The sequence below is a fragment of the Sminthopsis crassicaudata genome, chromosome 1, assembly GCF_048593235.1.
Source record: "Sminthopsis crassicaudata isolate SCR6 chromosome 1, ASM4859323v1, whole genome shotgun sequence".
Classification (NCBI taxonomy): Eukaryota; Metazoa; Chordata; class Mammalia; order Dasyuromorphia; family Dasyuridae; genus Sminthopsis; species Sminthopsis crassicaudata.
In genome coordinates, this window is record NC_133617.1 from 615,692,301 (window position 1) to 615,836,479 (window position 144,179).

Sequence of the window (144,179 nt, forward strand, 5' to 3'; positions counted from 1 at the left end):
TGTCCCAGATAATTGTACTGCTCATTTAATGGCCTTTAATAAAATTCTAGCCACAAGCACTGGGTAAGGAATAAGGCTTTGTTCTGGTTGTGCTGGGAGGTTCACCCACTCTATCACACTGTCTTCCTGATGAACGACTGCTGTGGGTGCCTCTTGTGTAGCAAAAACTGATATTTCCAAGGGTTTTTGAGTGACTCTTTCAATCACATTATATAAAGCCAGTTCAACTTGTCTCAAAGCCTCTTGAGCTTCTTTTGTAAGCTGGCGTGGTGAATTTAAAGCACTGTTTCCCCTTAAAATGTCATATAATGGTTGTAATTGACAGGTAGTCAAGCCTAGCATGGGACGCATCCATTGGATATCTCCTATCAATTTCTGGAAGTCATTTAAGGTGTTTAGCTTCTCTGTTCTTAAGGAGAGTTTTTGTACTGTAAGCACCTTAGGATATACTTCATGTCCTCAATATTGGAAAGGAACATGTCTTTGAATCTTTTCTGAAGCTATGTGCAATTTATAATTCCTTAGTGTTTCTATGGTTTTTTGTAGACATGCTTCTAACATTTGTTCCTCAGGTGCACATCCCAATATATCATCCATGTAATGTAATAATATTACTTTTGGAAATGCTTTTCTTACTGGACTAAGAGCAGCAGCAACATACATTTGACACATAGTAGGGCTGTTTTTCATTCCCTGTGGCAAAACTGTCCATTCATATATTTTATAAGGCTCAGCTAAATTAATGCTGGGCACTGAAAAGGCAAATCTTTTCATATCCTCCTTATCTAGAGGGATAGAATAGAAACAATCCTTAATGTCTATAACCCACAGAGGCCATTCTCTTGGCAACTGAGTAGGAGATGGAAGTCCAGGTTGAAGAGTTCCCATAGTTTCCATCTGTTCATTTACCTTTCTTAAATCAGTCAACATCCTCCATTTTCCAGATTTCTTTTTTACAACAAATACTGGGGAATTCCAAGGACTTAGAGAAGGTTGTAAGTGTCCTTGGTCAAGTTGTTCCTGTACTATATCTAGTAAGGCCTGAATTTTGTCGCTGTCTAAGGGCCACTGTTCTATCCACACTGGTGTATCAGTTTTCCACTGGATAGGAACAGGTGAAAGTGTTGGCAGGCCTTCAACAGCAGCCCTGCCTAAAAAACCGAAGTACTCATTTTTAACCCTAATTGTTGTAAAATGTCTCTTCCCCATAGATTGATGGGGATTTTTTCCAACTATAAAAGGAGCAAAAACTCCTGTTTCACCTTCAAATACCCATCTTAAAGCACTAACTTCAGCTGCTATTGATCCTCCTACCCCAGACATGTAGGTGTCTGCCTTTTTCTTTGGCCAGTGACTGGGCCAGTTGGCACCTCTAATGACTGTGCAATCTGCACCTGTGTCCACCAGTCCTTCTAATGCTATGCCATTTATATAAATGGTGAGTATAGGTTGGTCAGCTGTCACAGCTGCTGTCCAGTATATTCCTGGGTTTTTCTGCTTGGAGTCCGAACATGGGTGACTGTCACCAGGTTGCTTATTAGGAGTCTGTATCAATAAACCCGATGCTACTACTTCCCCTGGTTGATAAGTCACACATCGTCTCCCTGTGTTAGTGACTGGGATATTATCTACACATCCCCCAGTTTCCCACCTCAGTGTATGAATGAACACTGTCTTGTAAGTACTCTCAGGAGGTGAAATGATCAAGCCTACTCTGCCTGGAGGCAAGGGATCCATAGGTTGGAGAGGAACAGATTTCACCTCTCCAGGGCGTATCTCAATTGTCCCAGCTGCATACAACTCTATCCTCCCTAATTGTAGTCCCTTTCTCCCATCATGTTGCTTCCTGGCTGACTGATTGTGTAATCCCTTTCTCCCCTCAGATGGCTTCCTGGCTGATTGGTCATGTCTGGGTATTGGACTTGGAGGCACTCTCTGGGTGTGGCATAGGCTGCCATCATGCCCAAGTGTTTTTTGCCTGGGGCCCTGGAGCTGGGCCCCTCATCCCATTTCCCTGAATCAGTCTACACTCTGAGGCCCAATGGAGTCCTCTGTTGCATTTTGGACATGGGGTTTTGGGTCTTGTTCTCCCAGCCTGTCTTCTCACTCTGTCTCTATGCCAACATTGAGCTTTCAGATGGCCTACTTTACTGCATTGAAAGCATTGACGAGTCTCTCTGGAAACCCCTTGCAAAAAGGGATCCTGTCTCCCCATGTTGGGATCTTGGGAAGTCTGCATCATAGCCTGGCTATAAAAGGTTTTTGTGCCCATTGTGGCACAGCGTCTTATGATCTCCTCTAAAGGAGCATCCCTATGTAGTCCTAGTATAATCCTTCTACAAACCTCATTGACATTGTCTCTAGCAAGTTGCCTCACCAAAGTGTCTGTTACTTCATTTTCACCATTAGTCTGTATGACAGCTGTCTGCAAACGTGCCACAAAATCAGCAAAAGGTTCATTTGGTCCCTGTACAATTTTTGTGTAGGTCTCACCCTTGTAGTTTTTACTGGGGAGAGAAGCCCATGCTTTGATAGCAGCAGCAGCAATTTGCTCAAATGCTGTTATGGAGTAATTAATCTGTATAGAAGCGTCTGCATAAGAACCTACACCTATTAGTAGGTCATAGGTGATGGAAGTATTAACTGCACTTTGACTATTTTGTTGGGCTTGAATCCTACAGAGCTCAGTAAATTCAGAAAACCACAACAAATTTTGTCCAGGTTCTAAGCACACTTTTGCAATGACTTTCCAGTCACTAGGGGTTAAGGTTTCATAAGCCAAATTGTGTATTAACATCTTAACATAATTTGATGTAGCCCCAAAGACAGTGCAAGATTTTTTCAGGTTTTTAAGGACATCCATATTAAAAGGAGCATATCTTCTACTCTCTTGACCTGCAGAATTATGCTGTTGAATCACGGGAAAAATTTGAAGTTTGAAATCATTATCTACTTCTTTTCCATTTTCAATTGCTTCAATAAGCCCTCTTTCTAATCTAGTTACAGGAGTGGGCAGTTGTTGGGGGGGGGGGGCGCTGATGATGTCACCGCCCCTCCCACTACTCCTCCTCCCTCTGTCCCTGAAGGTAGAGTTGATGTGGGCTGATCAATAATATGCTCTCTAGGTGGGGTTGAAATTTCTTCTGGACAATCAGAGTCTACACACTCAGATTCCTCATTCAAATCCCCTTGCCCTCTGGCAATGTCCTGAGTTTGCCTATCTTCTATCTTTTGTTCCTCAGACTTCCTTCTCTGTACCTTTTTAGAACTCTTCCTTCTTCTAAACTCTTCTCCATAGCTTAAGTCTAATAGAATCAAGTTGTATAGATAAAATACCTGTGGGAAAATTTGACAAAGCCCATTTTTTGAGTAAAATTCTTTCAAGTCCCACTAGCTTCCATTTATCTATACGTAGTTTTTCTTCATTTAAGAACCAAGGGGACGTGAGACTCAATGAGTGTAAGAGATTATTCATTTGTGGGATGGTAACAAGTAAACTTTTCTCATCAATTATCTTAATTATATCCTCTATAGCATTGCTAGATGAGGCAGGGGCTGGGGTTGGAGCAGGGTCAGCTGAGGCCCAGGATTTACCTAACATCTGCCCCATTTCAGTTACTAGAGATTGCTGATTTAGTCCTTAACAAGGTAAGTTCCTTATTTCTATTTGAATACTCACCTAATCTCCTGGTCACAGGAGGACTTCAGTGGAAGTAGGGTGCCAGCCACAAGTTGGATGCCAAATGCTGGAACTCTATCTTCCCAGAAATCAGCAGGAGTCAGGACCACTAAATGTCTTTATTCTAGATCTTTACCATTGCCTCCAATGCCAGGTCATGAGTGCAAGTGAGTGTGAGTTCCACCACCCAAGTTTTTCTTACTCCTCCCACACAAGTAACTTCCCCCTCTTTGTCCCACCAATCAAGTCAGCACAGAACAGCTGGGGAGGGTCAACCTTCAAACAAGTTAATAGGGAACCATCCAATTGGCAATTAGTCTCAAGTGCTTCATTATCCAAGTGCATTGCTCAGTTCTAGCCCTTTACAATCACTCTTTGCTGATGATATGATGGTATACTTAGAGAACCCCAAAGATTCTGCTAAAAAGGCTATTTATTAGAAATAATTCATAACTTTAGCAAAGTTGCAGGATACAAAATAAATCCACATAAATCCTCAGCATTTTTATACATTACCAACAAAATCTAACAGCAAGAGATACAAATAGAAATTCCATTCAAAATAAGTGTCGATAATATAAAATATTTGGGAATATATCTATCAAAGGAAAGTTAGGAATTATATGAGCAAAATTACAAAACACTTTCCACAAAAATAAAGTCAGATTTAAATAATTGGAAAAATATTAAGTGCTCTTGGATAGGCCAGGCAAATATAATAAAGATGACAATACTTCCTAAAGCAGGGGTCCTCAAACTACAGGTTGTTGGCCAGATGCGGCCACTGAGGATGTTTATGCGGCCCACTAGGTTATGGCAAAATCAGACTGGAAGTGACGTTGGACCTAAACTTGTGTTAGCAAAGCACATTTCCAGCACTGGGCTGAGGCGCGGAGAAAGAGTGTGAGGCGATACTGAGTTGAGGTGAGTTCCCAGGCTGGGGTGTATGGTGTGGGGAAGGGAGAGAGATGCAGAAGATGGAGAACTGAAGGCCTGCAGCCTTGTAAAGTAATGGAAGTCACCACAACAGACAGGTGCAAGGGATGTACAGTGCATGCTGCACATGTCAAGGCCACTGCAGGGGAATATGTGGGCTGTGTCTGGTGTGTGGGTATAGTAAACAGTTAGTACTACAAGTCCCAGTTTGACTCTATCATTGTCACTATGCTGTAATGACAATGTAATGGCTTCCTCTCTAGCGCATGTTGTGGTACTGACTGTTACTGTCACTCAGAATGAGGCTCCCGGTACCAGGCTGTGGGCCTGTAGCCATAGTGACCTCATATCTGGCTGTTGTGGTCATCAGTTTTATCATTGTGTGTATGTTCTGTAGTTTCATAAAGAGATGGAATATTGCTAACATATGTCATCACCTTATAATCACTGGGTGTCTGACCTTAGTGCCCCTCCCACTTATTCTGAATATGAGGGGGTGCAGAGCTGGTGTACAGCTTCATCCCCCTCCAGATTCTTAAGGTCCCCATATACTTGTGTAGCTTCAAGTCACATGATGACCTCCTCCAGAAGCCCCAATTTTCACTGAAGCTCATTCTGCACATATGGGACAGTTATATACATATATGCACAGTCTCACCTGTGATTATGATAAATTTCAAGTGCAGCACTACGATCATGTAGCACTGGATCATGAGAATTGATCCCAGGATTCAGAGGAAGCCAGGGAATTTGGCTGAGCAGTGACTTGTGTGCAGTGAAGGTCTGAAATGGGAGAGAGAGTGCGGGAAATGGAGGAATCACAGCACAGAAACAGCTTGGAGGAAGTTGGGCATTGCAGTCTTATGTCTGTGTGGGCAAAGTATTGCTGGTATATTACATGGAGGATTGAAGAAATGGGAGACAATTTGCATCAGCATTTGCAAAACTCCACAAAAAAAAAAATTCATATTTTTCCTTTGCACTTGATGAAAGCAATGATATCTATGATTCTGCACAACTTCTAATTTTTATTCGTGGGACGAATGATTATTTTGAAGTCATGGAAGAGCTTGTTGCACTGCAAAGTATCAAAGGAACAACTACAGGAGAGGATATCTATGAAAAGGTTTGCCAAACTATGAATGGTTTGGAGCTGCACTGGGCTAAACTAGCTAGCGTGACAGCTGATGGTGCCCCTAGCATGGTGGGGTCTAAGAAAGGAGTAATTGCTCACATTCACCAAGAGATGGACAAACATAACCATTCTCATCCAATAGCCACACACTGCCTCATCCACCAACAATCACTGAAGTGGGACTCTGTTATGAAAATTGTAGTATCTTGTGTTAACTTCATTAGAGCTAATGCAATAAATCAATTTTAGGAATTTCTGTCTGAGCTAAATGTTGAGTATGAAGATGTTCTACATCACACAGAAGTCCATTGCCTGAGTCAAACAAGACTTTTGAAACGTTTCTATGACTTACTTCCATAGAGTACAACTTTTCTGCTTTCAAAAAACGAAGAAGTACCAGAGCTCAATGATGCAGAATGGAAATGGCACCTTGCCTTTCTGACAGATGTAACAGACCTACTCAATAATTTCAATATGCAACTTCAAGGAAAGGGGAAGCTCATCTGTGATATGCAATCACATGTCAAAGCATTTGAAGTAAAATTAGGCCTCCTCATCAAACAAGAGAAGGAGGAAAAGTCTGCCATCTCCCCACAACTCAAAATCTGTTAGCAGAAAAACCACTGATTGCATTCCCAAACAAAACATGTGTGGATTCATTGGAATAAATGCAAAAGGAGTTCCAATTTAGATTTAAAGAACTTCATCTCCATGAACAGGACATATAGCTTTTCCGTAACCCATTTTCTGAAGTGCAGAATTGTGACTCTCTGAAAGACGCATTCAAGTCAAGCAGCCCTCATAATTTCTATGCATCTCTCCCCTCTGAGATATAGCCTCATCTCAGGAACCATGCACTCAAAATGGCAACCATATTTGGCAGTACTTTGTTTGTGAACAGACTTTTTCTAGAATGAAACATTTGAAATCTCCAACCAGATCAAGACTAACAGATGCACACTTGCATCACTTGTTACAAGTAGCAGTGACAAATATGGAACCAGATATTGACCATCTCATTAGCCAAAAGCAGGCCCATAGTTCCAATTGAAATACTGTTAAGTTTGTTGATTTAACTTTACTTCATTTTAAATATTGTATTTGTTCCCATTTTGTTTCTTAACTTCGAAATAAGATATGTGAATCGTGCATAGGGATTTGTTAATAGTTCTTGTTTTTATTATAGTCTGGCCCTCCAACACTCTGAAGTACAGTGAACTGGCCCCCTATTTAAAAAATTGAGGACCACTGCCCTAAAGTAATCTATTTATTTAGTGCTATACCAATCATACTCTCAAGAAACTATTTTAATGACCTAGAAAAAATAACAACAAAATTCATATGGAAGAACAAAAGGTCAAGAATTTCAAAGGAATTAATGAAAAAAAATCAAATGAAGGTGGCCTACCTGTACCTGATCTAAATCTATATTTTAAAGCAGCAGTCATCAAAACCATTTAGTATTGGCTAAGAAATAGACTAGTTGATCAGTGGAATATATTAGGTTCACAGGACAAAATAGTGTACAACTATAGCAATCTAGTGTTTGACAAACCCAAAGATCCCAACTTTTGGGATAAGAATTCATTATTTGACAAAAACTGCTGGGAAAACTGGAAATTAGTATGGCAGAAATTAGATATGGACCCACACTTAACATAACAAGATAAGATCAAAATAGGTCCATGATTTAGGCATAAAGAATGAGATCATAAATAGATTAGAGGAACAGAGGATAGTTTTCCTCTCAGACTTGTGGAAGAGGAAGGAATTTGTGGCCAAAGAAGAACTAGAGATCATTACTGATCACAAAATAGAAAATTTTGATTACATCAAATTAAAAAGCCTTTGTAGAAACAAAACTAATGAAAATGAAATTAGAAGAGAAGTAACAAACTGGGAAAACATTTTTACAATTAAAGGTTCTGATAAAGGCCTCATTTCCAAAATATGTAGAGAATTGACTATAATGTATAAGAAATCAAGCCATTCTCCAATTGATAAATGGTCAAATGATATGAACAGACAATTTTCAGATGATGAAATTGAAACTATTTCTACTCATATGAAAAGATGTTCTAAATCACTATTGATCAGAGAAATGCAAATTAAGACAACTCTGTGATACCACTATACACCTGTCAGATTGGCTAAGATGACAGGAAAAAATAATAATGAATGTTGGAGAGGATGCGGGAAAACTGGGACATTGATACATTGTTGGTGGAGTTGTGAATGAATCCAACTATTCTAGAGAGCAATTTGGAACTATGCCCAAAAAGTTATCAAAATGTGCATACCCTTTGATCCAGAAGTGTTACTACTGGGCTTATATCCCAAAGAGATAGTAAAGAAGGGAAAGGGACCTGTATGTGCCGAAATGTTTATGGCAGCCCTTTTTGTGGTGACTAGAAACTGGAAAATGAATGGATGCCCATCAATCAGAAAATGGTTGGATAAATTATGGTATATGAATGCTAAGGAATATTATTGTTCTGTAAGAAATGACCAGCAAGATGAATACAGAGAGGCTTGGAGAGACTTATATGAACTGATGCTGAGTGCAATGAGCAGAACCAGGAGATCATTATACACTTCAATAATACTGTATGAGGATGTATTCTGATGGAAGTGGATATCTTTGACAAAGAGAAGATCTAATTCAGTTTCAATTGATCAATGATGGACAGAATCAGCTATACCCAGAGAAGGAACACTGGGAAATGTATGTGGACTACTTGCATTTTTGTCTTTCCTCCCAGGTTATTTTTACCTTCTGAATCCAACTCTTCTTGTGCAACAAGAGCATTGTACAGTTCTGCACATATATATTGCATCTAGGATATACTATAACATATTTAACATATATAAGACTGTCTGCAATGTAGGGGAGGGGGTGGAGGAGGGAAGGGAAAAGTCGGAACAACAGTAAGTGCAAGGGATAATGTTGTAAAAAATTACCCATGCAAAAGTTCTGTCAATAAAAAGTTTTTAAAAATATGATTAAAAAATAGAATAGTCATTCCAAAAAAGAGGAAGAGTAAACAAACAAAAAAATAAGGTTCAATCACAAAGTACAGATATATTCTGCTAAAATTGAAGTAAAACAAAAAGAAATAAACTAATACCTTCAAAAAATACTGAAACTTGAAGAAGAAAATTAGAGCTTACATAATTCAAAATATTTATAGCATCATTTTTTCTAACAACAAAAAAAAACAAAAAACAAAGTAAATGGTCACTAATTGGAGAATATTGAAATAAATTGTGCCACATGATTCCAATAAAATAGTATTGTGATGTAAGAAATAATGAATGTGATGAATACAAAGAGGCTTAGAAATCTCTACATGAAATGAAATGGCCTTAGAATTTCATTGCTCCATGATATTGGACAAATTATGTTTCTCAGTTTTTCATCTCTAAAATATAGATAATAAAAGTGTCTTATCTCACAGGGCTATTGTAAGAATACCTTCCTTTCTATGCATATATATATGTGTATGTATATATATATATATATATATATGTATGTATGTATACAATTAGTTAACAATTATATACAAATACATAATTATATATCAAAAGTTCTTGAAACTAAAAGTAATTTCTGAAGCCTCAAAAGAGTTATACCAAAGGGTAAGTTCAATTTTGTGGGCAGCTCAGAAGCTCCACACTTAAGACTGAGAATTCAATTAAAATCCCTAGACCACTCTCCTTTCATGAGAAAAAAAAAATATTTCTTTCTGATATGGAATGCAAGAATAAAGCTCTATAAATAGGTAGATCAACCAAATTTGTTCTCAATATCCTTCCATTGTCTTCTAGAATTGGGGGGAGGGTACCATCATTATGAGCCATCCTGGGATAGCTATAGAGTACTTACTTATGACCAATTACCCACAAAAATGAATGACCTGAAAGGGGACTCTAATGGATGGTGAATTGTCATCCAGAGAAAATTGATGATGTACCACAGATCATCCTATCTAAATTATCTCAGTCATGCGTACTGGACACTTCAAATGATTCAAAACTGGAAATAATTTCCGTAATAATTTCTTTCATAATAATTCATACCTATCCCCTCTAGTTCAATTTAATATAATAAATATTTATTAAGTAAATATTACAGGAGGATATAATTCCAGATGTTAGGAAAATTTCAATATTTAAATATGTTTATAATCTCTGACCTAATTAATAAAGATTACAGTCATTCAAAGAGACATGACTGTACAGCAAATAGTGAGAATGCAAACAATATGTTCCTCTAAAAAAGAGGAAAACAAAATGTTATGTGAGGGCTTGTAAATATAATTCATGTCACAGAGTAAGCACTTAAGAAGTAAGTGCTTATTGAATTATTTATTGATTGACAGATGTGAGAGGGGATGGCTAAAGAGATCAGGAAAGGCATCCTTCAGGAATGATTTTGTATTTCGCTTTTATATAGGAGACAACAGTTTTGAAGTGAAGTTCCTGGCATCAGTTAAAGTGTAAGCAGATATCCTGATGTGGAAAACTAAGACTATGCCTTCATGATAATGAATATTTCAATTTTATTAGAATATTCAAATACCAATCATAAGATATGTTTAGAGGAAGAAATGTGAGATAAATCCAAAAGGATAGATGATAACTTGAATATCAGGAAAAATAACTTAAATTTTCATAGGCTGCCACTATGGAAGATTTTTGAACATTGTAATGACATGAACAAATCTATAAATAAGGAAGATTACTTTGGCATTGATATGAAAGATGGATTGAAAAGTGAAGCCTATAAAAAAGAATAATGTATATAGGAGGGCTTATTATAAAGTGAAAGAAATAATGATAGGATAATAACTTTTGAATTGGAAGAATCCTTGAAAGAATTCATTGAATTGAACTCTTGTCATTTTATAGATGAGTAAACTGAGACTCTGAAAGATTAAGGAATCTGTTGAGGATAATACAATTGTTAAGTGTCTGAAGCATGTGTTAAAATCATATTTTCCTTGTTCCAAATTCAGAATTCATCAGTATTCCAGGCTGCCAGGTAACTGGTGATAAAGGTCTATATTAAGGTAAGAAAGAATAAAACACATTTATGGTTTGAAGAAGGGAAATCATGAATTTATTTCTCTGAGAAATAAATCAGCATAAGGAGCAGGTTTAGAAAAATAGAACAAACTTTATAAAATAATAAGTGGGTGGCCTGCAAATTTAAAAAAAAAAAAAAAAAAAAAAAGAGGACACACATCTGAAAGTAGTAACTCCTGTTGTTTCTTTCTTTCTTTCTTTCTTTCTTTTTTTTTTTACTTTAACATTCCTATAATGTAAAAAGAATTTAATGAATTTTCTTTTTCAAATATTAGAGAAACAAATGAGTTCCTGGGCTAGAAGCAAATGCTTCCAGTGTTTGCCTGGAGCTACATTTTTATTGGGGGAACTATAACTCCTTGAGAATTAGAGCTTTATAATGGAAAAAATGAGACAGTATTAACTGGAACTGAACTCAAAAAATAAATAAAAGAAATGTATTTAATGCTTGACATTTTATGCTTCCAAAGAAAACCCTTTCCTTTTATCTCCTTTTATCTAAAATAAGAGTTACTTTAGGAAGTGACAAAAGAGGCCATGGGGCAATGCTTCATTCCTTTTTGAATACACCTCAAACAAAAAGCCAAGTATTGTTACAGGCTAGAAAAACACAGATTTAATATAATTTTCTAGTCATTTTACCTTTATTGCTCTTAGGGCAAAATGTCATTTATGTAAATTTTTCTTAATTTCAATCATTCTTTTAAATGGAACACACATTAGCCAAAACTGAGCATTCAACTAAAAGGAAAGGAATATATTTTATACCTCATTCTAACAGTAACTTGCTATGAGACTTTGGAATATTGACTATCTTGTGCTTCTATTATTCCTATATTAAACAAGTATTTAGAGGACTTAATTTCTTTCTTTTCATATTATTTATTTGAAACAAATCCAAAATAGAAAAAGAAAAAAGTTTCAATGTGCATAGCAGAATGTAAAAGAGGATTCAAAACATGATACAATAAATTTCCATTCCAAGAAACTTATGTAATAAATACTATCCTATCAGAACTATACATTTTCCCTTTCCTTGTAGGTTTTCTTTTGTTCTCTGCTATGTATTTTTGCTGTATTCTTTTTCCCTGTTTCCTTTTCCACAGAAAGAAGTCAATAATTAAGTTGCACATATATTTATATGTGCATGCATATATATCTACACATATATTATATGTAATATATATATACATACATATATATACATACATATATATATATATATATATATATATATATATATATATATATATATATATATATATATATAATGCTTTTTTTGTCTTTTGTTTGGTGGATAACATCATTATTTTTAAATCCAAGTCTTTCCATACTTTTTTAAATCCACAGATCATCATTTTCTACACCACAGCAATATTTTAACTTTATACTGCATAATTATTTTAAATAGTCTAAAAATATTGATTAGAGGGATAAATTTCTAAATGTGAGCTTAAGAAGATGACTTTGAAGCAGTTGCACATGTTCACTAAATATTTCCTAATATACCTGATCTGTCAACATATGACCTATTTTTCATTCACACTAAAATGTTCATGTTTTACTGGGTTCAGTGTTAGGGTAGTTTGGATGAGGAGCAACTTAATCAGCTCAAACTCCAATCCCCAATCAGCAGATAATCTCTAAATTCATGTAAATGCAATCAAAGCACTGTACTCACACAACAGGACTAGAATTATGAGGTTTTTTTAATTTGTTTTTTTTTGTTTGTTTGTTCTTTTATTTTTTAATAATCTAATCTAGACTTAATTAATAAAGAAATAAAGCAAAATTTTACATACAATCCTAAGAATCAAGATATCATCCTTGAACAAATAATCTTTTGGAAAGGAACAAATACCAAGAAAACTCAAGTTCTTAGTGTTGCCAGATAAATCTAGAAAGATTCATTTATACAACAGCTCTTTACCATTGTGTTAATTACAGTACCAAATCAGTTCAGTCTTTGTTCCTTTGATCTCAGATTCTGTAGCCATCCAGAAAGCTCTTCAACTTGACCTTCTTATGTACTGGATATTACAAGTTCTTTTCACATGAACCTGGATTCTTGGGTTCCCTTTCTTTCCTAGCTCTGGAACTGGAATGCATGAAGTACAGGCTACAATGTAGATATCATTATCCAAGACATTCTTCTAACTTATTAGTTTATTTTTTTAAATTTTATTTTATAATTATCACTTTTTTTTTTTTGACAGTACGTATGCATGGGTAATTTTTTTTACAACATTATCCCTTGCACTTACTTCTGTTCAGATTTTTTCCCTTCCTCCCCCAACCCCCTCCCCCAGATGGCAGGCAGTCTTATACATGTTAAATATATTACAATATATTCTAGATACAGTATATGTGTGTAGAACAGAATTTCTTGTTGCACAGGAAGAATTGGATTCAGAAGGTAAAAATAACAGTTTACACTAATTTCCCAGTGTTCCTTTTCTGGATGTAGCTGATTCTGTCCATCACTGATCAATTGGAATTGGATTAGCTCTTCTCTATGTTGAAGATATCCACTTCCATCAGAATACATCCTCGTACAGTATCATTGTTGAAGTGTATAATGATCTTCTGGTTCTGCTCGTTTCACTTAGCATCAGTTGATATAAGTCTCACCAAGCCTCTCTATATTCCTCCTGTTGGTCATTTCTTACAGAACAATAATATTCCATAACATTCATATACAATAATTTACCGAACCATTCTCCAATTGATGAACATCCATTCATCTTCCAGCTTCTAGCCACTATGAAAAGGGCTGCCACAAACATTTTGGCACATACAGGTCCCTTTCCCTTCTTTAGTATTTCCTTGGGATATAAGCCCAGTAGTAGTATGGCTGGGTCAAAGGGTATGCACATTTTGATAACTTTTTGGGCATAATTCCAGATTGCTCTCCAGAATGGTTGGATTCTTTCACAACTCCACCAACAATGTATCAGTGTCCCAGTTTTCCCATAGCCCCTCCAATATTGATTATTATTTGTTCCTGTCATCTTAGCCAATCTGACAGGTGTGTAATGATATCTCAGAGTTGTCTTAATTTGCATTTCTCTGATCAATAGTGATTTGGAGCACTCTTTTATATGAGTGGAAATAGTTTTAATTTCATCATCTGAAAATTGTCTGTTCCTATCCTTTGACCATTTATCAATTGGAGAATGGCTTGATTTCTTATAAATTAAAATCAGTTCTCTGTATATTTTGGAGATGAGGCCTTTATCAGAACCTTTAACTGTAAAAATGTTTTCCCAATTTGTTACTTCCCTTCTAATCTTGTTTGCATTAGTTTTGTTTGTGCAGAAACTTTTTAATTTGGTGTAATCAAAATTTTCTATTTTGTGATCAATAAAATGGTCTCTAGTTCTCCCTTGGACACAAACTCCTTCCTCCTCCACAAGTCTGAGAGGTAAACCATCCCATGTTCCTCCAATTTATTTATGATTTCGTTCTTTATGCCTAAATCTTGGACCCATTTGATCTAATCTTAGTATGTGGTGTTAAATGTGGGTTCAGGCCTAGTTTCTGCCATACTAATTTCCAGTTTTCCCAACAGTTTTTGTCAAATAATGAATTCTTATCCCAAAAGTTGGGATCTTTGGGTTTGTCAAACACTAGATTGCTATTTTTTTCACTATCTTGCCCTGTGAACCTAACCTATGCCACTGATCAACTAGTCTATTTCTTAGCCAATACCAAATGGTTTTGGTGACTATTGCTTTATAATACAGTTTTAGATCAGGTACAGCTAGACCACCTTCACTTAATTTTTTTTTCATTACTTCCCTTGAAATTCTCGACCTTTTGTTGTTCCATATGAATTCTGTTGTTATTTTTTCTAGGTCATTAAAATAGTTTCTTGGAAGTCTGATTAGTATAGCAATAAATAAATAGATTAGTTTAGGGAGTATTGTCATCTTAATTATATTCACTCAGCCTATCCAAGAGCACTGAATGTCTGTCCAATTATTTAAATATGACTTTATTTTTGTGGCAAGTGTTTTGTAATTTTGCTCATATAATTCCTGACTCTCCTTTGGTAGATATATTCCCAAATATTTTATACTATCAACCGTTATTTTGAATGGAATTTCTCTTTGTATCTCTTGCTGTTGGATTGTGTTGGTAATGTATAAAAATGCTGAGGATTTATGTGGATTTATTTTGTAACCTGCAACTTTGCTAAATTTCTGAATTATTTCTAATAGCTTTTTAGCAGAGTCTTTGGGGTTCTCTAAGTATACCATCATGTCATCTGCGAAAAGTGATAATTTGATTTCCTCATTTCCTACTCTAATTCCTTGAATCTCTTTCTCGGCTCTTATTGCCCAGGCTAGAGTTTCTAGTACTATATTGAAAAGTAATGGTGATAGTGGGCAACCTTGTTTCACTCCTGATCTTATAAGGAAAGGTTCTAGTTTATTGCCATTACATATGATGTTTACTGAAGGTTTTAAATATATGCTCCTTATTATTTTAAGGAATAGTCCATTTATTCCTATACTCTCAAGCGTTTTTAGTAGGAATGGATGTTGGATTTTATCAAATGCTTTTTCTGCATCTATTGAGATGCTCATATGGTTTTTATTAATTTGATTATTAATATGGTCAATTATACTAATAGTTTTCCTAATATTAAACCAGCCCTGCATTCCTGGTATAAATCCCACTTGGTCATAGTGTATTATCCTGGGGATGATTTTCTGAAGTCTATTTGCTAATATCTTATTTAAGATTTTAGCATCAATATTCATTAAGGAAATTGGTCTATAGTTTTCTTTCTCAGTTTTCAATCTACCTGGTTTTGGTATCAGTACCATGTCTGTGTCATAGAAGGAATTTGGTAGGACTCCTTCAATCCCTATTTTTTCAAATAATTTACATAGCATTGGAGTTAGTTGTTCTTTAAATGTTTGGTAGAATTCACATGTAAATCCATCTGGTCCTGGGGACTTTTTCTTAGGAAGTTAGTTAATAGCTTGTTCTATTTCTTTTTCTGAGATGCAACTATTTAGACTACTTACTTCTTCCTCTGTTAATCTGGGCAAGCTATATTTTTGAAGGTATCCTTCGATTTCATTTAAGTTATCGAATTTATTGTCATAAAGTTGGGCAAAATAGCTCCTAACTATTCTAATTTCCTCTTCATTACTGGTGAGTTCTCCCTTTTCATTTTCAAGATTAACAATTTCCTTTTTCTCTTTCCTTTTTTTAATCAGGTTTACTAAGGGTTTGTCTATTTTGTTGGTTTTTTCATAGAACCAACTCTTAGTTTTATTAATTAATTCAATATTTTTTTTTTTTTTTTTACTTTCAATTTTATTAATCTCTCTCACCTTTTATTTTTTGAATTTCAAGTTTTGTGTTTGTCTGGGGGTTTTTAATTTGTTCCTTTTCTAGCAATTTAATTGTAAACCCAATTCGTTGGCCCTCTCTTTCTCTATTTTATGCAAGTAGGCCTTTAGAGATATAAAACTACCCCTTATTACTGCTTTGGCTGTATCCCACACATTTTGGTATGATGTCTCATTATTGTCATTTTCTTAGGTGAAGTTATTAATTATATCTATGATTTGCTGTTTTACCCAATCATTCTTTAGTATAAGATTATTTAGTTTCCAATTATTTTTTGTCTATTTTCCCTCGGCTTTTTATTAAGTGTAATTTTGATTGCATTATGGTCTGAAAAGGATGCATTTACGATTTCTGCCTTACTGCATTTGATTTTGAGGTTTTTATGCCCTAGTATATGATCAATTTTTGTATAGGTTCCATGAACTGCTGAGAAGAAAGTATACTCCTTTCTGTCTCCATTTAGCTTTTGCCAAAGATCTATCATATCAAACTTTTCTAGTATTCTATTTACCTCTTTGACTTCTTTCTTATTTTTTTTTTGTGTTTTGATTTATCTAATTCTGAGAGTGCAAGGTTGAGATCTCCCACTATTATAGTTTTGCTATCTATTTCCTCTTGCAGCTCTCTTAATTTCTCTTTTAAGAATTTAGATGCTGCACCACTTGGTGCATATATGTTTAATATTGATACTGCTTCATTATTGATGCTGCCCTTTAGCAGGATATAATGTCCTTCCTTATCTCTTTTAATTAGATCAATTTTTGTTTTTGCTTGATCTGAGATGAGGATAGCTACTCCTGCTTTTTTGGTTTTGCCTGAAGCATAATAGATTCTGCTCCACCCTTTTACTTTTAGTTTGAATGTCTCACCCTGTTTCAGGTGTGTTTCCTGTAAATAGCATATAGTAGGAGTCTGACTTTTAATCCAGTCTGCTAACTGCTTCCTCTTTATGAGGCAGTTTGCCCCATTCACATTTATGGTTAGAAGGACTAATTCTATATTGCTTGCCATCCTATTAACCCCTGCTTATGCTTTTCTCCTTTCCTTCCCTCTTACCCTCCTACCCAGCATTAAAATTGTGAACACCACTTGCTTTTCACAGCCCTCCCTTTTTAGGATCCCTCCTTCACCTTAAATTTCCTCCCCTTATTTTACCCCTTTTCCTTGAAATTTCTCTATTCCCTTCCCCTTAGCTTACTCCTTCCCTTTCACTTTTCAATGAAATGGAAGAAGTTTCACCATAAATCGAATATGTCTATTGATACACACTATGTTCATCTCCCTCCTTTCTTTCTCTCAGATATAATAGGTTACCTTTGCCTCTTCATGAGATGTAGTACCACCACTTTACACTTTTTTATGATATAATTTCCTTTCCACCTCTAGTTTCTAAGACAAATTGTACATATGTTCTTTACATATTTTTTTGGCAGAAGTATAGTTCTCTTTCTTTTTACCTTTTTAGAAATCTCTTGAGTTCTGTATTTGAAGATCAAACCTTTTATGTAGGTCTGGTGTTTTCGTCAAAAATAGATGGAATTCATTTATTTTGTTAAATGTCCATCTTCTTCCCTGGAAAACGATGCTCATTCTTGCTGGGTAAGTTATTCTTGGCTGCATACCAAGTTCCTTAGCCTTTTGGAATATCATGTTCCAGGCCCTTCATTCTTTTAATGTGGATGCTGCTAGATCCTGCGTTATCCTTATTGTGGATCCTCCATATCTGAATTGCTTTTTTCTTGCAGCTTCCAATATCTTTTCCTTTGTGTGATGGTTCTTGAACTTGGCCACTATATTTCTTGGCGTTTTGATTTTAGGGTCCCTTTCAGTAGGTGATCGATGAATTTTTTCAATGTCTATTTTACTCTCTGTTTCCAGAACGTCTGGGCAGTTCTCTTTGATAATTTCTTCGAAAACGGTGTCCAAGCTCTTTTTTTCCTCACATTTTCCAGGGAGTCCGATTATTCTCAAATTGTCCCTCCTGGATCTGTTTTCCAGGTCTGTTGTCTTTCTAATAAGGTACTTGACATTCTTTTCAATTCTTTCATTTCTCTTGTTTTGCTTGACTACCTCTTGGTTTCTCCTTGAGTCATTCATTTCTACTTGTTCATGTCTAATTTTCAATGATGTATTTTCTTCACTCACTTTTTTTATATCTCTTTGCAATTGTCCAATTGAGTTTTTATCTTCTATGGAATTTTTTTCCATTTTATCCATTTTATTTTTTAGAGAACTGTTCTCTTTTTCCAGCTCACTAATCCTGTTTTCCTTAGAGTTGTTTACATTTTCCAGCTCACTAATCTTGTTTCTCAATGATTTGATTTCTTTATCCACTCTGTCTTTAAATGCATGGGATGACTTCTCCAGGCTCTCTTGCCAAGCTTCCCTTTCCTTTTCTCATTTCTCTTCCAGCTCTCTTGTGAGAGCCTTTTTGATTTCCTCTATGAGGTTCTTTTTTATTGAGAAGCAGCTCATATCCCCCTTAGGGGATTCCTCTGGGGACAGTCTGTTTTTAGTCTCCTTAGTGTTTGAAGTTTGCTCTCTCTCCATACAAAAGCTGTCAATGGTTAGAGCTCTTTAAAATTTTTTTGTTTATCTTGTCAGAGTGGGAATGGAAGAAAACATATTGACAAGAGAAACAATTGGTCTATTTTGGGGGGGGTTGGGCTGGATGGTATTACTGGGCTTCATCTACAGACTGAAGGAGACAGCAGCAAGGCACTAACAGGACATTGATGGCTGTTTTCTGTGTCTGTGCTCTGAGGCTCTAAGAATGCACTGAGTTGCTCCAGGTGGGGGTGGGAGTGTCTGGGTCCCAAGAGACTCTAGCCTTCTGGGGTTTTATTCTTCACCTCCATTGTTTACACCCTCTCGACTGCTCCTGGCTTGCTGCCAAGACAGAACATCCACACTGGGGTAAAAACCTTTTCACAGAAATGGCAGAGATCATACCCCTCCCCCTCAGGTCTGAGCTGTGTGAGCTGCCTGTCTCGCTCTGGCTGCCTGCCCTCAGTCTGCGCCAGTCTGATTGACCCTCCCCCGAGCAAACACAGACCTTTTCTGGAGACTTTCAAGGATGTCTTCTCTTGGTGATTATTTGTGGATTTCTTTCTGGGTCAAGCATTAAGTCTGAGGCTTGTCATGAAGTAAGTTCTGAGAGAAAACGAGGAGCTCAAGCAGCTGTCTGCCTCCACGCTGCCATCTTGGCCGGAAGTCCCTAACTTATTAGTTTAGAAATATGACAGAACTATCAAATGCTTTCCAGGATATTTCTCCACATACTCTCTTACCTGCAGTCTTTTCATCTCTTTCCTCTAATGAAAATTTATCAAGTTGTCACATCTCAATATTTAAGAGTCCTGGTAACTTCACTCAGTTGTCTTTGAAACCTAGAAATTCATGGGAATGATATTCCTTTCAATCAAATTAGTCCCTTTTATTTTAGTAAAACACTTAAGAATTACTAAGTGTTCTTCCTTCCTCTTCCTCTTACTCTTACCTCAAACTTTCATATTTAATCTTTCTTATTCTTGGACTAGTTATGGAAAGAACATTGTACTTTCCTATTGGCACCTTAGTGTAAAACTAGCTTTATCATCCATCTAAGGACCTTAAGGCACTTTGTCAACCGATTCCCTTTGGATAAATAGGAACCAGAAATACATTGTACTCAAATAGCATATAATGCAATTTTATTATCTCTCAAGGATTGAATAAATATTTTTCTCATTTGTTGTTTATGAATATAACCTTAATTAATTCATTCATATCAATGTTGTATTAAATCATAAACTCTTTAGACATTAGAATCCTGAGTAATTTCCTTTATGTAACACTGTCCTGACTACCATAAGCTGCTTGGTAAACTTCTTCAAAGGAAGGACTATCTGTCTTACTCTTTGTATTCACCTAGAACATAGCACAAAGGCTTGCACACAGTGGTTGTCCAATGAATATGTTGATAACTGAGGAACTTTAAACGTTTAGTCATAATAATTCTTATAAATCAATATTAATTTTCCATATCTTGATCCTGTGTGTGTTTTCACAAAAGGTCCAGATAATATCTCATAACTTTAAATTCTACAAAGTACTTTCCTTATAACAGATGTATAAGCTAAGTAGTACTAATGAGGGAAAGGAAAGGGGGAACTCCATTTCTCGGCGCATAGATAATCCCATGAGGTGCAGTGTCCCCTGTAAAATGAATTTACAGGCCCAAAAACCTAGATTGATAAATAAAAGGTTTATTGTAGAAATTTGTAAGTAAAGTTCAGTTAGAAAGATACCAGGGCTGAGGGTGGCCTCTAGGCGGGCAGGAACCCTTACATGGCTGGAAGGATACCATATGTTGGCTGGGAGGACTCCTGCAATGAGGGCATTCAGGCTCATCTCTTTTACACCCAAAAGATGATGGGCAGTACCCCAAAGTTCTCAGTGGGCTTTTCAGTTAGCTCAGATCAGGTGAGGGCTGAGGGAAGCTGACCTGAGGGTGGGGACTGGGCCCAGATATTCAAAGAATGCCTTTGAGAAGGATTTGTGAATCAAGGTCAGCCATGGGCAATTAGAAAGAAATCTTAAAGTGACTTCAACCCCTATCAGTACAGGCAATATTTGTCTCATTTTACAGATGAAAAAATGAAAGTCAGATAGATTAAGTTACTGGCATAATTATTACAGAGATTTCTTTTTACATTGTTAGTATTTGTCAGAGGCAGAATTCAAATCCAAGTCTTCTGGCTCTAAATCCAACACACTTTCTATTACACTACAGCTGCTTCATGTAAGTCATCCTAGGCTTTGGTCTTTACTCCAACAGTAACTAGTTGTGCAACCTTTCCCAATTCACTTTCCCTCTCTAGAGCTCAATATCTTCCTTTATTAGTGGAGATATTGTGCCACATACTCTTTAAAATCCCTCTTAGCTCTAAAATTCTGTAAGAAAGGATCCCTGTTGCTATAGGTGGATCCCCCCAAAAAATGCAATTGTGATATCTAAAGTCATGGAAATTCAAAAAGGTAGAAATGTTGAAATTGATCAATGATGCATACCTTGTAGATGTCACTATGCACTTGAACTCCTGGTATATAACCTCCATTCAGTATTCATAGGGACATAATGAGAAAGAAAGGATCATACTTGTCCTAGATATTCTCCAAATAATTCATAGAAACATATGTGGGAAATGGCATTGAAGAGGTAGAAAACATTGATGCTCCATGAGGGCATGATATGAAGAATGCAAATATACCAAAGCTAACCAGACAAGTGATTAAGCTATCATTCAAGAATCACATGAAGACATAATGCTATCCCCACTGAGTGAAGGCATAAAATGCTATTATAACTTAGTGAAAAGGTGATGCTACCATTAATATCAATACTTATGAGTACTCTTCTAGGTTGAAGGCCATGTACAAAAATGATTACAATGGATGCTAAATAGAGAGGAAGGTAGGACATAAACATAGAAGTGAATTGTTTTTCATTTTAATGTCTTTTCCTCTTTCTGAATTCCTTTGTCTCCAGTGTTTGTGTGCATGTGTGTGTATATTGTTTATATACAAATATCTGCACATATACACATTATATATGTATAATGTGTATATGTGCAGATATTTGTGTGTGTATGTGTGTGTGTAAAACATGGAGGAAATCTTAAGTGATTTAAGCATTTAGAACTCACAACAGAAGGAAAAAAGCAAGCTATTCAGTTATATTTAACTTATTAAATTGATTGATTTATTTTATCAACAACTTCTTTGTGACTGACATTTTCTCAAATTAAAGTGTATTCCAATTTATACACAGTATTCTATATATACTAGAAGAATTAGATCATAAATAATATACATAACATGCATTGATTGTAGAAATGTGTAAACCAGAACTAAGTAAACCAGAACTAAGTTTTCAACAGCAATAACTAACTAAAGAAATAAGTATTGCAGCTTCAATGTTTCATTGAATTGCTCTGGGCCTTATCAAGTTGTAGCCCAGTAAACTGGAAATTAATCACAGAAACATAACTCATAGCCCTATATATTATGACTTTCTTCTATCTGTTCATGAATCCAAAAATGGCAGAGAACAGCTAGGTGGGTCAGTGGATAGTGTGCCAGACTTAGACTAAGGATAAACTCTAGTTCAAATTCAGTCTAAGACATTTATTCTATATTAAGGAAGACAAGTCATTTAACATTGTTTACCTCAATTTCCTCATCTGTAAAATGAACTAGAGAAGAAAGTGGCAAACCACTCCAGGATCTCTGTAAAGAAAACCTCAAATGGAGTCATGACAAGCCATTATGACTGAAAACAATTGAAATCCAAAAGTAACTAAATAAAGATTTTCTGTATATTTACTTTTTTCACTTTTTAGAAAATGAATTCTATGGATCATATATCCTTTGGGATCTCTTACTATGTTCAAGATCTATTTTTTAGGCCAAGAATAAAAATAAATTCCTTTGAAACAGGCTTCAGATAAACTATTCTAGTCACATAAGTTGAAGAAGCAACCCCAAAATGTCAGTGACTCATACAATGAGTCCTGAGTTGAGATGAAGAAAACTTTGATTTTAATACTTGTAGTACTTCTTGCTATATGTGTGACCTTGAGCAAATAACTTTCTAGGCAGCTATATGATGCAGTGGATAGAGCACTGGGACTGGAGTCAGGAAGACCTGAACTAATCTTGCCCCATATACTCACTGGCTGTGTGACCCTGGGAAATCCCTTTAATCTCTCTCTCTGCCTTAATTTCTTCAAATGTAGATAATAATGATAACTCCCTGTCAGTTATTGTGAGAATAAAATAAAATAATAATTCTAAAGTGCTTGGCATAACATCACATGTCTAGGACATGGGGCATATATAAATGTCAGTTATTGTAATTATTAATAATTATGACATATTTGTAAAGCTCATATACATTTCTTTTTTTCTCCCATAGAAAATTAATAATGCATTATTTTGTCCTTTAAGAGATTCCTTTATTATTTAAAAAGATGTATAATTTAAAAGAATGAAAAATGTCCAATATCTTAATTTATAAGTGTAACTTAAGTGTCCTATAATTAAATTACATTTGATTGCATGCTATTTGTTCAATTATTTTCAGTCAGGTCTGGGGTTTTCTTAACAAAGATACAAGAGCAATTTACCATTTTCTTTTTCCAATTTATTTTGTAGATGAGAAAACTAAGGAAAACAGAGTTAAGAGATTTGCAAGAAATTGGTATCAATTTCATGTTTGAGGTCAAATTTGAACTCAGATCTTCCTGATTCCAAGTCCAGTGTTCTCTCCATTATGTGGTAACAAGGACAAGTAACTAAAGGTGTGCAAAAAAGAGTAATATTAATGTCAGAAGCCATAGATCAGAGCCAAAGATAAACTTTAGTTGATGATGAAAACTAATAGCCATGAAAGAGATTTGTTTGTTGTGACTTTTAGTCATATTCCATTCACTAGGTCTGGATGAATGAATGGTATCTTAAACTACTGAAAGTATTGATTGATATGTTTGCAGAGCTCCTATCAGTGAGACTGGTAAAACCTTTGAGGATGGAAGAGATGCTACAGGATTAAAAAAAGAATAAATGTTGTGCTTTTTTAAAAAAAATGTAAAGAAGGGAGTATTAAAACTGCATACACTAGTAAGAATGAATGCTATTCCTTTTTTTTCTTTCCTTTTAAAGCTTTTTTATTTTTAAAACATATGCATAGATAATTTTCAACATTCAATCTTCCAAAACCATATGCTCTAAATTTTTTTCTCCCTTCTTTCCCCCCTTCCCCTTTCCTAGAGGCAAGCAATTCAATGTATCTTAAACATGTACAATTCTTCTGTACATATTTCCACAATTATCATGCTGCACAAGAAAAATCAGATCAAAAAGGGGAAAAATGAGAAAGAAAACAAAATACAAACAAACAACAAAATAGTGAAAATACTATGTTTATGTTACACACTCAATTCCCACAGTCCCCTCTCTGAGTGCAGATACTCTCTCTATCACAAGACTATTTGAACTAGCCTGAATCCCCTCACTATTGAAAAGATCCATGTCCATCAGAATTGATCTTCATATAATCTTGTTGCTGTGTACAGTGTTCTCTTGGTTTCACTAACTTCATTTATTATCAGTTCATATAAGTCTCTCCAAGCCTTTCAGAAATCATTCTGCTGATCATTTCTTACAGAACAAAATAGTCCATAACATAACAATATCTTATTCAGCCATTCCCTAACTAATGGGCATCTATTAAGTTTCCAGTTCTTGGTCACTACACAAAAAGGTATGCTACAAACATTTTTGCATATGTTAATCCTTGTCCCTTTTTATGATCTCTTTGGGATGAAGGCCCAGTAAAGACATTACCAAATCAAAGGGTATGCTGATAGTTTTACTTAGATGATACTGATCATTTTAAGGAAAACTCCATTTATTCCTATACTCTCTAGTGTTCTTCATAGGAATGCATGTGGGATTTTGTCAAATGCTTTTTCTGCATCTATTGAGATAATCAAATGATTTCCATTAGTTTGGTTATTGATATAGTGTATTATACTAATAGTTTTCCTAATATTGAAGCAGTCCTATATTCTTGGTATAAATCCTACATGTTCATGGTTTATTATCCTGGTGATAATTTGCTATAATCCCTTTGCTAATATTTTATTTAAGAATTGGTCTATAATTTTCTTTCTCTTTTTTGACTCTACCTGGTTTAGGTATCAGCACCATATCTGTGTCATAAAAGAAATTTTGTAGACTCCTTTCCCTATTTTCCCATATACTCTCCATAATATTAGTATTAATTGTTCTTTAAATGTTTGGTAAAATTCACATGTAAATCTAACTGGCTCTGGAGATTTTTTTCTTAGGAAGTTGCTTAGTAGCTTTTTCAATCTCTCTTTCTAAAATAGGTAATTTTAAGTAATATATTTCCTCATCTGTTGATCTGAGAAATCTATAATTCTGTAAATAATCATCCATTTCATTTAGATTATGAGATTTATTGGCATATAGTTGGCAAAATAGCTCCTAATTATTGCTTTAATTTCATCTTTATTGATAGAATATTCATCCTTTTTGTACTAAGTATTTTAGTACTCACTTTTTTAATATTAACAATTTGATATTCTTTCCTTTTTCTAATCAAATTATCTAAACTATCTATTTTGTTGGGGTTTTTTACATAACTAATTCTGTTTTATTAGTTTGTTTTCTTACTTTAAATTTTATTAATATTAATTTTTAATTTCAAAATTTCAAATTTGGTATTTAATTGGAGGTTTTAATTTGTTCTTTTTTCTAGCTTTTTTAATTGCATGCCCAATTCATTCATCTTTTTTATTTTATTTTATGTGAGTAAGTATCTAGAGATATAAAACTTTCCCCATGACCTACTTTAGGTGCATCCCATAAGCTTTGGTATTTTGTCTTATTATTGTCATTCTCTTGGATGAAATTATCATTTGTGTCTATGATCTGTTTTCTTTGTTTTTTTTTTTTTTATGTTTTGTTTTGGTTTGGTTTGGTTTTTACACACTGATTCTTTAGGATTAGATTATTTAGTTTCCAAATTAATATTTAATCTATTTTCTCTTGCCCTTTATTACAGTAATTATTATTGCATCATGATCTGAAAAAGATGCATTTACTATTTCTGCCTTACTGTGACTGTGAATGGGATAAACTCTCCCATAAAACAGAATTGATAACAGGTTGGATTTAAAAACAGAATCCTACAATATGTTGTTTACACCAAACACATTTAAAGCAGAGTGATACATACAGATTAAAGTTATGGGTATGGCCAAGTCCTGTCAAATAATTTGTTTTAAGGAAAAATAAGTATTACATTTTATGAAAGTTAAAATTAAATGCTCCTCCTCAGAGGAGCATTCTTCTCCCTGAAATTTATAGTTTTATTGATTTAGGCCAATGAAGGTAGGTAGGTAGTTTGGAAATAATACCAGAGTGAAGAAAGAAAAAATAGGTAAATGGTTTACACTTTATAGCAACCAAAACATTGTAAGATATATCAAAAGGTAGTAAGTTCCCACAACTGCCCCAAATCTCAGAAGTCCCCCTTGCAATCTTAAAATAATTAAATTTCAAACTTCTTATTAATTAATCTCCAAACCTTCAAAATCTGCTGAGATGTTTTTAACAATACTGTAATTTTTGATTATATGACTATTTCTGTAATTCCAATGCAAGAAAGTTTAAAGTGGAAATTATTTGTGCTTACTGAGATAATTGCTTCAAGCATGAAAGTTCATTAATCTTTCCCACTATTCTAAGCTCTTTGGCTACAAACTTGATCAATATTATGCTTAATTACCTAAAAACAATGTGTTTCCAGTTTGTCCAGAATAGTATCTATGATGGTATTCTAAATGATGGTACAAATAAGAATTTAGGAATTACTGGTTTGCAAAAGAGAAGACTTGGGGAAGGAATGATAGCTGGTAGTTATTTTCAAGATCTTGTGGTGACAAACAGCTGGAGATTTTGGTGATGCCTTTCAATTAGAGAATGGTTGAATAAGTTGTGGTATATGATTGTGATAGATTACTACAATGCTATAAAAATGATGAGCTTGATTAACCTAGAAAAACATGGATCCAACTTGCATGAAATAAAAAAGAGGGAAATGAACAGAACCAAGAGAATATTGCATACAATAAATACCCAAATTAACTATAAAGGACATATGAAGGAAGATGCTATCTGCATCCAAAGAACTTATAAATAGAAGTATGTCTATAATGAATGTATTTGAATATAATGGTAGCCATATTTAGGGTTAGGAATGGGAACAGAAAGAAAGGAAAAAAGAGAAATTTCTCTGATAAATTTATTACAAATTTAAAAGGAATAGCAAGTTGTACAAAATAGATCTCCATTTTCATGTGCAATCTTTTTTAAAAATATGCTATGTTATGGAAATACTTGTTTTATTTCATAAATTTAAAAATAAAATAAATAAATAAATTTAAAGAAAAAGAAAAAACTATCAAGTAGAAGAATGATATTTGTTCTGTTTATACTGAGAGGACAGAATTAGTAACAATGGGTAAAAGTTGCTGAGGATATTTCAGTGTTTTGGAAAGAAAATCTTTGTATAATAACAGCTTTTCAGAATTGAAATGAGCTGTCTCGGGAAGTGGCAAACTCTTACTGGAATTCTTTAAGCAGATTCTGAAGGACTACTCAGGAATGTATTAGGGAGTCTTTGGAGTCAAGTATGGATGATCTTGAAGACTTGGGTGGTCCTCTCCAATATTCAGATTTTCTGGAAAGTTTAATTTTAGGCTTTTACAATTCAAGTTTGGCTTTCCAGTAATGGAGCTCCCAATGGTAACACTGTTTTAGATATTAAATAAGAAGAGTCACACTCTGATGTCTCCCAAAACAAAACCAAATAAAATTATTTTTCATCTCACAGATTTAGAACTGGAAGAGCTTTTCGATACTAGTCAAGTCCAACCTTTTTATTTAACAGATGAGTAATCTAATTCATATGGAAGTTAAATGACTCTCCATGATCAAATAACTATTGTCTGAGATATGGTTAGAGACCTGAAGTTCAGGGTCTCCCTAAACTCAGATTATTCTAAACTAAATCTAGCACTCTATTCATTATGCCAGGCTGATTCACCTTTTTAAATTATACTTTTACAGTAAAATTTAATTGTTAATTTAAAAAATAAGTTTGGTTAATTTTAAATGTCTTTAGTTAATTGCAATGCCAGAGGAACTGAGGCAAGATAGAGATTAGAGAATATTTAATATTTCATTTAAAAGAGAGAGATTTATTGGGATGAAATGGATCTATGGTTTGGTCCCAGGGCTGAAAGATACTATTGTTTCTAAGAATTCAGCAAACAATATAAGTTCTCAAAGATATATAAACAGTGGCTCAGACTCAGGGGGTAGACTGGGGGGGAGGGGAGTCAAAGTGCTGAGAGCAGGAATGGGAATCTGAGAGGGTGGGGTGAGGCACCAGAGATGGGATGACATAATGGAGGGAGGCACCCAGGAGATGGGGAGAGGCATCTTGATAAGACTGTATCTGATATTCTAATAGCTTGGGATGGGGAGAGGCATTCTGATATTCTAAAATATAAGATCTTTTATCCTTATCAAATATTCTGATTAAGAGGGAGGGATGGTTTTACAGGATTGAGCAGAACAATTATAAACTGAGGCAGAACAATTAGGGAACCCAAGGCAAGACAGTTTAGGGAAACTGAGACAAGGATAATTAGGGAAACTGAGTCAGGATGTTGGGGGCAGTAACCCCTTGATATTCCTTGTTTGATCTCCAACTTCCTTTGGAACTTGGACCTTTGATACAAGATCTGGTCAAACTAGTTTGGGCTATCTGAGCTGGCTGGGGTTTTACTGCCCCCATTCTAATCTGCTCAGATAGACCAAATGCCATCAGGAAATTCCTTTTTGGGAAGAGACTTCTGTCTGTCCCCAAAAGATAACAAGAGAATCCTTATCTTATTTACATCACTCTCCAGAACCTCCTTACATTATTACATCTGAATGATTGTGCTCTTGTATAAAACAGAGTCCTCAAAAATCTATTCTTTGCAAAAATTGGCCTTGTACCTTGCAGCCATTTTGCCCATGGGCTCTCAGGTGTTTCCATTCTAATCAATAAAGACTATGTTTCCATACAGCATTAAGTAGCAAATTCATTTGCTGCCTACCCGGCCCTTGGTTACTTTGGGGAAGGAAGGAGAAAGAGAAAAGGAACTGACCCATCCCAGTTTAGAACCTCAGTTTACTCCTCATCAAGGACAATAAACGAGAACTGTGGCATAAAGTAATCTTTGATAGGTTAAGCAACTTGCTTAGAGTCACAAAGACAGGATGACTAAGAGGCAGGATTTTAAACCCAGCTCTTCCTTGTTGTCACTAAATTATGCTTTTTACAGATAAAACTGAGATCCAAAGAGATTAAGTAATTTGTTCAAGATTACTTAGCTCTTCATTGGGAAATCCAGAAATCAAACTGATGCTCTCATATTTCAAATCCAGGAGAGAAAGGGGGGTAGGGGTGGGAGGGAAGTAGAGGGAGGAGAGAGATGGAGAGAGAGGTGGGGGAGGGGAAGAGAAGAGGGTGGAGGAGAGGGACAGAAAGAGAGGGAGAAGAAAGGAGAGAAAATAGAGAGGAGGAGGAGGAGGAAGAAGAAGAGGAAAAGGAAGAGAAAGATGAGGAGGAGGAGAAGAAAGAAGAGGAAGAGAAGAAGAAAGAAGAGGAGGAGGTAGAGGAGGAGGAAGAATAAGAGGAAGAGGAGGAGGGGGGGGAGAGGGACAGGGAGAGAGGGAGGAGAGGGAGATGGAGAAAGAAAGACAGGGAGAGGAAAAGAGGGAGGGAAAGAAAGAAGGAGAAAGGGAAAGAAGGAGAAGAAGAGAGGGAGGGAAAGGGAAAAGGAGCAAGAGAAAGGAAGCATAAGAGAGGAAGAGAAAGAGAATGGGATAGTCAGGGAAGGGCAGGGAGGGAATAAGAGAAAAAGAAGGTAGAGGAAGAGGAGCAGAGATAGAGAGCCAATCTACCAAAAAAGAAGCAGGATTTGACTTGATTAAGAATTTGCATAATGTGTTTCAAAAGTTGAAGGAGGAAATGCCTGTAATACAAGGGATCTTCAGGGGGGGGGGGGGGAGATAGGGATAGTGCAAGATTTCTCTCAGATAAGTTTCATTCAAAATTCTTTTAAATGCATAAGTGACAATGCTTCCAACTTTTGGCAGCCTCCTATTGCACACTGTATTAGTCATTACCACTGGCTATTTTCTCTATATGGGAAACCTAAATTTAGACTTAGTTTTACTCTTGCATCCATGGTTTTTTGAATGTTTCCTGGTCCTCCACATGTAGTTATATACTTGGCAACAATTGAGTAATAATATTTCATTCAATTAGTCAATTCAGAATTAATTAAGAAGTATAGGAACTAATTCCATCCGCAGGCACCTTGAAGTCCTGACTATGGAAAAAAAGTTTTTGTGTAAGCAACTAAGATTAAGAATTTGGGCTTTTAACTTTCTGCATAAGTCAATAGCTTCAGGCTATTCATTATTTGGTTAGTCTTATCTGAAGTGTTTTCCACCTAAAGGTTCCTTCAATTGATGTCAGTTTCAGGAGCATCCCGATTATAGACAGACACCCTTTGGAATTTAAGGTTAACTGAAATAAAATTCTCATTAGGATCCAAGACTGCTGTTAGTTCACATGTTCCTTATTTTCATCTTAAAGGACAAATGCTTTTGCAGGAGAAATTGTAACAGCTTTAACTTAAAGCTTTGAAATATGATAGTGATAGTAATAATACATACAATCCATGGGAGATTTAAATTTAGAGATGGGATCCCACCAGGGATCCCCACTTCAGTGCTTACTTTGGTGTCCAGGGCTATTTGAAACAGTCAGAGTAACTAACACTCATAAGGAGAAAGAATAGCCAGATAGATGACTGGTTCTCAAGAGGTTTTTTTTTTTTTTTCCTTTGAGGCATTTACCTTGTGGCTTGTTCCACTTTCTTAAATTACATCTCCCTTTGGCAGCCAATCTTTTTAGAATGTAAAAATTTATCAATGTGTCAACTAATATCCTGGGAGTTAAACCAAATATGGTCTTTGTTATTTTCTAGAAACTCATACATTTATAAGCCCTCTGACTGTTTAATTTTGACCTTATAATAAGGAGCCCTGACCTTCACTGACTTCTGGCATATGGTAACTATGCTACTCTAGGATTGCAGATATCATATGTTCCCTCATTTCCCTAATTTTTTTTTTTGTAAAGAAGTATATATTATTATATCACACCATCAAAATCAAAATGGCATCATAAATAAAATTTGGGTTTTAGAATCCAGAAGACCTATGTCTGAGGCACATCACTGACACAAGCTATTCAACCCTGGGTTAGTTGTTTAATATCTCAATACTCAAAGCACCATTCAGATTATAAGTAATGGATGAGTCCCTTCCAGCTCTAAAATTTTGTGATTTCTGGGTTTGTGAGTGAATGAAGTATATATGTGGTTACCATTTTTGTTAAGGGTAGGTAATATGGGTATCTTTACCATAATAACCACACCCTCCATTTTCTACCTAATATATTTCATGGCCATTCACAACAGCAATCTTCTTTGGAATTAAACCTTGAGAAATTTTTGTTTACCCAGGAAAACTCATCTCAGATGTAGCATCTGTTTCTCAGTAAAGTTCAGCTTTCACCTAATTCCCCAAATGGGTTGGATGAAGTTGAAGAATGTTAATGACTTGCTCTAGATCTTACAACAAATTCATAACTAATAGTTTTTCTGTCTTCTGCTTCCTAGCATCATATCTAAAAAAGTAATAGTGCAGTATCCCAATAGATACTGATACAATAATGATGCTGACATACAGTATCTTCCACATTTTGTATAACTCTCATTTCATTGAATGACATGAATGCAAAAATAGAAAATCCATTGGTTCTTATACATGCTGAGTTTATGAATCTTATAATTTCAAAATCAGTAAGTATTAAGTACTTACTATATTCCAAGAATTGTACTAAGATCTGGTTTTCTCTGATACATGTGACTTTGGGTCAGGCACTTCATATCTCAATGCTCAAAGTGTAGCTTTGAAATGATGAATTATGGATGAGGTCCCTTCAAGCTCCAAGATTTTGTGGCTTCTAAATTTATGAGGATACAAAGAAAGGTAAAAATAATCTTTTTCCTTCAGAAATTCACTGTCTCCTGGAGTAGACAATATTAAAATAACTATATACAAGCAAAATACATCCAGGATAAAATGGAGATGATCCACATCCAAAAGGTGAAATATAAAGTATTAATTTTCTCATCAGGATTTCCTGTAAAATGGCATGATAAACTGATCCAGGGGAATCTAGCAAAGTAGTTCTTCCAAAATACTAACAGTGCACCGATTAAGCAATACACAATCAAGCAGAAATTGCTTTTTATTTTGAATCAAATAACCTGGGTTTAAATGCTAGCTCTGCCATTTACTATCATGGGTTATGTCTGAATCTCACAGACAACCAATGAATCTATCTGGGTCTCAGTTTTTTTTTCATATTTAAGTTGAGAATCATATGTTTCCTAAAGTGTCATTATAATGGGCCAGAACTCTGTACTTGAAACAAGGATTCTTACAAGGTGTTAAATCAGTGGAATTGATGAGACAATGGTTATCTAGTTTAGCTTAATGATTAATAGCTCTGTAGTTATTACCTCTAGATCATAGGTACTGTATGATTCTGCTCCTCCCCTTAAGCTTTACTAAAACCACTCTTCTGGCTCCACTGCAGAGACTACATTTCACACCAAAGTTATATTTCTTCCAAAAACCAAAGCAGACAGACTAATAGCATAATAGAAGGATTGGGGAAATTAAATAATAAGTAATATTTAATGAATAAGGAAGTACTATTATTTAGTCAAGAAGTCCAGTTAAGCATATACACACAGAGAGAGGCAGACACAAACAGAGACAGAGAAACAGAGAAAGGCATAGAGAGGGAAGCAGGGGAAAAGTGAGGGAGGAAAGAAGGGAGGGAAGAAAGGAGAGAGATAAGGGAACAACTAAGGAAGTTTCCAAATGATATTCAAAGACTAAAAATAGGGGAAGCATTAAATAACAGAAGGAACCAAGTCAAATGGAGAACAATGAAACAAAAATAAAAATGAACAAGAAATCCAAGAAGCAATAAAATTGAAAGTAGCTATTGGATATATATTACTAAACATTTTAGAAGTCATAAAAGTGCAGGTATTGGATTCACTGATTCTTCCCACAACTTTTCTGCTAAAAATGAAAAAAATAAAAACGCAAAATATGTTCAAAGACTTAAACTGAAAAAGAAATTCCCCAGAGTAGACAAGGGCAGACAAGACTCTGCAAACTAAGAGTATCTAAGACAAGAGCAAAGAAAAATTATTGTAGTTCACCAACGCATAAAATCATCACATTACAGAATTATTACATTAGAATATTCCAATTATTTTTTTAATCAGGAAAATTTGTCTTTTTTATCATACCTTTTCAATGAGATTAAAAGAAAAGCAAAATCCCTATCACAAATGTAAAAAATCAAGTTTAAAAAATGTGCACATTGACCATGTTTAAAAAACAAAATACCACTTTGCCTTTGATTTTCACTGTCAGGAGATGAGCAAAAAATGTTTCGTCATTGCTTATCTTAAATCATGTTAGGTCAACTTCAACTTTTGAAATTGGTTAATGTGGCTGGAAAAGATAATGATTAATGTTGGAGAAGAGGGAAAACTAAGACACTAATGCATTGTTGGATCTTGAGAAATGACCTAACCATTGAATCAAACAATTTGGAACCATACCCAGATAGCTGAGAACAATCAAACTGTGCATACTCTTTGTTCCAGTAGTGACTCTACTAGATCTTTATCCGAAAAAGATCATAAAAAGGAAAAAGGACACACTTGTGCAAAACATGTTTGTAATAATCCTTTTTATAGTAGCAAAGAACTGGAAACTGAGTGGATGCCCATCAGTTGGGAAATGGCTGAATAAGTTATGATATGTGAATAGAATTGAATGTTATTGTTATATAAGAAATAATGAGCAAGCTGATTTAAGAAAAGCCTGAAAAGACATAAATGAGTGGAACCAAGAGAATATCTTTGACAGAAACAAGAAGATTATATGATGATCAACTGTGATGGACTTGGCTCTTTTATATAATGAGGTGATACAAAGCAATTCCAATAAACTTGTAATGGAAAGTGCCAAAGAGAGAACTATGGAATCTGAATGTGGATCAAAGCATAATATTTTCACTTTTTATTTTTTGTTTGCTTGTTTTTTTTCTTTCTTTTGTTTTTTACCCTTTTGATTTGATTTTCTTTTTTGCACAGCATGATGAATATGGAAATGGGTTTAGAAGAATTCCACATGTTTAATCTACATTGCATTGCTTATTTTCTTAGGGAGAGGAGAGAGGGAAAGAGAAGGAGAAAACTTGGAACTTGGTTTTGCAAAGGTGAATATTGAAAACTATCTTTGCATGTATTTGGAAAAATACAATAATTATTAAAATAAAAAGAAAGAAAAGAAAAGAAATAACAGTTGGTCATTACAGTGATGAGTATTCCTTAGTCTTTCCGTTATTTGATTTTACCATATTGTTATATTTGTGTAAGTTGTTCAACTGGTTCTTCTCATTTCATACTGAGTCAATTCATAGATATCTTTCCATTATTTTTTGAAATCATATCCCCATTAATTTCTTAAATCAAGCTAGAATTCCATTGCATTTATATGCCATAATTTGTTCATTCATTTTCCAACTGATGAACATGTCATCATCTTCAAGTATTTTTTCCACCACAAAAAGCTCCATAAATATTTCATTAGTTTTCATTTCTTAGAATCATTCTCTCCCTTAATCTAGTCTCCCTCTAATTCTCTATTCTCTTTTTTCCTTATTTCCTTATGTATTGAAATGTATTTCTGTATTCAGTTGTACATGTTAGTATATTCTTCCTTCCTTTGACAAGTTCAAATGAAAGTGAGTTCAAGTATTACCCACTCTTCTATCCCTTCATCCTTTCTCATATAGATTGCTACTTGTGTATATCAGTTATGTAAGATAATCTCCCCTAGCCTTCCTCTCTTTCTTCCAAATATATTCATCTTCCCTTCCCTTTTTATTCTTTTTAAAAAATCAAGACATAATAGAACCACTCTCAAGCTAATGAGACTACTTCTATGTCTCCCAATGGTAATAGGATTCAGAGGAAACACATGTATCAACTCCTCATATAGGAATGCCAGCTAATTATCTTTATAATCATATATATCTTATATATATATATATATATATATATATATATATATATATATATATATATATATATATATATATATATATATACACATATATCTTTGTTTAGTTCTTTAGGATGTTCATTTATAAAATTTTATGTTTCTCTTGATCCCTATACCTCAAAAATGCAAACGTTTTTAACTTGGCTCTTATCTTTTTATCAAGTATTTCAAAGACCTCTATTTTATTAAAATTTGTTTTTTTCTCCAGTAAGATTATAATCAGTTTTTATAGTTAAGATGTTTTTTATAAACACATCATATTATCATATATTACTATATAGCATATCAACATAAACCTTAAGGTATCTTATTATTTCTCTTCATTTTCCCTATATTTTAAACAAATTAAACTCTGTACCTCCATTTCATTATGACTTATCTTGGCTTCATATCTTTGCTTTCAACATATCCCTTGCCTGAAATGAGTTTTCTTACCTCCATTTCTATTTGTTGAGATACTTGTCTTTACCCCCTTCTACTTCAAATTCCTCATACAAATTTATTTGAACCTCTCCTTTGACTCCTCTTACCTTCTCTGTATATTTGTTCTTCAAAAAATCTTCACAAGGTAGGACCAACATATCTAACTTTGTACCTCTGACATTAGCATGAAATTGTTTATATATCGCAGGTTCTTGAAAAGACATATACATGCATTTATACTCATTATATTATGTACATTATGTAATTACATTTTCAAAAAATATAATTTAATAGAAATTACAAATAAGGGGGCAGAGCCAAGATGGCAGAAAGCTAGACTGAACTTTCTAAGCTCTCTAATTCCTTTTCTATCAAGTATTTAATTCAGCCTCAAAAACAGCGCTTGACTGGTAAAACCCATGAAGATTGGAAATTTAAAAACTTATCAGTGGAAGAGAATCTGGAATATCGCCAGAAAAGGTTGACCTGAGGTGGTGGGAGCAGACCAGTGCAGAGCAGGGATAGAAATGGGAGCCTGACGGCATCTGCGGTTGAAAGGTTTACACAGAGCTCTCTGCTGTAGCCTGACTGCTTTGCTTTAGTGGCAGAGTAGGGAACTAGCAGAGAAGTATCAGCTGGGGTAGTGGATACAATGAGGGTCGCAAAAGCCCAAGAGGCTCTAGCTGTGCCCACCCAGGACCGGAACTGACCTAGGCAGACAATAACACAGCTATTCTTGGCATTCGGCAGCGAGGGGCTCTTGGTGGGGGGCAGTCATGCACAGCAAGAGCAGGGCAGCCTCTCATCTGTATAGTGAGGGGCTCAGTCAGGGGTAGTGGAATTTCCCCAGCCTGACTGAACTCCCCAGGCACGGCACTTCCGTTGTGGTGAGGGACAAGACAATCCTGAATACTCAAAGTGGGCCTTTGTGGGGGGGAAGTGATACCTTTGCTCCTTAACCTCTAGCCCCAAGGAGATCACTAATCCTTATAGTGGGGCTCCTGGCAGGGCACTTACACAGCTAGGCTATGAAACCCAGGCCTAGTCACTTCCAAGTGAAGCTCTTCCCAGAGCCCTCCCACAGCTCTGCCATTACTTGCAGCCCATTGAGAGAGCAAATACTGCCAATAATCCCATCCTCACTCTGCAGAGGAAGCTGGTAATCTCCTTCCCCTGAGGGAAGATCCTGAAGGCTTAAAAAAAAAAAGAGCAAAAAAATGAAGAAAACGATTGAAAGCTTCTATGTAGAAAAAGAGCTGGCTTCCAAACCTGAGGAGGCTAATAGCAGACAACCTCCAGACAATACCCCAAATAATGCTCTCCTAGAATAAACTATTAAAAATTTGAAGAGAGAATTAGAAGAAAAATGGGGAAAGGAAAGAGAAGCTATGCTAGAGAATAACAATAAACTGAAATGTGAATTAGAAAAGGTAAACAATTTCTTGAAATATGAATTGGAAAAGGTAAAGAATTCACAGGAAGTGCAGGGAAACAGAATTAAGGACTTGGAAAAGGTAAAGAAATCACAGGAAAGTAGGATCTCTGAATTGGAAAAGATAAAGAATTCCCCAGAAAGTAGGATTTGCAAATTAGAAAAAATAAAATAACTTACAAAAAACAAATTTAGTGAAATGGAAAAAAATTACATAGAGCAAAATAAGTCATTTAAAAACTCAATTGGACACATACAAAAAGAAGTAAAAACAGCTAATGAAGAAAATAACTCATTAAAAATCAGAACTGAACAAATAGAAATGAATGATTCACTGAGATATCAAGAATCAGTCAAGCAAAGCCAAAAAAATGAAAATCTGGAGAAAAATGTCAGCTATCTACTTGCTGATATGACAGACTTGGAAAATAGATCTAGGAGAGACAATCTGAGGATTATTGGACTTCCCAAAAATTATGATGAAAAAAAGAGACTAGATACTATTTTACAGGAAATCATCAAAGAAAATTGCCCAGAGATAATATAACCAGAAGGTAAAATAGACATTGAAAGAATTCATCAAACACCTTCTGAAAAAAAGACCCTAAAAAAAAAAAAAAAAAAAAAAATTTACAGAACATTGTAGCCAAATTTCAGAACTATCAGACTAAGGATCACAAGCAGCCAGAAAAAAAAACAATTCAAATACCAAGGTCCCACAATAAGGGTCACTCAAGATCTGGCTGCCTCTACATTAAAGGATCGAAGGGCCTGGAATCCGATATTCCGAAAGGCAAAAGAACTTGGAATGCAGCCAAGAATAAACTACTCAACTAAGCTGAGCATTTTTTTCTATGGAAGAAGATGGACATTTAATGAAACAGAGGAATTCCATATGTTTCTAAGGAAAAAAAAACAGATCTAAAGAAAAAATTTGATTTCTAGTCATAGGACTCAAGAGAAGCAGAAAAAGGTAAAATGAACTCTTGAGAATCGTATTTCTATTGTGGATATACATTAAGAATACATGTATAATTTAATTTTAAGGATATAACCAAAAAAAAAAAGGGGGGGGGGGAGTAGAAATGGAAAGGGGATAGTGTAAGAAAAAGGGGAAAGAGGAGATAAAAAGAGGGAAACTACATCCCACAAAGTGGGAAAGAAAACCTATCATATTTGAGGGGAGTTAGAGAGGGGGAGAAACATTGTGTGAACCTGGCTCCCATCAGAATTGGCTCAAAGAGAAAATAATTAACATTAGTTTTACAGAAAATCCTTCCTCACTTTATTAAAAAGAGGGAAAGGAAAAGGGAAAAGGGAAAGGGAATAAGAAAGGGAAAGTGATTCAAAAGTAGGAGGGAGGGATATTAAAGAGGGAGGGCTGTGTGACACAAATGGGGCTCAAAAGTTTAATACTGGGTAAGGGGTTTGGGGGGTAAGGGAAAAAAGCATAATCAGGGGAAATTATGATGGCAGAAAACACATAATTAGTCATTTTAACTGTAAATGTGAATGGGATGAACTCTCCCATTAAACGGAGACAGATAGCAGACTGGATAAAAAGTCAGAACCATACAATATGTTATTTACAGGAAACACATTTAAAGCAGGGAAATACAGGTAAAAGGCTGGAGCAGAATCTATTATGCTTCAAGTGAAGTCAAAAAAAACAGGGGTAACCATCCTTATCTCAGATCAAGCAAAAGCAAAAATTGATCTAATCAAAAGAGATAAGGAAGGAAACTATATCTTGCTAAAGGGTAACATAGACAATGAAACCATATCAATACTAAACATATATGCACCAAGTGGTATAGCACCTAACTTCCTAAAGGAGAAGTTAAGAGAGTTGCAAGAAGAAATGGACAGCAAAACTATAATAGTGAGAGATCTCAACCTTGCACTCTCAGAATTAGATAAATCAAGAAAAAGAAAAGAAAGAAAAAAAAGAAAAAAAAAAAGAAAGAAATTAAAAAGGTAAATCAAATATTAGGAAAATTAGGTATGATAGATCTTTGGAGAAAACTGAATGGTGACAGAAAAAAGTATACTTTCTTCTCAGCAGTTCATGGAACTTATACAAAAATTGACCACATATTAGGACATAAAGATCTCAAAATAAAATGCAGGAAAGCAGAAATAGTAACGCCTTTCTTTTCAGATCATTATGCAATAAAAACTACATTCAACAAAAAGTTAGGGATAAATAGATCAAAAAGTAATTGGAAACTAAATAATCTCATCTTAAAGAATGATTGGGTGAAACAGCAAATTATAGAGACAATTAATAATTTCACTCAAGATAATGACAATGATGAGACATTATACCAAAATTTGTGGGATGCAGCAAAAGCGGTAATAAGGGGAAATTTTATATCTTTGGAGGTTTACTTAAAGAAAATAGAGAAAGAGAAGATCAATGAATTGGTCTTACAACTTAAAAAGCTAGAAAAAGACCAAATTAAAACCCCCCAATCAAATACTAAACTTGAAATTCTAAAATTAAAAGGAGAGATGAATAATATTGAAAGTAAAAATACTATTGAACTAATAAATAAAACTAAGAATTGGTTTTATGAAAAAACCAATAAAATAGATAACCCTATGGTAAATCTGATTAGAAAAAGGAGAGAGGAAAATCAAATTGTTAGTCTTCAAATGAAAATGGGGAACTATCCACCAATGAAGAGGAAATTAGAGAAATAATGAGTTAACTTGCTGAACTTTATGTCAATAAATTTGATAACCTAAGTGAAATGGAAGACTACCTACAAAAATATAGGCTTCCCAGATTAATAGAGGAGGAAGTAAATTGCTTAAATAATCCCATTTCAGAAAAAGAAATAGAGCAAGTCATACAGGCTGTATGACTATGATCAAGTAGGAATTATATCTATATTATATATGAAATCAGAAGTCCCAACAAGAAAAAACAAAACAATCTACCTAGAGGTACAAAGTTCTTGAACTGTGAGGGTCTGGTCGTCTTCTCAATTATAATCCTTCTCTGGGAGGAGATCTGTAAAATCTTTTCTTCTGTGTGCAGGTTTCTTGGGAGCTCTGAATTTCCTCCAACTCTTATCCTTCCTCAAATCAGACTGGTCTCCTTTCAGCCTGCCTGGCGTCAAGACTTTATCACAGAGTCGATTCTCTCAGACCCAATGCTGCCCTTCTTTTATCCTCCTAGAGAATAGGCATGTGAGAATACTTCCACCAATGAACTTGCTCCTCTTAGAATTCCTAAGGTATAAATTCCCTTTAAAGGCCTGAGCCAAAGGTCTGAGCCAGAGAATTGTCAAATCAACCTGAGTTCTCACCTTGTAATTGTCCAGACAACCTGAATTCTCACCTTGTCACTGTCCAGATAACCTGAGTTCTCACCTGGTAATCCTAACATGGATCCATACTTAACACCATATATCAAGATAAGATCAAAATGGGTCCATGATTTAGGCATAAAGAATGAGATCATAAATAGATTAGAGGAACAGAGGATAGTCTACCTCTCAGACCTGTGGAGGAGGCAGAAATTTATGACTAGAGAAGAACTAGAGATAATTATTGATCACAAAATAGAAGATTTTGATTACATCAAACTAAAAAGTTTCTGTACAAACAATACGAATTCAAACAAGATTAGAAGGTAAGTAACAAATTGGGAAAATATTCTTACAGTTAAAGATTCTGATAAAGGTCTCATTTCCAAAATATATAGAGAATTGATCCTAATTTATAAGAAATCAAAGCATTCTCCAATTGATAAATGGTCAAAGGATATGAACAGACAATTCTCAGATGAAGAAATTGAAACTATATCCACTCATATCAAAGAGTGTTCCAAATCACTGCTGATCAGAGAAATGCAAATTAAGACAACTCTGAGATATCACTACACACCTGTCATATTGGCAAAAATGACAGGAACAAATAATGATGAATGTTGGAGGGGATGTGGGAAAACTGGGACACTATTACATTGTTGGTGGAGTTGTGAAAGTATCCGGCCATTCTGGAGAGCAATCTGGAACTATGCCCAAAAAGTTATCAAACTGTGCATACCCTTTGATCCAGCAGTGCTTATATCCCAAAAAATTCTAAATAGGGGAAAGGGAACTGTGTGTGCCAAAATGTTTGTAGCAGCTCTTTTCGTAGTGACTAGAAACTGGAAGATGAATGGATATCCATCAATTGGAGAATGGTTGGGTAAATTATGGTATATGAAGGCTATGGAATATTATTGCTCTGTAAGAAATGACCAGCAGGATGAATTCAGAAAGGCTTGGAGAGACTTGCATGAACTGATGCTGAGTGAAATGAGCAGAACCAGAAGATCACTATACACTTCAGTAACAATACTATATGAAGATGTATTCTGATGGAAGTGAATATCTTCAACATAAAGAAGATACAACTCACTTCCAGCTGATCAATGATGAACAGAAACAGCTACATCCAGAGGATGAACACTGGGAATTGAATGTAAAATATTAGCACTACTGTCTATCTACCCAGGTTACTTATACATTCGGAATCCAATACTTAATGTGCAGCAAGAAAATTGGATTTACACACATATATTATATCTAGGTTATACTGTAACACATGTAAAATCTATGAGATTGCCTGTCATCTAGGGGAGGGAGTAGAGGGATGGAGGGAGGGGAAAATCTGGAAAAATGAATTCAAGGGATAATGTTATAAAAAAATTACTCATGCATATATACTGTCAAAAATGTATAATTATAAAATTAATATTTTAAAAAGGAAATTAATATGGCAGAAATTAGGCATTGATCCACACTTAACACCGTACACCAAGATCAGGTCAAATGGTTCATGATCTAGGAATAAAGAATGAGATTATAAATAAATTAGAAGAACATAGGATAGTTCACCTCTCAGACCTGTGGAAGAGGAGTGAATTTATGTCCAAAGAAGAATTAGAGATCATTATTGATCACAAAGTAGAAAACTTTGATTATATCAAATTGAAAAGTTTTTGTATAAACAAAATCAATGCAGATAAGATTAGAAGGGAAACAACAAACTGGGAAAACATTTTTACAGTCAAATGTTCAGATAAAAGCCTCATTTCCAAAATATATAGAGAATTAACTCTAATTTATAAGAAATCTAGCAAATCTCCAATTGATAAATGGTCAAAGAATGTGAACAGACAATTCTCGGATAAAGAAATTGAAACTAATTTTAGTCATATGAAAAGATGCTCCAAATCATTATTAATCAGAGAAATGCAAATTAAGACAACTCTGAGATACCATTACACACCTGTTAGATTGGCTAGAATGACAGGGAAAGGTAATGCAGAATTTTGGAGGGGATGTGGGAAAATAGGTACACTGATACATTGCTGCTGTAACTGTGAATATATCCAGCCATTCTGGAGAGCAATTTGGAACTATGCTCAAAAAGTTATCAAACTGTACATACTCTTTGACCTAGCAGTGTTGCTACTGGGTTTGTATCCCAAAAAGATTTTAAAGAAGGGAAAGGGGCCTGTATGGGCAAGAATGTTTGTGGCAGCCCTCTTTATGTTGGCCAGAAACTGGAAACTATGTGGATGTCCATCAATTGGAGATTGGCTGAATAAATTGTGTTATATGAATAGTATGGAATATTATTATTGTTCTGTAAGAAATGACCAACAGGATGATTTCAGAAAGGTCTGGAAAGACTTACATGAACTGATGCTGAGTGAAATGAGCAAGACCAGGAGATCATTATATATTTCAACAACAATACTGTATGATGATCAATTCTGATGGACATGATCCTCTCCAACAATGAGATAAACCAAATCAGTTCCAATAGAGCAATAATGATGTGAACCAGCTACATCCAGTGAAAGAACTCTGGGAGATTACTATGAACTACTACATAGAATTTCCAGTCCCTCTAATTTTGTCTGCCTGCATTTTGAATTTCCTTCACAGGCTAAATGTACACTATTTCAAAGTCCGATTCTTTTTGTTCAGCAAAACAACTGTTTGGTTATGTAAACATATTTATACTCTAACATATTTAACATATATTGGTCAACCTGTCATCTGGGGCGGGGGAAGGAGGGGAAAAATTGGAAAAAAAAAAAGTTTTGGCAATTGTCAACATTGTAAAATTACCCATGCAAATATCTGGTTAATAAAAACTATTATTATTTTTAAAAAAATTACAAGTAGGTAGATTTCATTCTACTATTGCAAAGGCAATACTGTGCTAGGTCTTATAAATTTAATAATGTAAAATAAAGATTTTATGATGTTTACAAAAATTTTAAGAAACTCTTTTAAGACCAGCTAAATATATCTGGGAAAAAAAAAGATAAGGACTTAAAACAAAGCCCACTTAAGACAAACCAAGTTCTAACAAATGTGAAAGACTTGAGAGAATAGTAGTGTCTAAATCTTTAAATGCCTCAAAGCTATTTCAGAAAATGAGAATTGGTGAGACTGGAGACAGGAAGGAAGGAGATAGAAGTAAGGCAATTCTCAAAAGAAACTCTTCTCTTTGATATCAGGGAATTCTAAGTCAAGGAACTTGGCACAATTAATAATATAAAACAAAAGTATTTTGTTTAGAGTGGTTTTAAACCTCAGGCCAATAGAAGAAAGAGTGAGAATAAGAAAGTTTTATTCTCTTCCAATAGATTTTTTTTGAAAAGATATTATCAAATCAAATGCAAATGTATTAGATTCTCCAAATTTTTTTAAAGGAATATGTTTATCCTAACTATGGAAAAGAAGAACATTGTCATTAAATGAACAACTGGGGAGAAATATTAAAGACAAAATTGAGAGATTTTATGACACTATAAAAAAGGATTTTTACAACAAAACCAAAATCTCTGCCATGAAATAGATACTTATCTTTATGAAATAATCTTTGTGTTCTTTGTGAAAACTTTTAGCAACAAATATTTCAAATAAGAGTATAACATCCAGAGTTTATAAGGAACTTATAGTACTATATGAGGGAGTGATGGTCAAATAATATGAACATATATTATTTTTTAAAAGAAAATATACATTTAATAACCACATTAAAAAGATGCTTAAAGAAATGAAAATCAAAATAGCCTTAAGATGCTTATTTATACTTACTAAAATGGAAAAAAATGCCTTCTCTCCCCCAAAAAAATGATTAAAAATTATTATTGATGATACTGTAGGAAAACAAACAATTTGGTAAATTATTGTTGGCTCTCCAGATTGGGACAAACATTCTGAAGAGCAATTTGTTACTATAAGAATTAAGCAATCAACTAAACATTGTCACCCACCAATTTCATTACTAAGAATTTACCCTAAAAATCTTATAAAACTAAAGTGCTTTATTTATACAAAAAAGGGAAATTACTACCATGGCTTGAGATGGGAGAATACTAAATAATTAGTGATATTAATATAAAAGTATAGAAGATGGTGTGGTATAGTGAATACAAAGTCAGCACCAAAGTTAGAAAGTTGTTAATCAGTTGATTCAGTCATCTCTGATTCTTTGTGAGGTTATGGGGTTTTCTTGGCAAAGATTCATTTCCTTCTAGACAAGTCTGAAAGACCTCAGCTTAAATTTTACCTTCTGATATATTTTGACTGTGGAACCCTGGACAAATCCTTTCACTTCCCAATATTAAATGCAGGTAAAACTATGAGTTATAGAGAAGTAACACATTCTTGTACTAAGGGAGGGCATTTCTTTTCCAAGGAAGTTCCTCAAATCACTGAAAAATAGAGAACCAAACTCATCTCTAATAAAATTGTATGTTGTTGGTTAGACATGTATACATATATTGTTTTTAATTTATACTTTAACATATTTAACTGGGGGAGAGGGTGGGGGGAAGGAGGGGAAAAATTGGAACAAAAGATTTGGCAATTGTCAATGCTGTAAAATAACCTATACATATATCTAGTAATTTAAAACTATAATTTAAAAAAATAAAATAAAATAAAATAGTATGTTATAAACAGTGAAGAATATAAATACAAAGAAATATAGAGACACCCAGCAAAATGGGATCAGTATATATATACAACTACATGTTAAAAAAACAAAAAAGAAAGCCATAACAGACATAAATCTTTTTAACAGATATGGAAAGGGACACAGAACAAATATATTTTCTCTTTATTGTATTCTTTATGTATATTGTTCTACTATGTTAAATGTTAAAAGTCTGTTGTAACATTTTATTTCTTATTTTATGAATATATTTGACTATTTTCATTTGTAGTTATTAACTTTATAGTAAACTTTTTTTTTTTCCTGCTGAGGCAATTAGGGTTAAGTGACTTGCCCAGGTTCACATAGCTGGGAAGTATCAAGTGTCTGAGATTGAATTTGAACTCAGGTCCTCCTAACTTCAGAGCTGGTGCTTTATCCACCTTACCATCTAGCTGCCCATAAACTATTTTTTAAATGGAAAAAATGTTACTATGATTATTTTTCTTTCACTAAGTTCAACTCTAATGCCTCAACAAGTCATGAAGGTGATATTGTTGTCTCCAAGGCTGTGCCAGGCCATGATTGCAACTTCTGAAAGATTCGATCAAGATGGAAAGGTTTTAAACATGGGCTTAGTAACAAAACCATTTGCTATCTAAAAACCAAGGCAGCTGAATTTGGGAAAGCTCAGCCCCTAAAGGTTAGTCAAAGGTAATAGATCATACTAGTCACAGAACCTTAAAGAGCTGACATGTAAAGTATGGTTACAATAAGTGTTCATGGGGTTGGTACCCCAAACTGATGAGGAACGATAATCCTTTTGTAGTATTATGGGATCATAACTTTTAATTGCTGAAATTGTTTAACTTACTTGTCAATTTTTTTTATTAAAAAAGAAAGAAAAAAAAAAGCAAGAAAGAGAAAAAATAGAGACCGGAGGCAAAAAAGATTCAGCTGGGTTTAATAAGATTACAATATCAAATACAATATGCTAGGACCTCCTCCCTTCCTAACTAGCCAGCCTAAAAATTCCCTTCAGTCATTCCTCCCATTAAAGTTCATTGGAAGGAGCCTCTGGATGGTTTGATGACCTTTTTACTAAGTATGTGTGCTGCCAATTAAAAAAAAAAAATCCCTTAGAAGCAATCTACTTAGCCACAGACTACTTAGCCACAGAACATAAATCTTTAGTACTTGCTGTTCTACAATTAAGCAGAGAGAACATTAGATATTGTTATGCTTTCTCCTGTTGGTTTTGATAGACCATGCATATTATGATTGTCTTCTAGGGAAACTGAGGTGGACTCCTTGTTATACTAATAAGTGACATTTATATAGTGCTTTAAGGCTTACAAAGCACTCTATATTCAAAATCTCATTTGAGCCTTACAAGAACACCATGAGCGAGTTGCTATTTGTATTCGTATTCTTATTTTACAAAAAGAAAACTGATGCTAAGAGAGCTTAAGTGATTTGATTAAAACCCAAATCTAGACACATCATTCTACCCACTAATTTATTCTCTTCTACTACAAAAAAGTGTGATAGTATCATATTATGCACCACATAAACTAGCAAAGATGATTCCTCTAGAATGCTCAATTTCTTGACAAGTTTTCATTTGTAAGTCATTTTCATTGGTGTAATTGTCATTATTATGATAGCTGATAGTTACAAAGGTTTTACTGCTAAAACTCACACACATATGCACACATACATACTATACACATCTCATTTGATTCTCTTAATAACCATGGAAGGTTCCCTCATTTACAGATAGAAGAACTGAGGTTCTGAGGGTCTTTATACAGAAGCAATGTCTTCTACACCACCATACTTGTTGACTCAAAATCCTGCTCTAAACCCACTTCATCTCTGAAACTAATACTAATTCCATCTGATCCAATTTAAAATAATAACAAAAGCATCATTGGCTTTCTTAACTAATATCTGTATAGGATTGGTTTAATATTATGAATATAATAACATTTTATTTCCATCATAGTGAAGGAAAGGGAATTAACCCCCATAGTTCTATTATGTTATATAATCTCCAAAGCCCTGTGAATTTAACAGGCCAGAATTGCTATTCCCTTTTGACATTTGAAGAAACTGATGATATTGAGCAGTTAAGTGATTTTCCTAATCAGATGAATTGGTAGATTCAAAACAAGAATCAAAATCTCTTGACTGTCAAGCAGTTTAGGCTGCTTCTAAGCAGCTCAGCACTTATGCTTCTACCTCTATACAGCTGTAATTACTTTGCAATTGTTTACATGTTTCTGTATATGTTCTTGTGCATTTTCATATGTTTGTATTGTGTAAGAATTGATTCTTCAAAACTACATTGTCAAGACTGCCCAAAATATGTTTTGAGGATTATTAAGATGCTCAGTATGTTTCCATTAAATATGAAAAAAAAGTACTGCTTTTAGAGTACAACATTGATTTAAGCCACAGTTTTTTTGTTTTGTTTTTTATTCATTTTTGTTTCTTTGTTGCTGTTGTTTTTTAAATGTTAAGCAAACCTTTTGTCTATGATGATTGCTAGTTGTGGTACACTTAATAAAGGATATTAAAAGGCAGTGTGAGACTGATTAACCAGGAAAGAATTCATCTGTGAAGTAATATAAAAGGATGAGAGGGTTTATCAGTCATCCCTGTTAAGCCTATTGCATGCTAACTTCTATCTATGAACAAGTAAAGATGTCTCTCTAGATAAATATAGAACAAAGATGTATCTATTGGCCCTATGTTGAGAAGACAACTCACAAATTTTGAATGGCGCCCAGTGACTGAAGCTGCTCTCAAGATTTCGGGCAGGATGCTCCTCTCCAGGGCAGCCAGGGCAGATTGTTGGAGAAGTCATCTCTTTGGGATGACCATAAAAATCAAACCCCCCCAAACCCTGATTTTTTGATTTCTCATTCACCTTTCTTATTAAAAAAAAAAAAAAAAAAAAAAAAAAAAAAAAAAAAAATCCAGGCCACCTCAGAGCATATCTAGATCCTAAGGGATTGGAGCTTAAGAATGTTTACAGTTGTTTCTAGATAAGAAACACCTGGGAGGCACAAGTACTCACTCATAACTTTCCTGGCACAGGCCAGAAGCAGATATCTGAATATGGACTTTGCCAACCCAAGAAATGGGGGCAAGGACATTGATATTGTTCCAATTGAATTTCCTAAAAGGAGATATGTACTTACCCTACATAGTTATCAATCTATGATGAGGAGGAATTTTTATTTCTTACAAAATGTGGTACTAGCGCGAATTTAAACTAGGAAAAGAAGACAGATTTCCTAGAGAGTATCAATCTTAGGAGTTGACTAATGAGGGAACACATGTTCAAGAGTTTCCAAGTTCAAGAGTTCAGACATCAGAACTTTTGAAAAGAAAAAAAGAAGTTTCTGAAGAGTCACTTCTAGGATATTTAAGGGTGGGACAAAGGAGGCTAATCCACATAGTTTCTGAGTAGCATTCTTCTTAGAGAGAAGTTCAAAATGCCTTCAAACTTCATCCCCCACAACTCTTCACTCCATGTTAATAGTAATTTTTTTTTCTTTTTTTTAGGCCATGTAGATCAGTGTTTTCAAATTCAGACAGAAATGGGAGGAAGAAGGGGATTTTGACACTAAATATACAAAATGATACCAGCCATCTGCAAATTGGCTTAGAAAGCCTCATATTGACATTAATTTTAGTCTATTGTATATTCAATTATTCTGTTATATATTTTACAAATTACATTTTCATAAGGTTCAGGCCTAGCACTGGGTCACATGCAACAGAGCCAATATGTTTCACACCTCTGATGTAGATCCTATGGAAATATGATGAGCCTAGAAAATGGTAACTACTGGTTGATATTGTTACTACTGTGGGATCCTGTGGGAAACTGAGGATTTACCAGAACATTAAAGACATCCAAGGATAACATTGTCCCTATAAGTAATTTTAGGGATCAGTTAAGAAATTTAGAAGTATACATATTTATAGGATCTCTTATGTTCCCAGTGTCTTCTGAATTTTCTATGGGGTGAAATAAAGTCTGCTGTTCTATACTCAATTTGCACTTCTTATTTTCAAAACCAGAAATTATAAATAGAAAGGTAGATCAAGGGAATAGAATAAGCATAACAATTTTCATCAACAAATCAACATGGTGACATTATATCTGACAGATAAAGACAAGATTGTGGAAAAAGAATTCATTATTTGGTAAAAAGAAAAAATTAAAAAAGAAAATATTATTTTATATTTGAAAGGAATAACATGTTGTACCTAATAGATTTACAGTTTCATGTGCAATCTTTTTTTATTGTACTATTATGGAAATACTTGTTTTATTCCATAAATTTAAAAATACTTTTTAAAAAATAACTAAGAATTATATTTCTTATATTTTGGCAGACCTAGATATCGCTGTTATATTCAGAGCTTTTCCAGAAGTAAAGGCCTTGTTTTGGCAAGAAGCCAAAAAGAATACAATCCTCTTGAGTCAGCCTCCATGTAAGAAACTGGCCTCTGTTAGCCCATGTCTTTAAAAAGTCCTGAAAAGATCACAAATTACCAAAAAAAATCTTTAAACAAAGCTACAAAAGATATTTAACCATAAGGCTGAATAGCATATTGAAAAATATAAGACATGAAATCAGGAAAGATGTAGACTCAAATTAGTATAAGAATTCATAACTTGCTTAGGTATGCCAAGATCAGGATTTGATAAATAGTAAGGAGAGATGGACCAGGGAAAGTCAGGATAGAGGACTGTGCAAAGAGCATAGATAAATCAGGTCTCAGTTGTGGTAAAAAGAAGCAAATTTGTCAGGGATGTAGAATGTCTGTTGTATATAGAGAATCTGGTTGTGGAAATATTGATCTAAAGATGTTCAGCTGGCATCACGGAAGGTAAATCTTGGACAGAAAGATCATCAAACCAGTTCTATCTATGGTGTACAAATAGATGTTAAAGCAGGGAGAGAATGAGAATAGTTTTAGAAAGAACAGTAAAGGGTAAGGGGAAAAGGAAAGAGAAAAGCATAATCTGAGGTTAACAAAATGGCAAGAAATACAGAATTAGTAATCTTAACAATAAATGTGAATGGGGTAAACTCTTCCATAAAGCAGAGGAAGATAGCAAACTGGATTAAAAGCCAGAATTCTACAATATGTTGTTTAAAAGACACATTTAAAGCAGAGCAATACACATGGAGGCTGGAGCACAATCTACTATACTTACGGTGAGGTCAAAAAAGCAGGGCTACCATTCTGTCTGATCAAGCAAAAGCAAAAATTGGTCTAATTAAAAGAGATAAGGAAGGAAACTACATCTTGCTAAAGGGCAGCATAGATAATGAAGCAATATCAACACTAAACATATATGCACCAAGTGATATAGCATCTAAACACCTAAAGGAGAAGTTGAGAGCTGCAAGAAGAAATAGACAGCAAAACTATAATAGTGGGAGATCGCAACCTTGCACTCTCAGAACTAGATAAATCAAACCACAAAATAAATAAGAAAGAAGTTAAAGGGGTAAATAGAACATTATTAAAGTTAAGTAAGATAGATCTTTGGAGAAAACTAAATGGAGACAGAAAGGAATACGCTTTCTTCTCGGTAGTCCATGGAACCTATACAAAAATCAATCATATATTAGGACATCAAGACCTCAAATTCAAATGCAGAAAGGCAGAAAGAGTAAATACATCCTTTTCAGATCACGATATAATAAAAATTGCATTCAATAAAATGCTAGGGGAAAAGAGATTAAAAAGTAATTGGAAACTAAATAATGTCATCCTAAAGAATGAATAGATGAAACAGCAAATCATAGATACAATTAATAATTTCACCCAGGAAAATGACAATAATGATACATCATACCAAAATGTGTGGGATGCCACCAAAGTGGTAAAAAGGTGAAATTTTATATCTCTAGAAGCCTACTTGCATAAACCAGAGAAAATCAATGAACTAAGCACATAACTACAAAAGCTAGAAAAAGAGCAAATTAAAAACTGCCAATCAAAAACTAAATTTGAAGTTCTAAAAATAAAAGGAGAGATTAATATATTTGAAAGTAAAAAAAAAAAAAAACTATCAAATTAATAAATAAAACTAAGAGTTGGTTCTATGAAAAAACTAACAAAATTGATAAACCCTTGGTATATTTGATTAAAAAAGGGAAAGAGGAAAATCAAATTGTTACTCTTGAAAATGAAAAGGGAGAACTTGCCACTAATGAAAAGGAAATTAGAGCAATAATTAGGTTGCTCAACTTTATGCCAATAAATTTGATAACTAAAATGAAATGGATGAATACTGTCAAAAATAGAGGTTGTCCAGTTTAACAGAGGAAGAAGTAAACTGGTTAAATAGTGTCATTTTAGAAAAAGAAATAGAACAAGCTATTAATCAACTCCCTAAGAAAAAATCCCTAAGATCAGATGGATTTACCTGTGAATTCTACCAAACATTTAAAGAACAATTAACTCCAATGCTATATAAACTATTTGAAAAAAAAGAGGGAATGAAAAACTCCTACCAAATTCCTTTTATGACACAGACATGATACTGATACCTAAACCAGGTAAGAGAAAGAAAATTATAGACCAATCTTCCTAAGGAACATTGATGTAAAAATCTTAAATAAAATGTTAGCAAAAAAAAAAAAAAAAAAAAAAAGAAATCACAGAAAATCATCCCCAGGATAATACACCAATACCAAGTAGGATTTATACCAGGAATTCAGAACTAGTTTAATATTTGGAAAACTATTAACATAATTGACTATATCAATAACCAAATTAACAAAAATATATGATTATCTCAATAGATACAGAAAAAGCATTTGATAAAATATAGTACCCATTCCTATTAAAAACACTGGAGAGTATAGGAATAAATGGAGTTTTCCTTAAAATATTCAGTAGCATCTATTTAAAACCATCAGTAAGCATCATATGTAATGGTGACAAACTGGAACCATTCCCAATAATATCAGGAGTGAAACAAGGTTGTACACTATCACTATTATTATTCAATATTGTGTTACAAAATGCTAGCTTCGGCAATAAGAAATGAAAAAGAGATTAAAGGAATTAGAATAGGTAATACCACATTATCACTCTTTGTAGATGATATGATGTTATACTTAGAGAACCCCAAATAGTCTACTAAAAAGCTATTAGAAATAATCCACTACTGGACAACAATTAATAGTGGGAGATCCCAACCTTGCACTCTCAGAATTAGATAAATCAGAATTAGATAAAACCACAAAATGAATAAGAAAGAAATTAAAGAGGTAAATAGAATATTAGAAAAATTAGGTAAGATAGATGTTTGGAGAAAACTGAATGGTGACAGAAAGGAATATACTTTCTTCTCAGCAGTTCATGGAACCTATACAAAAGTTGACCATTTATTAGGACATAAAGATCTCAAAATTAAATGTAGGAAGGCAGAAATAGTAAAGGCTTTCTTTTCAGATAACAATGTAATAAAAACTACATTCAAAAAAAGTTAGGGGCAAATAGACTAAAAAGTAATTAGAAACTAAATAATCTCATCTTAAAGAATGATTGGGTGAAACAGCAAATTATAGACACAATTAATAATTTCACTCAAGATAATGACAATGATGAGACATCATACCAAAATTTGTGGGATGCAGCTAAAGCAGTAATAAGGAGAAATTTTGTATTTTTAGAGGCTTATTTAAATAAAATAGAGAAAGAGAAGAGCAATGAATTGGGCTTGCAATTTTAAAAGCTAGAAAAAGACCAAATTAAAAACCCTCAATCAAATACTAAACTTGAAATTCTAAAATTAAAAAGAGAAATTAATAATATTGAAAGTAAAAAAAAAAAAACTATTGAACAAATAAATAAAATCAGAGATGGTTTTATGAAAAAAAAAACCCAGTAAAAATAGATAAATTTTTGGTAAATCTAATTAGAAAAAGGAGAGAGGAAAATCAAATTGTTAGTCTTAAAAGTGAAAAATGGGAACTTTCCAACAATGAAGAGGAAATTAGAGAAATACTGAGTTACTCTTCCAAACTTTATGCCAATAAATTTGATAACGTAAGTGAAATGGATGACTACCTCCAAAAATATAGGCTTCCCAGATTAACAGAAGAAGAAATAAATTGCTTAAATACTCCCGTTTCAGAAAAAGAAATAAAACAAGCTATTTATCAACTTCCTAAGAAAAAAATCTCCAGGACCAGATGGATTTACATGTGAATTCTACCAAACATTCAAAGAACAATTAGCCCCAAGGCAATATAAACTATTTGAAAAAAATAGGGAATGAAGAAGTCCCAGCAAATTCCTTTTATGACACAGATATGGTACTGATACCCAAACCAAATAGGTTGAAAACAGAGAAAGAAAACTATAGACCAATCTCCCTAATGAATATTGATGCTAAAATGTTAAATAAGATATTAGCAAAACATCTACAGAAAATCATCCCCAGAATAATAAATCATGATCAAGTAGTATTTATACCAGGCAGGAAGGGCTGGTTCAATATTAGGAAAACTATCAGCATAATTGACTATATCAATAACCAAATTAACAAAAATCATATGATCATCTCAATAGATGCACAAAAAGCATTTGATAAAATCCAACATCCATTCCTATTAAAAACACTTGAGAGTATAGGACTAAATGGACTTTTCCTTAAAATGATCAGTAGCATCTATTTAAAACCATCAGTAAGCATCATATGTAATGGGGATAAACTGCAACCATTCCCAATAAGATCAGGAGTGAAACAAGGTTGCCCATTATGACCATTACTATTCAATATTGTCTTAGAAGTGCTAGCTTTGACAATAAGAATGAAAAAAGAGATTAAAGGAATTAGAGTAAGTAATGAGGAAATCAAATTATCACTCTTTGCTGATGATATGATATGATTCTTAGGGAACCCCAAAGATTCTACTAAAATGCTATTAGAAATAATCTACACCTTTAGTAAAGTTGCAGGATACAAAATAAACCCACATAAATCATCAGCATTCTTATATGTCACCACAAAATCCAACAGTTAGAGTTACAAAGAGAAATTCCATTTAAAGTAAGTACCTATAGAATAAAATATTTAGGAATCTATCTGCCAAGGGAAAATCAGAAACTATATGAGCAAAACTACAAAACACTTTCCACACAAATTAAGCCTGATCTAACCAATTGGAAAAATATTAAATGCTCTTGGATAGGGCGAGCAAATATAATAAAGATGACAATACTACCTAAACTAATCTATTTATTTAGTGCTATACCAATCAGACTCCCCAAAAAACTATTTTAATGACCTAGAAAAAATAACAACAAAGTTCATATGGAAAAACAAAAGGTCAAGAATTTAAGGGGAATTAATAAAAAAAAAAAATCAAATGAAGGTGGCCTAGCTGTACCAGATCTAAAATTATATTATAAAGCAACAGTTACCAAAACCATTTGGTATTGGCTAAGAAATAGACTAATTAATCAGTGGATTAGGTTAGGTCCAAAGGACAAAATAATCAATAACTTTAATAACCTAGTGTTTGACAAACCCAAGGACCCAAGCTTTTGGGATAAGAACTCATTGTTTGACAAAAATTGCTAGGGTAATTAGAAATTTGTATGGTAGAAACTAGGCATTGACCACACTTAACACCATTAACAGGTCAAAATGGGTCCATGACGTAGGCATAAAGAATGAGATTATAAATAAATTAAAGAAACATAGGATGGTTTACCTCTTAGACCTGTGGAAGAGGAATGAATTTACGTCCAAAGAAAAACTAGAGATCATTATTGATCACAAAGTAGAAAACTCTGATTATATCATATTGAAAAAATTTTGTACAAACAAAACTAATGCAGATACAATTAGAAGGTAAACAATAAACTAGGAAAACATTTTTACAGTCAAAGGTTCTGACAAAGGCCTCAATTCCAAAATATATAGAGAATTGACTCTAATTTATAAGAAATCAAGCCATTCTCCAATTGATAAATGGTCAAAGGATAAGAACAGACAATTCTCAGATGAAGAAATTGAAAGTATTTCTAGCTATATGAAAAGATGCTCCAAGTCATTATTAATCAGAGAAATGCAAATTAAGACAACTCTGAGATACCATTACACACCTGTCAGATTGGCTAGAATGACAGGGAAAGGTAATGCAGAATGTTGGAGGGGCTGTGGGAAAACAGGGACACTGATACGTTGTTGGTGGAATTGTGAAGACATCCAACCATTCTAGAGAGCAATTTGCAACTATGCTCAAAAAGTTGTCAAACTGTGCATACCCTTTGACCCAACAGTGTTACTACTGGGATTATATCCCAAAGAAATCTTAAAGAAGGGAAAGAGACCTGTATGTGCAAGAATATTTGTGGCAGCCATCTTTGTAGTGGCCAGAAACTGGAAACTAAGTGGATGTCCATCAATTGGAGATTGGCTGAATGAATTGTGTTATATGAATATTATTGTTCTGTAAGAAATGACCAACAGGATGATTTCAGAAAGGTCTGGAGAGACTTACATGAACTGATGCTGAGTGAAATGAGCAGGACCAAGAGATCATTATATACATCAACAAACAATACTATATGAACAATTCTGATAGATGTTTGCCATCTTCAACAATGAGATGAACCAAATCAATTCCAATAGAGCAGTAATGAACTGAACCAGCTATAACTAAGTGAAAAGAACTGTGGGAGATGAATAATGAACCAGTACACTAGAATTCCTAATCCCTCTATTTTTGTCTGCCTGCATTTTTTATTTCCTTCACAGGCTAATTGTACACTATTTTCAAAGTATGATTCAAAAAAACTGTTTGGATATATATTGTGTGTGTGTGTGTGTGTGTGTGTGTGTGTGTGTGTGTGTGTGTGTATATACATACATATATATATGTATGTATATATATATATATATACATACATATATATATATTGTATTTAATTTATACTTTAACATATTTAAACTGTATTGGTCAAGCTGTCATCTGGGGGAGGAGAAGGAGGGGAAAAAATTGGAACAAAAGGTTTGGCAATTCTCAATGCTGTAAAATTACCCATGTATATATCTGGTAAATAAAAACTATGATTAATAAAAAAAATTTAAAAACTGAATAAACAATACTAGAATGTTTTTAAATTGATACAAAAGAAATAATCCACAACTTTAGCAAGGTTTCAGGATACTAAATAAATTTATATAAATAATCAGCATTTCTATATATCACTAACAAAATCCAACAGCAAGACATACAAAGAGAAGTTCCATTTAAAATAACTGTTGATAGTATGAAATATTTGGGAATCTATCTGCCAAGGGAAAGTTGGGAAGTATATGAGCAAAACTACAAAAATAAAGTCAGATCTAAACAATTGGAAAAAATATTATATGTTCTAGGACATGTCAAGTAAATATAATAAAGATGACAATACTATCTAAACAAATCTATTTATTTAGTGCTATACCAATTAGACTCCCAAGAAACTATTTAAGTGAGGTAGAGATAATAACAACAAAATTCATCTGGAAGAACAAAAGGTCAAGAATTTGAAGGGAACTAATGAAAAAAAATCGAATGAAGGTGGCCTAGCTGTACCTGATCTAACCCTATTTATAAAACAGCAGTCACCAAAACCATTTGGTATTAGCTAAGAAATAGACTAGTTGATCAGTGGAATAGGTTAGGCTCACAGGACAAAATATTCAATAACAATAGCAATCTAATGCTTTACAAACCCCAAAGCCTCAACTTTTGGCATAAGAATGTGCTATTTGACAAAAACTGCTGGAAAAATTGGAAATTAGTATTGTAGAAACTAGGCATTGACTCACACTTAACACTGTACACAAAGATAAGATCAAAATGAGTTCATAATCTAGGCATAAAGAATGAGATTATAAATAAGTTAGAATGATGTAGGATAATTTTCCTCTCAGACCTGTGAAGGAGGAAGGAATTTGTGACTAAAGAAGAACTAGAGATTATTATTGATCACAAAATAGAAAATGTTGATTATATCAAGTTAAAAAGCTTTTATACAAAGAAAATTAATGCAGGCAAGATTAGAAGGGAAGCAATAAACTGGGAAAACATCTTTATGGTTAAAGGTTGTGATAAAGGCCTCATTTCCAAAATATATAGAGAATTGACTCAAATTTATAAGAAATCAAGCCATTCTCCAATTGATAAATGGTCAAAGGATATGAACAGACAATTTTAGATGATGACATTGAAATTATTTCTACCCATATGAAAAGATATTCCAAATCATTATTGATCAGAGAAATGAAAATTAAGACAACTCTGAGATACCACTGTACACCTCTCAGATTGGCTAAGATGATACAAAAAGATAGTGACAAATGTTGGAAGGGATTTGGGGAAACTGGGACACTAATACATTGTTGGTGGAGTTGTGAACAGATCCATCCATTCTGGAGAGCAATTGGAACTATGCTCAAAAAATTGTCAAATTATGTATACCCTTTAATCCAGCAGTGTTACTACTGGGCATATATCCCAAAGAGATGTTAAAGAAGGGAAAGGGACCTGTATGTACAAAAATATTTATGGCAGCATTTTTTGTAGTGGCTAGAAATAGAAAATGAATGGATGCCCATCAATTGGAGAATGGCTGAGTAAATTGTGGTATATGAATGTTATGGAATATTATTGTTCTGTAAGAAATGAGTAGCAGGATGAATACAGAGAGGCTTGGAGAGTTTTAACATGACGTGACACTAAATGAAATGAGCAGAACTAGGAGGTCATTATATACTTCAACAACAATACAATATGAGGATCAATTCTGATGGAAATGGCTATCTTCAACAATGAGAGGATCCAAATCAGTTCCAATTGATCAGTCTTCAACAGATCCAGCTACACCCAGTGAAAGAACACTGGGAAATGAGTGTGGACCACAACATATCATTTACACTCTTTCTGTTATTGTTTGCTTGCATTTTTGTTTTTCTTCCCAGGTTTTTTTTAACCTTCTTTCTAAATCTGATTTTTCTTGTGTAGCAAGACAATTGTATAAATATGTAAACATATATTGTATTTAACATATACTTTAACATATTTAACATGTATTGGACTACCTGTCATCTAGGGGAAGGGTTGGAGGGAAGGAGGGGAAAAGTTGGAACAAAAGTTTTTGCAAGGGTCAATGTTGAAAAATTACCTATGCATATGTTTTGTCAATAAAAAGCTATTCAAATGATTTGAGCTTCAGGGTAGTGTTATAGCTATATGTTATAGTATATAGAGTAGAGTTATAGACAGTTGAGATAGCAGAACAAAGCCCCAGTTCCAGAGCAGCTGATGTACTTGGGTAAGATATCAGGACTGTGTCTCAAGTATGTGAGAAAAAGAAAGTTAACTGAAATCATTGTACAAGATCCAATGAAGATATTGATCATAGTTGGAAAAGACCAGAGTTCAATTTCTAGAAGCATTAAAAAACTATAAAACTTCAGAGTAGGACCAGTCTTGGTCCTTGATAACTAGGGGATTTACCACTCAGTAATGGGTTTTTAGTTATATGGTTTGTCAGTCCTTGCAGTTAGGTTAACTACCTGTTCACCACAGGCAAGTGATATCTCCTCTTTAAGCTTTTATTCCTATATCCACAAAATGACCAATTTACTTTCTGAGAAAGAAAGCTCAAAATTCACATTTCCACACATAAGATAAATTTTCCTCATTTACTTTTTCCTTCCAGTTTGCGTATTTTCTTATTCTCTCCCACAAGTACTGAATGTATTGGTAAGATAGTGTGGCCCAGGTTCATAAGTGGATTGTAATATTGTACTATTTTTAAATTTACCTTAAATTATTGCCAGTGATATTATTGTTTTCACTTTATTGTTAAGTAAATGGCTATATTTAATTATTATAAGTAGTTGGCTTTGTGTAAAAGGAAGGTCATTAGTGGCAGCTTGAAGGCTGTAGTGGTGAATTGAAGGACCTGATTACCTAGGAAAGGATTCCCCTTAGAACTGTAGGATAATCTGAGTGTGGAAATATGATGGTCCTTGCTTAGAAACTTAGATATGTAAATGTAAGGAAGAAAATGAAGGGTGAAAGATCCAATCCAGAGTCCATGAATGGGGGTTTCTGGACTAGCCCCTCTTGCCCCAGCTTGTTCTATGAAAGACATCTCCTAGAACTAATAGAAATTAAATTCTCTTTTTTGTTGTTGTAGTTCTCAGGGATTTAATTAATTTTCAGCCTTAGTATATTTTATTGATCTTACTAGTATCTTCTGCCCTGAGGGTAGAAAAACTTGAAAACTATATTTCTTAAGCTAATTTTTAATTAAAAGTTCATGGAAATACAACAATATCAGTAGTATTTCACACACTCACTTTTACCAAATAATTATTCTATGCATTTCAATATTGGTCCATTAAGGCAAATGTATCTCTGCTAGCAATGGCATATAAGCTTCTTTCTTGCTATGTCAGGTCTTTCTCTTCTAAAATAATACTCCAAAATGCTGTGAAAGTTTTCCTAAAAAAATTATCCAATTTTTGCTTAGCACTTATCTATATGCCATTTAATTCCTGGTTTTTTTATATGTCTTGTATATATATTACCCATCTCTTGCTCACAATTGACTATCCCTGAGTAATTATTCCTCTGGCAAAATCTACAGGATTCACCTTTCTTCATTTGTGCCATTTGAGATTTCCTTCTTTTTTCCCACAACCTCCAGCCAGCTGGTTCCTCAAACTTTCTCTTTTTGACTTTTTTCTTTTAGTCCATGAAATGCCTAGGGCAAACAGTAGATCTGCATTTCCTCTAAATTTAACTTGAATTCACTTCTGTACTTTGTATACACATAAGGACCACAGGAGCTCCCACCTGCAAATTTCTTTACAGTGGAATATATTAAAAGAAAAAAAAAAAGAAAAAGGAAAGAAAAGAAGAGAAAAGAAAAGAAAAGGAAGACAAGGGAAGGGGATGGGAGGGGAAAGAAGGGAAAGAGAGGGGAGAAGAGAGAAGGGAAGGGAAGGGGGAGGGAGAAAGGGAGGAGGAGGGGAAGATTAATAGAATTCCAACATAAAACTATATGAACAGAAAATAAGTAATCATTAAGAGTAAATTTCCAAAAGAAAATTATTTTTGCCACAAGAATTCTAAAAATGGATGGAAGGTCAACTGCAATAAATGAAACAAAAATATAAAATAATAAGAAGCACAAAATTTTTTTAAAGAAAGAGCAGTTTAAAATTTGGAAAGTATTATTAAATATTCCAAAAAAAGATAATGGTGGAAACAAAACTAAAAATAAACAATACAAAATTTACTGGAATAAAACTTACAAGCTTAAGATGTTGGAAGAATATATGAGGTGTTGTTTATCCAAAACAACAGACTTGAATAACAGTAGTAGAGATAAATTAAGAATTATTGGTCCTCCTGAAAACTATTATGAAACAGAAAACCTGAATATCATTTTTTAAAAAATAAATCTTTGCTTAAAACTGTTTGTAACTAATGGAAAACAAGTCAATATAAAATACATGTAATCTATAGTTTAGTGATTTAAACCCCAAAAGTGATATATACAAAAATGTGATTATTGAAGTATAAGTTTAAAAAACAGGCTAGAGGCAGTCAAAAAGAGTTAGCAGATCCCATGCCAAGATGTGTACTCACATTCACTCAGAGTAGTAAATATAACAGGGAGAAAGGGAGAGATGAAGGCAAAAGTTAGTATAAAACATTTGAAAAAAACTTATCCTGTAAGTTGAAAATATAATTTTAATTTAACTGATAATTTCTAAGGAGTTCACTTGAAATATTTAAAACCAGAACTGTATAGACTCTTAAAAATCAAAATACTGAAGACAGGAATCTGAAAAGAGAAAATTTGAAGAATCTGAAAGTCATTAAAAATGATCAAGTGATTGTGTTCAAAAAGAAGGAAAAAAACTAATATAATTTTATAATTCCCCTATATCTAAAGGAGAGGACAGAAAAGGCAAACCAAGACCTGAATATTTTTTAAAAAAGGAAAAGGGGGGAAGTGGGTAAAGAAAAAAAGGAGAGAAAAAGGAAATAAATGAAATAATTCAAGGGGAGACAATACATTACAGAAGGAATGGGGAAAAACAAGGGAGGCACTAACTAAATCTCACTATTGGAATGCCATAGAAATGGGGGTCAGTTGTAGGAGGGGATGGTGATGGGAAGTTAACTTTCCCATGAACTTCACTTATCATCTGGTCAAGGAAGTATTGAGGAAAGAGTTATAATGTAGAAAAATAATAAATAAGAAACAGGATTCGAACAAAGGTAAAGAACTAAGAAACCAGTTAAGAAAAAAGCCCATAATTGAGTACAAAAAATATATAAAAAACCAAAATATCTAATTGCAACAAGTAAATACAAGAGAAAATGGAGCTGACTATACAATTTGGTTTGGGAATGGATGAAGAAGGGTAGAGGAAAGGATTTGGATCAGACTGCTCAAATCATGGAAAAGGCACACAAATTTTATTCACTTTCTGTTTTCCTGATTTCTTTTTCCTTATTTTTTTTAGGGGGGAGAGTAAGGGTGGTATAAAAAGGGAAAATATCATAATAAGATATGATAGAGATAAAAATAATCCCAGTAATCATGACTGTCAATGTAAATAACTTCATAAAGTAAAGAAGACTAGGGAAACGATTCAGAAAGCACAATTCAATTTATTGTTTAGAAAAAACCCACAAAACACAAAGATTTGATGGGGGTTGAGGTCTCTTTAAGATTTCCTTTCTGATTTCCCAACCCCCATGGCTGACCTTTGATTCACAAATCCTGGTCAAAAATCACCCTTTTGAATATCCGGGCCCAGCCCTCACCAGATCTGAGCTGGCTTGGGTTTTTCAGCCCCCATTATCTGCTCAGTTTTCCCCAACTCCCCACAGTTTCTTCCTTATCTGAAAAGCCCACCAAGAACCTGGGGCACCGCCCACAAACCCCTTTTAGGTATAAAAGAGCCAGGCTGGAGCTCTCTCTTTGCAGGAACCCTTACCCCCAAAACATGGTATCCTGCCAACCATGTAAGGGTTCCTGCCTGCCCAGTGACCACCTTTGGTCCTGGCGTCTTTATACCTTTGACTTTACTACCAAATTTCTACAATAAACCTTTTTTTTTTTTTTTTTTAATCAATCTAGGTTTTCAGGCCTGTAAATTCATTTACAGGGGACACTGTGCCATAATGGGACTTCTTTGTGCCAATTAAAACGGGGTTCCCCCTTTCCTATCTCTCATCAGGTTCATGTGTAATTACAATTAAAGTTAAAGATGAGTTTTTAAGTAGAATTTATTATGTCTAAACTAAATCCAAAAAAATAATACAGATAATCATGACCTCCAACAAATTAATTGCAAATAAATAAATAAATAATCAAATAAAAAAGATCTAGAGAGAAGCAACTAAGAATTTGGGTCACAGTAGATAGACCAATGAATTTGGAACAAGGAAGATCTGAGTTCAAATCTAGTCTCAGACACTTATTAGTTATCCTTAATTTTAAGCAAAACACTTTAATATCTCAGTATTTAGATTTATTTTCTTGTTGAAATAAAGGTATTAAACTAGTATTTTCATATTCCAGTTCCATTTAGTAGGCATTTAGACAAGTTGATATTTGGCAAGGTATGATCAGTGATAAGACAAGGGAAAAATAAATTCTATATAGTCAAAAAACTAGCTCACCAATAGATTAAAAATTGAGAAAAGAGAAGCAATCAGAGCAGAGAATATAGTCTGGTGAAACGATGAGGAAACAAGCAATTGGCAATCATAAAGAAGGTGAATACATTTAATACAGAAAGAAGAGGAAATAGGAAGATTCTTATTCTTATTCTTAGACAAAGAATATTCAGAGTTATTGAATATGGATATGGAATGTTATTCTTGTCATTTTTCAGGTTTTCTTGGCAAAGATACTGTAGTGACTTGCCATTTCTTTCTCCAGATCATTTTACAGATGAGGAAACAGAGAAAAACAAAATTAAATGAGTTGCCCAGGATCACATGGATAGCATGTTGTGGGAATCAAACTCATGTGTAGGCAGGGCAAAAATAATAAAAATGGCAATTTTACCCAAAGTGATTTATATATTTGCTGCCATGTCAATTAAATTTCAAAAAAATCATTTACTGAATTAGAAAAAAATATCAACAAAAATCATTTGAACAAGCAAAAATGTGGAGAACACCAAAGGAAAGTTAGGAAAATAAGTCTTCCTGACTCTATGCCAAGAAGCCCAGTGCTCTATTCATTGTGTCACCAAGCTGTTTTATAAAATACTTGTGAATAATGGCACATGTGAGTAAGAAAGACTCTCTTGTATGTATCCCTTTCTACATAGTCACAGAATCATAATCCTTGTTCTCACCCTCATCCTCTCTTAATTCAACCCCCTACTATTAACTTCAAACTGTTCTCCCAACCTCAAATTCCTCCCATTGTAATCCATTCTCCTCTTAGTTCCCAAGCTGATTTTTATAAACTGTAGAAATGAGTTCTATAATGAAGAAAGGAGTTAGAATGGAAATGAACACTGAGAACCAAGAACTGAGTTCATTGAGAAGGGAAGGATAATATTTTCAGGTAAAAGAATCTGGATTGGTTAATAAATAGGAATTTAATGAACCTCAAAGGAAATGAGATGCTTAATAATGACAACAAAGGCAGAGTCTTCAAGTGGCTATAGGAAGCAAAATTCTTTCTAATTCTCTTACTATGACTATGAGAAGAAAGGTATGAGTAAAAATTCAACTGATAATAGAAAGATTGGCTAATAATGAATGTCAGCAAGAGGGGCCAGCCTCCAGACATTGTCAGAAGATAGAATAAATGGGGAAAATATGAGGTTTAAGATGAAAGATGAAAAGAAATATATTAATTATGGAGCCTTCATTCCAGAGAGTACAGTGAAAGGGTGTATAACTCTGGAATGGCACACTAATGAAGTATACTTTAGAGGAATGGGAAAGAGAAGGTAGGAACTTAAGGGTGGGAAGAAAGTTTTGTTCATTTGTAGCTAGGGATTCGGTGTTATGAGGATAGAAAAAATAGAAAAATGTGTGAATGAATGTGTTTAGTCAAAGGAAAGGCAAGGACCACTGATTAAAGAAGTTAATTAGAAAGTTTAAAGTTAATTTTTGGGGGGCATTCATCTGCTCAAACATCTATATTGCTATGGATCAAGAAAAGCTTGAAAGTGGAAGTAGTTTAGCCCCATATGTCTCACTTATCAGGAAGTATAGTAAGAAGATGGAAGATAATTTGTCCTAGCTCATGCTAACTAGTTGAGAAAGACCTGATTGGTCTGTGCCCTCAAGTAGGTTTGAAAGCCTAGCAGGAATTGGTTTGAATAGGGTCTGAAAGGCTAGCACAGAAGCAGGAAGTGATTCATCTCTATCTACTCTATTTTATAAGCTCTTGTTCAAATAAGATATTTGTTTTAAAAAATGCATAGTTAAATGCAGTATCATAATGCTTACCACCTCCAGCAGACATTTGCCCCATTGAGCTACTGAGACAGTCTGAAGGCATGACCAATGAGAGAATGTTTCTTCCAGCCATTCCTTGAATAGGCTCCTATCCTGGAGCAAGGCTTGTCAATGTTGTACCCTCAGGCACATCTAGGCCATGGCAGAATGATGAAAAGACTGGAGACTGGGCCATAAAAGGATCAGCTAGAGGTATTGGGAGTGCTTCATCAGGATACTGGAAGATTTATGGAAGTGTGATTTTTGAAGATTTGTCACATCAAATCAAGATTGAACTCTTTCTACTTGCCAAAAAAAATAGCAGAACTTAAAGCAACATATGGAAATTGCTAAAAATCAGCTTTTTTTATTTAAGAGATTAGGAAACAAATTCCCTGATTAGTTAAGTGATTTCCCATTTAATAAATGAGAGGAATGGACATCTATATCTTAAATGCAGAATTTCTAATATGTCACCACAGAATTTATGAAAATACCAAACAATTGACTGAAATCATAGAAAAAACACTTAAATGATATTCAAGGTATATTGGAGTTAAGAAAGGTGTATAAAGTTTCAGTGACAATAAATGTAATAGTTATTTCTTTTAAAAATGTTGAAAGAAAGATAAGTCCAGAAATTCTAAACATTTGAGTTTAATTCCCAGGCCTAGAGAAATATTGTTACATACATCCAACAAAATACATTTGTATATAGAAGCGCAAAGTCAACAAGACTTTGTGAAGAACATATCCTTTTAAATTAATCTAATTTCCTTCTAAGACAGAATAAAAATTCTGGCAGAGCAAAAGGAAACATCAGAAAACATATTTTTACTTTGGCTAGGCTTTTGATTTCATCCCACATGACACACTCATCAATAAGCCAGGAAAATATGGTTTAGATCATACTACAATTAGGTGGGTGAACAACTCTTTAGGGGCTCATTATAAAAGAGCTGTTATTGATCTCCAGTGTTTTTCTAATGAACCAGATTGAATAGTGCTTCACAAAGTTTGGTTCTAGTCCCAGAATTATTTTTATTAATAGTCCTGAGGATAGACTAGAGAGTTGGTTAATCATATATTCTGATGACATAAATTGGAGGAGGTGGCTCACACCTTGGAAAATTGGATTCTTACTCAAATGACATTGATTACTTAGAGCAAGTAAGCAGATGAGCTTTCACAATGATATATTCCAAGCAATTAATTTCCTTGGAAAAGTCTTCACAAACAAAAGATGGCATAGGATTGGCTTGTGTATAGCAGAATATGATCTCAGAGTTACAATGGATTTCAAGTTAAACATGTCAAAAACATAGTGCTGCAATTGTTAAAAAAGCATGCTAATAATGGTACTTAATTTTATTATCAACATGTCAACAACTTAAATAGAGGGATATGGTTTCTACTGCCTATTACCATTTTTAATGATACTAGTTGTCCATCGTTGTCCACTAGAATCAGCTTTCCCTAGTCAGTCTCATCCTCTGGATTTCTCTCCCACCCATAGATAAGTATATAGTAACCCTATGTCTACATTTTGATTCAGGTTCAAATAAAAGAAAATGTGCTTAAAGGAAACAAAAAGATGTGGTCAAAAATGAGAAAACATTTTCTGATTACAAGTGTTATGATTATGAGAGGAACTATGGAGTTGTTATTGCTAAATAATATTTCAGAATCATCAAAAGTCTCCATATATTTTAAATCTAGTCTTCTTTGTGAAACTAAAGAATGAGTTAAAAATCTCTTTGGGTCCTAATCTTGCAATTTAAAGTTTATAATTTAACTTTTTTTCTGTAATTATGTTCAACTTTTCCCATAGGTTTGTCTGATACTTGAGGAGGGGAGAAAGAAGGATGCAACCTCACTTGAATCTTTTTGCCTTCTCTGGTCTTTTAATATGATATGATATATGTATGTGTATAAATACATGTGTATGTATCTCCCATCATCAAAGTTCCAGTTGAATCTAGATTCTTTCAAGGTCTTTCCATTTCTATCCATCTCCTCCATTTTCTTGCCCCTTCCCTCTTACCTTAATAATTCTTCTCAGTTCTCCTCTCATTTTTTCATTTTTCTCATTTTTCCAACATCGTTTTTGCTATAAATATCATATCAAATCCACATTTCCTCTTTGATTGCCATTTAGTCCTCATTACAAAACTAACTAAAGTAAAATTAACTAAATTATGGTCAGTATTACTCAGCTCTTTCCTCCACCCACTCACCTTTATGATGCCAGTCACATCTGCTGCTTTATAAGAACTTCATGGTAACTTATGCAGGCTTTTTAATGGGACATAAGAAGAATATAACATTTCTACACATACCTGAATGCTAAATTGAAGACTTTTAATATCACTCAAACTTTAGGTGTCATTGAATATGTAAACAGATTCTAGTTTAAGACTATTTCAAAAGATATAAAACTCTGTACTCTTCTACAAGGAGGAAAATCCAATAGTTTAAAGCTAATTTGGATCACATTCGCCATTAACCTCTCTCTGATTTTGAAAACACTGATAAATTGAGAATGGTATCATTTCACCTCTTTAAGATTCCAGTTAGTTAAAATTTTAAAAATGCTTATTCTCTCTCTTTTCATGCTAGTCAAAAGCACATTTATGAAATCACTTACTTATCTCCTCTAAAAAGTGATAACTGTTCAAAGGTTTCATATATGAAATCCTATAATGTCTTATTCAATTTAAGCTAAAATGAATGAATCGTGAGTTGTAAATTTTATATCCATAGATGAATTTATTCTGGTAACAATTGAAATTCTCTTTATGGTGGAGTAGCAAACCAGATGCTATGCCTTTTATATTTACAAAATGCCCTAGGATTTACCTGCTCAAATGAAGTAGTTCTTAGAAGAAATAGGGATGGTATTATTTGCTAATACATGTAAAGGAACTGCATAAAGGAATTTGATATGTTAGGAAAGTGACATGGTCATTTTCTTTAATGCAGGATAGAGACATCAGAGTTAAATTATTGGAATGAAACATTGCTCAAAAGAATAGCATTTGTTCTAATTTCTCTTACTTCAGATGAAATACAAAGTAATCTAGTTAGTTCGTTAGCAAAGGGTTCAACACAAAAATTGCCCTCAGGATTAAGGAATAATATTGTCTAGGATGAACATTTGAAGAGGTAAACTTAATTGGTATTCTTTAACCTTATTACTTAAGTAATAAATCTTTGAAATCAAGAACAGCTTCATTTTTGTCTTCAAATTCCCAGAACTTAGCACTATATCTTGCACATAGTAAGAACTTAAAATTTGATTTGAGTAGAATCTAATCGGATTTTTACTGATGGAGACCACCCCTACTATGAAATAGCAGCTATGAAATGAGGCCATTTAAAAAGGAGAGGGGGGTTGTAAAAATTATTTTATAGGTTTCTGTATTCTGTACTCCTAAACTCTTAAATGAGCTGAATTTCTCAGCTTATTCTGTTTCCTATTTTCAAAATGAAGATTCCATTATGCAGCCCTTATTTTCTCTCCTAAACCAATAAAATGCCAACCAAGGAGAGAAATTATTCTCCCAGAGACTGCAGTAACTCAGCTCTAGTTTATCCTCATCTCCTTATTATCTTCCAATTCAGCTTTCAAAAGCATGCCAACTGCTTCAGGCACCATGGGTAAAAAATACAATCTCTTTGCCAAATTGGGTGCCTTCCAGCTAGGATTGAATGGATCATAGCTCATATGAATTCAGATTAATTTTGACCCTGAAAAATGGTTCAGTGGCGGGCTCCATCATTTTGATCAAAAATGGATGCTGTTTCATTCCAAAACTAATTGCAAAAATAAGAGAGGAAGTGTAGATGTTCCTCTATGATTGTTCCTCTCACTAAAGTCTACTACCCAGAATAAAGTCTCAGAAACATTTGTAGAATGAACTGTTATTTGGATACCTAGCTCTCTAGATATCCTCCCGGGATGGAATTTGTGCTTCAAGGATCTCTGGGCTAATTAAAACTCTTATCTTTGGATGATAAATGTCTTTAATGGAATTGCCATCTGATTTTTTCATGAGCCTAGATCATTTGTAGTAATGTAATCACAAAACTTTAACTAAATTATATACCATATACCAGCAAACTACTTCCATGGATGATTACCCTTAGGAGCAATCTAGCATGAAAAACAGAGAAACCATACACCTGTAAGGAACTCCATTCTACAGACACATGGACACACACACACACACACACACACACAGAGAGAGAGAGAGAGAGAGAGAGAGAGAGAGAGAGAGAGAGAGAGAGAGAGAGAGAGAGAGAGATAGTTTGAGCTTATAAGGAATTCAAATGCATTCAAATTTTAACTATAAGAAATTGTGAGGAAAATAAAAGAAAGGCATATGAAAGCACAAAAACATTATGTCTATTCCCCAACATCATTAGCTGCAGTCCTTAATCAGGTAGTCACTTCTGTTTTGGGGCAGGGTCTCTCAAAGTTAAATAAGTAATAAACTAGGACTGGGATAACCAATTTTGAAAACTGAACCTGAATGAGAGCAGACTCTAAAAGGCTAAGTCTCATTTGATGCTTTGCCTTGTTAAAAGCTAATAGTAAAAACTACTGGCCTAGGCCTAGTGTTGTTAACTGCCCATTGGCAAAACTCTCATCTATGGAAAAAAAAAACTATCTGATCTGGTTTTCAAGACTGAGATCTCTGTTTTTTCCCACTCCTGAAAAGAAGAGATGATAGAATGAATATTCTCATCTTGTTCCTCCAATTAAGCTTTTCCAAAGCCTTTCAAGGTTTGGGAATAGGAATTCTAGCCAGTATGCTGAACTGGGGCTGAGTGTGAGCCAGCTGTTCCTTATTAACTGCTTATATTTTTCTTAAGGGTAAAAATTATGGGCCAAGTGCCATGGTACATAGCTATACAGTCTTCTCTAAGTGGCACAGGATGAACTCTGGACCAATTCTAACACAGATTTGCTCAAAAATGAAGTCTCCAAAGAAAAACACTATGCAAAAGGTGATCTCACTAACAAAGATGGTTAAAGTCCTTTGCAAACCTTAAATGATTATATAAATGCTAAGTATCATTATTATTGAACTGAGCAGAACTCAACTAAATTGATATGCAATTCTTTCAGAATTAAAAAAAACTCTAAAAAATACTGAATTGAAAAAATTGCTTTTAAAATATGTTTGCATGGAATTATAAAATTTTCAAGTAAGGAGGGAGCTCATCTAACACAATATACATATAAAATAAGTCTCTATTATGACAAATGCAATAAGTGATTATCCATCCTCTGCTTAGAGATTACCAAAGAAGGCAAAATCCACCATCTCTTGGAATCTGCTCTACTTTGGGACACCTCTATTTGTTTTATGTAGATTTTTGTTCATTTGACCCCCTGAAGTTAACTTTAAATATTGAGGTCTATGCAACTTTTATTTATTGCTCCTGATCTCCTTTCCATTCCACCCCATTCTAGGGACAAAAACAAAACAAGTTTAAATCTTCTTCCACATAACAGCTATCATATATTCTCTTCTCCAGGAAAACATGCTTAGTTACTTCAACATATGTTAGCAGCAATAGGTGGCAGAGAAACATTAAATTGTCCTTTTATGTCCAGTTTGTTGCATGGTGGTTTTATTTCCTTCCTTCCTCTCTCCTTCTCTCTCCTCTTTCTTCTTTCTTTTCTTTTTTCATCCCTCATTTCCTCCCCTCTCCCTCTCTATTTCCTTTCCTCTCTTCCTTCCTCCCTCCCTCTCTTCTTCCTGCCTCCCTCTCTTCCTCCCTTTCCTTCCTTCCTTCCTTGGTACTTTTTTCTCCTTTTGTCCTCTTTTCTTTCCATTTTCTTTACATTGTTTCTCTTCTTTCCTTTTTCCTTCCTTCAGCCAAACTGGAGAGCTGAGTGGAAACAGAGAATGGAGAGGAGCAAGAGAAAGACTGTCAGAAATATTGCTGGCTCAATTCTATTCTCTATAAAATAGGGAGAATAATGCCATCTACCTTCTAGATGTTGTGAGAATCAAATGTCATAGTAATTGTAAAATATTTAGCACAGTGACTGCCAATTAATAAGTGATATTATGAATGTTGATTATTATTAAATATTATTACTGGTATCATTGCTCCCTCCCTCCCCTCCTTTCTCTCTTCCTTTTTTTTTTCTACCTCTTTCATTTTTCAGCTTATCATAAATCTCCATGAAAAACAATCTAAGATTTGGAATGTTGACCCTCTCAATTTAAGGAACAATTTTTACTAATTGTAACTGTTCAAAAATCAAAAAGGCTAAATTAGAGGTTTATCTAACACTGTAAATCTTAGAATGTAGGATGAATATTGAAGATGAGTTTCACATGCCAGGTTAGGATTGATATACAGAAACTGAAATATCCTCTAATACTCTAAAATTCTGTCCAAGATTTTATTGAAAATGAGAGGCATGAATGAGTATTAATCTTAACTGTTATAGGGAATCCTTACATCAATGAGCTCACAGATTTTTTGAGTATGTTGAGATTATAATTATATTCTTAATATAATATGTATGTGCACATGTGTGTATAATGAAAAAAATTCAAAGGTATTTTATCTCAATGCTGATCTTTATCACAAAGGTAATTCCAATGTAGCACATTTTGGGAAGATATTATCCTAAATTCCCATTTGTGCTAACCAATTAGAAGCATTCCCACAAAACTGGGGACACACTCTCCCAAAAATTCTCCCAAAAACAATAAAGAGAACACATGATAAAGGGCTAAACTAGATCCTGATTACTATAATTCTTTTTTTTCCCATTATTAATTCTACATGAAGTTTTCCTGAGGTATAAAAATGTCTTTTTCCAGTGTGTTTAACTTGTCTTTAGTTCTCAAAGCAGAGTTAGACACTACTGTTCTAAAAAGAATTATAGGACATCCATGCAAAGTCCAAAACTTTCCAGTCTTTTGAAATTCATAAGGTCATCTTCTAGTTAAGGGAAATTGTCAGAATCTGTCTCCTTCTCCTTCCTTCAGTACTTCTAAGGGGATTGCCTAGAATCATTTCTTCCACTGGGCTAGTCCATCACAAGGAATTCTGGATTCTGAACTAAATAGTTGCTTTTATATAAGCTTCAAAGTACATGCAAATTATTTAACCAATTCTGATACACTACTTGTATAGTATAGTATAGTATCATTTCATTTCATACACTTTGCTCTTTCCAAATGTATTAAGAACTTTTCACAGTTTAATGTGATTTATTTATTGAGTCAACAGAAATGTTCTCACTTGGCAAAGCTATGGGGATGTAACACCTTGTTAGTTACTTTAAGTGGAGGGCAGGGGACTGATTCAACCCTCTACCCCAATCTCTTCCCTCACCGACCATTATACAAGTAGTGAGATCATATATGCAAAAATTCTTTATACACTATACTATACCATATAAATGTCTAGCCAGTAATGCTATGAAGTTGTGTAAATACTACTGTATTATTTATTTATTTGTGATACTTATGTTCTTTAGAATAGGCACATGAAATAAATTCTCTAACTTCAGAATGAAGGAAATAATTGTGAGAAAAGAGCCTATTTTACATTTAGCTACATAGTGGGGAAAGTAGTTTAGTTGATGAAAACGATTTTTACATGTATTAGTAAAAATAAAATACTATTGAGATAAAAATAAAAATATTTTTTGTATTGTGATTGTTGTAATCTAGATTAAGCTTTCACTATTAAAAAAAAAAAAAAAAAACCAAGCATGACCCATTAATTCAACAAACATTTGTCTGGCATCAAATAAGTCACTGGGGTAATTACAAGTTTAAAGAATATACAATTCTTTCCTACATGTGGATAACATAGAGGATTAGCTAGTCCAAAAAAAAGGGAAATATAGAATGGTGTATGTTTTATTCTTGAGTAATAATAAGTAAGATCGTTGATATTTATCTTTAGTTGGTTTTGATTCTTCTAAATAAAGAGTTGCTTTCTTTCTTCCCTTCCCCAATCTTATCCCTGAATATATTAGAAGATCAATATTATACTCCATATTTCTGAAATATGGATTTTTTCTATGACAGAAATTCCCTTAGGGATTTTCTTCTGACACTTCCAGAAAGATTTTTGTCAGTGTCTGACCTGTTGTTTAATTGATATAGGGAACCCCAATGAGGAAACTTTACTTATCAGCATACATGGGCTAGGAATCTTAGAGAAATATCTAGGGACAATGAATAAATGAATTTTCTTGGATCACAACTAATATATTTCACAGGTAGTACTTAAATCTATATAAAAATGAAAGAAAACTTGACAACCAAAGTCATAGAAAGCTTAAGTAGAAAGTTATGGTAACAACTCATAGATCCTTGCTCTTGATCCAATCTAGCCTTGATGTCTAGTTTAATCTTAATGTAAACATTCCAACAACAGTAAACTGTTTCTTAAAATTTCTTTGATCACCCCCAACATAGCTTGCTTATATTCTGTTTGGTTTCTTTGAATTGGTGCCATTAAAGCTGAATTTCAGTTTTCTAACTATACTGCACAGTATAAGGTTGCTATTGATATTTTTTGATTGCCTAAGCTAACTTCCTATGATTTGAAGAAAAATATTTCCTTAACCTAGGCCTACTTTTGTTGGTGGTATGTTAACAATCAATTATTTCCTATTCTGGGCTATATATACCTCATGAATACAAATTGGGAATATGGCAAAGCAACATATTAGAATGGAAAAACATTTAGGGAGAGGATAAGAATTTTTCTGGGATCTAGCTGGGTAGTATGTATAGTAAAAAGAGTATGGGACTTAAAGCCAGGAGAGAGCTAGATTTTAAATCCCACCATACACTAGCTATATGATCATGGGTAAGTCTAACTTCTCTAGACCTCAATTTCCTTATCTGTACCTTAATAACAGTCATTATAGTAAGAGTATAGTATAGTGGTCAAAGAACCTGCTGAGAAGTCAGAAAGATCTAGACTTAAGTACTATCTGTGAAATATAATTAGCTGACTCAAGGAAATTCATTTAATCAGTATCCCTAGGTATCTCTCTGAGATTCTAAGTTGCAGAGCAGATGCCCACCTCTGCTGAGATCCTTATACCAATTAAATAACAGGTCAGACACTGACAGAAATCTTTCTGGAAATGTCAGAAGAAAATACCTATGGGTATCACTACCATAGATAAAATCATAAAATAGAAACAAAGGTGATGGTGAGAAATTAATAAAACCAAACTAAAAAGAAAATTAGAATAAGAAATAAGGCTTTTCTTATTATAGTTATAGTTATAACTATAACTATAACACATCTGGAAAGCATAGTCCTCTTTCCCATGTTTTTCACATGACAAATATTTTATGTGTAAACTTCAAATTATCTACTAAAAAGTTTAATACTAAAAACAAATATTTCACTGGGAGCTATAAGAGAAATGCTTAATTAATTTTGAGTTTTTACATGGGGTCACCATTACTGTTTTTTATTTATAAAAAAAATGAAACCCTACAAACATTCCTCTTAAGGAAAGGAATTAAAACTTCAAAAAATGTATTGGTTTTAAGTAATAAATATTAGGAACAAAATTTCTCACTTCAAGACATGAAGCACATGAAAATTCAATTTTTATTAAACTATATTTTGCTCTTATATTTTATTGTGTCAGAGAAATAAAAATAAAAGTGATAGAATAATGCAGAAATGTTTACAGCATTTTGAAAAGAAAGAACTTAGTATATATAGACAGGGAAATAATATCATAATGACAACATTGTATTACCCCTCCCTCCTTTAAGTGAACCATTTCTCAAATTTTCTTTTAATTCAAAGGATTAAAAGGAAGATTTCCAAAGAACAATTTGGTTACCTTTGTGTACACAACCAAAAGAGATGATCAGAAAATGTTTTTATAAAATCTTTCAACCAAATTGAAAAGCTAAATAGAAATGGAATGGGGAGAGAAACATGGAAACTGCTACCTCAACTTTCTCATCTATAAAATAGGGATGATAATAGCACATACTGTTCAGGGGCATTGGGATGATAAAAATGAGATACATTTGTAAAATACTTTATAAAACTTAAAGCACTATATAAATGTAATCAGCATTTTTATAGATAACAAGACTTTACAATGAGCCTAAGCTCTTCTGCTTTTGGAAAATATGATTATTTTTCTCTTTTGTGAGGAGGAGTATGAAGGGAGGGAAGAGTCTACTATTCCTTCAGTGTGAGGAAACTACCATGGTAAGAACTCCATTCATTAATATTGACCTTATCTAAAATTTTGTACCTTAGAGAATTGTCTGGGAGCAATGATACAAAGGTCATATTTGGTTCAGACAGCTAGAATATGTCAGAAATAGGGCTTGAAGCAAAGTCAGGGTGACTGCAAAGCCAGCCTTCTTCTTACTATGCTATACTTCTTATTTAGAAACTCAGAAATGCATAAAATATGCATATATAATATAGTCTATCAATAAATACTTAATCCAAATTTTACAAAAAGTTAAGAGAAAAAGAAAAAAAATCAGACTTCTTCTCAGGCACAAAAGGAGGGCCAAAACGTTTTACATAGATTTTTCCAGATCACTACACCCCTAAACACCCTCATATCTATCCCCACCCCCACAATGTAGAAGGTATAAATGCACAAATGGAAATCCTTAGAGAACTGGGGATTGGCTTTACCTTTCTTTGCATCCATATTATTTAGTATGGTGACTGTGACAGAGAAAATGTTTCATATGTATTTAATCAATTGATGCATATTCTAGATTAGGACTTTAATTTTTTAGGCTATATGAAGAAAAATAATTTTATTATATCAACTATATTGATGAATGAAAATTATATATGTATCATTTAATATTAATTTTTTCTTATATTTAGTAGCTTTTTATTTTTCCAAATACATGTAAAAATAGTTTTCAACATTCAACTTTACAAAATCTTATATTCTACTGTAATACATTTAATATGTATAGGATTGTCATCTAGGGGAGGGAAAAATTTATAAATATAAAATTAATAAAAAAACAAAAAAAACAAAAAAAACAAAAAAAAAATCTTATATTCCACATTTTTCTCTCTCCTTCGCCTTTTTGCTCCCTTAGACAGCAACCTATATTTTTCCAATATAAGTTAAACATGCAATTTTTCTAAACATATTTCCATATTCATCATGCTGCACAAGAAAAATCAGATGAAAAAGAAAAAAAAAGTAAGAAAAACAAACAAGCAAACAACAAAAAAAGTGAAAATATTACACTTTGATTCACAATCAGTCTCCATAGTTCTTTCCTTAGATGCAAATGTCTCTCTCCATCACAAGTCTATAAGAATTGCTTTGAATCATCTCAATAAGACTTTGATTTTTAAAAGATATTCACAACATTCACAACTAAGATTTTACTTCCCAATAATTCTGCTTATAACAAAAGGATCCAGAAAGAGAGAGAGAGAGAGAGAGAGAGAGAGAGAGAGAGAGAGAGAGAGAGAGAGAGAGAGAGAGAGAGAGAGAGCATACATTTGCATTTTTAAATACTACTAGAAAATTTCAGGCTACCTTATAATTTTGAATCATTAAAATAATTTATAAGTATCTTAATTTGTAAAATGAAGCATGTGAGAGGCACCATGACAAAATAAAGAAGCATGTCTGGAAAACAAATGCCTTAGACCCAGTGGCTTCCAAGATCTCTTCCGATTCTAAATTTATGGTGCTGTGTCCTTAAAATCAGATAATTTCTAACACCTCTTCTAGCTCAAACATTTTCTAATACATATGCAAGCCAAGAAAGATAGTAGCCCACAGAGTTGTTCAATGAAGCTTTGGATCTCTGCCTAAATATTAAATTCTACGAGTTTCTGAATAGAATAATACCTTCTGCTAGCATTTCAGTCTGTGCCCCATTTTATCTCAAATCAAACCTGTAATTTTTCAAGGGCTATATTTTATTATTTAATTTTTACTTATTTCAACTGAGTCTCTTTACCTCATCCAGGATGAAAATGTAAGGATTACTTACAGTCCAATCACAGGACTGATCAATTGATTCAACCTACCCTTTCTGATCTGGGTGGGTTCAGCTCCCCTTAGGCACTCTTGTGACCTCTTGCCCCCCCAAAAAAGTTAATCATATTAATGCTAAACTTGGAATTAACACCCAAATGCAGTAGATTAAGGGACCTGCCAGTCTTAGCTTCCCTAATATCTGGCATTATTGGCATGAGACTCTATGCCTGGCCATTTAGTCTCTTATATGTTATCAATAAGATCTAGGTTTCTACAAAGTAATTTTAAAAATTTAGATGAATTGACATTTACTTAATTAAGTATGAATCAAAGTTTAGTAGGGGGTAGGAGTGGGATATTTCGGAAGCATCACTATGCTGCCAGGTTTTTTTTTTAAACTTTACTCTTAAAAAAAAGATTAAGGTTTATTTTTTTCCTTCAATGATTCTTTATAATATGTATCTGACTTTTTTGGACCTCTTCAAAAAGGATCTGGATATACAATTGGGGGAGATAGGTTTGGAGCTGAAAGCAGTACAATAGCCCTTTTTCTAGCATTATCTGAAGTTTGAGGCATTTTACTTTCCTTAAGGGCAAACTGTCCTTTGGTGGCCTATTGAATAGAGCTCTGGGTTAACAAAAGACCTGAGTCCAATGTTAGCCTCAAATAATTACTAACTATATGACCCTGGGCAAATCACACAGTTGCTGTTTGCTATAATCCACAGGAGTGGGAAATGGGAAATCACTCTAAGATCCTTGCTAAGAAAATTCTATGAACAATATAGTCCATGGTGTCATGAAGAATAAGATATAATTGAACAATAACAACCAAGTACTCATTGTGCATGTGGGGGGGGCAGGCATTGTTTGTCTTTGACTTTGCTCACAAAATGGTTCAAGCAGCCACATGGTAAAAGAGAATCATCTATTAGGCAGAAAGTTGGATTAGATCGCCACCAAATCCGTGGAAGAATTAGGCTTTTTGAACCCATTGGAATTTGTTGAGTAGATTAGCAATGACAAAAATTCATTGGCAGCAGTATATAGTGGTGAGAAATGAGTCAGAGAGACATTAGGATAGGATTTCAAAAATTTTATTTCAGAAGTGGTAAGGGACTAAATTAAGATGTTATCTCTGTGATTAAAAAAAGAAGTCAGTAGTGAGAAATAATGTGAAGGTATTAATTTATGAAAAAAATCAATCAATGGAATAGAATAAACAAAAGAGAATCTAAAGTAGTATAATAATAATTGAACTTTTGATAAGCATGAAAACATTAAGTACCTAGGAAAGATATGCCTAGATTTCCTAATAAAATCATAAAAAAAACTTATATAAAAAGAGAGGCACACTATCTCTACTGGTTGTGGTATAAATTGTTACTATCATTGTAGGAAGAAATTTAGAATTATACAAATGAAATCACTAAAATGTCTTTTCCCTTTGACCCAGAGAGTCTACTGGTAGTGTTCCCCAAGTATATCACTGACAAAAATCAAGAGTCCATGTATACGAAAACATTTGTAACAATATTTTTGCAACAATGAAAGAATTTGAGGTAGGGGAAAAGAAAAGCAGTTGCTCATTAAATGAAGAATGATTAACCTAATCATGATACATATAAAATATCCATACTACATGAAGTACAAATAGTAATATAAAGTAATATTAAGATGTTATATAAAACAATGGTTATGAGGAATTCATAATAGAAGTATGGGGAAAAATTGTAGCAACTGATAAGTGAAGAACCAAGAAAATAATTTATATATAATAACTACACTAATAGAAATGGAAAGAATAATTGCCACAAAACAATTGAAAATTAATATTTTGAAATTACAAGAACACAAGCTTAGCCCCAAAGAAGATACATGAAAAAAATACTGCTCCCTAATTTCTTTATAGAGGTAGAGAGGTCCATAGATATAGAATATTGCAGATAATATCTGATTTTTTCATTATTGGTAAACTTGTACAATTTTTTTTCCTTTATAATTCTTGTGGAACTGGATTTTTCTTCTTTTCTTTTATAGGAGATGGCTGAGAAATGATGATCCTATGGGAAATATAGATTGTGTAAAAACAAAAAAAATCTCACTAATAATCTTTTTTTTTTTGAATGAAAGAAAATTAATTCGGAAGGAACTTGTGGATGTTATATCTCTAAAGAGTAATAGACCATCCAACATAGAAAACTAGGGCATCTTTTACAATCAATACTAGAATCTTTACAAAACAGAAAATTATTACACTCTGAACAAATTTTGTTGGATTTTCTAAAAAATAAATTGATATGTCAAAAATAATCTGAAAATATTCTCTTCCCCATTGTGGTAGGCAAAAGTCAAGGCCATTATTAATAAATATCATGAAAATCACATAATTTATCCCTGACTCCATAATGTAGGTATAATTATGGGAAAGAACATTTGGAATGCTGTGAATATAATAGGAGAGCCTTGATTCCTGGCTTTTCCACTTGACTGGCAAAATGTTCAGCCTCTCTCTTCACAGCTATAAAACAAAGTATGGTAGTGACCTTTCTGACCTTGAGTCAAAACTATAAGACCAGATCTGGAATCAAGAAAATTTGGGTTCAAATCTTCAAATGAGAAAATGTAATTTGAAAGCCCATTATGTATAGGGTTATAAAGACTTATACACATTAAAACACTTTTTTTTTCTTGATGGTAATGTAAAAACAAACAAACAATCAAGAGACAATTATGAGGTTGTATTGTTTATCTTATTTTTATTTGCTTTTTAAACCTCTTTTATTGCTTACCTCCTAGTGTTAATATCTAGCAGTAGGCAGAGTAGGGATCTCCCCAAAAGGAAACAGCAAACAGATTGACTATCCCCTATTCACTCTATTTGTTGGCATCTCTTCTTAATCCCTTTGGAAACAAATCTATACCATTCCCCTGAGAAGACTGGTAAAAAAAACTTTAAGCATATGGTGAATCCAACACTAGGCAAATGAAAGCCATTCTATACGAGAATTGCATGATCTATGAATTGTACTGAACTATATAAACTAAGGAAGGAAGAAAAAGCATGTCCCAGCTTTGAAATTTAGATAAAGTGTTTTTATGGTTTTAATTACATTGTAATAACTATATAGAAGTAAATATACCCTTCCCTGTTTTAAGTTATATGAACATCTCTCATAAATAACTGCAGCATGCCTTCTTTTGTAAGCTCATTACACAATGGATCCTAGAAATCCATAAAGTGTTAAGATTCAAAATTTAATTACATAATTCACTTATCCAAAGTTTCTCTATAATTTCAGTGGAGTTCATAATTCTCAATTTTCATAAGACATATTATTAAGAATGTATTTATTATATAATGCCTCACAAGAAGTTAATGAGCTTAAAAGGGCTGAGAAAAAAAGAAAAATTTGAAGATGTTAATGCCTAGTATCTTACCTACCTCTTTGTGTTTTCAAGTTGACAATAATTTCATATTTCAAGGGTAGTGGTTAAAAGTCACAATTTATAAAAATTCTCAGCATTATTCCTCCTCTACAGCAATTTAGTTCATAAAATATACATATATTTGAATTTCTGGAAGTAAAGCCAGAATCTTTGTAAAAGACTAGAGGTAAGATTTTTCTTTTGTAGCAAAACAACTGTATAAATATATACATATATTGTATTTAGCATATACTTTAATATATTTAACATGTATGGAACTACCTGCCATCTAGGGGAGGTGGTAGAGGGAAGGAAGGGAAAAGTCGGAATAGAAGTTTTTTCAAGGATCATTGTTGAAAAATTCTCCATGTGTATGTTTTATCAATAAAAAAAGATTATGAGAACACCAAGAGAAAGAAATATAGCAAATATACTCTAGCTGAAGAGAATCAGTGTGATGCACTATATACACTGTGGTGAGATATTTACCTGAAATCTAGCTTACTTGTTTGGTTTTACATCCTCAAGAAGGATGATGATAATGAAGATGATGATGATGGTGATGATAATGACGATGACAACAAGGACAAGAAAAGGGAAAAACAGGATAAAGAAATTTGGCACGGTAATGGATCATCCTGCAGGAAAGTTGAAAGCAGTATCTAACAAAGGGAAGGGAAAAGGAAATAAAAGCAGTGATGAGTAATTGACATCACTAAGGACAAGAAAAGAAAACAAGAAACCCCAGCAGGGATTTGAGAGGCCATTCTAGGCTTTTCTTGCACAGTGTCCAAGAAGATTAAAGTAGATCCATATAAATTTATCTCCAAGCTGAAGATTCTTAAAAACAAGAATGAATTTAATGAAAAACTGTGCTTTGAAATAGTAAATTCACTGAAGAATGGGCTGAAATTCCAAAATAAAGTCGAAGAAGACTTCCTGTATATTTACTGTCAAGAGATACAATTTGGGTCAATTATTACTGTATGTCAGCATAATGCTTAAAAATATTATTTGAACCTTTTCTTCCTAATAAGTAAGAAGAGTTTCCAACTTGATGGTATCTTACATTTATAGCAATGGGTTGTGATTCTAAATGCAAAGAATTTGCTTTGTTGCTTTGATGGTAAAACTTGTCAGTGAATTTTCAGTAGATTTAATTTAAATACAGAGCTTCATCATCTACTTGAAAAGATGCTTTCCTCACGCCTTTTTTTAAAAGTCTATAAACTTTGAAGGATTTACTTTACATGTGTTGTAACTTATTAAAAATACTGCATGGGGCAAAAAAAAGGCTAGAGGTAGTTATGAAAACAAGTTCATTGCCTATTTGGCAGATCAGAAATCATCAACTTATCTGGTTACTAAAACTACACATTGTTAAGTCCGACCTAGCTCCCTGGAGGCCTCAGGATGAGCTAGAGTCAGGATAAGTAAAAGTCCTTGGGAGAAAAGTAGGCAAACTTCCAGGAGTTTTGACAAAGATTCTCAATTCTGGAGTCCAGAATCTCTATCTTTTTCCTCCTTATCCTGCCACCAAGTGAGTCTAGCTTGTCTCACTCCACTCTCTAATCCTTGCATACAATTATCTGTATACACCAAACATTGAGCCAGCACCAAACAGTGAGAAGGGTCATTTTTTCCAAACATACACTAATAGAGTCATTGTCAAATAGATAATTAGCCTTAAGTGCTGGGTTGTTTGATTCAAGAACACCTTTTAAGAGTTTCAGTCCTTTATATCACATGATGATCTTGCTCTAAATATGCAAATTTCCATTTTTTTTTTGGAGGGATCCCTTCTGAATGGCACCTACATGAAAAATACAATTAACACTTATTTATATCTAATTTTTTTTATCATGGGGGAAGAACTCACTGATGTAATGAGTCTCTAGTCTATTCCATGGAAGTACAGTTTCATGAACTTCAACCAGTTAGTAGCCAATTATATTTTTGTACTTGTCAATTGTCCCACAATATGAGATTTTTTTGTCTAGCATGTCTACCATGCCACCATCCCTGCTCAACTCCAGGGGATCCCTACCATTTCTAGGATCACATAAAAAATTATCTAGCATACAAAAACTTTTGAAACTTCTCCATATTCACATGTCAAATCTTCTTACACCTTATTTACTCCTCACTATGTACCATGAGATCCACTACCACTGAACTCCTTGCTGTTCCTTGAACATGACACACCTTTCCCAACTTAATGAATGTTTACTGGTTACTTTTCTTTTTGTGAGAGATTAACAAAATTGAAAACAAAGAAATAAAAAAAAAAAAAAACACTCACTGAATTAATAACCAAAAGTAAAAGTTAAGGTTTTAAAATATAATTAATAGATAATTTTTAGCTACTCTGATTTTAAATAAGGAAAAGGATAGTCAATTTACCAATATCTAAAATGAAAAAGGAGAATTCACAGCAAATGATGTAATAAAGAAAAGTATTGAAATTATTTTGCCTAAGCATATGCCAATAATACCAAGAACTTGAGTGAAATAGATGAATATTTACGACAATGTCAAATATTGAGATTAACAGAAAAAAATACTGAGAATTTAAACAATCAATTCTCAGAAAATGAACTATAAGTGAACTTGCAAAATTAAAAAAAAGAAATCTTGGAAACATTTATTCACAAATGAATCAGCAATATTGAAAAAATGAAATAGCAAATATTCAAAGAAAAATTGGTTTCAGTATTATATAGATTGTTTCCAAAAATAGATTTTTAAAATGATCCCAACAAATTTTTTCTATGATACAAACATAATTTTGATGCCAAAACAGAGAAAGGAAAACAATAAAATTCAATATTTCTTTTTTTTTTTATTAATTTTATAATTATAACACTTTTTTTGACAGTACATATGCATAGGTAATTTCTTACAACATTATCCCTTGCACTCACATCTATTTCGAATTTTCCCTCCTTCCCTCCACCCTCTCCCCTAGATGGCAGGCAGTCTCATACATGTTAAATGTGTTATAGTATATCTTAGATACAATATATGTATGTGGAACTGAATTTCTTGTTGCACAGGAAGAATTGGATTCAGAAGATAAAAATAACCTGGGAAGAAAAACAAAAGTGCAAACAATTTATACTCGTTTCCCAGTGTTCTTTCTCTGGGTGTAGCTGAGTCTGTCCATCAATTGGAACTGAATTAAATCTTCTCTTTGTTGAAGATATCCATTTCCATCAGAATACATCTTCATATAGTATCCTTGTTGAAGTGTATAATGATCTTCTGGTTCTGCTCATTTCACTCAGCATCAGTTCATGTAAGCCTCTGCAAGGCTCTCTGTATTCATTCTCCTGGTCATTTCTTACAGAACAATAATATTCCATAGCATTCATATACCACAATTTATCCAACCATTCTCCAATTGATGGGCATCCATTCATTTTCCAGTTTCTAGCCACTACAAAAAGGACTGCCACAAACATTTTGGCGCATACAGGTCCCTTAACCCTTCTTTAGTATTTATTTGGGATATGAGCCCAATAGAAACACTGCTGGATCAAAGGCTATGCACAGTTTGATAACTTTTGGGGCATAATTCCATTTTGCTCTCCAGAATGATTGGATTCTTTCACAGCTCCACCAACAATGTATCAGTGTCCCACATCCCCTCCAACATTCATCATTATTTTTTCCTGTCATCTTAGCCAATCTGACAGGTGTGTAGTGATATCTCAGAGTTGTCTTAATTTGCATTTCTCTGATCAATAGTGATTTGGAACACTCTTTCATATGAGTGGAAATAGTTTCAATTTCATCATCTAAAAATTTTCTATTCATATCCTTTGACCATTCATCAATTGGAGAATGGCTTGATTTAAAGATCAATATTTCTTTTTTTTTAATTTTATTTATAAATGTTTTGACAGTATATATGCATGAGTAATTTTTTCCCACATCCCCTCCAACATTCATCATTATTTTTTCCTGTCATCTTAGCCAATCTGACAGGTGTGTAGTGATATCTCAGAGTTGTCTTAATTTGCATTTCTCTGATCAATAGTGATTTGGAACACTCTTTCATATGAGTGGAAATAGTTTCAATTTCATCATCTAAAAATTTTCTATTCATATCCTTTGACCATTTATCAATTGGAGAATGGCTTGATTTAAAGATCAATATTTCTTTTTTTAATTTTATTTATAAATGTTTTGACAGTATATATGCATGAGTAATTTTTTTAATAACATTATCCCTTGTATTCATTTTTCCACATTATCTAATCCCTCCCCTTGATGACAGGAAATCCCATACATTTTGCGTGTGTTACAATATAACCTTTTTTTTAATTTTAATTTTATTTTATAATTATAACATTTTTTGACAGTACATATGCATGGGTAATTTTTTACAACATTATCCCTTGCACTTACTTCTATTCAGATTTTTTCCCTTCCTCTCCCAACCCCCTCCCCCAGATGGCAAGCAGTCTTATATATGTTAAATATATTACAGTATATTCTAGATACAATATATGTGTGTAGAACCGAATTTTTTGTTGCACAGGAAGAATTGGATTCAGAAGGTAAAAATAACAGTTTACATTCATTTCCCAGTGTTCCTTTTCTGGATGTAGCTGGTTCTGTCCATCATTAATCAATTGGAATTGGATTAGCTCTTCTCTATGTTGAAGATATCCACTTCCATCAGCATACATCCTTGTACAGTATCATTGTTGAAGTGTATAATGATCTTCTGGTTCTGCTCGTTTCACTTAGCATCAGTTGATGTAAGTCTCTCCAAGCCTCTCTGTATTTCTCCTGTTGGTCATTTCTTATAGAACAATAATATTCCATAACATTCATATACCATAGTTTACCCAACCATTCTCCAATTGATGGACATCCATTCATCTTCCAGCTTCTAGCCACTATGAAAAGGGCTTCCACAAACATTTTGGCACATACAGGTCCCTTTCCCTTCTTTAGTAGTTCCTTGGGGTATAAGCCCAGTAGTAGTATGGCTGGGTCAAAGGGTATGCACATTTTGATAACTTTTTTGGGCATAATTCCAGATTGCTCTCCAGAATGGCTGGATTCTTTCACAACTCCACCAACAATGCATCAGTGTCCCAGTTTTCCCACAGCCCCTCAAACATTCATCATTATTTGTTCCTGTCATCTTAGCCAATCTGACAGGTGTGTAATGATACCTCAGATTTGTCTTAATTTGCATTTCTCTGATCAATAGTGATTTGGAACACTCTTTCATATGAGTGGAAATAGTTTTAATTTCATCATCTGAAAATTGTCTGTTCATATCCTTTGATAATATAACCTAGATACAATATATGTGTGTAAATACCATTTTTTGTTGCACATTAAGTATTAGATTCTGAAGATATAAGTAACCTGGGTAGATAGACAGTAGTGCTAATATTTTACATTCAATTCCCAGTGTTCCTTTTCTGGGTGTAGTTGTTTCTGTCCATCATTGATCAACTGGAAGTGAGTTGGATCTTCTTTATGTTGAAGATATCCACTTCCATCAGAATATATCTTCATACAGTATTGTTGTTGAAGTGTACAGCGATCTTCTGATTCTGCTCATTTCACTCAGCATCAGTTCATGCAAGTCTCTCCAAGCCTTTCTGTATTCCTCCTGCTGGTCATTTCTTACAGAGCAATAATATTCCATAACCTTCATATACCATAATTTACCCAACCATTCTCCAATTGATGGACATCCATTCATCTTCCAGTTTCTAGACACTATGAAAAGAGATGCCACAAACATTTTGGCACATACAGGTCCCTTTCCCCTCCTCAGTATTTCTTTGGGATATAAGCCGAATAGCAGCAATGCTGGATCAAAGGGTATGCACAGTTTGATAACTTTTGGGGCATAGTTCCAAATTGCTCTCCAGAATGGTTGGATTCTTTCAAAACTCCACCAACAATGTATTAGTGTCCCAGTTTTCCCACATCCCCTCCAACATTCAAGATCAATATTTCTAATGAGCATTTGTGTAATTCTGTTCAATATTAGCAAAGAGGACAGAACAAAATAACACAAAGATTACATATATGACCAAGTTGGCTTTATACCAGAAATATAGAATTGATTCAATATTAGGAAAACTATAAAGATTACCACCACTGTTTTGTTTTGTTTTGTTTTGTTTTGTTTTGTTTTACATCACCTGAAGCATAATAGATTCTTATCCAGCCTTTTAATTTTACTCTGTATATATCACTCTGCTTTAAATATGTTTCTTGTAAATAATATATTATAAGATTAATCCAGTCTGCTATCTGCTTTCATTTTATGGGAGAATTCATCGCATTCACATTCACAGTTAAAATGATGAATTACATATTTCTCAAAATCTTATTTACCCCAAGTTATGTTTTTCTCTTTCCTTTCCCTCTTTTCCTCCTCTGCAGTATTTTGCTTCTGACCACCAAATCCCTCAAGTAGCCCTTCCCTTTTCAGCCCCTCCCCCTACTACTTCTATTTTTCCTTCTATTATCCTCTACTTTTTGTTTCCCCTTTTCCCTCACACTTCCCTAAAAGGAAAGACATGTTTCTATGTGAAACCAAATATAACTGATATTCTCACTTTGAGCCAAATCTGATGAGAATAAAATCCATACAATGTTCATCCCCTTCCCTTCTTTCCCTCAATTATAATAAGTCTTCTTTGCCTCTTTATGACAAGTAATTTCCCTCATTTTACCTCCATTTTCATCTTTTCCCAGTACCTCCTTTCCACCTCGTTTATTTTTCATGTTATCACAATAAAATCAAATTATACCCACAATCCCTGAGTATACCCATCACAGAGACATAGAGTTCATTCATCACAAAGTTCATTCTTGTTTATCTTTTTATACTTCTCTTGAGCTCTGTATTTGCAGATAATTTTTTTTTGTTCCACTTTTCACCATCAATAAGTAAAATTCACCTGTATCATTGGATGTCCATCTTCTTCCTTGAAAAATAATGCTCAATTTAGCTGGATCTTTGATTCTTGGCTGCAACACAAGTTCCTTTGCAGTTCAGAATATCAGGTACCAGGCTCTTTAATCCTTTAATATGGAAGCTGCTAGGTCATGGGTAATGCTGATTGTGGATCTTTAATGTTTGAATTGTTCCTTTCTGGCTGCTTGCAATATTTTTTCTTTGATCCATTAATTCTGAAATTTAGCTATGATATTCCTTGGAGTTTTCATTTTGGGATCTCTTTCAGGAGGTGATAAGTGAATTCTTTCCATGGATATTTTACCTTCTGGTTCTAGAACATCAGGGCAATTTTCCTTGATGATTTCCTGAAAGATGATGTCTAGGCTCTTTTTTTCATCATGGTTTTCTGGAAGTTGAATAATCCTTAGATTTTCTCTCCTATATCAATTTTCAAATTCAATTGTTTTTCCAATGAGTTATTTTATATTTTCTTCAATTTTTTTTTCAATTTTTTTAGTTTTGACTGATTTTTGATGTCTCATTGAGTCACTCCTTTCCAGTGGTTCAAGTATAATTTTTAGTGAATTATTTTTTCAGGTTTTTTAGCTCATTTTGTATTTGGCCAGTTGAATTTTTACATGAATTGTTTTGTTCACTGGATTTTTTTTTTCATTTCATAAATTCTGTTTTTGAAGAAGTTGTTTTCTTTTTCCATTTTGTCTAACCTGTTTTGTAAGGATTTATATGCTTTTTCCATTTCACTGAATCTATTTTATATGGAGTTTTCTTCAGATAATTTCTGTGTCTCCTTTTCCAAACTCTCTTGCAAAATTCTCATTTTCTTTCCTCATTTTTCTTCTTGCTTTCTTTTGAGATCCTTTTTGAATTCTTCCAAGAGAGCCTTGTGAGATGGGGACCAATTCATATAACCCTTTGGTGCTTAATAATAATAATATAGTTTTTATTTACAAGAATAAGTAATTTTTCAGCATTGACCCTTGCAAAATTTTCTATTCCAACTTTTTCCCCTCCTTCCCCCCACTCCCTCCCCTAGATGTCAGGTAGACCAATGCATGTGAAATATGTTAATGTATATGTTAAATACAATATATGTATACATATCCATGCAGTTATTTTGCTGGACAAGAAAAATCAGACTTAGAAATAAGGTAAAAATAATCTGACAATGAAAACAAAAATGCAAGTGGACAAAAACAGGAGTGGAAATGCTATGTTGTGGTCCATACTCATTTTCCATAGTTCTTTCATTGGCTGTAGCCGGTTCTCTTCATTATTGAATGATTGGAACTGATTTGTTTCCCCTCATTGTTGAAGGGAGCCATGTCCCTCAGAATGGATCATCATATAGTATTGTTGTTGAAGTGTATAATGATGGAACTTCATCCTTTTAATGTCCTCAGGGTTTAAAATCTATTTTCCTCTTTTTCCATAAAAATTATATATGGTCAGAATTCTTTTTGATTTTATTGCTCACTTTTTAAAGTTGAAGTCTGCTTTTAGAGCAAGGGATTCTCCAAATTTCCTATACAAGTGGCAGTGGCTGCAATGGATCAGTGCTGACTGACTTCCAGTGCAGTGTGGGCTATAGTTCCCATGAAATTCTGGCATTGAGAGTTCACTATTTGCCATAACTAGTCTACTAGCCTACTCCCTTGCAACAAAGTCAGAATAGCCAACACTTCTATAGACTGCTCCTGGCAGATTCTCCAGCATGTGGAGCCCACACCACCTGGGACTGTGACCTTCCTGTACTTGGGTTCTCTACTTGACATGCCTGAATTGGACCTTTTCCCTCTATGCCTCTAAGACCTTTTCTATAGATCTTCAAAATTATCTTCTGCTGGTAATTTTTTACACTCTCAATATTCATGGATTCTGTTACTCCAAGGCCAGTTCAGAAGTTGATTTTACTGTTAATGTGAGGGTCATGGGGAGACCTCAAAAAAAGATGTCTCCTCTCCATCATCTTGGAGACAGATTTCAGAAAAAAACTGAGAGAACTGTATGAACTAATGTAGAATGAAATAAGCAGAACCAAGTAAACATTGTACATAATATCAGAAAAATTGTATGATGTTCAATTATGATTGATCCAGCTCTTCTCAGCACAATGAGCCAAGGCAAATACAAAGTACTCATAAAGGAAAATATTATACATAACTAAATAAAGAACTGTTGGACTCAGAATCCAGATCAAAGGATATTTTTTCTCACTTACTTTAATGTTTCTCAAGTTTTTTTTTTCCTTCTTAACTTTCTTCTTTCACAATTGTGACTAATATGTAAACATATTTTATATGAGAGCACATGTACAAATTGCATCAAATTTCTTACCATCTTCAGGAGAGGAAAGGGAGGGAAAAATTTTTGGAACTCAAAGTCTTATAAAAACAAATGCTAAGGTCTTTTTTGACATGTAACTAGGGGAGAAATATAATAATATCCAAAATAAAAACATTTTGAATATTAAAAATAAATCAAAATCATTTTTCAATATCAAAATGATAAAAAGTCACTAGTATTTTAGGGGAGAAAAACTTCCTAAAAGCTTCTAAAGATTTCCAATGATTGTAAATCCCCATCACATTACAGCCAAATCCAGACAGAATTTCAAGCAAATAGTGTCAGATTTTTAAAGACCATTGTTTTATATCATCAATTTTTGGAAGTACCTTATTTTGAGAGTCTTAAGTTAAAACTCAGCACTGAGTTTGGACTTGTAAATCACATACATGAATAAATTGATCTTCATAGAAAGAAAAGCATGAAATTAATGGCATTGATTTGTACATGGATATACTATACATGTCAGGTACTTTGTATGATTAGAAATTCATTTTTAGGTCCTAAGAAGTTATTTAAATAATCTCCTTCCTCTAATACTAATACTAAGATTTTGTAGAGTGTTTTTTTTCAGATATTTTTAGTCATGCCCAATTTTTTGTGACTTGCCCTTGCCAAGATTCTAAAGTAGTTTGCCATGTCTTTCTTAAGCTTGTTTTTTAAGGTTAGGAACCTAAGGCAAATAAGGTTGAATGACTTGCCTAGTATCATGCAGCTATTTTCTGACTCTAGGTCCAATACTCTATAAACTGTGCCACCTATCACCAAAATTACATGTAAGTAGAACCTTGTTTATATGGAATCTAACTAAGTATAACTTTCAGATGACTACATAACGCCATATTTGAGTATCAAGCCCTAATTTCTCTCCTGAACTTATATTACTAACTGCTTATTGGACATTTTTAAAAAGCATGTTCTATAGGCATTTTGAAAAAAGTGGTTCAAAACAAACATATTTAGATTTTTCTAAAACTTAAATTTTCATATTTCCATTTAGGATGTCACCATCCTTCCAGTTACCCAGGTTCTCAACCTTATAGTCATTCTCAGTTCCTTATTTTCCCTTATTTCATATATCCAATGAACTGCCAAATGTTTCTGACCCTATTTCCACATCTGTTCCTTTCTCTTCATTCTTAGAGACACTGCCCTAATTCAAACACTCATCATTTCCTGTCTGGATTCTAGTAAGGATTTCCTAATTGATATTTCTGCCTCAATTTTTTTTCTTAGCCCTTTATACACACCTAGGTCAAACTGATATTCCTAAGTCACAGATATGAATACATCACTTCTCTATTTGATAAATTCCATTGCTTCTCTATTCCCCCCAGGGAAAAAAATACAAACCTCTGTTTGACATTTAAAACACTCTGCAACTTGACTTCATCTAGCTTTATAATATATTACTACTTTTCATGTACTCTTCAAAACAACTATGTTGGCTTTCCTGATATTCCACCCACATGATATAATTTCCTATACCCATTCCTTATCTTGTATTTGTTTATTTATTTAATGTACAATTATTTATTTAAGGACATATCTCTCCCCTAGATTGCAATCTCCTTGAGGGTAAGGACTCTTTTATTTTGAATACTTCCTGTTTCCAATAACTAGCAAAGTGCACAGGACCACCCAGCATGTTGTGCCCACATGAGAGAAGGTGCTATGCACAGTGACCAAAGCAGAATTGAATTAGCCCACAAGAAATGTGAGATGAACAAAGTTAGAAACATCCTAAATGTTCACATGGACTGTTTGTATTCAGCTTATGACAGAATAGTCTAAGCTCATATTAGTCTATCAGCCACAGTTGGACACACTGTAACTTAACTCTAACATAGTCATGTCATTTTGGTCCTCTTCAAAATGGAGGATAGCAACCTCCAGCAAAGTGCCTGACAATAAAAACTAATTGGTTGTTTGCTTGACCAGAATTATTATTTCTGCTCCAATTTTAGAAGAAAAAAAAGGGGGGGGAGGGGGTAAACAAGTAGAAAACAAGCTTACATCAGGGCTTTACCCAAAAATGTTTTTTTTTTTTTAATTTTTTATTTTGTTTTATAATTATAACATTTTTGACAGTACATATGCATGGGTAATTTTTTACAACATTATCCCTTGCACTTATTTCTATTCAGATTTTTTCCCTTCCTCCCCCAACCCCCTCCCCCAGATGGCAAGCAGTCTTATATATGTTAAATATATTACAGTATAATTTAGATACAATATATGTGTGTAGAACCGAATTTTTTGTTGCACAGGAAGAATTGGATTCAGAAGGTAAAAATAACAGTTTACATTCATTTCCCAGTGTTCCTTTTCTGGATGTAGCTGGTTCTGTCCATCATTAATCAATTGGAATTGGATTAGCTCTTCTCTATGTTGAAGAAATCCACTTCCATCAGCATACATCCTCATACAGTATCATTGTTGAAGTGTATAATGATCTTCTGGTTCTGCTCGTTTCACTCAGCATCACTTGATGTAAGTCTCTCCAAGCCTCTCTGTATTTCTCCTGTTGGTCATTTCTTATAGAACAATAATATTCCATAACATTCATATACCATAGTTTACCCAACCATTCTCCAATTGATGGACATCCATTCATCTTCCAGCTTCTTGCCACTATGAAAAGGGCTGCCACAAACATTTTGGCACATACAGGACCCTTTCCCTTCTCTAGTAGTTCCTTGGGGTATAAGCCCAGTAGTAGTATGGCTGGGTCAAAGGGTATGCACATTTTGATAACTTTTTGGGCATAATTCCAGATTGCTCTCCAGAATGGTTGGATTTTTTCACAACTCCACCAACAATGCATCAGTGTCCCAGTTTTCCCACAGCCCCTCCAACATTCATCGTTATTTGTTCCTGTCATCTTAGCCAATCTGACAGGTGTGTAATGATACCTCAGAGTTGTCTTAATTTGCATTTCTCTGATCAATAGTGATTTGGAACACTCTTTCATATGAGTGGAAATAGTTTTAATTTCATCATCTGAAAATTGTCTGTTCATATCCTTTGACCATTTATCAATTGGAGAATGGCTTGATTTCTTATAAATTAAAGTCAATTCTCTGAATATTTTGGAGATGAGGCCTTTATCAGAACCTTTAACTGTAAAAATTTTTTCCCAATTTGTTACTTCCCTTCTAATCTTGTTTGCATTAGTTTTGTTTGTGCAGAAACTTTTTAATTTGGTGTAATCAAAATGTTCTCTTTTGTGATCAATAATGGTCTCTAGTTCTCCCTTGGACACAAACTCCTTCCTCCTCCACAAGTCTGAGAGGTAAACCATCCCATGTTCCTCCAATTTATTTATGATTTCGTTCTTTATGCCTAAATCTTGGACCCATTTTGATCTAATCTTAGTATGTGGTGTTAAATGTGGGTCCATGCCTAGTTTCTGCCATACTAATTTCCAGTTTTCCCAGCAGTTTTTGTCAAATAATGAATTCTTATCCCAAAATTTGGGATCTTTGGGTTTATCAAAGATTAGATTGCTATTTTTATTCACTATCTTGCCCTGTGAACATAATTTATGCCACTGATCAACTAGTCTATTTCTTAGCCAATACCAAATGGTTTTGGTGACTGTTGCTTTATAATATAGCTTTAAATCAGGTACACTTAGACCACCTTCCTCTGACTTTTTTTCATTAGTTCCCTTGCAATTCTCGACCTTTTATTCTTCCATATGAATTTTGTTGTTATTTTTTCTAGGTCATTAAAATAGTTTCTTGGGAGTCTGATTGGTATAGCACTAAATAAATAGATTAGTTTGGGGAGTATTGTCATCTTTATTATATTCGCTCGGCCTATCCAAGAACACTGAATGTCTTTCCAATTATTTAAATCTGACTTTATTTTTGTGGCAAGTGTTTTGTAATTTTGCTCATATAATTCCTGACTCTCCTTTGGTAGATATATTCCCAAATATTTGATACTATCGACTGTTATTTTAAATGGAATTTCTCTTTGTATCTCTTGTTGTTGGATTGTGTTGGTAATGTATAAAAATCCTGAGGATTTATGTGGATTTATTTTGTATCCTGCGACTTTGCTAAAATTCTGAATTATTTCTAATAGCTTTTTAGCAGAGTCTTTGGGGTTCTCTAAGTATACCATCATGTCATCTGCGAAAAGTGACAATTTGATTTCTTCATTTCCTACTCTAATTCCTTGGATCTCTTTCTCGGCTCTTATTGCCAAGGCTAGAGTTTCTAGTACTATATTGAATAGTAATGGTGATAGTGGGCAACCTTGTTTCACTCCTGATCTTACAGGGAAAGGTTCTAGTTTATCACCATTACATATGATGTTTACTGAAGGTTTTAAATATATGCTCCTTATTATTTTAAGGAATAGTCCATTTATTCCTATACTCTCAAGCGTTTTTAGTAGGAATGGATGTTGGATTTTATCAAATGCCTTTTCTGCATCTATTGAGATGATCATATGGTTTTTATTAATTTGATTATTAATATGGTCAATTATACTAATAGTTTTCCTAATATTAAACCAGCCCTGCATTCCTGGTATAAATCCCACTTGGTCATAGTGTATTATCCTGGGGATGATTTTCTGAAGTCTATTTGCTAATATCTTATTTAAGATTTTAGCATCAATATTCATTAAGGAAATTGGTCTATAGTTTTCTTTCTCAGTTTTCGATCTACCTGGTTTAGGTATCAGTACCATGTCTGTGTCATAGAAGGAATTTGGTAGGACTCCTTCAATCCCTATTTTTTCAAATAGTTTACATAGCATTGGAGTTAGTTGTTCTTTAAATGTTTGGTAGAATTCACCTGTAAATCCATCTGGTCCTGGGGACTTTTTCTTAGGAAGTTGGTTAATAGCTTGGTCTATTTCTTTTTCTGAGATGGGACTATTTAGACTACTTACTTCTTCCTCTGTTAATCTGGGCAAGCTATATTTTTGAAGGTATTCTTCCATTTCATTTAAGTTATCGAATTTATCGGCATAAAGTTGAGCAAAGTAGCTCCTAACTATTGTTCTAATTTCCTCTTCATTAGTGGTGAGTTCACCCTTTTCATTTTCAAGACTATCAATTTGCTTTTTCTCTTTCCTTTTTTTAATCAGGTTTACTAAGGGTTTGTCTATTTTGTTGGTTTTTTCATAAAACCAACTCTTAGTTTTATTAATTAATTCAATAGTTTTTTTACTTTCAATTTTATTAATCTCACCTTTTATTTTTTGAATTTCAAGTTTTGTGTTTGTCTAGGGGTTTTTAATTTGTTCCTTTTCTAGCAATTTTAGTTGTAAGCCAAATTCATTGGCCCTCTCTTTCTCTATTTTATGCAAGTAGGCCTGTAGAGATATAAAACTTCCCCTAATTACTGCTTTGGCTGTATCCCACACATTTTGGTATGATGTCTCATTATTGTCATTTTCTTGGGTGAAGTTATTAATTATGTCTATGATTTGCTGTTTTACCCAATCATTCTTTAGTATAAGATTATTTAGTTTCCAATTATTTTTTGCTCTATTTTCCCCTGGCTTTTTATTAAATGTTATTTTGATTGCATTATGGTCTGAAAAGGATGCATTTACTATTTCTGCCTTACTGCATTTGATTTTGAGGTTTTTATGCCCTAGTATATGATCAATTTTTGTATAGGTTCCATGAACTGCTGAGAAGAAAGTATATTCCTTTCTGTCTCCATTTAGCTTTCGCCAAAGATCTATCATATCAAACTTTTCTAGTATTCTATTTACCTCTTTGACTTCTTTCTTATTTATTTTGTGGTTTGATTTATCTAATTCTGATAGTGCAAGGTTGAGATCTCCCGCTATTATAGTTTTGCTATCTATTTCCTCTTGCAGCTCTCTTAATTTCTCTTTTAAGAATTTAGATGCTGCACCACTTGATGCATACATGTTTAATATTGATACTGCTTCACTATTGATGCTTCCCTTTAGCAGGATATAATGCCAGTCCTTATCTCTTTTAATTAGATCAATTTTTGTTTTTGCTTGATCTGATATGAGGATGGCTACTCCTGCTTTTTTGGTTTTGCCTGAAGCATAATAGATTCTGCTCCACCCTTTTACTTTTAGTTTGAATGTCTCATCCTGTTTCAGGTGTGTTTCCTGTAAACAACATATAGTAGGATTCTGACTTTTAATCCAGTCTGCTAACTGCTTCCTCTTTATGAGGCAGTTTGCCCCATTCACATTTATGGTTAGAAGGACTAATTCTATATTGCTTGCCATCCTATTAACCCCTGCTTATGCTTTTCCCCTTTCCTTCCCTTTTACCCTCCTATCCAGTATTAAACTGGTAAACCCCACTTGCTTTTCACAGCCCTCCCTTTTTAGGATCCCTCCCCCACCTTAAAGATCCTCCCCTTATTTTACCCCTTTTCCTCGAAATTACTGTATTCCCTTCCCCTTAGCTTACTCCTTCCCTTTCACTTTTCAATGAAGTGGAAGAAGTTTCACCATAAATCGAATATGTCTATTGATACACGCTTTGTTCACCTCCCTCCTTTCTTTCTCTCAGATATAATAGGTTACCTTTGCCTCTTCATGAGATGTAGTACCACCACTTTATACTTTTTTATGATATAATCTCCTTTCCACCTCTAGTTTCTAAGACAAATTGTACATATGTTCTTTACATATTTTTTTGACAGAAGTATAGTTCTCAAGATTTCTTTTTACCTTTTTTAGAAGTCTCTTGAGTTCTGTATTTGAAGATCAAACCTTTTATGTAGGTCTGGTTTTTTCATCAAAAAGAGATGGAATTCATTTATTTCGTTAAATGTCCATCTTCTTCCCTGGAAAACGATGGTCATTCTTGCTGGGTAAGTTATTCTTGGCTGCATACCAAGTTCCTTAGCCTTTCGGAATATCATGTTCCAGGCCCTGCGTTCTTTTAATGTGGACGCTGCTAAATCCTGTGTTATCCTTATTGTGGATCCTCTATATCTGAATTGTTTTTTTCTAGCAGCTTCCAATATCTTTTCCTTTGTCTGATGGTTCTTGAACTTGGCCACTATATTTCTTGGCGTTTTGATTTTAGGGTCCCTTTCAGTAGGTGATCGATGAATTTTCTCAATGTCTATTTTACCCTCTGTTTCCAAAACGTCTGGGCAGTTCTCTTTGATCATTTCCTCGAAAATGGTGTCCAAGCTCTTTTTTTCCTCCCATTTTTCAGGGAGTCCGATTATTCTCAAATTGTCTCTCCTGGATCTGTTTTCCAGGTCTGTTGTCTTTCTGGTAAGGTACTTGACAGTCTTTTCAATTGTTTCATTTCTCTGGTTTTGCTTGACTCCCTCTTGGTTTCTCCTTGAGTCATTCATTTCTACTTGTTCCAGTCTAATTTTCAATGATGTATTTTCTTCACTCACTTTTTTTATATCTCTTTGTAATTGTCCAATTGAGTTTTTATCTTCTATGGAATTTTTTTCCATTTTATCCATTTTATTTTTTAGAGAGCTGATTTCTTTTTCCAGCTCTCTAATCCTGTTTTCCTTGGAGTTGTTTACCTTTTCCAGCTCACTAATCCTGTTTTCCTTGGAGTTGTTTACCTTTTCCAGCTCACTAATCTTGTTTCTCAATGATTTGATTTCTTTATCCACTCTGTCTTTGAATGCATGGGATGACTTCTCCAGGCTCTCTTGCCAAGCTTCCCTTTCCTTTTCCCATTTCTCTTCCAGCTCTCTTGTGAGAGCCTTTTTGATTTCCTCTATGAGGTTCTTTTGTATTGAGGAGCAGCTTATATCCCTCCCAGGGGATACATCTGGGGACAGTCTGTTCCTAGTCTCCTCAGCATTTGAGGTCTGCTCCCTCTCCACACAGAAGCTGTCAATGGTTAGAGCCCTTTTGAATTTTTTGTTCATTTTGTCAGAGTAGGAATCAAAGAAAACAAACTGACAAGAGAAACAATTGGTCTGTTTTGCGGGGGATAGGGCTGGATGTTATTAATGGGCTTCCTCTACAGACTGGGGGTAGGGCAGCAGAGAGCCACTAACAGAACAGCAATGACTGTACTGAGTCTGCGCTCTGAGGCTCTGAGAACGCACCGAGTCAGTCCAGGTGGGGGTTGGGGGTGGCCGGGCTCTGAGAGACGCTGGCTTTCTGGGGTTTTAATCTTCACCTCCGGTGTTTACACCCTCTCCACCGCTCCTGGCTTGCTGCCAAGACGGAGCATCCACACTGGGACAAAAGCCCTTTCACAGAAATGGCAGAAATCACACCCCTCCCCCTCTGGTCTGAGCTGTGTGAGCTGCCTGTCTTGCTCTGGCTGTCTGCCCTCAGTCTGCACCCAGTCTGATTGACCCTCCTCCGAACAAACACAGACCTTTTCTGGCGACTTTCAAGGATGTCTTCTCTCGGTGATAATTTGTGGATTTCTTTCTGGGTCAAGCATTAAGTCAGAGGCTTGTCATGAAGTAAGTTCTGAGAGAAAACGAGGAGCTCAAGCAGCTGTCTGCCTCCACGCCGCCATCTTGGCCGGAAGTCCCCGCCATCTTGGCCGGAAGTCCCTAAAAATGTTAAAGAGAACAAGTTGTTGATTCATCCTTATTAATGTATGAAAGTAAAGTAATACTTTTGATAAACATTGACAATAAGGACTAAAATTTAGATGCTATCTACCTTTCAGGTTACCAGAAAATTCATTAATGAAAACAATTTATCTCTGAAACATTTGATTAAATTGAAGCTTAGCTGGCATATTTCTTGCTTTATTCCAAATTCCATTCCTGAAACTGAGTTAAATAATTTCTGTCAGCTGATGCTTTGCCCTCCAGAATGTTTGTCTTCATCAGTAACAAAATTTAGATCATTGATGTTAGAATATATTCTAAGAAAAATAAGCATTACAGCAAATGCATTTGAACCATAGTCATCATTTGAGGAAGATTTCAAAATCCTAAGTTAATAAACATGTATCCAAAACATATACTTTGGGAATGTAAGTGATTTTCTTTTCATAAGCAATTCTTTAACATATAGAAAAATGTGGGAGAGACACCAGAAAGAAACAGTGTCTGTTTTACCATATTATTTCTAGTTTCCTTGATTGTAGAGTAAAAGTCAAACATATGAACTAGTTTTAAAAAAAAAGACCACAAATGCATAATTCATAATAAAAAAAGCACTATACATTTAGATGTGTGACCGTAAGCAAATCACAACACCAATTGCCTCATCAAAAAAAAAAAAAAAAAAAAAAAAAGCACTATACATGCAAGTCTACTGGTCCTGTTGCCCTTTTCTATATTCCAAATTTTATTTGAACTAATCAACTGTATACCAAGGTGAAAATAAAATCTCCCTTGCCTTGTAGTCACACCTTGAACATGTACCTATAAACACAGAGGCTCATTACATTGGAAAAATACATCCATTCATTTTAAGTAAGGTTCACTTTGATTCACAGACACAATCAATACATATGCTGAGTAAGTTCTCTGATCCAAAAAATGACGGGAAAGAAGTTGTATCCTGACCTTAACACTGGGATGTGTTTCTTTTTTCCTTGGTTCATTTCACTTGGCAATGTTTCCATTCATTAGTACAAAGTCTGAGTCAAACTATATTTGGCCAGAAAATGGAAATTAGGAAAAGGCAGACATGGCCACTCATATTTGTTTATGAGCAATATCCTTCCTGTGCTCTATAGTTGCATTCCATTAGCATAAGTTTTTAATTTGCATTCCCTGTAGATTATCATCAAAGCATATGAAAACACATTTTGAATAAAATAATTCATAAGCATTCCTAAAATGTTTTATACATGTTAATGATGCAAAAAAGAAAAACTATAGTGAAAATTTTCCAAATTTTTGATTTTTAACTTACCTTGAATCACCTTTTGCAGTATTTCTCTCAATTCAATTTCCCATGTCTTGGAGTAGGGATTTGGGGAAGGAACCTTAAAATGAAATACAGAGAAGGCACTTTTTGAGTTAGAAAAAGTTTTTCTAGAAATCAAAGTTCTTAAACCTCTTTTTGATGAGTCAAATGCAAATGAATTTAAAAGCATATGGAAGAAATTTTACACTGAATACATATGTAATTAATAATGAAGAGCAAACCATACGGGAATTACTTTGGAAGTTATGGAAACCCAAATAATTAAAAATACAATTTAGGATGTTCAACAAATCTCAAGCATAGTTCAACTTAACTAGAAAAAATACCTGGAAAAATATTCATTGCCTCAATGCCAGAGACATATTTTGGAAACTAACTTATATATGCTGAGAGAAGGAAAAATCTTACCTATTGAACAAATGGAAGACATTAAAGAAGATAAATATATAGACTGAAAATATTAAAAAAAAATGATAACATATAGAAATACTTGCAAAACAAAAGGGAAAGAAACAGATTAGGGGAAATTCTTTTAAGTAAATATAACTAACAAAAATCTGGTATATGAAATCTAGGAGGACTGATTCAATTTTGTATAAGTAAGGACTCTTCAACGATTGACACAGTACAAAAATATTACAGAATGATCTTGATTGAAAACAGTTCTTGTCATTTGTTAAATAGAAAACTGTTGGAATACCAATGATCAGAGAAACAATTTTTTAAAAATCTCAGGCATCCCCTAACATTAAGTTGACATAGATAGCCTTCCCTCTCTTTCTGTTTATGTATGTTACTATGACTAAATAAAAATAATGAGGGAATAAAAATTTAAAAATAGAAAGGCCAATTATAAGCAGATATGGAAGCAAACAAAATCATGTAATTATCTTTTTATCACTAAAATACACATTTAAAAAGCAAATTATATATATTTTATAGCTTATGATTTTTGGTATGACCTCATTTTATATTTTTGTTTATTTATTTGAATGTTTTTGCTGGTGGTTACTAAGTTTATAATAAGAAAAATATTATTCAAGAAGAGATTTTGCCAACTACTTCCCTGCCCCACACATTTTGTCTTAATTGCTATGTCTTCCAATCACTAGCTATATGCTTCTATATGCTTTTACCACAACAAAGAAAATAAATGAGCACTGAGGAAAGGTAAGGTAATTTCACAAAACTGATTTTAATGATATAATGAAGTAGGGAGAAAATCTCTATAAGTTTCATTAGCTTGTACAAATCTGGGTAAAACACTTTTAATATTAATTGATAATGATCAGAGTGAAATATTTTTTACATGAAATTGGATTGTAAATCTTATACTCATATACTCCCATTAGGCAAGTTAATCTTAGCAATAATTAGTCCAATATCACTACATAACAAATTCTACGCCTTCCTCTGCCACTAAGTAGTTGTATAACTTTAGTGACTGAGTTTTCAAACCTGAGAAATAATAGTATTGGACTAAATTATTTCTAAAGTCCATCTCATCTTAAAAAAATAATACCACCCCTACCATCACTTCTATTTTCTCCACTAAAATATTGCTCTGGTTCTTTATCAAGGTATGGAAGGGATGGATTCTTTAAAGAGTATTTTAGTGCAATGTAAGACCTGGCACAAGTTAGCAGTTTTTGAATGTAGGTCCTATTGCATGTTTCTTTTTTGTTTTCCCACTAAGGTATGAGTTCTTTGTTGGCAAGGACTATCTTTTACCTCTTTTTGTATCCTCAGATTTTAGCACAGTGCCTGGTATATCTTAAGCAATTAATTTGTGATGAGCCTTTTTGTGACAAGAATATACTGAATTGAAATGGTCCTCAGAGACAGACATACATTCTGCAATAGGACCTACATTCAAAAAAAATGAAAATATTCAGAGAAGTTGATATAAGACTATAACTTTCTAGAATATACAATGGGCCAATTGTGGCCATAGTTATAGACATTGACTGTCATTTTGTGTTAATATATGAATGAAGTATAAGCTTAAAATAAATAACTGGTAATAAAACACAAATATGTATTTATACTAATACATTTATTGTTACAACTATATATTTTAACATAATCTTGATAAATGCTTTTTTACTTGAATTCACAATGATTTCATTCTTATTTAGCTTAAGCAAAAATGCTGATCCTGAAAATATTTTTTTAAAACTCGTGTTTGGAATAAAACCAAAGTGAAACCTTAGTTAAAGGCAAAACAATAAAATTTTGCTTCAAGAAAAAGTATCTGAGTTCCTATAACACATTCTTCTTGTTCTTCTGTAATGTATACTTGATGTTAAGTGGTTAAATGAAACAATGATCCTAGCTACTTGTGCCTAATGATGATCATAGCTGATTAAAGCTTGAGCTTATGACATCAGTATAAACCCCAAAATCTGAATGGCCATCTGTTAAGGAAATAATTTCTATGAAGGTATGGGTTGAACCAGGAAGTATATGACATTTCAGTAGAGCCTCCTTCATAAAAGAAAGAAAATACAGGAGTATGCAAAATTTTAGGGCAGATAGCATCCCCCGATCTTACCTGATAGTCAAGGTGAGGGTTGATGGAGTCCTGTTTAAATGTTACATTGTTATTGGGGGTTTTGCCTCAGAAAGGAGAATTTCCATTTTGTTTGTTTTTGTAAAACAACCCCCACCTACCAAGAATTTTCTACAATGCACAGTACACAGTAATGCAGGGGTCCAGCCCCTGTGGGGAGTCCAGGGAGCTGAATAGGAGAAATAGGGTTAGTGTCAAATGAAGACAGGAGTCTTGGAGTAGTTTGAGTGAAGAACTAATGTAAGTGATGCGCCTACTTCTCTCAGCTCCTTCAGTCTTTATTTTTATACTATATCATGATCATATACTTTTCTTTAGGTCAACATAGTCTTCAGACATGTGTCTGACTTATTGACCTTTATATGTTACTACATTTGGCATTTAATATTTGAGTACATTTTTTATGGTTAAGTGTTAATTATTGATTACATTACATGAAGTTAATAATGAAAACGTAAATGTTATACAAGGTTAAATGTCAGTTTTAAATGGCAATTTTCTTAGTTTACTTATATCTTCTTTGTAAATTCTATGGATTATTCGATTCCTCTATTTCCCTGACTTGGAACCGTGTACATAGGCATTAAGGGAAATTCCCAGTTATACTTTAACCATCTTTTGGTTCCTAGACATACTGATCTTTTCTGAGTCTAAATTGGTAAACACCATTATTTCCTAGATCTTTGGATCCTCTCCCATAGTGGCAATGCTTTCCATGGTGTTCTCTCCTTTATCATTTGTCTCAGTGACATTAGTTTTATTAGGACAGAATATGCATGTGGAATCATTTCCAGTTAACTTGCCCAAATTCCCCTTGCCACCAGATTTTTTTTAGATAATATTTAGTGCAGTAATCAAGTCAATTATAAATAATATAGGAAATAGTAGTCCACTAATGAGAATGATAGAAGGAAATGTTGTTCCTGCATGAGTGCTGTGCACATTTGATCTCAGTGCTGGGTTTTGCCAATCAGCTTAGAGATTGCAGCTCCCAATACAGTAGGTGTTTTAACAATCCTTATTGAATTTAATTAAGACTAGAAAGGATAGAGAATGCAAGGTCCTTAAGAATCATTTTATTATTTATAGCAGCTCTTTTTGGAATGGCAATTAAGTGGAAATTGAGTTAATACACATCATTTAGGGATTGGCAAAATGCATTATGGAATATGAATGTAATATAAATATTATTGTTCTTGAAGAAATGATAAGGAGGGTTATTTTAGGAAAGTCTGAAAAGATTTATGTGAACTGATACTGAGTTAAGTGACAAGAACCAACAGAATTTTGTACAGTGACAGCAAGATTTTGTTATGATCAATTGAAATGGACTTGGTCTTTTCAACAATACCATGATTCAAGACAATCCCAATAGACTTGGAATGGAAAATGCCATCCACATCCAGAGAAAGAATTATGGAGACTGAATGCGAATCAAAGTACAGAATTTTCAGAGTTTTTTTGTTTCTTTGCTTGCTTTTTCTTTCTTGTGTTTTTTTTTCCCTTTTGGTCTGATTTTTCTTGCACTGTAATGTTCTCTTCTCTAAATTATAATGTTCTCTGTGAGCAGATTTCTAGGGGAGCTTCTGGAGGCAACCTTAGTTTCAGTTCAGTTCAATAATCCCAAATGCAGCCAGGAGTCCAAATCCTTTACTGTCTCTTTCCAAATCTTATCTCCTTCACTTGGGGCTTGGCTAGTTTTCTGGAGGCCTTCTGGATCTTGGTTTCAGGACAGCCTGCCACCAGTTCTCTGTCTTCCTTCCTTTTGCCAGAGTTGTGAATCTTCTTGACTGAATCCTGACTCTGAATCTCCTGCCTCTTCCAGTGGACTTGTCCTTTTATATGCTCTTTTAAAGATGTGAATTCTTAAAGGTGTGAAAGGTGTAAACTCTAAACTAGAGAACTGTTAAGTACCGTGCTAAATTAGACAACTGACAGTACCTTGTAAGAATCCTAACATTGCACAATATGACAAATATGGAAATATGTTTAAAAGGATTGCACGTGTTTAACTTATATAAGATTGCATATTGTCTTGGGGAAGGGGAGGAAAAAAAAGGGAGGAAGAAAAATTTTGAACAATGCTATGAAAATGAATGTTGAAAAAATAAAATATTATATGAGAGGGGAAAGAGTTATTTTAAGAGATTTAGGGATCTCTTTTAATTTTGTCACTTTGTCTCAATTTCTTACTATAATACCTACAAACAGAGTAGATACTTAAAAAGCATTTGTTGAAATGAACTCTTTCCAACTATGAATTTCTGAGATCCTTAGATATATTTTAGGCTAGACTTGAAATCTGATTATCTCTGACTTATTGTTGTTTTTTTTTCCCCAGCAGGACTGTTTCAAGCAATTGTACCAACAACAATCTTTTCTAATTAGCCATTATATAATTAGTACAATAAAGAATGAAAAAGAAAAAAATACATAAATAAGAAATAAAATAGAAATACATTAAACATAAAACACCTATAAGGGGAAAACAACAAAATACTTAAACAAGTAATGATTTTACTCTGAACAAGTATTTTTATCATACTTTCCATGTCATTTCATATATTAACAATACCTCCTAGATTTATAAGACCTGAAGTTTTCACAATCATGTCATCCATATCTTTATCCAACTTTTTGATACAAATTTTTGTATACAAGTCTTCTGATAAAATCCTGTAATGTATCACTACAGGCCTCTTTCTAGTTTAAAAACAAATCTACCAGCATGTTCTGTGTGGCACTGTCTAACCCATATTTTTCCATTTTTTCACAAATATATCATAAGATATTACTAAATGTTTTGCTAAATTTCAGGTGCATTGGACTTATAACATTTCTCTGATCAACAATAGTCTTATCAAAAGAAATGTGATTAATTTCATCTGACTTCTTCTTGACGCTATCACAACATTATGCATACTGTTATTCCCACTTCCCTGAGTATCCACAAATCTTCAGCTAAATAATTCATTGAGGAATTTTTTTTTTGGCAAGGTAAGAAGGGGAGTAGATATTAAGTTCACCAGTTTATAATTCCCTGAATTTACATTTTCTCCTTTAAAAAGTTCATATTTCCAGAGCCTCTTTTACTCATAAACATGTTTTACAGAATATTGACAAGTCTAGCATAACATACAATTTCTTTCCATATCATAGAAATTTGAAATCATGTAAAACTATTTGTTCTTTATTTAGTGTCTCCAACATAAACTCCCACAGTAAGAATGCTTGATTCCTAAAAGGTATAGAGACTATAATTTCTCTGATATAAGAAACTCCTTAATCAAAAATTTCCCTCTTTGGCATCTTATATATAATTTATAGGATTAAAAATAGTCTAGAATACTGAGAAATTAAGTGTTTTGCCCAGCATCTCAGAGGCTACAAACTACTATCTCAGAAGCAAAAATAAATCATGTTGCATCACAATTATAATATTTAGTCTACTTCATAAAGTTTGAAGAGCATGTTCCTTAGTTTAAAAAAAAAATAGAAATTGAGCAGTTTTGCTTAGTCTTTTTTCATGGGACAACATTCTACATTTACTCCATTTGCTCCAAAAATTGTTTCTTCATTGTTTTTACACCAAATATATTAAAATACCTTTTTTATTATCACTGACAATTTTATCTCATGTTTTTTTCTTTATTCTTTCTTCATATTTATACCACTCAAAATTTTACCACAAACCACAATTTATTTTTGTTTTTGTCTCTACATTTACTTTTAGTATCTTAATGCCTTCACTCTGTAGTTATCTCTAGTTTATTCTATATAAAACTTGTTTCCAAATAGTTGTTTGTAGGCTTTCTCCTTTAAACTGTGACCTCCTCAACACAGGGCCAGTTCTTTCTTTCATTATATGCAGAGCTTAGCAGAAACTGTAGCACAAGATAGGTAATTAATAAATGCTTGTTAATGTGCATACTCTATTTCCCACCCCATTTGATTTCATTAAATGTATCCCTTTTTCTTGATTGTTAGATTTATTTATAATTATGAGGTAAGAAATGTCTTTCTGAGCGTATCTTATTCCTTTTAAAGTATCATACCATTTGATTTTGATCACTTATTATATGTATGACAAGAAGCAGTAACTCCTTTGGGATTCAGTTTCTTCAAATTCATAAAATGATGGAGTTCAACTAAATAATCTTTAAAGTACATTCAACTCAAAGTTTATAATACTTTAATCTTGTCTTATTATGCTCTTATTATTTTGCAAAAGTTTTTTTAAGCATGCTTTCTTAAAATATGTTGTACATATCTGTTTAAGACAAATGGTTACTCAAAGCCTGTTTCTAATCTAAGATTATATGATCTATCCTTATTTCTCATGACAAATATGTATAAAAAAATCCTAGTAAATTAACAAAGAAACCAATTGAAAGAATTCCTAACTTTAGCAAATTCACATGCTACAAAGGAAACCCATAAAATCCTCAGTGTTTCTATGTAATAATACTAAAATCAAGAAGACAATAATAGAAAGGAAAAACCCCATTCAAAATAATTGCAAAGTATAAAATATTTAGGAGTTGATTTATCAAAACATATTGAATAATTATACAGATTTAATTATAAGGTATTTCTTTAAGAAATAAATATTTTATTTAAATAGAAAAAAATATTCTCTGATCCTTTCTGAGGTATGCCAATATAAAGAGCAAAAGTAAAACAGAACAAAACCAAAGTTTATTTACAAACTAAGAGTTATATTAAACCAACAAGAGGATACTTTTGACAGCTAGATAAAATATTAACATAATTAATCTGGAAGAAAAAAAATCCATATTATCAGGGAAAATAATGGGAATTTTGAAAAAGAATAGAACTCCAGATGATAAAGCAACAATCAATCATGAGAATTGAGTTTTCATTAAAAATAGACCAATAGAATGGACTAGAAAAGGAAGAACTGGAAATGATTGAAGTCAATAATTTAATGTACAAAAACCAGAAAACAATTGTTACCTCTGAAATAACTCCCTTCTTGATGAGAACTGCCAGTTGCCAGAAATTGGCCCTAGAGCAACATCTTATACTGTGTTCCAAAGTAAATGCTGAATTAATATGCTACCTCAATGTTAAAGTCATGCCACAACAAATTTTAAAAGAACAACAAAGAGTATATCTTTGGAATATATCTATATTACCTCTTGGTAACAAACAGATTCTTAACTGGAGAAAGAAAGAGAGATAATTACAAAAGATAAGATAGATAACATTGCATAAAAGAGATCACTTTTGGCCCTACTGCCTGAAGGTAAGATTACTATATTCCTCCATCAGGATATTCCAGTCATAAATCCCAGTCTACCAAGTCACTTTCATGCCCATGTAATCCTTCTCATGAGGAATTTACTTTTCAAATGTATATTAAGATCTGTTGAAAGGGCACAAAGAATAAATATCTTCAAAACTGTTAGAATCTGTGCCCCATTCCAAGATATCTAGAAGTCCTGGTAAGTAACCTCCAATCCACAACTAAAGAATGCATCATGACATGAAACTTCAAGGACATTTTAAGAACAAATTCTTATGTGATTTTTCTAAAGGGCAAACAAAGATAGTTTACTTCCCAGCGTTTAATTAATATATTCCTTCCTATCCTAAATGGGTGAAATAAGTATGTCATCTTTTGATATTCTTTTTGTGGGCAGAATAGTTATCATTTTCTAGAACCCAGCCTAACTTCCCACTAATAAAAATGACTCCAAATATATGAGAAAAAACTGAAGACTGAAAATTATGGAAAGAAACATTTGACCACATTTCAATCTTGTGGTACAGGAAATGATGGAAAGACATAGTTATATAAAACCCTGCCAAGGTTTATTGAAAATATTTTGGGTTTCTAAAGAATAGAGAGTGTCTTAAAGCTATTTACAATGTAATTATGTTAATGCAATAGATATGATTGGTGTGAATGAGATATTTGGTGGTTTGGACAATTTGAAAAGTGTAACTCAAAAAGGAAATTAGAAACTGATATGCCATCAAATGTAGCATAGGCATGATATGAAATTTTCTAAAGATATTCTCCCCTCCTGAAGATGAACTGGTCTTCAACACATTCAAGACATTGTGTTTATACAATTCCTTACTGTCCCAAATAAGATGCCTTTGAAGGAGACTGGCTAAGACCATTCTGTTTTCTCCATTGTAGTGGTGATAAGCAGCAGCAAGAAATATTGGAGTACAATAGAATGTAAATAAAATGAAAAAAGTACTTGTCTAGTTTTCCAATAACAAACATGAGTAGAGCAGGTAATAGACTAGAACATGGGGAAATTGTTATTTTCTCAATTCCAACTTCTAGAATTTAATTATCTTTTAGGCTGTTGATCCAGAAATAACATTCAGATGGATAGGGCAAGAAGATTTCATATGGTAGAGAGGGTGCAAGAGGTCCTGGGCTGGGATTATAAAATAAGAAAGTGGTTTGAACTCTGGAGTATGAAAGAATCACTAAGAAGTAATTGAAGATGTTGAGTCTGTTCTAGAAGCTAACCAGATTACTCTAGGTGTTAACTAGCTTCTTTAAGAGCCCAATCTTTTTATTTAGATAGTTATAATTATTTAAGGAATTTTAAGTATTAAATGTAAATCAGAATGTCTGCCCATCTCATCATTTCAAGCATTGTTCTGTGAGAACAAGCAAAATGAATCAAATTCCATTTCTATATGTTGCCCATCTAAGCACCGAAATATTACTACTACTTCCCTAACAACATTTCTCTTATCCAGCTCATATATCCCCAATCCCTTAAATCAATCTTTGTCTAACTTTCTAGCTATTTTATCATCTTGACTGCCCTTTTTCAGAAATATTCCAGCTTGTCACTATCCTTCCAGACATAGGGCTCTTAGACCAGAACATGACATTCCATTTGTAACCTTAAAACTTTAGCAAACAGTACATTCACTATCTCTTTTTCTAGACATGTTGCTTTGCATTTTACTTATAGAAAGTTGAGGGAGGTAGAGGCAGGTTGGCCAAGTAGAGGAAGCAACTCACTGAACATCTTCCCCCAAACTCTCCCCCCAAACCACTCCAAATTCCTTTAACAAATATGAGGAGGCAGAACCAAGATGGTGGAGAGGACACAGGTTTCTTTCAAATGACCCTTAACTAATTAGCAAATTCAGCCTCTGAATTATTTCTAGACTGGCATATTTCACAAATATTGGGAGTGCAGCAAATTACCAACAGAAGATAATAACTCTAAACAAATTTGAGGGGGCACAGCTAAGATGGTTGGGCACAGAGGGAAGTGGTCAGGTGCAGGATACCAGCACATGCTGCACAGACCTGGGGCAGAGTGCAGTCTCTGTGGGGCAGTGCAGACTCTGTGCAATGAAGAATCTATAGGGAAAACTACCACATTGTTTGATACTTTACCCAGGTTGCAAGCCAGTAGAGGAGCAGAAAAGTTATGAAACATCCAGCAGAAACACAAAAGGTAAATAGTGAACACAAAAGCACCAGAGTCTCATTGATCTGGCCATGCCCACAAAGCACTGGGAGTGAATCAAGAAGATACCAGCTCAGCCACTGCCACTTCACTGCAGCTTTTAGAGAGGAAGCTTGGAAAACATCCCTTGCCCTAAAAGCAGATTACAATTTTTGTTTTACTAAAAAGGCAAAGAGAACTCTAACTATAGATAGTTTCTATGGTGAAAGAGAAGAACGCATTTCAAATCCTGAGGAGACTAAAAGCACATTTTCTCCAGATGAAGCCCCAAAGGCTGATATACACTAGTCACAATCACAAAAGGCTCTTCTAGAATAAATTGAAAAGGATCTCAAAAGACAGCTAGAAGAAAAATGGGGAAAGGAAAGGAAAACTTTGCAAGAGGGTTTGGAAAAGGCATATAACTCATTAAAAGATAAATTTGACAAAATGGAAAAAGAAAACAACTCTATGAAAAATAGAATTTGTGAAACAGAAAAGGTAAATAACTCCCAGGAAAAAAGAATTTGTGAAATGGAAAAATAAAATAAGTATTTAAAAAACAGAATTTATGAAACAGAAAAAAAATTCCATAGAACAAAGCAACTCATTTAAAAATTCAATTGGACAAATACAAAAAGAAGTAAAAAAAAAAAGTAAATGAAAAAATAATTCACTAAACATCAGAATTGAACAAATAGAAATGAATTGCTCAATGAGACATCAAGAATAAGTCAAGCAAAACAAAAAAAAAAATGAAAAAAGAAAAAAAAAGAAAAAATGTTTACTTGGGAAAACGACTGACTTGGAAAATTGATCTAGGGAAGACAATTTAAGGATTACTGGACTCTTTGAAAACCATGATGAAAAAAAAAAAGCCTAGACACTATTTTCCAGGAAATCATCAAAAAGAACTGCCCTGATATCATAGAATCAGAAGGTAAAATAACAATTGAAAGAATTCACCAAACACCTCCTGAGAAAGACCCCAAAATTAAAACTCCAAGGACTATTGTGGCTAAATTTCAGAACTATCACACTAAGGAAAAATATTACAAGCAGCCAGAAAAAAAACAATTCAAATACCAAGGAGTCACAGCAGTGAATCTAGCAGCTTCCAGCTTAAAGGACTGAAGGGCCTGGAATCAGTTATTCCAAAAGGCAAAGGAACTTGGAATGCATCCAAGAATAAACTACCCTGCTAAACTGAGCTTTTTCTTCTAGGGAAGAAGATGGACATTCAATGATACCAGTGAATTGCATTTATTTCTGATGAAAAAAAACAAGAGCCAAACAAAAAGTTTGACCTCCAAATATAGGACTCAAGAGAAGCATAAAAAAGTAAAAAGAACTCTTGAGAATTGTAGTTCTGTTATACGTATATATAGAGTGCATGTATAATTTGATTTTCCTGTTATAATATAAAAAAGAAACTAGAGGTGGAAGGGAGATTCTACCAGAAAAAGGGAAAAGTGGAGGTATAATGATGGAAATTAAAATCTCAGGAAGAGGCAAAAGAAACCTATTACATTGGAGGAAAGAAAAGAGGGGGATGAACATTGTATGAATCTTACTGTCATCAGATTTGGCTCAAGGAGAAAAGATTAGACATCTGGTTTACAGAGAAACTTCTCTCACCTTATTGTAAAGTGGGAAGGGAGAGGTGAGAAGGGAAGGTGTAGACTAAATACAAGGGAAAATAGATATAGTATAGGAAAGGTATAAGAAAGGAAAAGGGATTCTAAGGAGAGGGATACTAAAGGAGGAGGGCTCCTTGAGGCATGTAATGCACATAAGTTAAACACTGGGGAGGAGGGAAAGAGAAAAATATAATCTGGGGATAATAAGATGGCACAAAATACAAAATTAGTAGTTTTAACTATAAATGTGAATGGCATGAACTCTCCCATAAAGCATAAGCAGATAAGCAGATAGAAGACTGGATTAAAAGCCAGAATCCTACAATATGTTGTTTGCAATAAATACATTTAAAAGAGAGTGATACATACAAAGTAAAGGCAAAAGGCTGGAGAAGAATCCATTATGCTTCAGGTGAAGTAAAAAAAAGCAGGGTTAGTCACTCTGATCTCAGATCAAGCAAAAAAAAAGTGATCTAATTAAAAGAGATAAGAAAGGAAATTACACCTTGCAAAAGGTTACTGTATATAATGAAGCAAAATCAATACTAAATGTATATGCACCAAATGGTATAGCATGGACATTCCTAAAGGAGAAGTTAAGAGAGATGTAAGAAGAAATAGACAGCAAATCTATAATAGTGGAAGATCTCAACCTTGCTCTCTCAAGACTAGATAAATCAAACTGCAAAATAAATAAGGAAAGTTAAAGAGGTAAATAGAATACTAGAAAAACTAGATATGATAGATTTTTAGAGAAAATTGAATGGATGCAGAAAGGAATACACTTTCTTTTCAGCAGTTCAAGAAATCAATACAAAAATTGACAATATATTAGGACATAAAGACCTCCAAATCAAATGCAGAAAGGCAGAAATAGTAAATGCATTTTTGCAGACCATGATGAAATAAAAATTACATTTAATAAAGGGCCAGGGAAAAATAGACCAAAAAGAAATTGGAAACTAAATAATCTCATCCTAAAGAATGAATGGGTGAAACATCAAATCATAGACACAATCAATAATTCCATCCAAATGAATGACAATAATGAGACAACATACCAAAATTTGTGGGAGGCAGCCAAATAATTAATAAGGGGAAATTTTATATCTCTAGAGGCTTACTTGCAAAAAAAACCTAGAGAAATAGAAGATCAATGAAGATCAATAGAGAAGGATAAGTTTGCAACTAAAAAAGCTAGAAAAAGAGCAAATTTAAAAACACCAATCAAATAACAAACTTGAAATTTTAGAAATAAAATATTTATAAAATTAAAAGTAAAAGAAAACTATTGAATTAATAAATAAAACAGTTGATTTTATGAAAAAACCAACAAAATAGATAAAACTTTAGTTAATTTTATTTGAAAAAGGAAAAAGGAAAATCAAACTGTTGTAGAGCATGGGCTAGCTCTCTGGAGGGCTTCAGGGTCAGCCAGAGTCAGGATAAATTAAAGTCCTTGGTCTTTAGGGGGAGAAGTGAAGGAGGCAGGCAAGCTGCCATGAGCCTTGCCCAAAGATCTCTCCTGGATTATGGAGTCCAGAATCTCCAGCCTCTCTCATCCTTGTCCTGCCACCGAGTACTTCTGCCCTGTCCCTCTGCCCTCCAATCCTTGCCTATTATTATCTCACTACCAAACATTCAGCAAGCACCAATTGTGAGAACAGCCATACACTAATAGAGCCATTGTCTGACATCAAATAGGTAGCATTAAGTGCTCTCTTGTCTGATTCAGAGTTTCAGTCTTCTACAAATTGTTAGTCTTAATAATGAAAAGGGAGAACTTTCCACCAATGAAGAGAAAATTAGAGCAATAATTAGAAGTTAGTTTGCCCAACTTTATGCCAAAAAGTTTGAGAACATAAGTGAAATGGAGGAATACCTACAAAAATATAGATTGCCCAGATTAAAAGAGGAGGAGGTAAATTGCTTAAATAGTCCTATTTCAGAAAAAAAGAAATAAACAAGCTATTAATCAACTCCCTAAAAAAAATTTCCCAGGACCAGGTATATTTACATAAATAAATTCTACCAAACTTTTAAAGAACAATTAACTCCAATACTATATAAACTATTTGAAAAAATAGGGATGAGAGTCCCTACCAAATTCCTTTTATGACACAGACATGGTACTGATACCTAAACCAGGTTAGTCAAAAACAGAGAAAGAAAATTATATTAATGCAAAAATCTTTTTTATTAACCAAAACTTTTTATTTAGAAAGCATATGTGTAGATAATTTTTCCAACATTCACCCTTACATAACCTTTTCTTACAAAATTTCCCCTTATTCCCCCGACTCCCTCTCCTATCTGGCTGGTAATCCAATACATGTTAAATATGTTGATATACATGTTAGATCCAATATGTGTATACATATTCATATAGTTATCTTGTTGCACAAGAAAAGTCAGATCAAGAAGGAAGAAAAAGAAAAACTGAGAAAAAAAAAATGCAAGCAACAGAGAGAGTGAGAATGCTATGATGTATATCACACTTTGTTCCCATGGTTCTCTCTCTGGGTGTGGATGGTTCTCTTCATCACTGCACAAGTGGAACAGATTTGAATCATCTTAATGTTGAAGAGAGCCACATCCATCAGAATTGATTATCATATAGTCTTCTTGTTACCATATATAATGATATCCTGGTTCTGCTCATTTCACTTTCCATAAGTTCATGAAGGTCTCTCCAAGTCTCTGTGAAGTCATTATGCTGGACGATTCTTACATAACAATAGTATTCCTTCTATCACATACATATAGCATAATTTATTCAGCCATTCTCCAAATGATGGGCATCCACTCAGTCTCTAGTTTCTTGCCACTACAAAGAGGGCTGCCACAAACATTTTTGCACATGTAGGTCCCTTTCCCTCTTTTAAGATCTCTTTAGGATATAAACCTGGTAGAAACACTGCTGGCTCAAAGGGTATGTACAGTTTGATAACTTTTTGAGCATAGTTCCAAATTACTCTCCAGAATTCTCTATATTTTAAAAATGAGGCCTTTATCAGATCCTTTGGATTGAAAAATGTTTTCCCAGTTTATTGTTTCCCTTCTAATCTTGTCTGCATTAGTTTTGTTTGTACAAAAACTTTTTAACTTAATATTATCAAAATTATCAATAAGGATCACTAGTTCTTCTTTGGTCACAAATTCCTTCCTCCTCCATAAACTGAGGGGTAAACTACCCTATGTTCTTCTAATTTGTTTATAGTATCTTCTTTATGTCTAGATCATGAACTCATTTTGACCTTATCTTGCTATTCAGTGTTAGGTGTGAGTCTATGCCTACTTTCTGCTATACTAGTTTCTAATTACTCCAACAGTATTTGTCAAATAGTGGATTCTTATGCTAAAAGGTGGGACCCTTCATTTTATCAAATACTAGGTTGTTATAGTTATTGGCTGTTTTGTTCTGTGAACTTTACCTATTCCACTGACCAACTAGATTATTTCTTAGTACCAAATGATTTTGATGACTACTGCTTTAAAATATAGTTTTATATCTGGTACAGCTAGGTCACCTTCATTTGCTTTTCTCTTCATTAATTCCTCTGAAATTGTTGACCTTTTGTTCCTCCAGATGAATTTTGTTATTATTTTTTCTAATTCAATAAAATAGTTTCTTGGGAACTTGATTCATATAGCACTAAATAAATAGATTACTTTAGGGAGTATTGTCATTTTTATTATGTTCGCTTGACCTATCCTTGACCACTTGAGATTTTTCAAATTGCTTAGATCTCACTTTATTTGTGTGGAAATTGTTATTATTCTTACAAGGTACTAAGACTGTGGAATTGATAGACAATAATTATCTAATTTAGCATGGTTTAGTATGATTGATCTGATCCTACAAGGAGATGTTATGGGCCAGAACTTGAAGCAAGGTACTAAGTGGAATTGAGGAGATAATGCTTAAATCTAATTTAGCATTGATTTAATCCTACACAAATAATGGTTTCCTAGTGATGTAATGATAGCAGTATACTCAGTATACAGCATATAAGCAAGATGTTCTCAGGGCCAGATACACAACCTTAATCTCAGAGGCAGAGTCAGATTCATTCCAACTTCCACCTTTGTGCTGGCTGAAGACATTCGGAGGAAGAGGCTGAAGCTGGTAGAGGCAAAGGACTAGAGGCAAGAGCTTTCAGAACTAAGGAGAGAGATAGGCCTCCAAGAAAGCTAACTGGGCCCAAGCAAGGAGACAAGACTTAAAAGGAAACAATAAAGGATTTGGATTTTAATCCCTGGCTGCATTTGGGGTGATTATTACATTGAACTGAAAGGAAGGCTGCCTCAAGAAGTCCCTCAAGAAACTTGCTCACAGAGAACATCATGTTCTAGAGAAAAACATTACAGAAAGTATTTTGTAGTTTTGCTTATATAGTTCCGGATATAAATTCCCAAATTCCCTTGGGAAATTCCCAAATATTTTATATTATCAAGTTATTTTAAATGGAATTTCTCTTTGTATCTTTTGCTATTGGATTTTGTTAGTAACGTATTAGTAACGTATTTGTTAGTAACATATGCTGATGATTTATGAGGATTTATTTTGTATCCCACAACTTTGCTAAAGTGGTGGATTATTTCTAATAGCTTTTTAGTTGATTCTCTGGGGTTCTCTAAGTATACCATCATATCATCTGCAAATAATGATACTTTGGTTTCCTCATTACCTACTCTAATTCCTTTAATCTCCTTTTCTTATTTTATTATCAAGGCCAGCATTTCTAATATATTAAATAGCAGTGATGATAGTGGGCAAATTTTTTTCACCCCTGATCTTACTAGGAAGGGTTCTAGTTATCCCCATCACATATGATGCTTGCTGATGGTTTTAAATAAATGCTACTGACTATTTTAAGTAAAATTCCATTTATTCCTATACTCTCTAGTGTTTTTAATAGGAATGAGTGTTGGATTTTATCAAATGCTTTTTCTGCATCTATTGAGATAATCTTATGGTTTTTGTTTATTTGGTTATTTATATAGTCAATTATGCTAATAGTTTTCCTAATGTTGAACCAGCACTGAATTCCTGATATAAATCCTACTTGGTATTGTGTGTATGGTGTATTATCCTAGGGATGATTATCTGTAATCTCTTTGCTACTATTTGGTTTAAGATTTTTGCATCAATATTCATTAGGGAGATTGGTCTAATGTTTTCCTTCTCTGTTTGTGTCCTATCTGGTTTAGGTATCAGTAAAAGGAATTTGCTAGGAGTCTTTCATTCCCTATTTTTTGAAATAGTTTGTATAGTATTAGAGTTAATTGTTCTTTAAACCTTTGGTAAAATTCACATATAAATCCATCTAGTTCTGAGGATTTTTTTCTTAGGGACTTGATAAATAGGTTGTTCTATTTTTGTTTTTGAAATAGGACTATTTAAACAATTTACTTCCTGCTTTGTTAATCTGGTCCATCTATATTTTTGTAGGTATTCCTCCATTTCACTTAGGTTGTCAATTTTTTTGGCATAAAGTAGGGCAAAGTAACTTCTGATAATTGCTCTAGTTTCCTCTTCATTGGTGAATAGTTCTCCCTTTTCATTTTTGAGACTGACAATTTGATTTTCCTCTTTCCTTTTTATAATCAAATTTACCAAAGGTTTATCTGATTTATTGTTTTTTTTTTCATAAAATCAACTCAGTTTTATTTATTAATTCAATAGCTTTTTTTTAAATTTCAGTTTTATTGATCTCTCCTTTTATTTTTAGAATTTCAAGTTTGTTATTTGATTGGAAGTTTTTGATTTGTTATTTTTCTAGCTTTTTTAGTTGCAAGCCCAATTTATTGATCTTCTCTTTATTGTTTTTGCAAGTAACCCTCTAGAGATATAAAATTTCCTTTATTACTTCTTTAGCTGCATCCCACAAATTTTGGTATGTTGTCTCATTTTTGTCATTCACTTAGATGAAATTTTTGATTGTGCCCATTATGAATGGTCAAAGGATGTGGACAGACAATTTTCAAATGAAGAAATTGAAACTATTTCTAGTCATATGAAAAGATGCTCCAAATCACTATTGATTAGATAAATGCAAATTAAGACAACTCTGACATACCACTATACACCTCTCAGATTGGTAAAATGACACAAAAAGATGATGAATGTTGGAGGGGATCTGTGAAAAATGGGACACTTTAATCCTCAGTTAAAATACTAGTTTAGTGGAAAATGAACAGATGTCTATCAATTGGAGAATGGTTGGGTAAATTATGGTATATGAATGTTATGGAATATTGTTGTTCTGTAAGAAATGACCAACAGGAGGAATACAGAGAGGCTTGGAGACTTACATCAACTGATGCTGAGTGAAAGGAGCAGAACTAGGAGATCATTATATACTTCAACAATGGTACTGTATGAGGATGTATTCTAATGGAAGTGGATATTTTCAACATAGGGAAGAGCTAATCCAATTCCAATTGATCAATGATGGACAGAATCAGCTACATCCAGAAAAGGAACACTGGGAAATGAGTGTAAACTGTGAGCATTATTATTATTTTGTTTTTGTTTTTGTTTTTCTTCCCAGATTATTTTTACCTTCCGAATACAATTCTTCCTTTGCAACAATAAAAAAAATAATAAAAATAAAATACTAGTTTATCTCTCCAACGAAAAAAAGTGTTTTCTGTGCTGATCTGTATCTGTGTGTATATAAAACACATATATTATATGTATCTCTCTATATATGTATATATATATATTAATTCTAATGAAAGAAAGTCTATATTGTCACTCAAATAGACATACTATATCTTGTTTTTAAGATATTTGATCAAATGTATATCGCTTAGTCTGAAATTTGTCTTTTATTTATTTAATAATTACGGCCTCTCATAAATATACATATTAAAACAAGATTCTGATCAGAACATCAAAGTCAATATGAGGTTAAATATTGCTTCTTTATTTTTCAAAGAGAAAGAAATCTTTTCAATATTTTGAAAATATGAGAATATGAAATGAATATGAGTCATTCAAAACATCTGAATTTTCATTCAAAACACCTGAATGTTCTTTCCCATATACATTTTTATGTATCCAAGTAAACAGTCAAAATGATTCAAGTGTATTATAAAAAGTGCTGCTTTATTTAAAATATTATTTATTTATTCAATTTAACATTCTTTAATTTTTAATTTGAAGTTTCAAAGCATCATCTCAGCTTTTCACTTATTTCTGTGAAGATAGACAGCATTTTGTATCATGAGGCCTTGGGATTTTCTTGGATCATTATATAAATCAGAGTAATTAAGTATTTTGTAGTTGATCATCATTATAATATTGCTGCTATTGTGTACAATATCTCCTGCTACTGATCACTTCACACTATTTCAGTTCATATAAGTCATTCCATATTTTTTTAAACCATTCGACCTGTCATAATATAGCAGTACTCCATCACAATCATATACCACAACTTGTTCAGTCATTCCTCAATTGACAGGCCTCCTCTCAATTCTAAATCTTTGCCACCACAAAAAAAGTTTCTATAAATATTGTTGTATAGATAGACCCTTCTTCATTTTTTTTTGATCTCTTGGGGGAATAGAACTATTAGTAATGTTGCTAAGTCAAAGGGTACATACAGTTTGATAGCCTGTTGGGCATAGTCCCAGTTTGTTTTCTAGAATGATTGGACCAGCCCACAGTTGTTTATTAGTGTGTGTGATTTTGACCTCTCATTCCTTCAGCATTGTCTTTGCTGATAAATGTGAAGGGATATGTCAGAATTGTTTTTTTGTTTTGTTTTGTTTTGTTTTAATTTGGGTTTCTCCAATCAATAGTGATTTAAAATATTTTCTCATGTGATGGTAGATAGCTTTGATGTCTTCTGAAAATTCCCTGTTCAAATCCCTTGACAATTTATGAATTGATGAATGATTCTTATTTTTTCAAGTAACTTGATTCAGTTTTTTACATATTTTGAAAAACATGCCTTTATCAAAGAAACTTGCTATAGCATTTGTTTGATATTAATTCTTCATCTATGGTACCTTTTAATAAAATGTAGTTTCCTAGATCATCTCTTTTACATAGGTCTAGTTTTGCTTTTATTTTATATGAAGTCATGATTGCTTCTCTTGACTTTTTTTCCCTTCAGGTGAAGCGTAATAGAAGCATAATACTATTCTGTCCATCTCCTTATATTAACTTTGAGTTTGTGTTTTTTTGCTTCAAGTGTATCTTTTGGAAATAACATATTATCTGATTCTATTTTTTAATTAATTCTGCTGTTCATTTCCAATTTATGGATGAGTCCATACCATTCACATTTGAGGTTATGATTACTATTGTATTTATCTCACATCTATTTTCTTCTGTTTTTCCTTTTCTCTTTTAATATTGTCCTTCAAAAGTCTTTTTGCTTCTAACCACTGTCTCCTTTAATCTCTTCCCTCATCTCTTCTCCCTTTCTCTTATTTCCTTCTTTTCTTATTTCCCTGTAAGATAAGATAGATTTTTGTAGTCACCTAAATATGTGTATAAAATTTAAAATACAATAATACAAAATAAAATACAATGATAGAATATAAACATATATAATCAACCCATAAAATAAATGTATACTTATATATTCTTTCCTTTTCGAACCATTTCTGATGATAGTGATTTCCAGTCATTGGCCATTAGTGTTTCATTTCTCTCTGCAATGTAAAAGTTCTTCATTGTTCACCTCTCCTATGTGAGATAATTTTCCTCATTCTGCCTCTCCTTTTCCCATTCTTCCAATGCATTCCTCTTTCTCACCTCAACATTCCTTTTGGTCAAGCCAACATAATTAATTCATATTTATGCCCTGTCTTTATATAGACCATGGGTCCTCAAACTATGGCCTGTGGGCCAGATGCGGCCCACTGACGACATTTATGCGGCCTGCCAGGTTATGACAAAATCAGATCAGAAGTGACATTCGACCTAAACTCTTGTTAGCAAAGCACACTTCCATCACTGGGCTGAGGTTCACAGTTTTTGTTTTTACTATAGTCCGGCCCTCCAACAGTCTGAGGGACAGTGAACTGGCCCCCTGTTTTAAAAGTTTGAGGACCACTGATATAGACTGATTTTAATTTCCCTAATAATGATAAAGGTCCTAGGAATTACATGCATTACCTTCCCAAATGGGAGTGTATACTATGTATACATGTGTACATCATTGATCCTCTTCCATATTTTCTCTTTGGTGTTTACCTTTTTATGGTTCTCTTGAATTGTGCTTGAATATCAGATTTTTTATTCAACTCTAGTCTTTTTATCAAAGATGCTTAATAGTCATTTATTTCATGAAATATGCTTTTACCCAATATATTCAGGGGTAGATGATTTTGGATTACATTCCTACTTCTTTTGCTTTCACATTCTAAGTCCTCCTACATGGAAGCTGCTAATTCTTCTGTGATTGAGACAGATTCTTTCTGTCTATTTAAAGTATTATCTTTTTTTTATCTGGAAGCTCTGGATTTGGAGACAATAATTCAGAGAGTCATTATTTAAGGGTCTTTTTCAGAAGGTAATTAGTAGATTCTTTCAATTAGTATTCTATCTTCTGGATGTATGATTTGACCAGTTTTCCTTCATGATTTCTTGAAATATAATATCTGGGCTTTTTTTATGATCACAACTTTTAGGTAGTTGAATAATTCCTAAATTATCTCTCTTCATTATATTGTCAGGTGAGTAGATATTCTGATGAGATACTTCATATTTTCTTTTATATTTTTATTTATTTGACTTTTGTTTTATTGTTATATGATATTTTATGAAATCATTATCTTCCTGTTGCCCAAATCTAATTTTTAAGTTATTATTTTCTTCAATGAGTTTTTGTGTCTTTTTTCCATTTGTCCAATTCTGCTTTTTAATGACTGCTTTTCTTTGGTGAATTTTTGTGCTTTTTTTTTTACTATTATGCCAGATATGTGGGGTGGTTTAAGAAGTTATTTTTACAGTATTTTTTTGTGCCTCTTTTACCAAACTACTATTTCTCCTTTAATAATTTTCTTGCATCACTCATTTCATTTCCCAATTTTCCCTCTTTCACTCTTTATTTGTTCCTTTAGCTCTTTCATGAATTTTTCTGGGCTTGTGTTCAATTAACATTTTTCTTTGAGGCTATGATTGTACCTGTTTTATATTTTTGTTTCTGAATTTGTGTCTTATTCTTTTTTTTCCCACTGACTAGCTCTTTTCTTATCTTTTTTCCATATTTTCCAGTCTATAGCTTTAATTTCAATCTTATGCTGAACAGTTGGTCACTACTCTCTTTGGGGTGCAGAGGTACTGCCCAAAACTTCAGAATTTTTCATGCTATTATTTTCAGATCTGCAAATTGTCAGTGCTTCCAATCTGCTTTAATTTTGAGAAAAGTGTGGTCACTGCTCTTTTTGTCTGGGCCCTAGTCTTTGCTTAGGAATGTCTTCCTTTTGCTCTGCAGCAGCAACTACTAGTGCTTCTTTTGGTTCTGGTACTATGATCAGTCTTAGTTCCTTGTGACTGACCACCAGTGCTTTTGTCCGTTCTAGAACTGCAACCCAGAACTCTTTATTGGCAATAGAATTGCCAGTCAGAACTAGATGCATGTAGCTATAACAAAGGATCCCTTGTAACTCTTTTTAAGCAGTTATCCAACCCACTTATCATCTCTGGACTAAGAGCTCCTGAAGCAGCTGCTATTGTTGTAAGTTGCAACCACTTCCAAGGCTCATACCTGATACTGATTCTTTGGTCTATAATGGTCCATTGTTACATCTCTCCTCCCAAATACATAATTATCTTAATCTGGAAAAAAATGTCTCACTCTGACATTTTTGATTCTGCTGCTCCAAAAGTGGATTTGAATTTTTATTTATTTATTTTGCAGAGGCAACTGGGGTTAAGTGACGTGCCCAGGATCATACTGCTAGGAAGTGTTAAGTGTGTGAAATCATATTTGAACTCAGGTCTTCTTGATTTCAAAGCTGGTGCTTTATCCACTGTACCACCTAGTTGCCCTGAAGAATTTTTTTTAAATTGTTTAAAGAGAAATGCTAGAATAGTTCAGTTGAGTGGCTGCCTCCCTTCTGTCATCTTGATTCTCCTTTCTCAAACTCTCCCTTTTTAAAACTAAGTTGCCAAATAAGTAACTATCAATAACCATATATAATCAGTACTTGGTTAGACACAAGTATCATTTTAACCATCCTAATAATTTTCAGAGAAGTTTAGTGCAATTATTCAGATAATTTGGGAGTATGGAAGCAAGAAAAATAGGGGGAGAGGCTTACTATATATTTCTTACTGAAAAATTGAGTTGGAAGGGTAGATCTTTTATTTCAAGACGGCTATTTTTAATATAAAAAAACCTTAATTCAAGAAAAAGTAAGTCTTTGTCATGAATACTCAAGTTGGGGATGCTATCAATAGATTTAGAGTTGGACTCCAGAAGCCTTTCATCTAGCTCCTTTGTTTTATTTGTGTAGAAACTAAGCTTCGATTACATAGGCAATAAGTGCCAGAACCAGGTCTTCTGCTGTTAGATTCCTTACTAGGTGGTAAATCAGTACTTGGCAATTCTCTAGCTCAGAATTCATACCTATGGTTCACACCTTTAAAATAAGTTTATACCTTTGGACTTCTGGGGGTAGTTTGCATCTTTAAAGAAGTTTCCACCTTCTCTGGGAGGATAAAAGGAGCCAGGATTCAGGAAGGAGGGGATTCGAGATTCTACCTTTGTGCTTACTGGAGGCTTCAGATTCAGAGGGAGCTAGAGATTGAAGCTGGCGGGAGAGATTCTGACAGGAAAAGATTCAAGACTTTGAAAGACACAATACAGAACTAAAGCTAAGGCTGCCTCCCCAGAAGCTCCCCAAGAGATCTCCCAGAGAACGATTGCAAATCTAGAGACAACAGAACTTTACATTTTGGCACCCAATGTGGGGCAAGGACTTTTGCTTATCCTGACTCTGGCTGATTCTGAGCCCTTCAGAGGAGCTAGTCCAGACATTACATTTTGGTGCCCAAACAGGGACAGACAAAATCCTGATTCCAGTAGAAAAGCCTCCTATTCAGATCTCAGTGGAAAAGTCTCTCTGACCCAGAAATAAGTGTGAGTAACCAGGAAACTTTGTTAAAGAGCTAAAGTAGAATTTTAGTGAAATGGGGCAATTTTTTAGAAAACAGCCTTCTGTTTCTGTTAAAGGAAAATGTTTAGAGAATATTATTGGAGGAGATCCCTGAACTTTTGAAAACTGTGTAGGCCATTTGTCCTTGTTTTTCTCTGAAAAAAGAATTGGATCTAGAGGAATGGAAATTAGTAGGAGAGGAATTTTGTCAATACTACAACAAAAATGGACCTAATTCAATTTCCAAAGACACACTTCAAACTTACAATATAATTCAACTGGCTTTAGGAAATTGTATAAGTTATAGAATAAGGAAAAAGAAGAAGGAGCAAGAGGGGGAGGTGCCAACTAAAGGTGAAAAGGATGAATCAGATAACAATGGAGTTAAGTACAATTCTGAGCAACAGGAGCATTTCCCATCTCCTCCCTCAATTAACCCTTCAGGAGTGGAGGAAGGAGGAGGAGGGGAAGAGGCAGAAACACAAACAGAATTACTTGTTAAGCAGCCTATGACAAGATTAGAAAAAAGCATTGATAAGAGAGAGGGACAGGATGTAAGTGATTTTATACATGCATATCTTGTGATTGAAGAGATTGACTCTTTAGGTCAAAAAAAGAGAAGATATACTTCTTTAGATTTGAATAAAAGTAAGGGTCTGAAAAAAGGTTGTACCCTTTATGGGGCTATATCATCTTATGTTAAAATGTTACTAGATAATTTGTCTTATGACGTCCTAACCCCAAATGATTGGAAATCAGTAGCAAGGACATGTCTAGAACCTGGACAAAACTTGTTGTGGCTTTCAGAGAGTATCATGAATTATGTAGGATTCAAGTCAGATGCAATATGGAAACAGGAGTTAACACACAATTCACTTTTGAGCAATTAGCTGGTGAAGGTCAGTATGGAGAGAATTCAGAACAGATTAATTATCCCATAACAGTGTATGAGCAAATTTCTAAGGCTGCAATAAAAGCTTGGGGTTTCCTCCATGGACAGAAAGACTGAGGGGAAGCTTTCACAAAAATAGAATAAGGTCCCAATGAAGCTTTTGTGGATTTTGTGGGACATTTGCAAACTGCTGTCACAAGAACTATTGGAGAGAATGAGCTACAGAAATAATGACCATATATGTGGCTAAGGAGAATGCCAATGAGGCTTGCAAGAGAATTATATGGGGACTAGACAAAGATGCTTCTTTAGAGGAGATCATAAGATGCTGTGCTACAGTAGGAACAAATACTTTTTACATCCAGACTATGATGAACATGGAAAGACAGAGTTGGCAAAGGACTTTTAGAGAAACTCGTCGATGTTTTCAATTTGGAAAAGTTGGACAGCTAAGAGCTCAGTGTAGATATGGAGATAGAGTGAAAAGACAGGCTGAGAGAAGACCTAAAAACTCCATGTCCAAAATGTCACAAGGGCTTCCATTGGGCCTCTGAATGTAGATTGATCCAGGGAAATGAGAGCCAGCTCCAAGATATCATTCAAAAGATAGGTGGAGCATGATGGCAGCTGAGGTTACACCCAAAGAGCCTTTAGAAGGTCAGGACTCTGATTTGATCAACCAGCAGAAAAGCAATCACATGGCAAAAAGGGATTACCTGATAAGTCAGCCAAAAAGCAATCAGATAGCAGAAATGGATTACACTTGGGGAAAATACAGGCCTTTTAAACTAACAAAGCAGTGTCCAGTGCAAACAGCTCCAATGTAATTGCCAGATGATGAGAAGAGATTTAGAAAGTGATAAATAGAAGGAAATTAGATAGGTTAACTGCCTGGGAGAGAGGGTTTGCTTGTATTTTACAGACAGAGAAGGAAATAGATGGAGAAGGAAACAGATGGAGAAGGAGACAGATGGGTGGCAAAAAGCACCTGGAGAGAGACAGAAAAAGAGAAAAACCTCAAAACAAAGGAGAAGATCTAAGAAACATCTGACACTGACAGAGCATGGCTGATAAAGAGACTGTTAAAGATTCCCTAACACAAAATGAGACTATTGTAGGACTTTAAAACTTGCAGGAATTATTGGATTTCTGCCACACAAACTAATAGACAATGGACTTATGGACATGAATAAATTCTCAATTTATGATTATTTGATCATGTTATTATTTGTTACATCACTTCTAGCATGTGTTATGTTACTATGTATTTATGTAATTTATATAATTATATGTAATATCTCCCATATTGATGGATTTATGTATACCTGTTTCAAGGTCATGACCACCCTATGTTGTAAATCAAAAGAAAGGGGGAGATGTTAGGTTCCTTACTAGGTGGTAAGTCAGTACTTGGCAATTCTCTAGCTCAAAATTCACACCTTTGGTTCACACTTTTAAAAGGAGTTTACACCTTTGGAATACCCACAAGCCCATTCTCTGGTAGGATAAAAGGAGCCAGGATTTGGGAAGGAGGGGATTTGAGATTCTACCTTCATACTAACTGGAGGCTTTGGATTCAGAGGAGCTAGAGACTGAAGCTGGCTGGAGAGATTCTGACAGGAAAATATTCAAGACTTTGAAAGACACAATGCAGAACTAAAGCCAAGGCTGCCTCCCCAGAAGCTCCCTAAGAGATATCCTCCCAGAGAATGATCTACGGTTTAGAGAGACAACAGAACTTTACATTCTGCCTCTATAACCTATGAATCAGAGTTCTGGAACAAGGATTTGAACTCTTTGAATTCTTTGGTATCAGATTGTTTATCATTGTTCATTTGTTTCATTCATTTCTGATATTTCATAACCCTATTGAGAATTTTCTTGGTAAAGATAGTGGAATAATTTGTCATTTTTTTCCTCCAGTTCATTTTATAGGAAATTGAGGCTGAAAGGCTTACATCACTAGCTTAGGGTCACATAGGTAGTAAGTAATTAAGGCCAGACTCAGGAGCATGTGTCTTCTTGACTTCAGATCTAATGTTCTATTTACTGTGTCCCTTGTGAGCAAATTATTTAGTTTAAAAATGTAACATTTGATCTTTCATCAAAGCACTTGTAATTGAATAGCAGAGATTTTCTCATTATAAAAAAGAACTATACCAAAAGTAAACACTCAGATGCTAAACATAGGAATAAAGGTCATAGAAGAGTAGAAAGTGATCATTGTGTATTGCAGTAGCCAGCAAAGGCTTCATGGAGAAAGTAATATGTGACCTTGGTTGTGATAGGATTTAATTGTTTACAGGAGGGACTATTAAACATACAAGAAAAGGCATAATGGTAAAAATGAGGTTGAAGTCATGGAAGTAGAGATTGTGTAAAGAAAAAAGCATCCTGAATGGAATAGTATTTTGGAGAATGGTGAAAAAAAACACATAAATTAGGGTCCAGATTAGGGTGGGTTCAAAATATCTTGTAGATGAATTTTGTCTTGATATGACTGAGGAACATCATAGGTTCTTGAGCAAAAGGATATATGAGAAACTAAATGTTTCAGAATGTAGAATTCAGAGAAAAATTATTTGGATGTGTAAGAATGTCAAAAAACAAAAATAAAAACAAAACAGAGATCTGACGAGTTGATCAAATACTGAATGAAGTTTGATGCTAAAATTTCATTTCATTTCATGGATATGATGGCTGAAATTTAAACTAATAATAGAATATGATTATTGACTTTTATAAAAAGTAATGATACAATGGAACTCCATTGTAAGTATCCTGAAAACTAACACTACCCCAACACAAATATGTTCTACTTTTTAAAAAATATTCTGATGCATTAGTTTTTGCTGATGCTTCTTGCAGTCATCCCTATGTTATTAACTATGCCAACATTCTTTAGGTAGGTAGAAAAGATCATCTGGTATTAAACTCCCATTTTCCAGGTGGAAAGGTCATGTCTAAATAAAATACAAAACAGGTGTCTAAAATATAATATAGAGCCTTGAGTTCCTGCTTTTTATTTACAATTTTAGGCCACCCAGATATTCAGTATATATGTGTTATGCTATTATTCATATTAGTGATATTTTTGTTTTTGTTTGTTAGTTTGTTTTTAATACACATTGTTTTATGAATCATGTTGAGAGAAAAATCAGAACAAAAGGGAAAAATCATGGGAGAGGGGGAAAAAACAAAAAAAAAAAGAAGGAAACATAGCATGTATTGATTTACATTCAATTTTCATAGTTTTTTTTGGATGCAAGTGGCATTTTCCATCCAAAGTCTATTGAGATTTCTTTGGATCACAGAAACACTGATAACAACCAAATCTTTCATAATGGATTGTTATGGACCAGAACTTTTGTACTTGAAACAAGGATTCTTACAAGGTGCTAACTCAGGGGAATTGATTAAGGCAATGGTTATCTAGTTTAGCATGGTGATTAATAGTTCTCTAAGTTTAGTATGATTGATTTAATCTTACAACAAATAATGGTTTCCTAGTGATATAATGATTGGTTTATACTCAGTGTAGAACATATAAGCTGAGACAAACTCAGCCAGAGACTGAGAGCCAGATTCATTCAACTTCATCTCACACCAAAGTGGTGGCTGGCCTCCTGTATTTCCCCCACTGAGACCAAAGCCTGTCTGAAAGGCTCTCCATAAAGCTGGCCAGCCCCAGGCAAGGAAACAATAAAGAATGTGGACTTTGGACTTTTAATACTCAGCTATTCTAGTGGTGATTACCCTGCTAAAAAGAAGGCTGCCCCAGAGACCTCCAGAAAATCAACAAGAACACTACAGTGGATCATCATACTTTCTTGCTATTTATTATGTACAATGGATTCCTGATTCTACTTGTTTTGCTCAGCATCAGTTCATGTAAAGCTTTTTTAAGCCTTTCTGAAATCAATTTGTTCATCATTTTAAAGAGAAAATTAATATTTCATTATCTTCATATACTACAGCTAAATTCAGTATTCCCCAATTGATAGGCATTTACTTATTTTCCAATTCTTTGTTACCACAAAAAAAAAGCTGCTATAAATATTTTCCCTTCTTTATAATTTCCTTGGGATGCAAACCCAGTAGGGGCACTACTGGGACAAAGTGTATGCACAGTTTCACAATCCTTTGCGCATAGTTCCAGATTACTCTCCAGAATGACTGGATATTTCATAACTCCAACAAAAATGCAATTGTGTCCCAGTTTTCCCACATCCCCTTCAACATTTGTCATTATATTTTTTTTGGTCATATAACCAAAATGAGATGTGAGGTGGTACCTGAGAGTTATTTTAATTTATATTTCTCTAATCAATAATGATTTAGAGTATTTTTTTCATATGACTAAAAATGTCTTTAATTTTGTCATTTGAAAATTGTCTCTTTATATCATTTAATTGGGAAATTACTTGTTTTCTTGACACAGGTTTTCACATATTTTAGAAATAAGACCTTTATCAGAAACACTGGCTATAAGATGTTTTTCCCAGCTTTGAGGTTCACTTTTAATCTTGATTATGTTGGGTTTGTTTCTATAAAAAAATTTTAATTTTAGGTAATCAAAATTGCATATTTTACCTTTCATAATGTTTAGTTCTTCTTTGGTCATAAATTCTTTCTTTTTCCAAAGATCTGAGAGATAAATTATGCCTTGCTCTCCTAATTTATTTTATGGTATAATCGTTTATTCCCAAATCATGCATCCATTTTGGCTTTATTTTGGTATGGGGTGTGAGATGTAGGTCTATGTCAAATTTCTGACATATCATTTTCCATTGTTTACAACTATTTTGTCAAATAATAAATTCTTATTCTAGAAGCTCTTATTTGGGCATTTATCAAATATGAGATTACTGTAGGCCTTGGTTATTCTGTCATGTGTATCTAATCTATTCCACTGATCCATCTCTCTATTTCTTAGCCAGTACCAAATGTTTTTTATAACTGTTGCTTTATAGTAGAGTTTTAGGTTTCAAACTGCTAAGCCACCATTTTGATTGTTTTTTTTTCATTAATTCCCTTGATATTTTTAAACTTTTGGTCTTATAGATGAATATTATTATTTTTTGTAATTCTATAAAATATTTTTGACAACTTGATTAGTATGGCCCTGAACAAGTAGATCAATTTAGGCAGAATTGTCATTTTTATTATATTAACTCAGCCTATCCATGAGCAATTGATATTTTTCCAATTGTTTATATCTGACTTATTTGTGTAAAAAGTGTTTTTAATTATGTCCATATCGTAATTTGGTTTGTTTTAGCAAATAGATGCCCAAATATTTTATTTGGTCTGTAGTTATTTCAAATGTTTATATATATATATATATATATATATATATATATATATATATATATATATATATATATATATATATATATCTTGCTAATGGACTTGATCAGTAATATATAGAGATGCTGATGATTGTATGAGTTTATTTTATATCCTGCAACTTTGCTAAAGCTGTTAATTTTTTCCAATAAGTTTGGGGATGATTTTCTGGGATTACATAAATATATCATTAAAGCATCTGCAAAGAGAGATTGTTTTATTTCCTTATTGCCTATTGTAATTCCTTTAATTTACTTTCCTTTTATTATTGCTAAAGTTAACATTTCTAGTATACTGATAATTAATAGTGGCATTTTTGTTTCACCCCTGATCTTACTGGGAATGTATCCAGCTTCTCCCCATTATAAATAATGCTGGATGCTAATTTTAAATAGATACTATTTAGCATTATAAGGAAAATTCCCTTTATCATTATGTTTTCTAGTGTTTTTAATAGCAATGGATGCTGTGTTTTCTCATAAGTTTTTTCTGCATCTATTGAGATTATCATATGATTTCTGTTGGTTTTGTTATTGATGTGGTCATTTATGTAATAGTTTTCCTGATATTGAATCAGCCCTGAATTCCTGCTATAAATCTCACTTACTCAAAATTTATGATTCTGCTGAAAATTTCCTATAATCTCTTTGATAACATTTTATTTTAAAATTTTGTATCCATATTCTTTAGGGAAATTAGTCTATAATTTTCTTTCTCTATTTTGATTCTACCTTTTTAGGTATCAGCACTATATTTGTGCCTTAAAAGACTCCTTCTTTACCTATTTTTCCAAATAATTTACATAATATTGGAAGTAATGGATCTTTAAATCTTTGGTAGAATTCACTTATGAATTCAACTGTCCCTGTAGATTTTTTCTTAGGGAGTTCATTAATGGGTTATTCAATTTCTTTTTCTAAAATGGGACTGTTTCAGTAATTTATTTCCTCTTTTGTTAATCAGGACAATTTATATTTTTGAAATTATTCATCCATTTCAATGAGATTGTCATATTTGTTGCCATACAATTGGGAAAAATAGTTCTTATTTATTGCTTTAATTTCTTTTTTATTGGTGATAAATTAACCCTTTTCATCTTAAATGCTAGTGATTTAGTTTTTTCTTTACTTTTTCTAATCAAATTAATCAAAGGCTTATGCATTTTGTTGGGGTTTTTTCCATAAAATCAATCCTAAGTTTTATTAATTAGCTTAATACTTTTATTACTTTCAATTTTATTAATCTCTCCTTTGAGTTTCAGAAATTCTATTTTGATGTTTTATTGGGGGGGTAGATTAATTTTTCTTTTTCTAGCTTTTTCAGTTGCATTTCCAATTCATTATACTTCTCTTTCTCTGTTTTAATTAAGTAGCTATTTAGAGATACAAAATTTCCCTCAAGAACTGCTTTGGCTGTGTTCCATATGTTTGGTTTGTTGTCTCATTATTGTTATTCTCTTGAATGTGATTATGGTTTGTTTCTTTAATTTGTTGTCTGATTCACTCATTTTTTAAAATTAGATTTTATAATTTCCAATTTGCTTTTAGTCTATCTTTCCCTGCTCCTTGATTGAATAAAATTTTATTGCATCGTGATCTGAAAAAGCAGAATTTACTCTCTGCATTTGATTGTGAGGCTTTCATGCCCTAATACATGGACATTTTTTGCGTAGGTGCCATATACTACTGAGTAAAAGGTATAGTCCTTTCTGTCTCTCTTCAATTTTCTTCAAAGGTCTAACATATCTAGGTTTTCTAGGATACTATTACCCTCCCTAGTTTCTTTTATGTTTACTTTGTGGTTATGAAGTTGGTTATTTTGTGGTTATGTTTGTCTGATTCTGATAGGTGAAGTTTAAGATCTTACACTAGTATAATTTTGCTACATATTTCTTCTTGTAAATGGCTTAAAGTCTTCCTTAGGAATATGGCTGCTCTATCACTTGATGCATATACATTTAATATCATTCCTACTTCATTGTTTATGATACCATGTATCAAAATGTACTTTTCTTCCTTATCTCCTTTAATTACATCTACTTTCACTTTCACTTTAAGATCAGAATTCCAACCCCTATCTTTTTTACTTCAACTGAAGTATAATAAATTCTGTTCCAATTTTTTACCTTTACACTGAATGTGTCTCTTTGTATCATATGTTTCTTGTAAACAACATATTATAGGATTCTGTTTTTTAATCCACAGTTATTTGTCTCCATTTTAAAAAAGAGTTCATCCCATTTGCATTCACAGCTATGATTACCAACTCTGTATTTCCTTCTGTCCCATATATACTTTTGTTTTCTCATTCCTCCCAATCCTTATTAGTGTTTTTTTATCCACCCCACCCACTACTTTATCTCCTATCACCCATCACCGTTCTCTTAGTAGTGTTTTTAACCCACCCCACACACTACCTTATCTTCTATAACTTCTCCCCTCTTCTCTAATCTTTTTTCTAATGCTGCTGCCCTCCCTTCTACCCAGCCCCTTCTTTTTCTTTCCTTTTTCCTCCTACTTCTTTATAGTGTTAGATAAATTTCTATACCCAATTGAATGATTAAGTTATTCACTTTTAGAGCCAAAAGTGATGGTATCATGCATCAGACTATACTCATCCTCTTCCCTTCTTCCTCCCACTGTAATAAGTATCTTGTGCCTCTTCCTATGATCTAATTTGTCCCATTATATCTCCCTCTTTCTTCTTTTTCAGTACAGACCTTTTTTTTTTGATATCACCAGATTAGAATCCATTCACAATCATATCCCCTGTCCATGTAATCCTCTTGCCCCAGTAACAGATACAATTCTCAAAAATTATAGAAATCATTTTCCTATCTAGGGATGTAAACAGTTTAAATTATATATATATATATATATAAATTGTATTTTCCCCTGTTTACCTCTCTGTTACTCTTGAGTTCTGTGTTTCTAAATTAAAATTTTTGTTTAGTTCTGGTTGTTTTCAATAGAAATGATTGAAAGTCTCTTATTTCACTGAAGATCTATCACCTCCCCTGAAAGATGATGCTGAGTCTCACTGGGTAGTTAATTTTTGGTTGTAACCGTAGGTCCTTAGCCTTTCAAAACATGGTTTTCTAGGCCCTCTGATCCTTAATTGTAGAAATTGTCTGATCCTAGGTAATCCTGACTGTTACTCTTTGATATTTGAACTGTTTTTGTCTGTCAGCCTGCAGTATTTTTTTTCTTTGAAATTGTAGTTCTTGGGTTTGGCAACAGTGCTCCTTGGAGTTTTCCTTGTGGGATCTCTTTCCAAAAGTAATCAGTGGATTCTTTCAATGAGCATTTCCCCACTCTTTCTAGAATCAGAGAAATTTTGCTTGATGATCTGTTAAAAAATGCTATCTAGACTGTTTTTCATCCATGACCTTCAATTAGATCAATAATTTTAAACATCTTTTCTGGATCTATTTTCTAGGTCAACTATTTTTCTAATGAGGTATTTCAGATTTTCTTCCATTTTTTTCCTTATTTTTATTCTGTTTGACTGATTCTTCATATCTCATAGAATCATTGGCTTCTATTTGCCACATTGTAGTTAGGATTCTTACAGGATGCTAAGTCACTGGAATGAATAGAGACAATAATTATCTAATCAGTATGGTTGATCTAATCCTACAAGGAAATGTTATGGGCCAGAATTTGAGACAAAGTAATGTACTTAGTTGACATCTTTAAAGGAGTTCAAACCTTTAAAGGAGTTTGCTCATTGGTCCACACATTAGACTCACACATTTAGAGAGCATATAAAAATCCACTCTCTGGGAGGGGATTGAGAGCCAGGATTCAGTCAAGGAGAGGACTTTTGGGAGAGAACTTCGGGTGAGAATTTCCGGTGAGACCTTCTGGGAGATTCAGAGTCTGATTGATTCCCAGGTCTATTTTTGTGCTGGCTGGAGATATTTGGACAAGAGCTCTTGGGGAACCAAGGAGAGAGATAGGCCTCCACTAAAGCTAACCAGGCCCAAAAAAGATTCAGGATTTTGAAGGACACAATAAAAGATCCAGACTTTAACTCCTGCCTGCATTTTAGGATTATTGAGCTGAACGGAAATTAAGGCTGCTCCCAGAAGCTCCCAAAAAAACCTCCTCCAAGAGAACAATTGTAATTTAGAGAAAAAGAACATTACACTTTTTTTTATTATTATAACTTTTCATTTACAAGATATATGCATGGGTAATTTTTCAGCATTGATAATTGCAAAACCTTTTGTTCTAGTTTTTCCCCTCCTTCCCTCCATACCCTCCCCAAGATGGCAGGTTGATCAATACATGTAAAATATGTTAAAGTATAAGTTAAATACAATATATGTGTACATGTCTAAACAATTATTTTGCTGTACAAAAAGAATCGGACTTTGAAATAGTGTACAATTAACCTGTGAAGGAAATCAAAAATGCAGGCAAACAAAAATAGAGGGATTGGGAATTCTATGCAGCAGTTTATAGTCTTCTCCCAGAGTTCTTTCCCTGGGTGTATCTGAATAGAGATTCATTACTGCTTTATTAGAACTGATTTGGCTTATCTCATTGTTGAAGAGGGCAACGTCCTTCAGAATTGTATTGTTGTATTATTGTTGTATTGTTGTAGTATATAATGATCTGGTCCTGCTCATTTCACTCAGCATCAGTTTATATAACTCTTTCTAGGCCTTTCTGACATCATCCTGCTGGTCATTTCTTACAGAAAAATAATATTCCATAATATTTATATACCACAATTTATTCAGCCATTCTCCAATTGATGATCCAATTTATCCACACTGTTTCTAGTTTCTGGATACTACAAAGAGGGTTGTCACATACATTCTTCCACATGCAGGTCCCTTTCCCTTCTTTAAAATCTCTTTGGCATATAAGTTCAGTAATAACACTGCTGGATCAAAGGGTATGCACAGTTTGATAACTTTTTGAGCATAGTTACAAATTGCTCTCCAGAATGACTGGATGTATTCACAACTCCACCAACAATGCATCAGTGTCCCAGTTTTCCCACATCTCCTCCAACATTCTGCATTATTTTTCCTTTTCATTCCAGCTAATCTGACAGGTGTGTAGTAGTATCTCAGTGGTATCTTAATTTGCATTTCTCTTATTAAAAATGACTTGGAGCATCTTTTCATATGCCTAGAAATAGTTTCAATTTCTTCATCTGAGAATTATCTGTTCATATCCTTTGACCATTTATAAATTGGAGAAAGGCTTGATTTCTTATAAATTAGAGTCAATTCTCTATATATTTTGGAAATTAGGCCTTTATCAGAACCTTTGACTATAAAAATGTTTTCCCAGTTTATTGCTTAACTTCTAATCTTGTCCACATTAGTTTTCTTTGTACACAAATTTTTCAATTTCATATAATCAAAATTTTCTATTTTGTGATCAATAATGATCTTTAATTCCTTTTTGGTCATAAATCCCTCTTCCACAGGTCTGAGAGGTAAATTATCCTATGTTCTTCTAATTATTTATAATCTCATTCTTTATGCCTAGGTCATGAACCCATTTTGACCTGATCTTGGTGTACAGTGTTAAGTGTAATGCCTAATTTCTGCCATACTAATTTCTAATTTTCCCAGCAGTTTTTGTCAAACAGTGAGTTCTTATCCCCAAAACTAGGGTCTTTGGGTTTGCAAACACTAGATTATTAAAGTTATTGACTGTTTTGTCCTTTGAACTTAATCTATTTCACTGATCAACTAGTCTATTTCTTAGCCAATACCAAATGGTTTTGGTAACCACTGCTTTATAATATAATTTTAGATCCAGTACAGCTAGGCCACCTCATTTGATTTTTTTTTTTTCATTAATTTCCTTGAAATTCTTGACCTTATGTTTTTCCATATGAACTTTGTTGTTATTTTTTCTAGGTCATTAAAATAGTTTTTTGGGAGTCTTATTTTGGAGCGTATAGATTAGTTAAATAAATAGATTAGTTTAGGTAATATTGTCATCTTTATTATATTTGCTCTCCCTGTCCAAGAGCATTTAATACATTTCCAATTGGTTAGATCTGACTTTGTGTGGAAAATGTTTTGTAGTTTTGTTCATATAGTTCCTGATTTTCCCTTGGCAGATAGATTTCCAAATATTTTATACTATCTGTAGTTACTTTAAATGGAATTTCTCTTTGTAACTCTAACTGTTGGATTTTTTAGTGATATATAAGAATGCTGATGACTTATGTGGGTTTATTTTGTATTCCGCAACATTGCTAAAGGTGTGGATTATTCTAATAGCTTTTTAGGAGAATTTCTAGGGTTCTCTAAGTATACCATCATGTCATCTGCAAAGAGTGATAGTTTGGTTTCCTCATTAGCTACTCTAATTCCTTTAATCTCTTTCTCAACTTTTATTGCTAAAGCTAGCATTTCTATGACAATACTGAATAGTAATGGTGATAGTGAGCAACTTTTTTTTCATTCCTGATCTTATTGGGAATGGTTGCAACTTATCCCCATTACATATGATGCTTACTGATTATTTTAAATAGATGCTACTGATTATTTTGAGGAAAAGTCAATTTATTCCTATACTCTCAAGCGTTTTTAATAGGATTGCATGTTGTATGTTATCAAATGCTTTTTCTGCATCTATTGAGGTGATCATATGTTTCTTTATTAATTTGGTTATTAATATGGTCAATTATACTAATAGTTTTCCTAAAATTGAACCAGCCCTGTATTCCTGAAACAAATCCTACTTGATCATGGTGAATTATCCTGGGGATGATTTTCTATAGTCTTTTTGCTAATATCTTATTTAAGACTTTAGTATCAATATTCAGTAGGGAGATGGGTCTATAATTTTCTTTCTCTGTTTTCAACCAACCAGGTTTAGGTATCAGTACCATGCCTGTGTCATAAAATAAATTTGGGAGGAATAATTCATTCCCTATTCTTCAAATAGTTTATATAGGATTGGGGCTAATTTTTCTTTAAATTTTTGGTATAATTCACATATAAATTCATCTGGTCCTAGGGATTTTTTCTTAGGGAGTTGATTACTAGGTTGTTCTATTTCTTTTTTCTGAAATGGGACTATTTAAGCAATTTAGTTCCTCCTGTATTAATCTGAGAAGCCTATATTTTTGGAGGTAGTCATCTATTTCACTTAAGTTATCAAATTTATTAACATAAAGTTGAGCAAAGTAACTCCTCATTATTGCTCTAATTTCCTCTTCATTGGTGGAAAGTTCTCTCTTTTCATTTTTAAGACTAACAATTTGATTTTCCTCTTTCCTTTTTCTGATCAGATTTACCAAAGGTTTATCTTTTTTTTCATAAAACCAACTCTTATTTTTATTTATTTATTCAATAGTTTTGTTTTTTACTTTCAATATTATTAATTTCTCCTTTTAATTTTAGATTTTCAAGTTTAATATTTGATTGGGGGGTTTAATTTGGTCTTTTTCTAGCTTTTTAAGTTGCAATCCCAATTCATTGATTTTCTCTCTCTCTATTTTATTCAAGTAAGCCTCTAAAGATATAAAATTTCTTCTTATTACCGCTTTGGCTGAATCCCACAAATTTTGGTATGATGTTTCATTGTTGTCATTATCTTGATTGAAATTATTAATTTTATCTATAATTTGTTGCATCACCCAATCTTTCTTTAAGATGAAATTATTTAATTTCCAATTACTTTTTTGTCTACTTACCTCTAACTCTTTGTTGAATGTAGTTTTTATTGCACTGTGATCTGAAAAGAAGGCATTTACCATTTATGCCTTCCTGCACTTAATTTTGAGGTCTTTATGTCCTAATATATGGCCAATTTTTGTATAGGTTTCATGAACTGCTGAGAAGAAAGTATACTTCTTTCTGTCACCATTCAGTTTTCTTCAAAGATATATCATACCTAATTTTTCTAATATTCTGTTTACATCTTTAATTTCTTTCTTATTTGTTTTGTGGTTTGATTTGTTTAATTCTGAGAATGCAAGGTTGAAATCTCCCATTCTTATAGTTTTGCTGTCTATTCTTCTTGCAACTCTCTTAACTTCTCATTTAGGAAGTTAGATGCTATACCACTTGGTGAATATATGTTTAATATTGATATTCCTTCATTGTCTAGGCTATTCTTTAGCAAGATATAGTTTCCTTCCTTATCTCTTTTAATTAGATCAGTTTTTGCTTTTGCTTGATCTAAGGATGGCTACCCCTGCTTTTTTGACTTCACCTAAAGCATAATAGATTCTGCTCCAGCCTTTTACCTTTACTCTGTATGTATCTCCCTGCTTTAAATGTGTTTCCTGTAAACAGCATATTGTAGGGTTCTGACTTTTGATCCAGTCTTCTATCCACCTCCCCTTTATGGGAGAGTTCATCCCATTCACATTTTTTATTAAAATTACTAATTCTCTATTTCTTGCCATATTATTATCCTTAGATTATGCTTTTCTTTTTCTTGCCCAACCACTTGCATCATGCAGCTCTCCCTCTTTAGGATTCCTCCCACCCCCTTTGAATCCCTTCCCCTTTCTTGTACCCTTCCCTTATTACCCTTTTCCTTTTCCCTTTTTCTCTCCCACTTTTTAATAAGATGAGAGAAGTTTCTCTGTAAACCAAATATGTCAATTATTTTCTCTTTGAGCCAACTCTGATGAGAGTAAGATTCACACAATATTCCTCCCCCTCTCTAAATTCCCTCAGATATAATAGTTTCCTTTGCCTCTTTGTGGGATGTAGTTTCCCTCTTTTTATCTCCCCTTTTGCCTTTTTGTGACATTATCCCCTTTCCATTTCTACTTCCTTTTTTCTTGTTAGATCAGTAAAATCAAATCATACATGTACTCTTTATGTATATCCACAACAGAAATATAGTTCTCAAAAGTTGTTCTTGCCTTTTTCTGCTTTTCTTGAGTCCTATGGTTAGAGATCAAATTTTTTTATTAGTTCTGGGTTTTTCCTTAGAAACAAATGGAATTCATCTGTTTTATTAAATAACAATATTCTTCCATGGAAGAAAATGCTCAGCTTAGCTGAGTAGTTTATTCTTGGCTGCACTCCAAGTTCTTTTGCCTTTTAGAATATCAGATTCCAGGCGCTTCAATCCTTTAATGTGGAGGCAGCCAGATCTTGAGTGACCCTTATTGTGGCACTTCGGTATTTGAATTGTTTTGTCCTGAATTGAAACTATTTCTAGCCATATGAAAAGACGCTCCAAGGCATTATTAATTAGATAAATGCCAATTAAGACAACTCTGGGATACCACTACACACCTGTCAAATTGGCTAGAATGACAGGGAAAGGTAATGCAGAATGTTGGAGGGGATGATACTTACTTTAAATATATGCTCCTGACTATTTTAAGGAAAAGTCCATTTATTCCTATCCTCTCTAGAGTTTTTATTAGGAATGGATGTTGGATTTTATCAAATGCTTTTTCTGCATCTATTAAGATGACCATATGTTTTTTGTTAATTTGGTTATTGATATAATGTATTATGCTAATAGTTTTCCTAATATTGAACCAGCTCTGCATTCCTGATTAAATCCTACTTGGTCATAGTGTATTATCTGGGGATGATTTTCTGTAATCTTTTTGCCAACTTTTATTTATTTTATTTAAAATTTTAGCATCAATATTCATTAGGGAGATTGGTCTATAATTTTCTTTCTCTGTTTTCAACCAACCAGGTTTAGGTATCAGTACCATGTCTATGTCATAAAAGGAATTTGGTAGGATTCCTTTGTAAAGGTCCTGTCATCTCTAAGTTATGATCTTTCTCTGGGAGGAGATCTCTTTTCTGTAAAATCTTTTCCTCTGTGAGCAGGTTTCTTGGGAGGCTTCTGGAGCCTCCAGCCAGCCTCTTCTTCTTCTTCCTAATCTTGGCTCTTAATCTCCTCCAGCTCTTGTCCTTCCCCAATCCAGACTGCTTGTCCAGGCCCAATGTTGTCTTCTTTTATCCTCGCAGAGAGCGGGCATGTGAGAACTCAGGGGCTTGTGGGAAAATACTTCAACCAATGAACTTGCTCTTTTTAAAGGTTGTCTAAACTCCTTTTCAGAACTCCTTTTAAAAGTGTAAACTCCTGTAAATGTGTAAATTCCTTTTCAGAAGTCTAAAGGTGTGTACTCTGAGCTAGAGAATTGTTTAGACAACCTGAGTTATCACCTTGTAATCCTAACACTCCTTCATTTCCTACTTTTTCAAATAGTTTATGCAGCATTGGAGTTAATTGTTCTTTAAATGTTTTGTAGAATTACTTTGTAAATCCATCTGGTCCTGGGATTTTTTTCTTAGGGGGTTGGTTAGTAGCTTCTTTTTATTTATTTTTTCTAAAATGGGACTGTTTAGTTAGACTATTTACTTCTTCCTCTGTTAATCTGGGCAAACTATATTTTGAAGGTATTCTTCCATTTCATTTAACTTATCAAATTTATTGGCATAAAGTTGAGCAAAGTAATTCCTAATTATTGCTCTAATTTCCTCTTCCTTAATGGTGAATTTTCATTTTTTCATTTTTAAGACTAACAATTTGATTTTCTTCTTTCCTTTTTTTAATCAGATTTACTAAGAGTTTGTCTATTGTGTTGGGTTTTTTTTTTCATAGAACCATAGAAGCAACTCAGTTTTAACAATTAATTCAATAGTTTTTTGTTTTGTTTTTTTTTTACTTTCAATTTTATTGATCTCTCCTTTTATTTTTAGAATTTCAAGTTTAGTGTTTGACTGGAGGGTTTTAATTTGTTCTTTTTCTAGCATTTTTATTTGCAAACCCGGTTCATTAAACTTCTCTTTCTCTATTTTATGCAAGTAGGCCTATAGAGATATGAAATTTCCCCTTATTACTTCTTTGGTTGTATCCCACACATTTTGGTATGATGTCTCATTATTGTAATTTTCTTGAGTGAAGTTATTAATTATGTCTATGATTTGCTGTTTCACCCAATTGTTCTTTAGTATGAGATTATTTGGTTTCCAATTACTTTTTAATCTATTTTCCCCTGGTTTTTTATTGAATGTAATTTTCATTGCATCATGGTTTGAAAAGGATGCTTTTAGTATTTCTGCCTTACTGCATTTGAGTTTGAGGTTTTTATGCTCTAATATGTGGTCAATTTTTGTATAGGTTCCATGAACTACTGAGAAGTAAGTGTACTCCTTTCTGCCTCCATTTAATTTTCTCCAAAGATTGATCATATCTATTTTACCTATTATTCTATTTACCTCTTTGACTTCTTTCTTATTTATTTTGTGGTTTGATTTATATAATTCTGAGAGTACAAGGTTGAGATCTCCCACTATTTTAGTTTTGCTGTCTCTTTCTTCTTGCAGCTCTTTTAATTTTTCTTTTAGGAATTTAATGCTATACTTGATGCATATATGTTTAATATTTATATTGCTTCATTATCTATGCTACTCTTTAGCAACATATAGTGCCCTTCCTTATCTCTTTTAATTAGACCAATTTTTGTTTTTGCTTGCTCTGAGATCAAGATGGCTACCCCTGCTTTTTTTACTTCACCTGAAGCATAGTAGATTTTGCTCCAACCTTTTACCTTTTCCCTGTAAGTATCACTCTGCTTTAGGTGTGTTTCCTGCAAACAATATATTGTAGGATTCTGGCTTTTAATCCAGTTTGCTAACTGCTTCCTCTTTATGGAAGAGTTTCCCCATTCACATTTATAGTTAAAATTACCAATCTTCTATTACTTCCCATCTTGTTAACCCCTGGTTATGCTTTTCTCCTTTCCTTCCTCCTTATCCCCCTCCTCAGTATTAAACTTATGAGCACTACTTGCTTCTCGCAGCCCTCCCTTTTTAGAATCCTTCCCTCCACCTTAGAGATTCTCCCCCTATCTTATCTCTTTTCCTCACAATTTCTGTATTCCGTTCTGTTTAGCTTACTCCTCCCTTTTCACTTTTTCCCTCCCACTTTTCAATGAGGTGGGAGAAGTTTCACCATAAATCAAATATTTCTAATATTTTTCTCTTTAAGCCAATTCTGATAGCAGTACGAAATACAATATGTTCATCCCCCTCCATTCTTCCTCTCACATTTAATAGGTTTCCATTGCTTCTGTGTGAGATATAGTTCTCCCACTTTATTCTTTTCTGGGTACAATTTCCTTTCCACCTCTAGTTTCTAGAACAATGTATACATGTGTTATTTATATATCTTTTTAGCAGAAATATAGTTCCCAAGATTTCTTTTTACCTTTTTAGGTTTCTATTGAGTTCTATATTCAGTGATCAAACTTTTTGTTTAGATCTGTGTTTTTCATCAAGAATACATGAAATTCACTTATTTCATTAAATGTCCATCTTCTTCTCTGGAAAAAGATGATCATTTTTGCTGGGTAAGTTATTTTTGGCTGCATACCAAGTTCCTTAGCCTTTCAGAATATCACATTCCAGGCCCTTCAATCCTTTGATGTGGATGCTGCTAGATCCTGGGTAATCCTTATTGTAGCTCCTCTATATTTGAATTGATTATTTTTTTCTAGCAGCTTGCAGTATTTTTTCCTTCATATGATGGTTCTGGAATTTGGCCACTATATTTCTTGGTGTTTTGATTTTAAGGTCCCTTTCAGTAGGTGATCAATGAATTCTTTCAATTTCTATTTTACCCTCTGTTTCTAAAACATCTGGGCAGTTCTCTTTGATAATTTCCTGGAAAATCGTGTCCAGGCTCTTTTTTTCATCATATTTTTCAGGGAGTCCAATAATTCTCAGATTGTTTCTCCTAAACAATTAATAATTTCATCCAAGATAATGACAATGATGAGACATCATACCAAAATCTGTGGGATGCAGCTAAAGTGGTAATAAGGGGAAATTTTATATCTTTAGAGGCTTATTTGAACAAAATAGAAAAAGAGAAGATTAACGAATTGGGCCTGCAACTTAAAAAGCTAGAAAAAGACCAAATTAAAAACCCACAACCAAAAATCAAACTTGAAATACAAAAATTAAAAGAAGAAATCAATAATATTGAAAGCAAAAAAAAACTATTGAATCAATAAATAAAACCAAGAGTTGGTTTTATGAAAAAAACAATAAAATAGATAAACCTTTGGTAAATTTTATCAGAAAAAGGAAAGAGGAAAATCAAATTGTTAGTCTTGAAAATGAAAAGTGGGATCTTTCCACCAATGAAGAGGAAATTAGAGAAATAATAATGAGTTACTTTGCCCAACTTTATGCCAATAAATTTGATAACTTAAGTGAAATGGATGACTTCCTCCAAAAATATAGGCTTCCTAGATTAACAGAGGAGGAGATAAATTGCTTAAATAGTCCCATTTCAGAAAAAGAAATAGAACAAGCGATTAATCAACTCCCCAGGAAAAAAATCCCCAGGACCAGATGGATTTACATGTGAATTCTACCAAAGATTTAAAGAACAATTAACCCCAATGTTACATAAACTATTTGAAAAAGTAGGGATTGAAGGAGTCCTACCAAACTCCTTTTATGACACAGACATGGTACTGATACCTAAATCAGGTAGATCAAAAACTGAGAAAGAAAATTATAGACCAATTTCCTTAATGAATATTGATGCTAAAATCTTAAATAAGATATTAGCAAAAAGACTTCAGAAAATCATCCCCAGAATAATACACTGTGATCAAGTAGGATTTATACCAGGAATGAAGGGCTGGTTTAATATTAGGAAAACTATTAGTATAATTGACCATATTAATAATCAAATTAATAAAAACTATATGATCATCTCAATAGATGCAGAAAAAGCATTTGATAAAATCCAACATCCATTCCTACTAAAAATGCTTGAGAGTATAGGAATAAATGGACTATTCCTTAGAATAATCAGGAGCATATATTTAAGACCGTCAGTAAACATAATATGTAATGGCGATAAACTGGAACCTTTCCTGTAAGATCAGGAGTGAAACAAGGTTGCCCACTATCACCATTACTATTCAATATAGTATTAGAAATGCTAGCCTCGGCAATAAGAGCCGAGAAAGAGATTCAAGGAATTAGAGTAGGAAATGAGGAAATCAAACTATCACTCTTTGCAGATGACATGATGGTATACTTAGAGAACCCCAAAGACTCTGCTAGAAAGCTATCAGAAATAATTCAGAATTTTAGCAAATTTGCAGGATACAAAAAAAATCCACATAAATCATCAGCATTTTTATATATCACCAACAAAATGCAACAGCAAGAAATACAAAGAGAAATTCCATTTCAAACAAATGTTGAGAGTATAAAATATTTGGGAATCCATCTACCAAAGAATAGTCAGGAATTATATGAGAAAAATTACAAAACACTTGCCACAAATATAAAGTCAGATTTAAATAATTGGAAAAAATATTCAGTGCTCTTGGATAGGCCGAGTAAATATAATAAAGATGACAATACTCCTCAAACTAATCTATTTATTCAGTGCTATACCAATCACACTCCCAAGAAACTATTTTAATGACCTAGTAAAAAAAACAACAAAATTCATATGGAAGAATAAAAGGTCGAGAATTGCAAGGGAACTAATAAAAAAAAAAAAAAGTCAGATGAAGGTGGTCTAGGTGTACCTGATCTAAAGCTATATTATATAGTAGCAGTCACCAAAACTATTTGTCATTGGCTAAGAAATAGACCAGTCGATCAGTGGAACAGATTAGATACAAAGGACCAAAAAGGGTACATCTATAGCAATATAGTCTTTGACAAACCCAAAGATACCAACATTAGGGATAAAAATTCTTTATTTGGAAAAAACTGTTGGGAAAACTGGAAATTAGTATGGCAGAAATTAGATATGGATCCACACTTAACACCATATACTAAGATAAGATTAAAATGGGTCCATGATTTAGGCATAAAGAATGAGATCATAAATAGATTAGAGGAACAGAGAATAGACTACCTCTCAGACCTGTGGAGGAGGAAGGAATTTATGACCAAAGGAGAAATAGAGATTATTATTGATCACAAAATAGAAGATTTTGATTACCTCAAACTAAAAAGTTTCTGTACAAACAATACTAATGCAAACAAGATTAGAAGGGAAGTAAC

At 33.5% G+C, this 144,179-nt stretch overlaps 1 protein-coding gene across 1 annotated transcript; it reads right to left on the reverse strand.

Annotated features, from left to right (window-relative positions):
• Positions 1-33,024: 33,024 nt before the first annotated feature.
• LOC141551050 (uncharacterized) lies at positions 33,025-99,175 on the reverse strand. Its single transcript, XM_074282310.1, has 3 exons — positions 99,101-99,175; positions 96,120-97,779; positions 33,025-33,074 (listed from the first exon to the last, which is right to left on the reverse strand). Exons 2-3 carry the CDS (start codon positions 97,132-97,134, stop codon positions 33,025-33,027), a joined length of 1,065 nt encoding a protein of 354 aa, XP_074138411.1. The 5' UTR covers positions 97,135-97,779; positions 99,101-99,175.
• Between the last annotated feature and the right edge of the window lie 45,004 nt (positions 99,176-144,179).

Bases quoted from the DNA above. Each gene is read 5' to 3' on its own strand.
- LOC141551050 (XM_074282310.1), bottom strand. From the start codon at position 97,134: ATGAACAAAAAATTCAAAAGGGCTCTAACCATTGACAGCTTCTGTGTG. The intron at 33,075-96,119 runs GTATGCAGCCAA...TTTCATTTTTAG, and splicing joins CCGAAAGGCTAAGGAACTTG to CAGAAAAGTTGTGGGAAGAA.